The following is a 144,179-nucleotide window of genomic DNA, read 5'->3' on the forward strand; positions in this document are numbered from 1 at the left end:
GTCGTCGCCGTCGCCGTCGCCGTCGTCGTCGTCGTCGTCGTCGTCGTCTCGTTGTGCGCTTCATAGGAACAAGAACGAAAGAGAAAAGCGGTGTAGTAGAGAGTCCATGGTTCCTGGAATGCTTGTCGCCGGGCAAGATAGGAGGGGACACCCAAGCAACGAGGAAAGGGTGGAAGGATAAACTAGTGGGGATAACGAACACGCCTCCTCGTACACTGGAAAAGAGAGAGAATAGGAAAAGTTGCTTTGCTCGGTGTGGAACGTCACAGAGTTACGGAGTAGAGCGCATTGAAATCGCGCGATCTTCTTAATGCATTACTTTTCACTCTTTCTTTTTCTTTTTCCTTTCTTTTGAATCATCATCGTTCGTATTCGTATCGCGAGATCGATGGCGCGTTAATCTCTAAAAAAAAAAAAAAAAAAAAGAACTATCATCATCGTTGCGCACTGTTAAAAAAGAATCGACACGCACAGCCTCCGTTCTACCCACCACTACCACCATTACATCACCGTTACCACCACCTCCATCACCACCCGTTGCTGCCGGTGCACTTGAATGACACTTGTAGCCCCTTCTACGAGTTCTTCTATTACTCACTTAATGAAATGAATCTTGGATATGCGAACACTGGCTTCTCGCGCGTTCCCCTCGTCAAAGATTTTTTCTCGATACGCGCCATTTTTTTCCAAATCTCTACGATTTAACGAGATCCAATCAAATTCAAATGTATATCAATTTTAACGAAACACAATCATCGATAATTTAGTAAGATTGATTATACTTATGATAAAAAATTCCTAGAGATATTACCTCACTCTATGCATTGTTTTAAATCTATTTTATTAAAAGGTTAATGGCTCTTTCGATTATCGATTTAGCAGATGTCGATCTTGAATGGTTTAAAAACTGGCGCGAAAACAGCGGATTTTTTGAATAACGATTGGGATAGAACTCCAATGCGATAGATTTTACTTATATATACATATATACACATATATATTGCTTTAATTTATTTTCTTGTAATCTTATTAATTCATTTTTAAACGTTTTATCCTTGCAAATAATATCATTTGAATTTCTCACTAAAACATAATAACCAGTTGTATCAAATAGAAAGAGAGAGAGAGAGAATGGGCGCGCGGGAAATGTTCAGTTCGTTTGAAAATTAAAGAAGCGCGCTTTTCGTTACTTGTACACTACTGTAGCATCAGCAGCGTCCACAAACAAACAACAAACAAACAAACACACACACACACACATAACAGAATATATACATATACGTAAAACTATTGAATACTCTTACTCGTTGTAATAGACGCATTTCCTGTTAAGCAAGCGTAGAAACTCAACTTTCGAAGAAACGAGGTTTTTCGTTCTAATCACGAAGGTAGCTAAGAGGAGGAGGAGGAGGAGGAAGAGAAATAGTAGCAGCAAAAGAAGAAGTAGGAAGAGGAGAAGAAAGAGGAGGAGGAAGAGAGGTGAATCATCGACACTTCGTGTATATACACAAACACAAATTCACATATCTACATATATATATAATATAATATACAAAGAATATATAAACGCATATGGAAACCGAATACGTATTCAAATTGTGGAGCAAATTCTCACGCGTGTGTAGACGAAAAAAAAGCAAAAGAGAGAAAGAAAGAAAGAAAGAAAGAAAGAAAGAAAAGAAGAAATAAAAAGGGAAAACAAAAAGAGAAAAAGAAGTGGCATATACATATAACGAGTACACGTGCGTCTTTCTCGGCTCATCATTCGCGGACGAGCCACTCACACTCGTGGGAACGAACAAAAGAGATAAGATCGGCGCTTTACGCGTTAACTAATTGCGCCAGCGACGTTTGCGATATTTCTTTCAAAAAAAAAAAAAAAAAAAAATGGGAGATATATACTATATTAATATATATATATATATGTGTGTGTGTATATATGTATTGAAGAGTGGGCCTTCTTTACCCTTCTTTAGCCTTCTCAAACGTCTCAGATATGACGATTCTCTTGACCGGTGCGCTTCTTTTCCATTCTTCTTCGTTTCTTTCTTTTTTTTTTCTTTCTTTATTTCTCTCTCACTCTCACTCTAGTCTTTAGCCCCACCTCTCTCTCTCTCTCTCTCTCTCTCTCACATTTTTTCCTTTTTTTGCCCTGTTCCTTTGTAAAAGAAATGGAAAAAAAGGAGCACGGCGCGGGCGCACTGATTTCTCGCAAGATAAAAAAGAAACGCATCGTAGGTTACGTTAGGCGCGTCGTTCTCTGGAACAAAAGTAAAAGAACAAAAAAAGAAATAGAAGAGAAAGAGAGAGAGAAAGAAGAAAAGAAAGATGCATCATCCCTTTCTCTCTTTTTCTCCTTTTAACGCGCGCGTGCGCGCCTATTCCAACTTATTATTTTGATTCAAGTTAAAGAGATTATTCTTTTTTATTATTTTTCTTATTATTATAACTGTTATTATTATTATAATTATTATTATTATCGTAATTGTAATACTTTGAAGAATAAAAAACGATAGGATGTTTGTTTGTTTTATTTTTTTTGTTCTTTTTTTGAAGAGTTTTGCGCTTTTATTTCCTTAATTTCTTATTATATAATACTAACAAAACATTTAGTTTTTACAAAACGTGTCTGTATGTCTCTCTTTTTCTTCTTTTTGAAGTGTCTTGCGCGCGCAAGCGCGAACGCGAACGCGATGTGTGTGTGTGTGTGTGTGTGTGTCGTGACAAAAGCGGCTATGAGCGTTTTGTTTATATGAGCGCGCACATTTCGCGCGACTCTCAAAGATTTCTGGTTAAAATGTAGAGATTATTTGAAGATTATTTCATAGGTTTTTTTTTTTTACTTGTATTTTTATTTTTATTTTGTTATTATTATTTTTATTTCATTATCATTTTTTCCCCCTATTCTTTCTTTCTTTCTTTCTTTCTTTCATTCATTCATTCATTCATTTATTCCTTCTTTCTTTCCTTCCTTTCTTTCTTTTCTACGGCGAGTAGATGGATTTATATTATTGATGATGGATAATAATAATAGTCATAATAATAATAATAATCATAATTGTAACCATAATAATCATAATAATGATAATGATAATAATAATAATAATAATAATAATAATAAAAGATTTATAATATGCAGATGAATAAGGAATTGTCACGTGTGTCTGCCTGCTTCGTTTTTCCATAGGCTATCATCATCTTCTTCGTACAAACATGTCTCTCTTTCGTTTAATTACTTCTTTTTTTACATTACTTTTCTCTTTTTTTTTTTTTTTTTTTTTTGCAAATATCGATTTCACACCAGTCTACTATCTCCGTGTGTGTATGGATATATATTTATATACATGCATATACACGCACATATTTATATATATATATATATGTATGCACAACGTGATCGATTTTATTTTCTCTCTTTCCCTTTAATTTTTTTTTAATTTTATATTATATTATATTATATTATTATTATTATTATTATTATTATTATTATTTTTCTGCGATTCCTAAATACGTATATTTATATTTCTCTTGGAATAATAAATGTTAAACGCATGAGGGGATAAAAATGCTACTACACAACATGCGATATAATAATAGTATCATTATACCTCGATAATTAGTAGCTATAAATAGTTTTCAATAATTATTTGTCCAAACACTGAATATTTTACAACAGCCATCGATATCTCAACTATATAGTCCATAACTCTATTTAAACAGTTAGCAACTTTTACAGTTTCAATTCTTCTTTTCTTTTTTTTCTTTCTTCTCTTTGTTTAATTTTTAATAGTTATGCGTAGCATGTCCAATCGTATCAATAATAGGGGTATATCATAAATTTTGTAATTTTCCTAAAAAATATTCTCTAAAAAATATGTCGACCTAAAGATTATTATGACTGATAATCACAGACAATGGTTTTTTTTTTTCTCTTCAATTTTCTTTTCAAGTTCCACCCTTTCGTTCATCAGTTCGCCCTTATAATTATTCTGCTTTCTTCCTCTCTCTCTCTCTCTCCTTGTTATTTACTCACTCTCACTCTCTCTCTCACTCTCTTTTAAACAACTACGACGTTCAAATTTCTAAATTTTCGTTAAAACGTTAGATAATAATTAATATAATATTTTTTTTCTTTTTTCATTTTCTTTTATACATGTTTTAAGAAGCGTTTTATATTTCGATTTGAATTCCTTAGTCTCTTATTAAATACTCCTCAAAGGTTTTTCTTTTTTTTTCTTTTTTTCTTTTTTTTTTTTTTTTAATACTTTAACAGAAAATATGCTAAGAGAGGAAAAGCTTCTCATATTTTGTAAAAAGAGATAGCTTCCGATGTGACTACGAATTAGTTTGAAGAAGGAAACTAATGGAAATGAAAAGGAAAAGGAAAAGGAAAAGGAAAAGGAAAAGGAAAAGGAAATGTGAAAAAAAAAACAAAACAAGAAACAAAAATCGAAGAAACAAAATAGAGAAATAAATAAATGTATATATAAAAGAAAAGAAAAGGAAAGAAAAGAAAAGAAAAGAAAAAAAAAAGAACATTGGATTAACTCTTTGGGGCAGGGTAGGATGAAAAGTGTCCCACCTTTTTGATACACCGTAATGGTGTATATTATTTGAAATATTATTGCAATAGCTATACATGCTCATAACTTTATATTTCGTCTTATTTACGCAAAACAATTGGCTATTAACTCTTTGTTTTTTTTTTTATGTTTTTACATTATTACATTATGTAATACCTTTATTAATAAAAATATACCAATTTAGTTTCATTTAAAACGTAATCAAATTTCTATGCAACATTTTTGGGGCTATTTTATTATCTGAAATTGTATGCCGCAAAGAGTTAAAAAGTCGGCAACGTTGAGTAATAATAAAAATTCAATAATAATCTTACAATGACAATTTTAGCAATAATATCTTGCATATATCTCTCTCTCTCTCTCTCTCTCTCTCTCCAAATACAATTCGTATTCAAGTTATGTTATATGTTATATTTCAAATTTGCCGGCCGCTCGCTCGCTCGCTCGGATAGGTATAAAAAGGGGGTGATGGCGGGGTGGGGGGTGGAAAGAAAGATATTGAATAAAATAAAAAAAATAAAACGACAATGTGTGTGCCTAAGGATCGATCGGTGACTCGGTGATGTATTATGCTTTTTATCCATAGAATTATAATAATATTGTAATGGTAATTAATTAATTAATTAATTAATATTAATGATAATAACAAGAGCGTAAAGTATAATACTAGAAAAAGAAGCACGTCTATACTCTTCTGCGTTGTGTTTTGTTGTTAACAGATTAGAAAATACATACATAGGAGCGCAGTTGACAAAATTACAGATTATGTGGTATTGTGTTTATGTGTATGTGTAGGTGTATGGATGCGTGTATGATAAACAAAGAAAAGAAAAGGTAAATCAGATATTCATATGTAAATAAATTGAATTTACCGAGGGGAGGTAAAGGAAAATAATGATCTTCTTCTTCTTTTTATTCTTCTTCTACTACCTCTTCTTTCTTTTTTCTTTATCATATTTTAAAGAGACGCACAACCGTTAAAACTACTTTGTTATTTCTTTTTTTTTTTTTTTTTTTTTATCTTCCATTTCCTTTGCGGAGCATATTATATATCTTACGAAATATTGTAAATAAAAAAATAATTGGAAAATACAGCATGTTTCGTACATGACTATATATCTATGAGTAGCCATATAACCAGACAGTACATAGTCCATACTTTTTGTTTGTTTGTTCATTTTTTTGTCCTTTTTTATGTTTCTTTTTTCTTTTTTTTTTTTTCTTTAATTTTATAACGATCACCGTGGGTAGAGCGACGCACAAATGGGGGATGGTGGAATTCTGAAGTACGCCTTAATTTGTTCTTTTCTTATAAATTCTCTGCGCTCTCTCGTACTTCAAAATACACCCCTCCCCCGCGTATATTATTATTATTATTATTATTATTATTAATAATTTTGGTTACGACTTTTTTTAAGTAACGATTTTAATGAGGCTTTACTCGAACGAGAAACGCATCTCTTCCTTGTCTCTTGTAAAATGATTGATCCGCAAATCCGTTGAATGCTAGGTTCCTAAGTCCATCATGTGCACCGTTTCGAAAATTTCACGACATTCGTTTGAATTTTTGTGTGTCTGTGTTTTTTTTTTTTTTTTTTTTTTCATATTTTCCTTATTGTTACCTTTTCGTTTTGTCATTTAATATCACTCCCTCCCCCCTTAGAACCACTCCAGCGCGTAATCAATAAATATCAATAAAATATCTAACATTGCTATTATATTTTCAAGTAATGTACCTCCTTATGGCGTATTACCTTTTCTTTACAGATTAAAATTAATTATCATTATATTAACAATATTCATCATCTCCCAATAATAATTATTTTAATTATCGGTAATTACAATATTTCTCTTTTTTTCTTTTTTTTTTTCCTTGATAAAAAGAAGAAAAAACAAACAAAAGAAAAACGAAAAGAAAAATGCAGAATATCGAAAATAACGAGATAAAATTAAAAAGGGGGGAAAAAAATAAAAATAAAAAAACAAACAATGATAAAAACAAAAAAAAAGAAAAGGAAAATTTACATGTATAAATTAAAAAATTATAAAAAAGAAATGGCAATTTCTCGTGACCAGAACTAGTTCCCATATTTTTACCTTGTTTTTATAAACTTTTTACAACTCAGCATACACATTTTGTACCAAACCAGGCCGATTAGAATGTTAACGCGGCTTTACATTATTCGTTCGATAGAAATAATGCTCCTGCCGTTTCTTTTTTTTTTTTTTTTTTTTTTTATTTATCCTTTATATTACTTCATTAAATAATTCGCGATCGGTATTCATCATATAACGCATTTCTTATTATTTATTATCAAACACTCTTCCACTTCGTTCTACTATATCTCTTACTCTAGGCCATTTTTTTCATTGAAAAAGTGCACTTAACGGTGTCCACGAGAGCACCAAATATAAGGGACTACCACACCTCGGCAGAAATTGATTGATCGCACACTAAAATACTTTCTTCTTTTACGCATTATAATGGATGCATCATTATAATATAATTATAATGCATTTGCGATTCTCAAAGCTTGAATCCGAGTAATTGGGACGTATCTAAATGTATCACCGGGTTAAAGCGTAGGTACGTTAAAGGTAAGGCAAAATTGCGTTTCGCGATATAAGAAGTGATTCTACGGAGTGTCCGTAAAAATATGAAATACGTTCCCCATGATAAAGGACACGCTACACGTTTAATATTTCTTCTTCTTTTTTTTCTTTCTTTCTTTCTTTCTTTCTTCTTCCTTTCTTTCTTCATTTCTCTTTTTTCCCCACTATGGGAAAACATTGCAGAAATATTTCCTACATGTATTCTAGTAATATGCTTATTAATAAAGAACCACCGTGATCGTGTACATACATTACGAACATAATTATTATGTATGTATGATGTGTGTGTGTATATATATATATATATATATATATATATATGTATACATGCGTGTATTAATATGTATGTAACGTGTGTATGTGGTGTGTGTCGGATAAGCTTTGATTAAGTGAATAAAATCACTTTGACATTAAAAATGACTATAGAATAATCTAGAAATATCATAATACTTCTATCAAGCATCTGTAAAATAAAGTTGCTTCTACCCCTGCTATAATTATCTTAGCTTTGCGTTCATCGATATATCACAAAATAAATCAATAGGATTTACAATATATATATATATATATGTATATCGTTGAAAAGGTGGAAGCACAACACATGTAGATGCGTTATTTTCAAACTCTTTGCGGAAAAGACATTAAAAAAATGATATTGCGCGTACAATAATAGTTTTTCGTTTTCTTACGATAAAAAAAAAAAAAAAAGCAATTAAAACTGTAAATAGCTCGTTAAAAGAGATTCCCTTAAGGGTAAAAGGAGGAGGGGGTTGGGGGTGGGGTTGTGGGGTGTCTTTCTACGACAACTAGAAAGACTTAAAAGTATATCAATTATCAATGTCTGCCAAAGTAGGTACATCTCCAAAACAGTATACCGTGATAGGTGGTACTGTCTTTTCTTGCCATTCTGTTATCTCTCTCTCCTTAATAATTACGATCCTAATTTCATTTAAAACGGCTTATGCGATTCTTTTTTCTCTTTTTTCTTTTTTTTTTTTTTTCTTTTTCTTACTTACACATTAAGATGATATCTACTCTACAATTACACATAATTTACAAGAGAATATTTGAAATCCGCGGCCCTACAACAGACACGGGAGGTCATAAAGTTAATCATACACTGTACACTAAATTGAAATTTACAAAAGGACAAAAGGAAAGATAGTTAAAAAGAAAAATTAAAAACAAAAAAAAAAAAAAAGCAAAGAGAAAACAAAGAAGAATAAGAAGAAATATATAAAAAGATAGAAGAAGAAAAATAATAATAGAAAAAACATCGCTGACGCTATTAGAAATATCCATTGAAATTTCAATTTGTAGAGATTATTTATCAGCTGTTTAAAACAGTCACTTAAAAATTCTTTGTTAAGTTACCCTCGATCATCCTCTTCTCGTAGTTACGTATAATACACAAATATATTAATCGCATTTCTTTCTTGATTCGTGAAACAAGTTTGAATTGTCATGTACGTAGTGCTGTTAAAAAATGTATGGTGCATCTCCTACAAACAGTACATCGATGATACACTATCTTTTTTTTGTTTAGCTTGGTCCAATTCGTTCTAAAGGAAAATCGAAAAATGTTATATATACTTGAATAATCGTTATAATCACATTGAGATATCTGTGTAATTAAAAGACACGTAAGACGATTAAAATGATGATGATTAAAAAGACTTACATTTAGTGTAAAGTGTACGACAACTTGTACACTTAAGCCTCAATAATAGACAAAGCCTAAATCGTGCAGAAAAGCACAGGCGTGAATAATATAACACTTTCAAGAGTCTCAAGTGTTTTCCAACACGCAAGACTCTTTAGGTATGAAAGCGGGACACGTTGAATCATTTATTGCTATAAGTATAGTCCTTAAATCAACTACCGAACGTAGTTGTCTAAAGTAACATTGTCGTAAACGCCATTTTTCACACTCTGTAGCTGGCCCTTTAAATCAATCTCATAGCTCATATCTATTTTCTCTTTGTAGTAATAAAAAGCTGCTATTTTTCAGAAAATAGTTTGACGTTCAAATGAATAACCACCTTCAATCAAATGAATTCTATATTCAAAGCGCGCGTAATTATAGCACATATTTCTCTCTTTCTTTCTCTTTTTGTCTTTATCTTTATCTTAATCTTAATCTTTATCTCTCCCATCTCTCAATCTCTCAATCTCTCAATCTCTTTCTCTCTCTCTCTCTCTCCCTCTTTGTTTTGTTTTGTTTTTCTATCTCATGAGTGTTTGTTTGCGTAATTTTGATACACACACACAGTAGTCTCAGTTGAGATACTTGCGACACCTGCGAGAACCACAGGTACATGGTATCTTGATATCCTCAAATGGAAATTTGTAGTCGTACGTTAACTCTTCCCCTTGAACGATGCGTCGGAGTGCAAAAATTAAAATATGTTTTTTACCTAGGATGTCTACCACTCTTGAATAACAATTTGGCTGTAATATAAATTAATCAATGAAATTAAATCATGTATTCTTAGATTCATATACGTTTTGTTCATATGATTTGATTCGTAAGAATGAGATTAAAGTATATATTACCTCGCATGAGTGATTAATGAACCTTGCTGCATTTCCTTTCATTGTGGCATCCACAACTAGATGATCGTCGATTTTGAACATGTAACATCCGATATTTTTACTGTCATAGTATTTCTCTCGCTTGTCAGTCAACGATGCACGAATTACCTAAGCACACAAATCATTTTAATATTATATATTTATTAACAAGGAAAATCTGATATATTAAAAGTTATTTAAGGTATGCAAATGAATATAGCATTATACATCCTGCATTTATGTTAACAAAAAAAACAAAAAAAAATCATTCATTTACCTCTCCTGCATACTCAATGACCATTTCTCCAGCCTCGATGTCTCTCAAACAGAAAAGACCTCTTCCGTGTATGTGAGAATGGTATACTCCAACAGATTCTTTAGATGTTTCTTTGAGTATCCTAAAGCGCATCGCCATTGGTAAATTTGTGCTCGTTACCCGTCTATAATATCAATCCAATTTGTTTTTTTTTTTGTATTTAAATATGCATGGAATTATAATGACGAATTTGTCATGCAAAATATATTTTAATAGTATTACTATACCTTGATTCTGCTTCCGAGATGGCAATCATTTTTGGTTGTTGCCTGTGCCTCGATGCCAACCAACTAAACATGTCATGCACTTTTCTACCCTTAAATGGTTCCGCGCGAGCTGCACCATTATCACATGCTGCTAAAAGATCATTATCCGTTTCGCTGGATATTGCTGGTTTCAAGTTATGAAATTTGGGTTTATATTTAGTGCATCTATTGACACCTGGTAACTGTTCGACTAGATATACTGTCGAATTATTTTCTAATCCAAGATTTTCAGAAAGAGGATTATGCGGTAAAGGAGGCAAATTATGAGCCTTTCGAGCATTTTGCACAGATTGGAAAACCATATCCCATACCTCGGACATCGAAGATGCAGTATGCGTAAATCCATCCTGAGATTTGATTTCGTACATCAGATTTGGCCCTTTAGAACAACTTTTCTGTGTTTGCGAATTATTCGGAGTTTCTTCTTTTTGAGGAAGTTGTTTCATCATCGATTTGCTGATTAATCTAGGCTTTTTCACAGCAACTGGAGGACTTTTCTTCAATACATTCACTTTGTTGTTATCTATACTTTGAACTTTGTCATCTATCTTATTAGTTTTCAACGTAAATGTTTTAATCGGTAAAAGTTGTAAGGATGTTATTTGTGGTACTTGCTTTGTCGGTAATATCTCTACTGATGTTACTTGTGGAGATTTTTTATTCTGCGTTATTGCTTTCATATTGTGCCTAATCTTGTAGGAACCATCTTGTAATTGCTTTTGCAATACGATCTTTAACGACGTACTATGTAATTTATCTTTATCGAGTTCCAATTTGAGATTATCTTTAACTTTGTCCACAGTTTCTGTGCTCAATTTCTGTGTTTCCGTTATTATACTGTTGTTAATTTCGTTTTCAGATGTTTTCATTGGAACGATACTTTCGATCATTTGTTTCTTAGATTCTGCATTAGTTAATTCAATAGGTGGCTTTATAATGGGTTTCGTTGGTTCTTCCATAACGATTTGATCTTTTTCTATAGGTTTGATAAGATCTTGTTTCGGTGTAACAACAGCTTGCATTGGCAGGACCCTATTCATGGGTCTGCTCGTTGGTACATTGCTCATAGACATTGTTATTTTATTTTGAAGATTACAACTAGTTACAACTGGATTACTACTCGTCGTGCTTACATTGATACCATTAGAATTTGATACATTACCGCTATAACTATTATGCACATTATTTACATCATGATTCAACTTATTTACAATTATATTCCTTTGTGTTATGCAATGATTAGGTAAGGGCAGGATTTTAGATGATATGCTAGCCTTTATCATACTGGTATTTTCTGATACATGTTTCGAATCAAAATATGGTCTGACACTGTTACTAATAATTTGTTCCGCGTCGAAAGATGATGCAGTCTCTTTTTGTTCAGTAATCTTCCATGATCCACAATTCAATTGTATGCCTGGATGTGATGAAGCGGGACTTGGACGTACAGCAACTCTTGGAATAGTTGGCATTGTCTGTTGTAAGGGTTTAGGAGGCGATGTTATTCTTGGTGTAATTGTAATAGGAGTTTCAGACGAACACACATCTGATATTTGAACTGGATCTGCGAGTGCTTCTACTACTGTCCTACAGGGTGACGGCGAGATAGAATTACATCCGATAGAAGCAAAATTTTGTTCAATAGAAGCAGGAATATTAATTTGTGGTGTTACAACAGTATCTAGTACTGGTGTATGCTGACTGACCACGACATAACCACCAGGTGGTACACCAGTTACCTGCGCCGATACGCTCGGTACATTTCCCATGGCTTGTACATTTGATGCATTTGGTAAACTAGGCATATTAGGTACAGTAGCTACGCTAGGTGGTGCGGCGGCAGGTGCACTCAGTACACTGGGTACACTAGGTATGCTAGCTACACTAGATACGCTAGGTATACTAGGTATACTAGGTACAGCAGCAGCAGCAGCAGGTACTGTAGGTACACTCGGCACAGTAGGCAATCCTGTTACATTGGGTACACCTGGTATGTTCGGTACTGCTTCCACTGCTGTTACAGTGGGTACTCCAGAAACAGATTGAACATCTACAATAGGTTCCATAAGTTTAGAAGCTTGAAAAACTTGCGTTGTTGTCTGATAACTGCTTGCTAAGACTTGAGGTACTGCTCCAGTCATGAATTGACTCGAGGACATTACTGTATTGCTCACTATTGTTTCTAAACCATAATACATGGGTTGATTAGAAACAAACATACTTCCTGTTGAATCTGTAAACATTTCTAATGTTGGAGTAGAACTCAATAATAACTGTTCGGATGATATTACACCGCATTGTATTGCACTTGGTTGCTGTTGTATAATAGTTCCCAAAACTGTTGGTTGGGTCTGTGCAATTTGTACACTTGGTAATATTGATATTCCTCCATTCTGCAACGCCAATAAATTATCGGATGGTGTTTGTATGTATGTACCAGGAACTAATTGATTAGTTGTTATAAATTGTGGTTTATATCCAGTTTCATGTTGACCACTGATTGCAGTTATATATTGTACATTTTGTCCAGTTTGCTGTTGTAGAGTTTCAACATATGCAGACATAATACTCGGCGAAGGAACTTGTTGCAAAATGACTGTTGGGCCATTAGGTCTTTGAGTTTGTTGCAACTGAATTACAGGAGTATTAGTAGTCTGCATTGGTTGTAGTCTAGTAGGTCCGTTATGAGACGACTGTACGGAATTTTTGATAACATGGGATTTGATGTTTTTTGCACGAGGTCTAGCAGCACGAGGTGATTTTGATTTTGTTACTCTTGATATTTGAATATTAGTCAACGATCCATCATTAGTTGTTGTTGCCGTTTGTACGCCAGTAGATGAAAAGCTTGGCGATACTTGCGGACTTGGAACGCTTTGAGAACTTGTACTATCTGGAGAACTTATTGGCATATTTACCAAAGTTTGTGTGATACAGGAATCATTGGAAATCGATGGTGGATCTGTTATTTCCGTTATCTGAACAGTACTTTCTTGAGGTAATACTGCGGCATTTGGTAATGTCGCTGTTGTTCTAGTGTATTGAGTCTGCACAATCATGTCATTAGAGGTTAATACTGTTTGATGAACAGTTTCTACGGTAGCGCGAGTGTGCAATTGTGGTGTAATAATTGCTTGAGCAATTGGTTCTATTTGAATTCCTGGATGGGGCGATGGTACAGAAGCTTCTATAGGCGACGTTGCTTGTATTTCAGTATATTCCGATGAAAGTGTATGTCCTTCTGACGGAGAAAGAGTTATAAATTGTGGAGATACTGATCCAATATTTGGAGAAAATCTGGATTCCGGAGACGCTAATTTATTATCCATTATTTCAGAATCACTATCGCTTGTAATCATAATATCACAGTTAATTAGATGTCTGTTATAACTATCTTGGGTTCTGTATGTGCAACGACATCTTTCACAAGTTACAGGTTTCTCAGTGGTGTGATCGATTGCTGGATTATAATTTGAAATGACATTTGTTATTTCATTCTCGGTATGTTTAGGTGATATACATTCATCGTCGCTGGAAACATCATCAGCACCATCTAATTGTGGAATTTGTAAATGTAATTTAAGATGATCTTTACTTTTGACAAAATTTGTCGCTTTATGCTGCGTAGATTTAGAAATATGAGAAAAGTGATCTTTTTCCTTTTCCTTTTCCTTTTCCTTTAGCATATTATCATTATGAGATGATAAATGTGACCTGAGAAGACCAACAATTCTTCGCGAATGTTGTACATTTGACGGATGTATAAGCAAATTGAAATCTTTTTCCTTGGATAAGATCCATTCGCTATCGTCACACGAAGATTCGTCGTTGATACCATCCAATTGAGGAATCGATAAATGTTCAGATCTTTCCAAAGATGTTTTATCTTCTATATTATATTCTGGAGAGCTACATTCGCTAGCGCTACTTGGATCAGCAGAACCATCTACCTGTAATATACGAGGTGGCTGTTGTCTCGTATGCCAAAAGAGTCTTTTGTGTTCTTTCCCATCTTCCCCCCTCGAAGGTAATACATGGCGATTGATGCCACTCGAATCCTCGATACAATATTTGATTTCTCGTACCGAATCAGAATGTAGAATATTAGGAGTATTTGCTCTACCTACACTACCTACAGTAACCATTATACTTTCAGGAATTCGCAATTCATGAATCATAGACGTATGTTCATTTTGTGCATCAAGTACCATTACGCTAGTTTCAGTAGACGACTTTCCTGCTGCGTTTCTAGGTAATTTTCTCCTTTTATGCTAGGACCATAAGTATTATCCAATTTGCAACTCCAAGTAAGACTGCAAGATCTCTGATGATGCCTAGGGCCACCAACTATTAATGAATTATTTGATATTACTTCTGACTTGGAACGTTTTAATTCTCTACCACCACGTTTTTGACTTTTAGAATTAAATAAGTCATCCATAAAATCTTGAACAGAAGTCTTTGCTTCTAAATGTACCCACAGATCATTATGCGTTCCTAATTCCAATAAAGAGGGATCCATTTTGGAAATTTTATTTTCTACCGGTTTAGACGAATCAGCTACTTCTGAAGGTAGCATATCGTCTTTAAATAAATCGTTACTGAATGTGCCATCATTTTTCAAATCCATAGTTAAAAAATCCTCAATCGTCATTTTTGGAAAAATATCTTGCATGGAAATTCCATCCAACAAATCATGGGGTAAATCCTCAAAAATAGCTTCTTCTAATTCAGGAGGTAACAAATCGGTGTTATTTTGCTCAGCTAAATTTTCATCGACTTCTTTTACAACATACGGTGTCCAATAATGAATCCAATGTTTGTTTTACAGCTAAATATTCAACTTTATGTTTATCTATTGACAGATCTTCCTTCCTTTGTTCTTTGGAATGATCAATGGTAATGTTATTTTCTAAATCAGCCGATACTTCTGGCACGAATACTTGCACGTACGTTCTAATATAATATCTTACAATTTTAAATGGATTTACAGTTGACCAGTATAACCTTGAACATTTATAATCGCAAGGTATTATTTTTTCAACTGTATCTGAAAATTCAGGTACAATTGTACCTAAACAATCAATTATTAATGAACCGATCATCACTTTAACTTTATTTGGTTCAACATATTTTTTCTTCTTACGATCGAGTTCCACGTATACTGGTCTTTTTAAATTAAAATCAGTTTCATTATGCAGCGGCTTATGCGTCGTCGAATTGTTTAAATGCAAAAAACAAAATACTGTTTTGTCGTCATTAAAAGCAAGACCTATGTTTCTTGCACAAGGATAATGGAAAGTGTTGTTACAATTTTTTGCGCAACATCCTATGCTCGCTCCTTTTTTACCACATTCATTGCAACGAATTAAACGTCCTCTTGAAATAGCACTGTGAACGTTTTGCAAGGAACCATCTATTTCTTCAAATACTTCGTTCGACCATAATGCACAATTTGCATGGACCCATTCATTTTGGCCACAATATAGAAGTCTGCCTTCCTTCGTTTCTTGACCATCACCTAATCCTTTACACAAACAACACGACCTGCTATCTTCTTGATGAGTGTTATATGAATTCAATGCTTTTGCTACAACAACTTTAGAACAACCTTTTACTATTTCTTCCTTGTTCATCATCATATTCACCATAGAATCGTCCAATTTTGCTACCAACGAATCATTATTTTCATCAGCATCTAGAATTGGAGTGAGTATGCCGCCGCCGCCGCCGCCGCCAATCTTATGATCAGCTTTTGAATTTTTCGGTACAAACCATGGAAATATTTCTTGTAAAGTTTCGTGATATGCATCTATCAAATCTTTAATATCAGTACGGTTAATGACATGCTCCATGTCTGCGTGAAATTGGGTCAACGATTTATATTCGTTATTATTAACTTTTTGTTTTACAGTCATTAACGACGTGGCCGATGGTCTCACAATAATTTCTTGTTCCATACAATGACAGTCTGTAACTTCACTTAATTTTTCATTAGTGGATTCCTGATTACGAATTGGTGGATCTTTTTTATCAATTTCTGATGTATCTTTAGGGATACAATTCTTCACCCTCACAGTACATTCTTTCAAGTGAAACTTTTGTCGTAAACGACGCAAACCTTTTCTCGTAGATCCTTCCATTGGTTGTTGTTGTTGTTCTTCCAATTCAGATTTATTTGACAAATCAGATTTCAAACTGGAAACCGAACTATGTTCTGCACTCCCAGTTACGTCATCAGATTCATCCGATGTAGTAATATCTTTACTATTTGTACCATTTACTTCAGCAGCCTTTTCTTCGGGAAGATCTATTTTTTTAGTCGTTGAAATGGATTTACAAAGACATTCTTTTTTAGGACTCCACTTTAATGCGGCACAAGCCTTTCGATTCTTACTCAATGATTTAATTACGCCAATGAATCCAGCTTTGAGTTCTGCTTCAACTGCATTTTTCCAAACGGAGTTTGGATTGTCAGAACATTGCTGACAGGTAAACTCAATGGAATCTGGAAGATAACTAAGAATCTGATATTTTTCATCGGAGAGACCTTCGCAACGAGCGTGTACCCAGCAAGAACATTCACTGCATTCCATCATCTAAAAATAGTTTTAAATAGAAAGAAAGAAAGAAAGAAAGAAAGAAAGAAAAAAACAAAGCTAACGATTCATTCATAATATATTATTATTATTTATTATAATACTTACTTTAGTATCCAAATCATTTTCATTGTAGCATTTTTGACATAATGGGCAATAGTTTCCTTGTTGTCTCAATTTAAAGCACATAGAACATAAGGGTAAATTGCCTACGTGAACGTTTACGCCTTCGCTACCACAACTTTTACACTTGATGCAACTTTGACACACATAAGGTCTATCAGGACTATAAAGTCTAGAACTGATGCCAGATTTTAAAAGACACGTGTGATGAAATGACTGACGACAACGAATACAAGATAATTTTGGACCAAATCTTAAATGGCAGGATTGACATATTGTACACCTTGGACAGCACCAATTTGGTTGAGAACAAATACTCCAATCACTGGGTTCCAAACAAAAAGCGTGATATGGTTCGCAACAACATTGACAGTAAATCAACTGTAACAAATGAATGCATAAAAGAACGTTGCATACATAACAGAAGAACACATTAAGTAACATATTAATTGAATGTTATATATGTATATATATATATACTGGTTCTTTGCCGGCACTCCCACAAAGGAAACAAATGGCAGGAACATAGAATAATTCCGATCCAATAAGAGCAAAACCTTTAACTCCAACTTCTGCAGGATCGTATTGCTCCCAAAAGTCTATAGACACTGTGTGTGATGTTTCAAGATTGCTTTTTGAAATCTGTAAATTAAAATGCTCAAGTAGTAGCATTAGAGATTTTCTTTCGACAAGTTTCTACAAGTTCAATTTGTGTTTACCATTGAAAGATTAGAGATTGAGATATTTTGTTGTGTTTTTCCCTTTTTCGAATAAGATTGTTGTTGTACCGTAATAATATTTGTATTGTGATTATTTTCATCGTTGTTATCCTTGCAAATTTCTTTTTCTTTCGTATTATTATTATCGTTTTTCTTATCAAGCAGATTAGTTTGTTTTGTAACTGCCTTCAAACTAGGACTATTATTTTCCGATTCTTCTTTATTATCCAAAGAAGGAAAAGTTGCTATTGGTTGTCCAAGAGCAACGCTTGCACTTCGACAAACGTGCTTTACTCTTGGTCCTTTCAATTCAAGTTTCTGTCTAAGCGGTTGTGGACGGTGATTATTTATCTGTGGTGAAGGAAGTATCGGATTTTTTATTTTCTTCCGCACTTTAATTCGATTATGCTTTCTTCTCTTTTTACTTGGCGATGTACTCATAACAGCATCAACTGTAATTAATAAGTAATTTTTAAGTTAAAGACAAATTGAAATATATATTGACTTGAATAATAATATTGGCTTACATTTTTCAAGTTTTGTATAAAGAAAACCAGCTGTACCCTGATAAGTAGTTTTTTGACCTAATTCAATATTCTTCCAACTCATTGCAGACTTGAATAAATTTTTCTCCAGACTATCTTCCGCCGGCCAGCTTATTTTGCACGGTAAGGATTTTTGTCCTTGACAATCGCTTTCATCTTGACCTAATAATGCTGATGTACTTAAAGGATCTCGCATTATAGGCGGTAACATGGAATTCAAACCAGATCTCAATGTAGCAGGTATATTATAACACTTGAGACACATTTTTAACCAACAAGCTGGACATCTAGCTTTATAAACACAACGCATGAGATTCCATTGATGACTTCTAACAACAGGTGGTACAAGACACAATCCATCGCCTTTGTGACATTGGAGAAAAGGAAGAGGACTATTTGTAGATTTAGCACAACCTTGTCGTTTAATCATTTTACTGATAAATTTACGACAAGATTCACAACTGTGAATTCCAAATTTCCGTGCTTGCTTGACAAATCTATAAAAACGTACAGCTCCGCAAACACCACATTTTATAGTTCCCGTCAACCCTGTAGTCGAATAAAGAAATAATACATTTGAAAGTATAGTAAGTAAGTAAGATCTTATTAACAATGTATATTTTGTAGTAATAATCAGTAATATTACCTACCTAGGTTTGTGCTACCATTGGAATTATTATTAGTACTGGTTACAGAAAATGGGCCTTCTGTTCCACCGACACATTTGTTATCCAATTTTAATCTTGCTTTTCTTAAAATAACTTTTCCACCATTCAACTTTATTCCCGACCATTCAGATTGTTCATCTTCCGTATGATTACTGTGATCACTTCCACTTTCAGATAAAGTACTTTCTGTATCAAAGTTATCCTCCGAGTTATTCTCTACTGTCTTCTTGTCATCTTTACTTAAACAACACTCATTTTCTGTACTATTATTTTCTCTTAATTTAGTATTATCTTGCATATTGTTTTGAATATTCGTATCGTTGAATACTTCACACTGAGTTCCCGATCTTGTTTGAACTCTGGAAGACTCATAATTTGGAACATTAATATCAGGAAGAACTTTAGTAGGAACAGATGTCTGTTTATTATTTCTCGAGATGGTTGACGACTTAGGGCTTTGTACAGTTCCACTTGTATTCTCTGAGCTATCTTGTTTAGCATCCGATTCATTAGACAAGCTATTTGTTAGTTTTACCTTGGCAGATGTATTATTATTTTTCTTAGCTTCTTTAACAATAGGTTTAGATACTTGCCTTTCTGATTCTTGCCTCGAATCAGAAGATTTTGTTGAAGTTTTATTCGTTTGACTTGTTGTAATTTGAACAATTTTTTTACTCTTACTTTTAATCTCATCAACTTTGAATTTAGTATTTAATAAATCAACACTTTCCTCTTTAGACTTTGATTCTTCATGATTGTTTAATTTGTTAACTGCAAATCTAGCTTTTTTAACATTTACATTAATATCATTTTCATTATGCTCCGTACCAGAAATATCTTCTAATTCTTCTATGAATCGTTTATTAGGTTTTATAACTCTCGACGAATGAGCACTGCGTATGGGTAATATAAATTTTCTTACGGTATTGGACTTGTCACCACCACCACCACCACCACCTCCACCACCACCACCAGCAGCAGCAGCAACAGCAGCAGCAGCAGCAGCAACAGCAGCAGATTGTACTATTGTGTTACGTACATTGCTGCTGTTAGATTTTGCTCTTTGTAATAATCTTTTAGCAGTACTATTACGTAGTTGTCTAGTACGTTGATGTTGATCTAGGATAGCATTAACCGATTTCAATACTGGACTTTTAATAAAATTTGAAAATTTGATATTATTGCAATTTCTTCGAGTTTTAGGTTTATGAATTTTTGTAGTCCTTTTACAATCCGATAAATTCGATATAGTTAAATCTTTCTTAACATTTTCATTTGATTCGGTATTATTAGTATCGCATAATTTTTCTACATTATTTTCCATATCCGTGGAAGAATTGTTGACATTGGTAATATCTTTATTAGTGCTACATTGTAAAACATGATTTTTAACCTTAACGGAAGGATTTTTATTATTTGTAGTTTCTGTACCATGTTGCTGCGTTTTTATGTAAGACACAGAAAGATTAGCCTCTTTAGTGCTAAAACCATGGAATGGCGGATGTTCCTGGAAAAAAAAAACAACAAGAAACAATAATAATGTAAAACGATGAAATATAATGCGATATACATTTAGTACATTCAGTCGTCTAAGAAATCAACAGTCATCGACTGAGCGTATGCAAGTTAAGATAAACAATGCGCTTTGACATTTAATAGTTGAATATACAATGTAGTTTTAGATAGAAATGAAAAGAAAACAGAGATAAATAAATGATAAAAAAGAAGAAGAAGAAGAAGAAGAAGAAGAAGAAAAACAGTAATATAATAAATATAATAAGAAAATAATAGAGAAATGAAATTTGGAGGATTTACTTTGAAGACACAAAACAATTTGTGAACTGTCCGGATGAAGGATCTTTTAATCGAGTCATTGACACTTTCTATGATAGTAATATATCAGTGTACGCGACGAACACTTTAGCACTTCGAGGCCGTATAAACTCCTTTCTAAAACATTAACCTTCATTACACAGTCGAATATTGGAATTTAATCCGAGGATGAGAAATATAAACGCCGTATGCGTTTGATAGGACGCTGACGATGCGAACGCTATGGTAAGTGTCAAATGCGATTAATTCTAAGATCGGTAAGTACAATGAAACGATCGGCTAATATCCTGATTGAGTTAAAACAGTTAATTTACCTTCTCGTTGTCACCAAATGTTTCATTGAACAGGGAAAGTCCGTAGTAGATGTTCTCGGCGACGGTTACCGAATCGTTTTGGACAGTCTCAGGCTGACCGAGAACTTTAATCCGTTTCCTGGTCACCGTTTTCGGCGGCTTCCCTGGAAACTTGGACCTTCCCATGTTCACACTTTTCAACGATCAACCTCAACCCCACAACGAAATTCTGTTTCCATTTTACGTGATTTTGCCCAGCCGAGGTACCTCAACCGAACACCAACGAATATTTAACACACACGAATATTTGCAACCTTCGTCTATCATCGGTTACGTTCGGACAAATTCGTCAATGACCGCGAAATACGCGCGTACTGTTCAACCTAAACTTGCTAATGTTAAGATGAGGTGTCTACCTTCTTCAATGTTTCCTGCCTGCCTGCCTGCCTGCCTTCCTGCCTGAACTGTCATCAAGTCGCGAGTGTATAAATAACCTTAATAACCTGAAAGAATGAACATTTTCTAGGATGTACAATTAATGAATTAATATCAATTAATACGTTGATATTTCATCCTTTTATAAACCTTTATGCGTAAGTATTTTTCATCATTAATTCCAAAGTATTTACCAACAACTTCAAAGAACCCTAGATGGCATTGAAAAAAGACAGATGTATAAAGTTGCATCTTAGGGCGAACTCTCATATAATCTACCTACAGTGCCGCCTGTCGTCAACGCAATGGAACTATCGCACTTTATCTAATTTATTCAAAAAGTTAACAATTTTCAATAAATCCCAATATACAAGAAAATTCATGATTGTTTAATATTCTCTCAACTAAATAATATACATTTTCGATAAAACCGTAGATTAAATATTGTTTAAAACATCGCTTAATAAATATACCTAAATTATCCATTAATAAATTAATCAAAAGAAAAATCACAAATGTATGACGCTTAAGTTTCATATTTTATCACGAATATTTATAAATAATCGATTATTTCGTAAATCTAATAATAAGTTTATAATATTTGTGTGTGTGTGTGTTTTTTTTTATTTAAAAAAACCTAAAACAATAAATAAAAGTAAAGAAACAAAAATTTGATTACAGTAATAATACGATTGTTTAGTCAATTGAACGATGACGATGAAAAATGTTTATTTGTATCGATCATACAGTTCGAAATAGTTGTTGGCCGGGTTTGGTATCGATCGTATTCGTTGAAATTGGTCAGCTAGGAGGATGTAATGAAGCTACAAGATCTGCCCTTATATATTTTTTCTTTCCTTTTTCTTTTTTTCTTTCTTTGCATTGCATTGCATTGCATTCTCTCCTTGTACCGGTGCATTGACTCGCGTTTCTTAATCGTATAGATCGGAGCGTGCGATCCTAGAAGAATAATAAGACGCATGGGACTTGAACGGTTGCACCGTTCGAAGAGAGAGAGAGGGAAGAAAGAAGGAAAAAAGAAGGAAGAGAAAGATGGAAGACACACCAAGATCACGAACACACATTTACAGATTAATAATATCTTTTATGTATCCATGTTCCGTGCGTACCATCGAAGTGAACGTGTATTGGATTAAGTACGAGAGGAAAAAGAGGTAACTAAAGTTTCATAAAAAAAAAAAAAAAACATAGATAAATGATCATTCAATTATATTATATGTGTATTTGTTTGGTATCTATTATTTTAAGTAATCATTTTTGTCAATTTTTCATATTACGACATTTTTTTATTTGTTTGTTAAAAAAACGCTCAACAGCTGATGGTAAGATCATATATGCACTTTCTACGTGTGTGTTATATTTTTCATTTAATTATAACTCTATCAAACTCTGGAAAATTATAACAGGGATAATTAGTTAGGAAAATTCGTAAATTTATTTTAATAAATAATTTTAATGTAAACAAATAAATCGTATATAAAGTTAATGGAATTTGTATTTTTCATTTGCATTAAATCCACTGTCGTAATTAACGGTATCGATAATAATATTAAAAAACAAACAAACTTGCATTATTCAAATAAACGAAAATATATTTGTTAATGGTGAAAAGTGTGTTAAAATGACTTAGGACCATATTACCGGTCGTGAAAGAGTTTAATATGTCCCTTCATCCGTCTGACTGTGTGAGAATAAAAAAGAAAGAAGGAAAGAAAGCAAGCAAAAAGAAATGGAAAGAGAGAGAGAGAGAGAGAGAGAGAGAGAGAGAGAGAGGAAAAAGGAAGAGAAGTAAACAGAGAGACGTTTTCGAGGCGTGTGTTGGACCAATAAACGCACTTGTCTGCGGTCATTCGCACTAATTTTTTGCCACAGGATGAATATTATACTCGACACGTACACATATACACACATATGTACATACCACGTGCACTTATCTTTAATGGACGGTCTCGTTGATGATTCCTCTTGTTATTAAAGTACAAGAGCTCGAACGTGGGGTACATATTACTTCCATAATCCTGTAGAAACGTCCTTCATGAAGAGATCATATATGTACATATTATATATATATATAGAAATACGTGTATACATAGATATGTATACACGTATATTTATGCTCGTAAATACGTATACATTGGATGTATGTGTAATAGTTTAAAAGTCGTGTTTCAAAGAAATCGCTTGTTGCATATTCTCTTTTATCTCGATATCAGCTTTGTACCTTCAACGAGAGAAAGTGGATACCGGGTAATAATGCTCGGGAAAAGTGGGAGTGAAAACGTTGGAAGATTAAAGCACCTCTTCCCTTTTTTTCTCTTTTCTTTTTTCTTTTTTCTTTTTTGATTATTTTTCTATCCCCCCCCCTTCTTTCATTCTCTTTCGTGCTAATTTTGTTGTCTTCTTTTTAATTACTTTATTACGATTAGTACCCTAGCTTGTAATAATATATGCTGGCAGAGAGTTTTCTTTTTTCTTGTTCACAATTCAAGGGCAAATAAGATCAAGCGAAGTAAAATTATTGGAACTTTTTATAGCTACTATAAATACACACACATACACACATATGTATATACACGGGGTGTACACAATATATTACGTATATTATACGTATACACGAATAAAAGAGGATGTTTAGATGCACGTTGTTGTATAAGACAAATCGATTACGCTTATAACATTTCTCCCCCTTCCTCCTCCAGCATCCTTGACATCGTCATCCTTTTTGATTTCGGTTTAGGGTGAGCATTCTTATCGATTCCTTTCGGGTTCCATCCCTCCCTTCTTTCCCTTTCAACGATTGTTCCAGCCCCTTGTTCCCTGTGTCGCACATCGATGCGTGTAACTCGGGAAGGCAAGTCCGTTTCTCTTCACCGTTGGTATGCCAGGCACGATAATTAGGGAGGAAGAGCTAAAAGAAGACGCCATTCGACGAAGTAACGAACCTATACCATCATCATCATCTTCTTCTTCTTCCTCTTCTTCTTCTTCTTCTTCTTCTTCTTCTATTTCTTCTTCTTTTTTTTCATCATCTTTTGTATTATGTTCATCAAACATTGGATTTTCAAACTTGTACTTCTGTTTTCATTGAATTCTTTTATTTTTCTAATTTTGTTTATTTAATTTTTCTTTCATTTTAACTCCCTGTTCTCTTTCTTTCCATCTTTTTCTTGTTCAAGTATTTGTTCAAGAGAAAGGATAATACAATAGCGATTTTTCTCACGTTACGGTGAACGGAAGGACAATATTTCTCATCATCGCGTTTACATCTAATTGTAAGTCTCCTATCAGAGCTTTACTGATCTCTTCCTCTTTTTCTTTTTCTTTTTCTTCTTTGCAACGAGTAAAAGAAAAAGAATCATCTTCCTCCTTCTCCTCCACCCTACCCCGAAGGAAAAAGGAAACCGTGAGATCGGTACAAAATCTTTCTTTATCTTTCTCATTTTGTCCTTTTTTTTTTCTTCGCGATGAGATCAAAGACGAGAGAACAAAAATTATAAAAAAAAAAAAAAAAAAAAAAAAAAAAAAGAAAAACCACGAAGAGACAGAAGGAAAGAAACAATGGGAAAGACAAAAAATTATCCTCCCTTTTGGATCATCCACGTTTCGTTCGTTCAGTCATTCCATTCATTCATTCATTCATTTAACAATAAGCTTTCGAAAATGAAGAGAGTACGAAATCTCAGGGACTTTCCCTAACCTTTATCGTATCTTTTCTTTTTCTTCTTCTTCTATTTCCTTCACTAGCACCACCCCATCCTTGCCACGTTCACGCCTGTTTGAACAGTGTTCCCGTATTCTCGGCATTTCTCTCTCAGGATACGAGAACCCGTTATCGGTGGGACGAGGAGTGTGCAAATATCGGCATAATACCAAGAGAGATCTGTGAGAGAGCTGCGATAAGAGTTCAACTTCCGCAGAAAAAAGGGAATGGCCACGGGGAAAGAGGGAGGAACGGGTATAGCCAGTCTTGGTTTCTAAGACAAAATTGTCTTTATTACTTTCTATCTTTTTCAAACGGATAAGTGTCTTAGGAAACTGGCGGTGAAACGACGATGAGATCGTTTAAAAGAATCTCGCAAATCGGTCGTTAGTTAGAAGAGTGGGGAATGGGCGGATGGGGAGGGAAAGGGGGTGGTGGAACGCCTGGCGTAATAGACGCCATGGTATGGATGGCTGTACGACGTTACCGTTAAGCGTTAGCGCCACTAAACAAAATTCCTGGCTCGACTGAGTCATTTCTTTAAATTGATTATAGGTGACACTCATTTTGTCCAATGTATTTTTTGTTCTTTTCCTCTTATTTAGTCCTCATCCAAAGGCAGCTAGCTAGCTAGCTAGCTAGCTAGGTAGGTAGGTAGGTAGGTAGGTAGGTAGGTAGGTAGGTTAACCACCCACCGACCCAACCACCTACTCACCCATTCCTCCTGTCTCCACCCAACGAGGCCGGTCGATCGTATATACGTACTGTATCTTACTACTACTCTAGTTGGTTTTCTCGTGTACGTAATGAGAAAATGAAGAAGAAAGAAAAGAGAGAGTTTCCTAGTTGTATTAGGGGGAAAAAAAGAAAAACGCGAATATGACAACGTTAACAGGCCTCGAGAAAACTCGTATATAGTCTTCGTTCACATAATATCTCTTATATATATATCTATTGTGTATACTCTACTGTTATATATACATAGAGAAAGAAAGAGAGAGAGGAGAGAGACTGTGATGAAACTCGTGCCACGGAAAATGTTTCGAGTTTCCTCCTCGAAACGCGAGTGCTTCGAAAGAGAGACTCGTTTCCCTTGCTCTGGTTCTCTTGAGCGAGGACAGTGCGCGCAATGGAAGGTCGGATCCCGCTACCAACATGCGCGTGCACCAAACGAACGAACGAACGAATGACGAACCAACCAACGAACCAACGAGAGAGAGAGAGAGAGAGAAAGGTAGAAAAGGGTGACGGTGGGGGTGAAGGGGAAACCGTGAGCGGATCGGACGGCGGTGAACGGAGGGAGAGACACGCCCTGCTGCAGGTCGATAACGGAACGAACGCATCCTCTCTCATGGTAGTTTCTCTCTCTTTCTCTTTCCAGCTTCGGCAGCAGTTCTCTCTTCTTGCTTTCCTACCTCTCTCCTTTCCTTCCTTTCTCTCTCTAGCTACCACCCTTCCTCACCACCACCACCTCCAACTCCTTCTTCACCTCTTTTCCTCTCACCGACCTTCTCATTTTATCCCACATAGTAGTCACGTACCACACCCGCTATTCTATCGGTGCCGACTGTGAGCTGACTTTTCGTACGTATTTTATTGTCGGATGTATGTGTATATATACATATGCATGTGTGTATGATATGACAGAGAGAGGAAGAGGGAGAGAGAGAGGGGTTGAGGGAAAGGGACAAGAAGCTACTACCGAGGAGAGGTCTGGCAAATGTTTCTTTCTCAGTTACACTTATGTTAGAGGTTTCTTTCAAGCAACCCTCTCTCTTTCTATCATTCCAGGGAGAATACACGACGTGTTGCCTTGGATCGCATTATCACGCGCATCTAACCTCCGAGAAGGCTACGCCTGTCGGCATAACTTGCCAACGAACCAAATGCGAGACTTTCCGAGCGAAACCGAAGTGTAGATACGACGATGACGATGACGATGACGATGATGACGAGGACGACGACGACGACGACGACGACGACGGTAGGCGCGTGCAAAACGGGCTCTGCATCCGTGTGTCTATCCCCACTCTATACCTACCATCCCAATAAGGGGGCCTTACTCATTCTATCTCTCTTTCTCTTCTCCCTGCACGTGCATCCTGCGTATACACACGGTTGTTCTCTGGTTAAACGCGTGACACACGCACTTTTCCCTGCAAAAGAGATAGGAATCGAACCGACGACGACGGTGTGTGGTGGTAGTCGAGGAAGCGGAACGACCGACCGACCGACACTGCTCACTGTCGTCCCTTTTCTCTCTTTGTCCCTTTCTTTTTTTCCGCTCCCTTTTCTTTTTCTTTCTTTTTCTTTCTTTTTATGTTGCAACGTTGGAACCAACGAAGCAAAGGACTCGTCATCGGGGTACGTCGCCCCGGGGTGCAATCCCCGTTTTCGATGTGTATCCTCAAACCTCCCTGTTGAGACCAAGGGGACCTCTTCTCACTCGTTCCTCTTTTTGCTTTGCTCGCGATACTCGTGTGTCATTCTCATATGGTATGGGTGGTGGTAAGGTAACGGATAGCAAACCCGAACATCATCATCCTCCCTTTTAACCTGAAAATTGATATCGATATGCTTTTTGTTCCTTTGTCCTTTCTTTTGTTTTACGATTATTGTCAGTTTTTTTTCTTTTCTTATAGAAAATATTTCAAAATTGTGTTTTAAAGATACATCAGGATTGAAATTTAATTCTTGTTTTGAAATCAAATGTTTTACTCGATTCTATTCGAATATGAAAATATTTGAATATAATACCATTGGATATCTTGTGTTCAAACGGAGAGATACTGGTTTAATATCTTATTAATACTATTACAATATTATACAGAGTTAGGAATATTGCATTCCACGAATAATTTCTCTCATAAATCGTGCAACTTTCACTGACGCGTAAACGGGAATTCGAGCACGGTCTGGGCCTCCGATTGGGCCTCCGAATGGGCCTCCGAAAGTTAATGATCATTTTCTGTTTTTTTTTTTTTTTTTTTTAACTCTTCGTCCTTTCTCTCAAGCCATTATCCATTTTTCTTTTGAGAACAGAGTTATATACACACACTATGGTTTATCTTCTTTCGTGTCTTTTCATTCGCGCCACGAATTTTCGATAATACTTTGGTTAACAAAAAAAGGAGAAAGACGACAAATTAGACGTATATCTATACATATATATATATATATATATATAGATAAAAAGAGAAAGAAGGAAAAAAAGAAATGGTGAAACAGAAAGGATAAAAAAGGGGGAAAAAGGAAAAAGGAAATAGGGGGTAAAAAAAAGGTAGGGAGGGATAGAGGTAGCACATGCTCTCTGCTTTTTCTGAATGCTTCGAGGCAGCCGGAATATTCCGATTGGAAATGCTCGCGAGAGACGTTATTGTTTGGACCATCCAGTCACGATTCATGCCAATCGTTGCGCTTGGAATCGCCGTGACGTTCAAAACGAGAATACGAGACGAAAAAGCAAGCAAGCAAGCAAGCAAGCAAGCAAGCAAGCAAGCTAGCAAGCAAGCTAGCAAGCAAGCAGCCAGCCAGTGCGACGATAACATCATTGTTTTCTTTCCATTTTTCCTCTTTTTGACGAATCCATATTTTTCCTTTTAAAAAATGTTATATCTAACAAAACTATTCCGCATGATTATTTCGTTGTGATCGATCGTTGAACGTAGGAATCAGACATGCTAATTGCTTTTCAGATATAACACGTCAATCATTTTTCTATTCTTAAATCGTACAACGTAACATTTGTTTAATTAATCAAATAAATTAGTGAGTTTGAATCAAACCATCTAAGAAATAAGTTTGTTTGTTTGTAATAATTGAAATATTGAATTGTTTGGAAAGTAATTTCATTTTTTCCTGACACAATTTTGGCATTAATTGATGCAAACTGGCAAATAACAACACGTGAGATCGATGAGAGGTTAAATTTGTTAAATTCATCTGTTTATGCCAACTTGAAAGGCCTAGGTTTAACTTGGAAGCAAAAATTGTCTTCATTTTCACAAAATAAGAACGAAATTACTTTCCTATCGACCCAATACTTAGTGAGTAAGATTAATACTTCAAATAAACAAGACTTTTTATATTACAATACAGTTGTAAATGTTCGATTTCGGATGATCGCGTTCGAATGAGTACACATTACAAGAAGAGTTATGGGATTGGAGTGGTCGATAAACGACGTCGGCCTAACTTCGGTCGAACGCGTTGCATAAGGGGGGGTGGACTTATGTATTAAGTATATACATAGTACGTGCGGTATGATAGTACATAAGGAAGGAAGGAAGGAAGGAAGAAGTAAAAGAAGAAGAAGTAGAAGAAGAAGAAGAATCGAAAAAAAGTGGTTGGTCGAGCAACGCTTGGCTTTCAGTCGGAGTAGAAGCCGATGGCGTCAGCCGGTCTGGCTCGACACATTCGCGAGGGTTTGTCATAGGGTAAGGGTAAGGGTAAGGGTAAGGTAGAAGTGTGTGTGTGTGGGGGGGGTTCGTGGCGAGCTTGAAAAAGAGCCGAGTACGAAGGGGGAGGATGAGGATGAGGATTGAAGAGAGGGGTGGGAGGGAGGTTAGGTAAAGTCCAACGACGACGAGGACGAGGACGAGGACGACGTAAATATGCGACAAGTTAGCGTCCGCGTATATAAATCTAGCCAGTGCTCACGGTGACAGGTCACGCAGTGGAGCTTTCTGCTTTAGTTCGCGGTAGTTCCGTCCCACTTACCCACCTCATCTACCTTACCAAGCAACCAACCCAAGCAACCAACCAGCCAACCAACCAACCAACCAACCAACCCACCTCATCTACCCGTATACACAGACCCAAGGATAGAGAGAACTATGCACCCAGTATGGCAATACTCTGACGCAACCACCCTTGTCAGGGTAATGCGACGACGTTCTGACTCTGCACGTCGGATTGCGTCGATAGTTAAACCTGGAGAGTAGTGCAGATTCTCTACTAGGAGATTCTAGAGAGGAAATACGATACAATGTATACCCGTTGTTCTAAGCTTTACTCGTACTTTAGTTCCTTGCTAATGTTAGTAATATACACGTAAAAGTCTTTATATCATCTACAATCACGTGAAAATCTGTTTTAACTTTTACCTATGGACACTCTAAAACCAATGAACAATGATGATTACTTTACGTAAATATGTAACTTATTTGACCTTGTTTTAAAGTTATATCTCTCGTATATATATATATATATATTTCTGTTTCACGATAGTTCTTATCGTATACTTGATTGCGGGCTAATAGAATTGGCTGAAATATGTAACTAGGTTGCCAAAGATGCTTGGAAATGTTTTCAGCAAAAGATAAGAAACTTTGTTTTAATTCACGATTAAAGGCTCATTGACCAATGTGGTTGGAATAATAAATAATCGAATTTATTTGAATTTGTTGAATTTTCGAGTGAAAATAACTCAAAGAAAAAAAGAAATGAAAAGCTGGAAAAAATAATAAAAATAACTTTTAATATTAATATTGGAAAAGCTATGAATGGTTTTTTTTTTGTTTTTGGAAAGATATTCACAGTTATTTAATTTCAATTATCATAATTATATAAAAATGAGGAAGATTTTAATAATAATAGACAAAAATAGAAGAAAATGAATGAGAGAGAGGAGTTTAAAAAAAGAATCAAAGTAAGGTGAAAAGTTGAAAGTATAAAACGAAAATGAAGTGAAAATTTATAATTGTCATCTCGGAATAAAAATCTTGCAAAATTCTTTTAAAAGATGTGTGTAAATGTTTTATAAAGTAGCATTACCGATATCAAGAAAAAATATCTTGTAGGTTTTCTTCCCTTCGTAGCTACACAGCGTGTCGTCAGACATTTCGTCGACTAAAAGGTATCCCTTCGCGTGACCAATGCATCGTCAGTCAGTCAGTCAGTCAGTCAGTTCGAAAAGCACCCTCCTCTTCTTACCCCGAAAAGGGCTCCCGAGTGTTCGCATATGTAAACAGGAAAGTTAAAACCGTGGTAAAGCTTTCTCTCTATTTCCAGTGACTACTACCGACAAAGTAAGTAAGGGCACTGGCCAGAATATACCGACTGGCGGCGTGTAATCAATATCAAGGGGGGGAATACCTTGTCCCTTCAACACGATTAGGGAGAAACAACACAGCCAACTAAGGAGATTCGTTTAAATGGAAAAAAAAGATTAAAAAAATGCAATGTCCGTTTGATGGGGGGGATGAGGGTAGTACTCGAGGGATACTTTCGACAACGATAAATGATAAAAATGTTTTAAGATGAACAGGTAATATGATAGTGTGCTGATGAGATTAAAAAGGGGATTTTTAAGAAAGGGATTGTTATTATACTCATTTTTATGGTAAAGATTGTTTCCTATCATAGAATCTATAATATTTAACAAATTTTGGTATTATATAAAAATGAACAAATGTATCTAAATGTTGATAATTATGAAAGTCGTCTAATGGTATGTGAAAATATTCAAAAACAAATATGAGTTTATCAGTTATTTCATTTGCCACATTATTTTAAATGAAATTAATTTAATATAATTTTTACGATATTATCACAAAATAAACCATCAGAGATGGTATTTGTTATTTCAATAATTATATATTGGGTTGGCAAGAAAGTAATATTTTACACTAAAAAACCGAAATTACTTTAATTATTAATATTATTCATACCTATTGGATAATTGTTAAAAATAGTAATAGTTTGATTGATAAAATAAAAGAAGCAAGAAAAAAAGAAAAAAAGAAAAAAGTAAGACATTTTTGAGAGCATATCATTGAAGAGAAGAGGGCTGCGTAAAATCGTGCGGAAAAGAGTAGAAGGAACGTAATAAGTAAAAGAGGAGGTGGATGAGGATGTGGAGGAGGAGGTGGAGGTGTTAGAGAAAAGAGGGTCGTTGAGAGGTCACGCAGTGCTCACCGACAGTGATCTCACAGCGGTGGCAGTTTTCGTGAAATTACTCAACTCCCTGGTATACGTTTAAACTCGTCGGCGGCTGTTACGGGAGCAAAAGCAGAATGCAAAAAGGAAACTGTGGAAGGTGTACGAGCTCGTGCGTGCCCGTGTATACCTATACCTACGTATACGTGTGTGTTACAGTTAGAAGTAGTAGATGATGGTGTTGGTATTGTCGTAGGTGATGGTGGTGGTGAAGGGAAAAACGACGAAATATGCGTGCGTGTGCATACAGGAGAAATGGCAGATGGCGCGAGTAGACTAGTTGCGTTACCACCCCCTCACCCCTCCACCCCATCCACCCTTCACACATACACATACTGACATTTTTTCCTCCTTCACTGTTCTCTGTTGTGTTCTCTCTCTCTCTCTCTTTCATTCTACCCTCATAAATATGGCAATCGTCACGCGAATCAAAGAAGTAGACGAAGAAGAAGAAGAAGAAGAAGAAGAAGAAGAAGAGAAAATAAAAAAACACCTGGCAAGACAAATGATATCGTACTTGATTATAAACCAGCACATATTACTACTATTCTGGTTGGTGGTCTATTGATAAAAGGTAATAATTCGAGAACTCTTCCAGGTAACGCGGTAAAAACTTATTGTCCCTCGTTTGAACGATAAAAAGGTTTGCGTGATCTTTAATCGAGCTAGATTGTATGTTACACACCAATATGTGATATCATTCATTTGCTTTTTACCTTTTACAATGTGTATTTTTTATTTTTTTGTAAGGTATCCTTAACAACAACCGTACAATCTAATCGTACTTGAAATTAAAGTTTTTTTTTTTGTTATTTTTTGATTTTTTTTTTCGTGTGCGAACGTGTGAAAGTAAAGAAAAAAAAAAATCGTAAAACATAGGAAATGATTTACAAGGTAGAAAAAGATACTTGGTCAACAACCGTCGTCGTCGTAGTCGTCGTCGTAGTCGTCGTCGTAGTCGTCGTCGTAGTCGTGTGTGAACGTGGCACGTGTTGAATTTTAAGTATACCAAAGGTGTTTGTCATTCTCCTGTGAACGTAGCAGTAAGGTTTTTACTATACCTTTGTATTACTATTCGCATTTCAAAGTCAGTCGACGTTAACGAGCCAGTGTCCGAATCTCCTTCTTCTGTCCAGGTGTTGTTCACCGCCTGCTGTTACACAGAATCGATGATAGGCGGAGCATAGAATAAGGGCTCTATGTAGTTTAGCAAAACAATAGGTAAGGTTATATAGTAGTATTACTACTACCTGTTCTTTACATTTACCCTTACGTTTAATTTCTCTTTACTCTTTTCCTGTCATTCTTTATAAATCCAAAGCTATTATGTCTGCATTCAAAGTTTCTCGTATTACATGCTTTTTACATATGTATTTTATTTACATATATGTGAGGAGGAGGACAATGATACGTATATGTATATATATATATATATACCTAGTAGTAGTATGCAAGAGTATTATTGGGGACACATCTACTTGAAATATTTCAAATGTTCATTCATTGATCGAAATTGATATGATATTATAGGAGCACTCCATGTCAAATCGACCATTTTTGACCCCCCTCCCTTTCGATTTTACTGAAAATTTGTTATATCTACATAAGATATTATTAAAATATAATGACTGTTTTTGTAAGTAGTATTTGACTGGATTCTCTTTTTCTCCTTCTTTGCATTTTATAATGCTTTTAAGATTATTAGGTATGTCTCTCTTGTGAGATTTATTTTCTTATCATTAATGTAAAATTATACTTTTATCTTCACAGTTAAATATTCTTTAGCACAATCAAATTTATATTTCATTTGAAAGTTAATTAATTGCATTACAAGTAGAGATATGAATTGTTGAAAATTTACAATTATTAATGATACGAATCATTTTCTATATTATTATGTTGAGTAAATCTTGTTTTTCTTTTCTTCTTTTTTTTCGGAGTAAAATATTATGGTTTATATAGGATTATAATAAATAATTTGTAAAATAATCAAAAGATATAATATATTGTGTTATTAACCCTTTGAGTGCTATGGACTTATATATGCGTTTGGTAAAAATTATCAGAGTGGTCTTCTATCGATGCAAATACGTACGTGTTTGTAAAATAATGTAATGTTTATATTAATTAATGTAATTATATTTAAATAAAGCAAAACTTTAATTATTAAATATAATTTATTATTAGAATCTAGTTAAAATAATAAACAATTCCGTTGCTACAAAATATTTTGAAGTAAAAGTATCCAGCACTTAAAGGATTAAGAATTAATAATATTTTATGAATTTTTTAATGACCTATATAAAAGCTTATAAAAAGAGAAAGAAAAAAAAGGAACAAAAAATATGATATTTCGATAACTTACCGAGATACTAATTTTAGGTATTTTTATTGTAGCCAGGTAGAAACGAAGTAACTCTCAGATATCCGGATTCATTAACGAATTTACGTTAATGATCGATAAATGGAAGAATCTCTCTTACTAAGATGTACCTTTACTCCCTTTTTTTTCCTTTTTTCTATTTGATAAAATGGCGAATAAGCGTAGTTTAAAGGAAAAAGCGTGTACTGTAGAATATCCGGTTCGTTAATATTTCTTCGTCTATTTTCTAATTATTATTACGTTATTTGAGATTATCATTTCTCTTTTTTTTATTCTAATTAGAGATAAATATAATATCGGTTGAAATAATAATAATAATAATAATAATAATAAACATAGGAACAGAGGAAATTAATACTTGGAGAATTATTAATTTGATGAAAAATAATTTTTAATATATAATATATTAATATAAAAAAAATAATAATTTTAAGTAATCAATTCGTTTGATAAAAATTCAACAATGTTGAATAATATATATATATATATAGGTAAGTTATATCGATCAAATATAAATGATTAAGTTGTTCCAAAAGTTGATTAAGATTTTCAATAAAAAATTAGATTATAAATCAATACCATATGAACTTAAGGGTAAAATATATATATATGTATACATTTTGAAGGTATTTTACACGAGTTTACAGTGACGTTCATCGATCCGGTATATATACTCTTCAAATTTATTTGTAACGACCAACAAAATATCGGTTATTTGATCCGATCGAAAGGTAAAAGCGATTAATTCTACTTTTTTCTGTGAATGCATGCGCGTGTGTGTGTGTGTGTGTGTGCAGAATTTTATAAAATTCTACAAACTCACAAATATTTGAATAGATTTTCAACTTTTTTTTGTTTGTTTACTTTATCCAAATAAATTTCTCGAATAATTAGACTTACTCAGTATTTAAATAACAAGCATTTGTTATAAATACTTTTTAATAATAAATTATACAGAAAAGTGTGTGATATTCAACGTATAATCATAGAAGTTTTCGTACTTTATATAAATTTCAAAGAAAAGTAATTTATCTTGATTATATTTGTAATACATAAAATCCTATGAACAATTATTATATTATTTGAACAGTTGAACAAAAAAAAGATAAAAAAAAAAAAATGATATTAAATTCTCATTCAAATTCATTGATAAAAGAAAAGAAGAAGAAGAAAAAAAACGTATAATGAAATTCATTGAAATGAAAAGAATGAACTTGTAGAGAGAAATTATTTATTATCCAATTTATTCTAACATCAAGCTCTTGGCATAATAATGAATGATCGATTATATTCGTTCAACTTTAATTCCCCATTTTGTCGAGAAACGAAACGATTTTATAGAGAACGACCCAAATAACGAACTTGACTTCGACACGACTAGGCAAGAATAAGAAGAAAAAGAAGAAGGGGTTGAGATTGGGGTATGAGTTAGAGATAGGAGTAGGAGGTGGATGATAGGAAGGTGTTGGAACGGTCGACACGGTGGCTTTCCAACCCTCCGCCCCCCCCTTGATCTTTAGTGAAAGGTGCTTGCTTTTCGCGAATATCTCGAGGACGCTCGACCGTTTTATCACGAGTTCCCTTTCTATTGGATCCCTGGTCGTCTCGTGCGGTAAGATGAAAGCTCATTCAATCGATCCGTCTTGCAAGCTTTTACCACCATTCGACGGAAATTGGTACGACACCTACAGATGAAGGATCACCCAGAGTAACTCTCTTTCTACCTATCTACCTAGATATCTATCTAGATATCTATCTATCTATTTAGCTAGCTAGCTAGCTAGCTATGTGTTCATCAATCTATCTAACTCGCTAACATCTCACTTGGAATTTAATTAAGTTCCCGATTGATGTCACTTTATGAATACGACTTTTGAATTACAATAGTATATATATTTCTATATATGTATAATATATGTAAATAAAATATTAAAACTTATTTATATATTAAATATAAATAAAAGTACTAGAGATGATTGTTAAACAAACAACAAACAACAAACAAATATTATGACTCATTCTCAAGTGTATTAAGTGTGTACCAATTTTTTCAAAGTTTGATATTACCAATGTAACAACATTGGAAACACTTAAAAAACGCTTAAGAAATAATCAAAAGACTGATAATCTTATCTTTATAATATTCTTTCGAAAAAAGAAACAAACCATTAAGATATATATCAAACTAATGAACATTTCGTAAGAAAAAAACAGAACAATTATTTGAAATAACTTGGTTGTTTTTCACGTCCATAAAATAAAATATATCAAAATTTGGTATCAATGAAAAAATGAACAGGTAAAACAATCAGAACATATTATTTTTATCCTGTAAAAAACAAATATTTCAAATAATACTGATCTTACAAAGTAAGAAAAGAATAAATAAAAAATAAAAAAAGAGAACAACGCAAACAAATAATTCGATTTTTATTTGTTGTTAAAAAAACAAGACCGAAAAATAATTCCGAAAGAATTTGCGAATAGATAGAAAACACCATATACATAGGTATATGCGTTTTGATCGGAAAAGGCAATAAACGGTGATATCGTAGTGGTCCGCATGGTGGTACCGAATGCGTGATTGTCCGTTGTTTACGAGTCACGAAAGATAGAAAGAGGGAGAGAGAGAGAGAGAGGAAAAAAAGATTATACAAATAGAAATAGATATAGAACCCGAGTTATACACGTTGAGCGTGTTTCAACAGTGCAACCGGCTGCTGTAGTATAGGTGCATTAATAATGTAGAAGTGCATATGGTGTGCAGTAAGCGCTTGGTGGCGCGCTGCTGACTAGGATCAATGCTCCGGTTGCGATCTATACGGTAAAGTGCAATATAGGTAACGACAAACCAAACTGGCTCTTTCTCTTTCTCTTTCTCTTTCTCTTTCTCTCTTACTAATTCTGGTTTTGATTCTGGTTCTGGTACTCTATGAACGTTGTTCTCTTTCTTTCTAATGTAAGTGCACACAGGAAACAACAACACCGTTACGCGGCACGCGGCTAGTTTCGATGGAAGTTATTAGAAAATATTCGGTCTAGGCGTGGCTCTCAACTCGCTCGTGAGAACAAGCACAAGGACGTTAAAAGCCTCGATTATGCTATTTCAACTAGACTGATATTTTTCTATTCTTTTTCTATTCTTTTTCTTCATTTTCTTCATTCAACTTACTTAGATTCTTAGTATATCTAAGAATTATATACACAAGTATTATACACAAGTATTCAGAATATTTTGTTCATTTTGTTTTATTAACAAAATAAATGGTGGTGCCAATATTATTGCTTTCATTAAAATATGTTATCCAAAAATTGCTTTTACTTAATTCTCGGTTAAATAAGCACAATTTTATAATTATTATGCTCCCCTAAACACCCATGAAATATAATTCAAATATTATTTGTTTGCATGGCACCAGCGTGGTGCCACCGGACGCCATAGTGTCTTAATAGATTCAATTATTTTGCAAGATTTTATAATAAATTATATATATTTTCTAAACTAACAGAGAGGTCAAATATATATCTTCCGTGTTCGTGAAATTATATATTATTAAATAAATCATATAATAAGTTACTATCAGTTTCTTTTTCCCTTTGACTTATGCAATGATTATGACTCAGATAAAGATTGAAGTATTATATCTGATGAATAAAAATAGAATTTATATTAGGTCATTAAATATTAAACGTCATATTATCTCCGATTACTTTTACTTGAGAAATCAAACATTTTATGGAAAATTAACCTAATGGAATATGGTATATTGGCTAGGGAAAAAGTTTCTTCGTATTGCAATAGAAAAATAAAGTCAAATAAATTAGGTTCTTTTTTCAACTGTTATGTGTATCAAAATGAAATATATTTGACGAAAAAATAAAATAAAAATCACCCAGGTAATTGAATGAATTATTCGTGATATAATATAAGATTGAAAACTTTTCAGCCCTTTTCTTGTGGATAAAACTTTGAAAACTTTTCAACCCTTTTCTTGTGGTTTAAAAAGATTTCTTTCATTAGAGTATTCGTATAATTATATTACAAGACGTAATAAAACAATACAATTATTAATTTACAAGTATTATTGTATTTTAATGCATTAATGCACTCTAAACGATTCAACATACTCTCTTTGTTTAAACATTTTAATTTTTATATAAAAAAAACAACAATGTTAATTACTTATTAAATATTAAATTATACATTTCTTTTTTATAATAAAAATATATGTCGTTGTATATTAAAATGAATTTTCTTTTAAATTGACAATAAATTTACGAATACTCCATATATAGCATATATTCATTACCAAAAGTTATTTGTATAAGCATATGTTCATTACCAAAAGTGTGTGTGTGTGTGTTGTAAATCATTGAAAAAAGAAATATTTGATAAAATAATATTAATAATAATAATAATAATAATAATAAATTAAAGACATTTTACTTACATTCAGTTTCCATATTGATAATTAATAAATAATTATTCGTTGTTCGTAATAAAAGTTTCGTTTTCGTAAGCAGGTCAACTTGTAGCGATAAGTATCAGTTATTGTTAATGCTTAAAATATATTAATAATATGGACACATATGGATTTAGGTGAAAAGTGAATAGAGAAATTAGGGAAGTACAATTGGTAATATGATTGATCCAGGCAGATATATAAATATATATACATACACATCAATTAATTTTGTGATTCAGCGATAACGTACTTTATAAATTTATTCACAGGATTTAAATTAATGAAATAGTATACAGTTAAAGTTTTGTGTTTTGTTGCCTTCTTTGTTTTTGTTTTTATAATCTATATCAATCGATTTTCTTTATATTGTTCTTCTTGTTGTTCTTGTTTTTGCAGTAGTTGTTGCAGTACTTGCTGTTTATTTTGTTATAATTTCACGTTTACAAAATGCGAGAGACTCCGCTGTTTTCATTATTTTCATTTATTTTTGTCGAAACGTTCGCAAAGCACAATACATAGAAATCTGATGAGTCTCGATTATTACGCGTTTTCGTATTTACCCTTCGTATCGCACCATCCGAAGGTTTTAACAACCCTCTTCTTACCCCTAACCCTTTTCCATTAATTATTTTCTTTTTATTTATCATTGCACCTCATCATTATCATCATCATCATCATCATCATCATCCTTTTTCTTATTTCCTTTCGTCCTTAATATCCTTTTTTCTTTCTTTCTATTTTTACTTTTATTTTTTTATTTTTATATTACGCGCGATGAATAATAATTAATAATTAATAATTAATAATAATAATAATAATAATAATTTACACGAGGGCCAAATTTTGTCCATATACATATTTACATATCGTACAAATTATTAGTCTTTCTTTTCCCCTTTTTCTTGTTTACTTTTTTTTTTTTCTTCTTCCATCTTGTTAATCTGTGACATATAAAATTACAAAAAATCCTCTATCTATTCGAGAATTGAAAAGTTTTTTTAGAAGCGAATAACACTCTATACGAGAAATTACGTATAGCAAATATATACGGATGCCGTCTGTCTGTCTGTCTGTCTGTGTGTGCATGTTCGTCTAATATATATATATATATATATTTATATATACATATATATATGTACAAAGTGGTTGAAAAATAATCAGATGATGATTTTTTTTACTTTTAAATAAAATAATTCTCTTTTGACGTATCACAAAATTCCCGTTTTATTATTTTATAAACAATAAATATATTTCTTTTTAACAAATGACTTTAAAAATTAATTTTCTAATAATCGTCTATTATACATATCAGTCGCCATTTTGTTCTTGAGAAAATGAACAAAATTAATGGGTAAAAGAAAGAAAATGATTATATTTAAAAAATAAAATATATATATATATATATTTGTAGCGACTATTGAACTACTCTGTGCATATATACATATACATATATATATATATATATAAAATGTATATTTAAATATACACATTTATATATTTCGCACGTATGCATGTATATACATAAACGTACACACGTACGTGCGCGGTCATCCATATATACACGTACATATATACACATGGGTACAACCACCCGTCGATACGCAACAGCGCAAAGCTATTTACACGTCATACTCGTAAAGTAAATATTTACATGTACGCGGGGTTAGAATTGGAAAAAAAAATTGAATAAAATAAAATAAGGGAATAAAAAAAAGAAAAAAGAACAAAAATACTCGCCAGCGAGAGAGAGAGAGAGAGGATTTTTAAGATGAGGATTTATACAGCTTGACGACGAAAGACCTACCTACTGACGCAAACTAACGCCCCTTTTATTGCCCTTTTCTGATCGAGAAAAAAAGAGAGAAAGGGAAAGAGAGAGAGAGAGAGAAAGAGAAGGAGTAGGAGGAGCAAGAGGAAAGAACGAAAACTAGTTCACCGATAAACCAATGGCTTTTAGAATGATGGAAGATACAAAATAAAAAAAGTCAAATATGTGTGCCACGTTAAAAAGAAAAAAAGAAAAAAGAAAAACCCTTATTTTTTGTAATATTCATTTTCTAACTTAGGGAAAAATTACAAATTATAATATTACTATTTTATATTACTATTAAAAAATTAATTTGTTTTCGAAACGTATTTGTAACGTTAACATTAACGTTTAAAAAATACTTTAAAACACTTTGATAGGATTATTTTTTTTGGGGAGAGGAGAGGGATGAAATTTTGTTGAGAAAACAAGACAAGGGTACACGGAAGCATTCATTGACAGTAGTGGCGGCTTGAATTGGAGATGTGATTTATCACAAAATTGTATTAGGGATATTTGTATTTCTCTCTCCCCTATTATCAATCCCTCTTTCTTTTTCTCTATTCCCCTTTACTCCCTCGTTCCACTTTCTCGATTGTCCGGTGGTACTTTCGATATCAACGATCAAACGCTAACAATCCCTATTTCCTGAATGTAAAATAGGTAGGCGTAGTTTCGTCGTTTCTCGCTTTGTATCTGTCGAAGAGAAAGGTGGGGGTGGATGATGAATAAGTGAAAGACAGAGAAAGGATAAATAATAATAGTGTATAGACTTTAGGGTCGAGGTAATCACGAAGCTGGAGCAAAACTAGCGAGAAAAGACTAAACGAGGTATGCTTGACCGGATGAGGGTGGCGGGGGTGGGGAAGAGGGTGGTGGTTGCTGTTGTCTCCAAGTGGATCTCTCGAGTGTCGAATAATCGGAATCAATGGACGAATATATATGCTCGGACAAGGGTCTCGTGTGATCCTCGGTAGCGAGCATAGGATTGGTAGGAGCTAGGCTGCCAGCTGGCACGGTGACCGCATCGCGATAAACGTGATTGACGGTCAGCCGAGCTTGCGGCGAGGATGGTGGAGGTTGTTGATGGTGAGAGGAAACGGTACCGCAGGAATAAGCAGGCGGCGCGTGTTGTAACATTAACGCTGAGGAACCACCGCTCGTAGTAGTGTCCTTAAAAAATGTACGCTGCGATCTAAACGTCGTCGTGGAAGGTGGATTGTTTGATTTCCTACTAGCAATGCTGTCCCTGTCAATCGCGTAGCTGTTGATATTACGTTTAAATACAAGAGGCAAGGATTTGTTTTCGATGGAAACATCAGCACCACCACCACCACTGCCATTGCTGCCACCGCCGCCGCCACCGCCGCAGGATGCTATATTGCTAGTGGTGTTACGCGTAACACCGGTAGGAGGTGCCGTTGATGGTGGTGCAGGTGGTATCGCGTATTTCAGACGTTCCCAAAACCTTTTTTCACCCCATGTTAATGTGAGAGCAGCGTTACGCAAATACGGTCTTAATTCGGGATCCCTGTCGAGTTCGGGACTTAGATTGGCAGCTTGGACAACGATCAGCTGATTCGCTCTACCACGCAATGCCTCGTGAAAGGCCGCTCTTAACTCGAAACGCGACCACTCAGTTTGAAGAAAGTTCCGTGTAAGGACGATCAAGGTACGACGGGAAGCATCTACGGCTTCAAGAATGGTCGGACCAGGTGTTGAGGTACGCAACATGCACGGTAAATCACGATGATGAAGGCATAATCTTAATGACGTAGGTCCGTGTTCAAGTTCAGCTGCCAACGAATGAAGTATAAAATCCTCGTCGTTTGGACTGTAAGAAACGTAACAATCGTACAAACGTTCACGATTAATGTCGTAGCACGATGTGATGCCCGCGGTTGAGACCATCGTCGCACTACCGGCCGCACCAGCTTTAGCAGGTTTCGTACGTTGAAAGCGTAATCCGTATTTAGAGTAAGCCCATGCACAAACGGGACCACGAAATACGAATGCTAGCACCACGACGATTAAAAGCACCAGCAAGGCTGAGAACGTTGCGGCTACAAGAGTTAAATAATCTTGTGCAAAGTCCACCATTCCACCGCCTTGCGCATAATAATCCGAACATGCGGTCTCGTTGACGTTTAGCCGACGTCGATAAGACGGTTTGTTATCACCACCACTGTAATAGCACCAAACGTCGTTCGTGTCGACGACTTTGTGCGCATTATCCGATACCCATGAGGACAGTTCTTGAAGAAACTTGCAACGACAAGACCAAGGATTATTACCCAATGATAGTTCGACTAGACGTGCGTTAAGGGTTACTTGCCAAACCGGAAATGTAACTAGTCGATTACCGCTAAGACGTAATATCTCGAGCGAACGTAACGGTAGAAACGTCAGATTTCCGATAAAACCAATTTGATTGTTTTGCAAGTATAGTTCGCGCAAATGGGATAAACGTTCGAATTCAAAACCTTTGAGTTCGCGTATACGATTGTCCTCAAGATGAAGTATCTGTAGATTGTTCAAACCGTTGAACGTACGGTTTTGTATCGATTCGATACCGCTGCCGTTCACATAAAGAACCCGCATATTTTTACGACCGATGAAAACGTGATTAAGTAATTCACGAAGCACGTTACCATCGAGATAAACTTCGGTTGCATCCATCGGTATACGCCGTGGTATCTCTTCGACACCTAAACCAGAACAATCGACGGCATTTGTACTCCAGGTACGATCGTTGTAACACTTGCACCCGTTCGGACAGGTCATTTCGCAGTCGCAGGCATCGTAATCGCAACAGTGACAGAGAGCAAAACAGTGTGCCTCGTAACGGCAAAGAAATTCGTTAGAACGTGCCGTTGAAGCTGGTATCATAGCAATACCACGTGGTCCGGAAGTTCGGCATCTTACGTTATCCAAATCCATTACACGCGGATACTCCCTCGTAGATGTTTGATTGTTGATCGCAGGTAACCAATCCATCGAGCAATTACAATAAAATGGATTATCTCCGATATAGAATTCCGGTAATGCTTTGGTTTCTGGTACTCTAGTTAATAACAGTGCGGTCAGTTCCATAGTTTCTATCATGTTGGCGTACATATCGACGCGAGTCAAATTAACTTTTTCCGTAAATGTGTTAGGATGAACGATGCTTATGTAGTTGTTGTTTATAAAGAGCAACTCAACGCTGTCGGGCACGGACAGGGACGTTAGCTCGGTTATGCGGTTGTGACTGGCATCGAGGGTCTTCACCTTCGAGTTACGAAGTTTGTAATAGTTGTCAAGTTTCTCGATAAAGTTACCATGTATATCGAGCCACTTTAGGTTACCCGGTATGAAGGCGTAATCAAACCACTCAATGTGGTTTTCCGATAAGTTTAAAAGTAGTAGACTCGTAATACTGGTGAATATGCCGTTTATATCCGATAGAAAGTTGCCGTCGAGTCGAATGGCCTCCAGTTTAATATTACGTTCAAAGGCATGCATGTCGATATGTTGCACTTTGTTTCTGGCTAAATTAAGAATTTGAAGATTCGGTAGATCCCAAAGCATTCCACGAGACAAATTGCCGATGTCGTTACCGATCAAACGTAATCCTGTAAGCTGATGAAGATTACGGAAGGAACCATTGTGAAAACTGGCGATACGATTTTCGCCAAGATCGAGAGTCTTTAAATAAGCAAGGTCTCGTATTGCTTCCGGTACGGAGGTAAGCCCGTTGCCGCTCAAATCCAATTCCTTTAAATCCGAACAATTGCGAAATGCCACAGGATCCACGCTGGCGATTGAATTTCCTGATAACGTAAGACGATTTAGGACAAACAATCCATTGAGAAGTTGTGCACCAACGGTACGAAGCTTATTGTCCGATAGTTCGAGAGTATGCAAATTGTAGAGCGGTAAAAAGGCGTTTCTCTCGATGTAATCAATCGAATTGTTACGTAAATCGAGTATGTGAAGAAATAAAAGGTCCTTGAACATGCGAGCGTCGATGCGGGTTAATAGATTGTAGGAAAGATCAAGAACGATCAATCTTATAAGGCCAAGAAATGACGTTTCATCGATTTGATTGCTATCGAGCCGATTGCCAGCGAGATTTAAAACCAACAGCCACTCCAACCGAGTGAATATACCCTTGGGTAAGTCGCCTAGTCCATTGTGTGCCAGGTGTATCTCTCGTAGTTCCCTTGTGCTTCCAAATAGACCCTCCGGTAGGGAAGCAAGGGAATTGTAACTGGCATTAAAGATACGTAGAACCGTAAGGCCGACCAACGCACGACTGTCGATTTCGGCGATCGAATTACGTTGCAGGTGCAACTCTTGTAATTGTCGCAATCCAGCCAACGGGCCATTGTTCGGTAATCTGGTAAGTTCGTTACGCGACAGATCCAAAATTCGAACATCCGCTCGGCAAGATTCGTCATTGATATTGTTGTTACTGTTACTGTTGCTGCTGCTGCTACTGCTGCTGTTGTTGTTGCCATCTTCGAAATCCTCTTGTCGACGCGTTAAACCGATATCGAGTATATCGCGAATACGATTTCCCGTCAGGTTTAAACTTTGCAAATTGTCCAAATCACAGAGCAAATACGCTGGTAAAGATAACACATTGCTCTCAACTATTTCAAGAGTATGTAACTCTCTTAAACCCGACAACGAACCGGGCGCGAGTTCCAAGACGCGTTGAGCACCCCACTCGGCATTGAAAGTTTGTATAGTCAATTTCTTCAGTTCGATGAGAGATTGAAAAGTACCTCCTGATATCCTGAGTACTTTACATGCATGAATATGTAGCTCGTGAAGGGAAGGCAATCTTTGCCAGCTATGAGCGTTCAAGGTACTCTCGAAATGATGAACCTCGCTGCATCGTATTCTCAATTTGTTAGCACCGTCGAGGGAGGAAGCAAGGCTGGTCAAAGCATTTGGGTCGAGTACGCGCAGAGTACAATCTGCTGTGTTACGAGTGTCGTTTCCACTATCGGATGACCATCTGCACGAGGCACCACCGGTCAATGTTGCCGTTGTAGTTGCGAGGCACAAAAAGAGCAGCACGTTAATAGCGTAACGCTTGAACGCGTTCGCGACGTCCACGACGTTCTTCTTCACCACCACCGTCATCTCGCGACGACGATGCAACGCGCAACAATGATTTCTTGCGCGAACGGATGGCCGATTAAACAAATGACGACGACGACGACGACGACGACGACTACGACGACGACTACGATGAGGACGGCTAAAAGGAGAGATATTTTTAGCAAATTTACTGAGAGAGAGAATGTCCTTGCTGTCGTCTCTCCCTTTCCAGCCTCCCCTGTCGCGCACCGCGACAACCACCGTCGGTAATACACGTTCGCGCAAGGGGTTGACACGCGCGCACGCACATATATACACACACACACTTACGAAGGAAAAGCACACATAGATGATAGCGAGGCGGGGAGAATGGTGGTGGACGAGGAAGGGAGGACGCAGAGCCAGAGCTAGAGCCAGAGCTAGAGCCAAAGGGAAAGGGAAAGGGAAAAGAAAAGGGAGAGGGAGAGAGAGATCGAGAAAGGACACTCACACGGAAGGCGCGCGCGCGCGCGCGCGCAAACGGACAAGCGGGTAGGTAGGCGCGAGGGAGCGCGCGCGCGCTCGCACACCTCCTATCACGTAAGTACAACGGACCGGCCCATTTCTTCCTTTGTTTTTTTTTCTTTTTTCTCTTTCCCGGTGGGCCGCCGATCCTGCGCCCTCGGCACCACCTTGCCAACCCTCAAGCTTTATTATCGATGCTTCTCTATACACTATCTTTATCCCTTATTTATTTCTCCTTCCCTACTTCCTTCTTTCTTTCTTTCTTCCCTTTCCTTCCCTTCTCTTCTTTTCTCTATTTTCTTTTCGTTTTATCCTTTTTATCTTCTCTTTCGTTTATCTATTATATTCTCTATCCTTTTCCATATCCTTTATTCTTTTCTTATATTGTCCCTACAAATATATAAGTCAAACCGTAGGTAAATCACTACCACCTCTACTATTTTTGATCACCCAACAACACTACTACCCCTTTTCGTTCTCGACTCGTCTCACCCGACCAATGCCAAGATAAGAAGACATGCGAGAGACAATTGTTATTAGTTTTATTTGTTCGTTAATAATATTATTATTTATTTTTGTTGATTTTTGTCAGAAATGTCCCTTTTTCCCCTGTTGTGTTACGAGCTATTCGCGGGTGAGTTTCGAGTATGTCAAAGGGAACGAGTGCACACGTCCGAATGTGTACGCTCGACTCGCACCAACCACTGCCACTGACGACTCCTCACAAACTTTCGCCACCAATATCATAGTCGCCACCGGTGCGGTTGCCTAAGCAAGTTACCACCACCGATCACGTTGGATTCTGGTGTTCTCTTCTTCGACCATTCACATATTTTACAACGCTCCCTCTACTTTACTCTACCAACCTTATTGCGTTTTACCTTTCTCCTCTCTAGAGGTCGTTACTACACTGGAATCCCATGAAAAGTTGCCTTAACAAAACACACCATACAAAAGATACCTAACATGTCGTTTGTATACTCCTTTTTATCATGTTTTTGATCTTTAATAAAACATCATAAAATGTTAATAAATGTTAACCGCTTTCAAATTCAACTAAACTATAACAAATAATGGTATAAGTATGGGAATTGGTAACGTTAAAACTTACCAATAATTCAACTTTTCCTAGCAGACATTTGATTCAATTCAAATGTCTATATATGCATATTTATCATTGTTTTATGATAAATAATATATTTGACTGATTTATATGATATTTATGTGTATATAATTACATAGATTAATTGTATTTTACATTTGTATTTTTTTCTTTTTTTGATATAGTTTAGTTTGATTTTAAAGATGGGGGAGCTACAATCCTTGTCGCCACTATCGAATACGTTGCGAACGATACGAGAAGTTTCGAACTATACTATAGATAGTTAAAGACAAGCGTCCTCTCTTGTGCCTTTGAATTTCGATTATTGACACGTGTACGTTTAGCTTCCTTTTCTCTAACTTTATATACATTTTTAAAAAATTAATCAAATAAATTAGAAAAATGAGGATATTTTGCGTACTGTTAACTTTGCTCGTGATCACTGTCACTTCGTTAGCTCGTCCTCAGGGTGAGTATAGTCTTATCAATACACACACACACACACACACATATCTATATATATACATTATTTCTATGTAAAACGTATGTATATGTATATACATACACACACATCGTCTGCTATCGTTTGTTTTCTTTTTCGTTGCGTCGGGTAACGCAATACGCCAAATGATATTCGTTAGATTTTAATGCGCATCCAATATGACAGCGCAGATTTAAATTTAGATTTTATTGATCTACTCGTTTGAGCATATTTTTTTTTTTATTCAAATAGAATCAAATAAAATGCATCATTTTTTGACATTGCAGAATCAGAAGATGCGAACAAGACTACAACTGCAGTACCTTTGACGCCTACAATTAAAAATAATGATTCTCCAAGTGGTACACCAGCATCTATGGGAAAATCTAACGAGAAACCTAATAATGTTATTGCTCATACTACTCCAAGCGTTGTTACTACTACTGCTGTCAAATTAAAAGAAGACGTCAGCAAAATTACTAGTGCTTTAACGAAAACTGCAGTAACTCCTGTAACAGCAGATTCTAAAGCTGATTTGTCATCTTCTGCGATTCCAACAAACGATAAAACTACTTCTAAAACTACTATTATTGCTACTACTGTTACTACTACTGCTGCACCGCCTACCAAATCGACTACTTCTTCTACTACTATTACTACTCCTGCTGCTGCTGCTGCTGCTGCTGCTGCTGCTGCTACTTCTCCTACTACTGAAATTGTTACTACCAATAGTAGCAATATAGTTCCAACTTTAGGAGATATAACAACAGCAGTACCAGTTACAACAACATGCCCACCATCGGATCGTCATTTTGATGGTCTTAGCTTTCTAGGTATAATAATATTTAATACGTTTCAATGAATGTAACTTGTCAATTGTTGTTTTCTTTTTTTTTTAACTTAATAATGAACTTTTTAACATTGTTTCAGGTGGTATTATTTTAACTCTCTGCTTGATCGGAATTGGAATCTTTCTTTGCAAATATTGTCAACACGTTTGCGAAGATAAATATCGTACACTATGACTAATTACGTAATTTTAGTGTAATATATTTCATTTGTTGCTGTAAACCACCGATACATAGATCTCTAAATATTAGATCATATTTTATTTATTTTAGTTATATCGCTTATAGATAAATTCTATATTTTGTTAATTAACGCGTAAAACGCAACACGTATTTATGTATTTTGTTTAGTTAGTTTAACGATGTCGTGCTTATTTTTTTCTTATTTGTATAAAACGCGAATAGATCGAAGTAAATCGATCAATAATCTATCTTTCTAACGACTCAAATGAGAAAAGAAAAACATTACGAATCTCAACGAGAGGATGAACTCCCTCAATTGTAAAAGAGCAAGAGTAGAGAGTAAAAGAGTAGTAGTATTTGCACAAACGAGTACAATTAGTTGAAGTAGTTATATTTTACTTTTGTATTGTATCAAAGAAAAATTATAGAATCTCGGCCGAGCAACGAGGCTCTTCTTGTTTGTATAATATACACACAATATATATATATATATATATATATATATATATATATATATGTACTTCTTTTATGTATATGTATCTTTATTAAAAGAAACAAATGTATATAATAAATAAATCTCAAAATTGTTCCACATTAGGAACGATTCACTCACGTAAATAATTGCATTATATCCAAATACTTTATTCCACCTGTTTAACATTAAAATACGTTAATATTATTTAATTACAAAAGTAAAAATTAAATTAATCAATTAATTACTAATACTATATATATTAGGGAAGTAAAACTAGATCCTATAATAAATTAGAGTATGATTTTATAATTTTAATAATATGTATATATTAGGTTGGCAAGAAAGTAATTTCGGTTTTCTAGTGTGAAATAAAACTCAATTGTTTCTAAATTAATAGTTGTAAACAAAATTCTAACAATGACAAACAAAATAACGAAAGAAACATAACTTTATCTATTGGTGCAAGCCGAAATGATTTTCTTGCCAACCCAATATATATATATATTGCGCAGACGTGGTTCAGAGATCTTCCCCTATCATGGATTCAAGTTGTATCTGAAGGAGACGAAAGAGAGCATGCCCAGTTTTATTCCCCTATTTTACTTTACTCCGCAGCATCCCCTTTTTCCTCTGGAGGGAACAACACGTACTCCACACACAATAACACGATCAACTACTACTTCGTACACGCGTACAATTATACACATACACAAATATACACATGTGAGTATATGTCAGCCACTAACAACCCCTTACCATCCCCAACTACCCCTATTTTCTCTATGTATGTGTTTCCTAAGCATGAAGCTTCTTTGGAAGCTTTTGGTGACATACATATACACCCATAACATATCATACACAACCTAACAATCTACTAATACATCGATAAAAATGTATATATATATATGTGATGTATATATATATAAATGGCGACGGGTTTACGCAAAAGTCTGGACCGAATGCAGCGCGGCAAGACGCGTTGCAGCGCAGATAGGCGGCAAAGGCGAGGCATCAGTCGGGCTCAAACGTGCGCTCGTCGCGGGTTCAATCCCTACGAAGAACGGTGCTTGCTTGTTCGTTCTCTCTTTTTCTTATTTCATCGATTGATATCCAAAATTTATCTCTAGATAAACGTAATTCGGTTCACCAAATCATTTTAACACGTACACACGCACGTATACAAGCATGCTGCACGGATGCTGTGATTTTTATGCATACAAAATTATTCATTATAATTAACGAGATTAATAATAATAATAATAATACATTTGTTGTGTACAATTAATTAATTAATTAACCGTATGTAAAATAATCTTCGTTTTATTTTATTTGAATATTCGATAATATCAGAATTTCTTTTTTTGTTTCTTTCGAACCTTTTTTGGATTGTTTGAAAAATGATTACTTTTATCCTCGTGACAAAAAAAAATTAAATAAAAAATAAAAAAGTGTATATTAATTTACGAAGAAAGGATCGCGAATAAATGATTTTCGTTTAAAAAAAGAAATATTACGAAATGATATCTCAAGAAGAAGAATAGAAGATCTGTTGAGATGGTTATTCGTCGTCGCCATTAAATTCCAGTGAACGGGGGGGGGTGTATTATTTTATTGGGGAAATTTGTTTTTCTTTCATAATTATTTATCTAAAATAATAATGATTTAAAAATGGATAAATCGTATTTATGAAATATCGTGAAAAAATTATAATACCACGTTATAAGGTCAAATACGGTTTTAATATAAGAAAATATGGCGGAGAGGTACGCAGAGGGTGTTTATTGATCGGGATGAAAATTTCATGGTGAAATAACTATTATAGCCGGGGGATCGTCGTCCCGGGTGGGTAACATTCGAACTTGAGATTGGATCAGTAAGCATCGAGAGGCAGGAAATATCCATCACCTTCTTTTCATTAAAACTCTTGTCACCTCTAGTGTTTGACCTTTGTAAGAAAAATAATCGACTAAATACTCTTTTCAATCATTTCTAAATCATTTCTAAATCATTTCTATTGAATTTCATCTCAAATCGCAACCCTCTCCACTCATCCTTCGTTCCCCAACTTCTTTCGTACAAATTGGTATTATTTATTTTGATGAAAAATCATTTTTTCCATGATAAATTAATCGATTGATCATTTTCTTTTTTTTTTTTTTTATTTAAAAAGTAATCCTTGACAAATAAATAAGAAAATATTTGTCTAGCTTAAGTGTCCTTTTTTATTTCATTTTTTTGTTTGACGTTTTATCATAGATAAAATCACATAATTTGAAGATTAAAGAAAAGTATGAAATAATAATAAAGTTACGTCAATCACGGATGACAATCAACGAAGGGAGGGTGGGGATCCCTTTAAAAGTGATGAAATACACCGGTCACGGTTGACCACTGGTAACAGTCAATAAGGGATGAGATAGCAGTCAAGAGAGAAAGAGAGAGAGAGAAAGAGAGAGAGAGAGAGAAAAATCACCGGATGTGATTAGATGTCGTGATTCAATCTCATGTTAGCTGATTGTGTCGTCATTACGTTTGACTATTTTATTTCAACACCTTTTGTGTCTGTGTATGTGCGTATGTGATTTCAACTATTATCATCGTGCTATATTATTTATTACTGTATTTATGAACGTCTGTGATTGATGAACAACAAGAACAACAAAACAACAATAAAAAAAAAATCAAATAACACGAGATGAATTTTCATTGTGTCAAAGGTAAATGCATATATAAAAATATAAATCTCTTTTTCTTATTTAATACGAATTATTATACGTACGATTGGTAACGATCAATATTAATTAATTAAATATAATTTCATTTCAACGATCGTTATCCTATTTTTTTTTTTATTGAATTGGGGAAAAAGTTAATTAACAAATCGAAAAAAAAAACAAAAAGGAGAAAAATAATAAGGGCAATATACGAAGAACGGTGGCTGCCGTTTAACCTTTGAACCGAGAGTTGCTTAGCCAGAACCAGCCAAACGATCGATGAAAATGGACCGAAAATATTCCCTTCTCCTTCCTACCCATAATATCATTTTCTTCAAATAATGTTATCATTGATCAACTTATTTTTCTTCAATTCAAGAACGACTTTTGGTTTTTAAAGAGAAAAACAGAAAGAACATTTTGTTGATTATAAAATCAAATTGATAAATTATTTAACAGAAATGTTTCAAGTTAATGGTGTGATATCTTAGTGATGGTGCCGGAGATGAATCCATGATTGGCGGAAATGGCATAACTGATTGGCCGATATTTCATAATTTCCGGTACGGCAATCGGTGTGGGTGGTATCCTCTCCTATTACCGAGACAGGCACCAAGATCAGTCCGGATGTATCTACTTAAATCCGCAAAAAAAAAAAAAAATGATATGAAACGTGTTTAAACCCCATTGATAATTTTGACGAATACAAATGTTTTTGTCTAGGTTGTTTAACATCAAACAAATTCAATTCTATTTTACAATATTCCAAAGAAAAAATGATCGATTTGAAAATAAAACCGTAGAAAAAATAAAATAAACAAAAAACTGATCACGATTAGTTATGCTTTTCTAATTTTACACACACACACACATATACACATGAATTGTTTTGTTTTTTTTTCTAAAATTTTAGGTAAACGCAAGACGTATCAAAATTTAATAACAATAATAATAAGCAAACGTAGTACACGTGATGCGTCAAAATATTGAACAATTCCGAATGACTGTGACACGTACGAATAATAATAATAACAATAATAATAATAATAATAATAATAATAAGAAGAAGAATAATAACAACAGATTGTTGGAAGTATCAAGGGAATATAATCGTCGTGTTATATTGAAAGAAAGATTAAAGTTACGTTTGTGGCATCATGGCCACGTGCGTTTTAATAAAATTTTGACGAGACACCAAGGTGTAATCCTCAAAGGTAAAAATTAATGTTATAATTATACAATAATGTGATACTAAATGACAAATAAATATGAGAATAAATTTGGTAGGATACGTTAATGGTCTAGAGGATAATAATTCACTGGACGAAGTAAAAGAGTAATGATCAGAGCAAAGCGGTTTGATTTGATAACCGCGACTGTTAATCCGGTGATTCCAGTCACCTGGAGTCGACAATCAAATCAAAGACAAGACAAATGTAACAAATATTCATTGCTGAAAGTCTTGTTAATATTGTGTTGCATAACCGGTGCTTATTGCGATCAATACGAGTCGAAAAAGAGATTTCCACGTGGCATGAAGGATCTACAAGTAGTCATAAACAATGATAAACCTTTATATGGTCGTTGTGATTTCGAAACTATCTGTCATTGGTATTGGATGAACAATACTCAGGCGTTAATAACCAATAAAGGCCTTTTAGGAGTGTTAGTAAATGCATCTAGAACGAAAGGTAAATAAATTATTGTTCATTGTTTTTTTCTTTTTTTTTTTTTTCAAATTCATTGAAAACTTGATACGATTTTAACCACTCGACATACAAATAAAATGTGCGGCGTTTTATTTTCTAATTTACATTGTTTTATAAAATTCAATAATGTTGATAATTCATTAAGTAATACTATAAAATTATAATTAAATCACATTTTGTAACGTGTGAAGTTTCATAAAGCAGAAACAGCGGAAAATAGTTTTTGACGTTTTGGAGACGTCAAAGTCTACAATGGCACATGAAATAAATTGACGTCTGCGAGACGTAATTGTATGTCAAGTGGTTAATAATAAGATTCCTGCATTTATTTTTATTATTATTATTATTATTATTATTATTATTATTATTATTATTTGGGTAATCTCGAATAATAATTGATTATTTTATTGAAGGAAAATATTTAGAATTTACTGGCAGCGGCAAGGGTTCAGTATATTCCACTTACATACCACGAAGTGGATCACATTGTCATTTGACTGTGAAAATTTTACAAAAACAAATGAAAAATGGAGAAATTTATTTCATAATAAATACGAGAAATCAGACATATGTTGCTAGTAAACGTACTGGTAATAATAATGTCGAGTAAGTATAATATCGATAGGACAATTTATTGATATAAACAATAAATTATAATGAAAAATATGATGATTTGTATTCAACGTTATAGATGGGAGTTATTACATTTCAACATCGGTTCTATTCCGCAAGAATTTCGTCTAATTTTAGAATTTGCTTTACCAAATAATAAATCAATCGTAGGTATTGATGATATTCGTTTGGTCGATTGTTTTCCAGGTAATCAAATTAATTTCATTATTTTATTATAATTATTATATTAATTGACTAATTATTGATAATTTTTAATCAATAATAATAATAATAGATAATCCACTAGAAGTTATAAATTGCACGGACGACATGTTTCGTTGCAATAATGGTTCCTGTTTGAATAGAACAAGAATATGCGATTTGACGAAGGATTGTCCCGAAGGAGAAGACGAAAATCAAGAATGCGGTAATCTTAGAAAATTATTTTTAACAAAATGTTCAACAAACATGAGTACTCGAACAGGATGAAGAAATCGATCGTGTTAATAATCGAATAATTCATTTTCAGATAAAGTACCGCCATGTGCTAGATGCAATTTCGAAGATGGTTGGTGCGGTTGGAAAAATGTTCCAGGAAATGTATTCAATTGGACTCTTAATAATGGTCCAACGCCATCAGAAAAATCTGGACCAAATTATGATCATACTTATCGCAATATAACGGGTATAACACATTTTTCTTTCTTCTCATTTTAGATAGATCCATTCTCAAAAATACCAAAGCCTTTTTACCGTTGTTCCGGTCGTATGTTTGCTCTCAGTCAAGACATGCAAGAAACTGTGCTAATCTTAAATATATAAAAAACCAATACGACACCCATGTCCAAAAATTGAATACGTTAGAAAAGGGGTTGACGAAAATGTTTCTAAGAATATTTAATCATTTAATCATTTGATCTCATTTGAATTTAGGAACATACGTTTATGTGAATACCGCTAAAGGATATTATGGTTACGAAGGATTATTGGAAAGCCCGTTGTTTAATCCAACACCACCATATAGTAACGATCCAAATAGTTCTTATCATCATAGTTGTCAAGTAAGTATAATAGAATTCTTCTCATCGTTCTGTCATCATTTATTCTTGGATTTTATTTCAAATTACAGATACGATTTTTTTATCATCGTCACGGTGTACCTCGAGGTTCTTTAGGATTATTTTTGGTTCAAGTTAAACCACATAGAAATCATACGCAATTATTATGGTGGTCTTCTACCGATAAAAGCGACGATTGGTATAATCAAGCTATACCTCTTCCAGAAATTCGATTTAGGTATGTAATCAATTAAATAAATGATAATAGTAATAAGATTAATGTGTTAACATTTACGTTTTAGATATTATTTTGTATTTGAAATAAGAAAAGGATATGGTTCGAAAGGTGATATAGCTATAGATGATATTTCACTCAGTCCCGAATGTTTTGGTATAGGTAAGTTTTAAATCTAAACTTATTTCTAAACTATCACTGTGTAATAGCCGGAACATTGGCCATTGAAAGTTTTTTTAAAAATTAATTCTTGAAAAATATTAACGACGGGCCCCTGACGACGTTTCACTGCGACGTACACGTGCAACCATTAAAGTGTTAATAATATGAATAAACATCATTAAAAAATTGCAAACTTTTGTTTGATGTTCAGGTGTACCACCAGAAGTTGTTGGATCTTTTGATTATTATAATCCAATAATAGAATCTGAAATTATTCCTGAACCACACATTGACTTTGTTAATAAAACAGGTATAAGCAATTGAATGACATTTTTCTTCTTATATATTCTATCTGTATATTATTATTATTATTTTGATTATGTTTCTTTATTATAGTCATTCATATTACTACTTGTGGTGCTACTGGTAGAGTAGGTCCGACCGTAGAACAATGTATGGAAGAACATAATGGAACTGATGTCAAATTGGTCGAATTACCATCTAAATCCTATCAAGCGAATTTTCCTTTTGCCAATTTAACTGGAATTCAAAGTTGGATAGCACCAAGTGGTGGATATTATACGTAAGAATATTTGTTATTATTATTATTATTATTAATTGGCATTAGGAAGTGGAAAGTTCATTGCCGCAAATACCAAATATCCCGGGGCCATTGTTCCCGTCCTACCTAGTGGTCTTTTACCATTCGGTATACCGACCAATATTTTGTGTTTTAATTTAAAGAGTTAAATCTAAAAATGTATCGATGTAATCGACATTTGATTGAAATTGAAAATAATCTGTTAATAGTTTAATTGGAATGGGTGCACGTGGTGGACGTGGTGCCAGTGATATTGGCAATTCCTTTGGTGCGCTTGTTCGTGGTGTCGTTGAATTAGAAAAGGGTGAACAACTTTATTTTATGATTGGACAACCTGGTACTGACGCGTGTCCTAAGGTAAGAATATTTTTAACAAATCTTTCATTCCATCATAGATCAGGTAACTGGTATAGCCAACCTTTAGGTAGCAAAAATGCATATATTCTTCTTGTATATGAAATGGTTCGAAAATGGAAAGTGTGGTTGAATTTGAATGAAAATGATTAATGAATTTGTAGAATTTAGGATTGAGGGCAAAAAAGTGTAACACACGACACGATGGAATAACAGAATTGGGTGGTGTGCCGTCTGTAATGGAAAAAGTTAGAAAAATGGAGGTGAAAGATGGCGGAGGTGGCGGAGGTGGTGCTACTTATATATTTACCGTGAGCAAAATTGATTTATTAATTAAATGGAAGACAAATGAAAGCTGCAATTTAAATTGCATATAAATTGTTTTACAGGTAAAGAGCAATAATGATCACGAACCGTTGTTAATCGCTGCCGGTGGTGGTGGATTGGGATTACGTTTTGGACAAGATAATGATGATGGTATACAACATGGGAAAGGTCTTTCAGAAATTTCGAACAAACCTGATTCTGGATTAGCGATTACTGAAAACGCAGGTATCGTCAAAAAACCGAGCGGTTATTTTTTTTTTTTTTTTTTTTTTTTTTTTTTTACCGAGGGTACGTTGCTATCCTCACCCTCGAACCCTCGAACCCGAATATAATATCAATTGAAACATAGGTCCTGGGGGTGGTTGGAATAGTTCAAGCAGTGTATCACGAATAGCAGCTGGTGTTCCTTTGGTTCGGGGAGGATATGGTGGTGCTGGTTGTGGTTCAGGAAAAGAAGGTTACGGTAATGGTGGATTTGGTGGAGGTGGTGGGGGTTGTTTAACAGGTGGTGGGGGTGGTGGTTATATAGGTAAATACAATTTGTTAAAAAAATTTCTTTCATACACCCGTTTCTATCTAGAATTCTATCAAATGTTTATACTCACGTGGATAAGTGTGTTATGTGTTAATATTCATAACAGGAGGTAGTACAGGTTTAAAGGATTCCGGTAATGGCGAGGGTGGATATTCTTACGTTTCGCGTGAACTGCTTCACGTTTATTTTAAACCTGCTGCTAATGATGGACCAGGTGAAGTTTATATAATACCTGCCATTAGTAATTGCGGTTGTGATTTTCGTTGCGTTGCTCTCGATCAATATTTGAGCGAGATCAAATGTTTGTGTCCACTTGGTTGGATACTCGATAACGATTCCAGATCCTGTAACAGTAAGTTAGCAATGTTATTATTAATATCAGGGTGAATTTTGTAACTGGGACGGATTTATTACCCTCCTCCGTTCCAAGAATCACCCTGTATTACGTACATCAATATTTTCTTCGTTTATAATTATTCGTGTATATTTTCAGTGGCCAACGATTCAAATGTGTCTTATCAAAAGTTTATGATTTCGTTAATAGTTTCCAGTACTATTTTATTATTAGTTTTCACCGGAGTCGGTTGGATGCTTTGTAAGATATTAGACATTTTTTTGATTTCATAAATTGTAATAAAAAATTATATAAGCTTTTATTTGTTCATTTTGCAGATAATCGTTATCAGAATCGTAAAGCTCTTTTACGACGTCGTCAAGTGATGTTTGGAAACGGTACCGAATTGACAGCATTGGGAGCTGTCTCGGACTCTATGATGACAGAATTTAACCCTAATTACGAATTCGCTGGTAATTTATATAGTATTAAAGATTTATATCAGATACCACGTGAACATATCACTTTGGTTAAGTAAGTATTTGAATACTTATTATTTAAAATTTATTCGATTCAATGATAGTTTGAACATTAGTTCATATTGATTTTGTGATATCTCGGAAATCAGACCACTTGGACAAGGTGCTTTTGGTGAAGTATTTCAAGGAGTATACAGATACAGACGTAACGAGGAACACCCAGTAGCTGTTAAAACTTTACCATCATTGACAACGTCACAAGCTGAAGCTGATTTCATGATGGAAGCCCTTATCATGAGTAAATTTAGTCATCCCAATATAGTACATTTTATTGGAGTATCTTTCGACAGGCATCCAAGATATATCGTATTAGAATTATTAGCTGGTGGTGATTTGAAAAATTTTCTTCGAGAAGAAAGACCGAGACCGGTTGGTTAATAATCATTGATTTATTTGTTTGTTTGTTTGTTTGTTTGATAAAATCAAAATCATGAAAAAATAACAAATCAATCTGTCATTAACAGGATCGTCCAACCACTTTAAATATGTACGATTTGATAATGTGTGGTTATAATGTTGCCAATGGTTGCAAATACATGGAAGAAGCACGTTTCATACATCGCGATATTGCTGCACGTAATTGTCTTCTCACGAGCAAAGGATCTGGTCGTATTGTCAAAATTGCAGACTTTGGTATGGCTAGAGATATATACAGAAGTGATTATTATAGGAAAGGTGGTAAAGCAATGTTACCTATTAAATGGATGCCACCAGAAAGTTTCCTCGATGGTATATTTACAACGAAAACCGACGTATGGTTAGTTTTACTTTTTCTTAAATGAAAAACAAAACGAACAAAATAACATTTAACCCTTTTCGGACGTATTCAATTTCGATATGGGTATCGTAATGGTCGGAATTCATTTATATATGGTGACTGAGAGTGGACACGCATCCGAAAAGGGTTAAAAAAACGTTCATTACATTATACCCTTACTATTGAAAATGATTTTAGCATCGTAAAATGATCATTGATTACAAAATAATCTTTAACTAATTGTTTCCCCATTTACTGATTTTCATTATTTAAAGGGCTTTCGGTGTTCTTTTATGGGAAATCATGTCGTTTGGATATATGCCATATACCGGTTGTGCCAATCGTGAGGTAATGACAATGGTAACGTCAGGTGGTCGTTTGGAAAAACCAGCTGGTTGTCCTGATCCAATTTATGGAATAATGACACGTTGTTGGCACCCAATACCGGAAGATAGGCCTAGTTTTGCTACCATCACTGAAAGAATCGATTATTGTTTACAGGTAATTTAGATCTGCATTTCAATCTGAACATCAATTATTGTCCTAATTGATATAACATAACAAAATGAAGTATCATGTTATATATATATATTAAAAGAATCTTTTGTTTATTAGGATCCTGATGTGATAAATCATCCAACACCGAATTATGATATTTTACCAGCATGCGATCGTGAAATAACTATTATGAGACCGGATCCTGAAACGGAATGCATCAATGTACATTCTGACGTGAGTAATGTTTATTGTATAATCTAGGCGGGCGGTGTGGGGGGGAAAGAACTGTACAAAATCGTATCTACATTTATTTGCAGTCAGCGATAATGGATGGTTACATGCAACCAAGAGAAATGGATTTTCGTTCAGTTTCTTATCGCATTGAATCAGCTACAAATAACATGGCACATAATCATCAAATAAAATTCGATAGTGGAACTACGAAAGATAATATAACACGAACGAGAGATACTCAACAACAACAACAACAACAACCAGGACAAAGTAATTCATATAAAGATAATTCAAAGAATATTGATAACGAGGATAATTTTGGAAATGCGATTCTTGACAACGATCGCAATAAAAGAACCGAGGTAAATATAAATATGAAGGAAAATAAAATAATATAAATGCACTTGCCTACCAAATTTTCTTCTTAAGGGATTAGAGTTAATATATTTAGGGATAAATAAATATTACAAATAATATTTCATTTTGTTGAAGGATGAACGTAACGAAAGCTTTAGGATGAAAGACGAGACGAAAGAAAATTCAGAACCTTCGGATAATGGAAACGACGATCCAGCCGATGATCAGGAAGATTTTTTAGCGAAAACAGCGATGGAACTGATTTAGCTGCTGATAGAAAAAATGGTAATGAAAGTACTACAACGACTGATACTAATTCCGATTCGATGGCAGTTGTACCGGCTAATACGTCGACCGATACGACGAGTAATTCAACACCTAACACGCGTACCTGTTCTCCTAATCGGATCGTACTCAATGCTAACGTTAACAATGTCAATGGTATATTGAAGAAAAGTGCGTTAAAGGCTGCACTGAGTTTAGATCCAAGCGCTTTGTACCGTGGCACGATACATTACGAGAAGATACCATTTTCTGCACCACCAGAACGTTCCAGTACACCTGGAAGTATCGAATTAACCAAGGTAAACACAGATGATCCCTACATTTTGTCATTTTAAAATGTTCTCCAGATTTTTCTTTTAGTAACGCCAATTAACTTGAATCTTGTTAACCATTTTCTTAACATTCTACTTCAAAATGTATTAATGAAAAACAAACAAACAAACAAAAAATGATTTAAAGTTTATCATCACGGAGAAATAAGATTTGTTCCTTTAATCAGATGAAAATACCTTTTCCTATCTTCGATGTAATTTCTTCTCATCTTGACCATCTTGACCATCATTTTCTTTGTTTTTTTTTTTTTTCATTTATTTCTCATGTTCATATAGGATTCTCTTGGACACGAGTTACCTAGACAGGAGGAATGTTCTTGCTGAGAATTGTATGACGGGGGCTGACCGGATTCCCCCGCAAATGACCCTACAATGGCGGTAATTGCTAACAAAAATTGCAAACAATTGCAAAGATCAGCTACCATTTCCGCGATAACGTTTAAATTGACGCAATCATCGACCATACTTTGGACATCCGCTGACGAGATGTCTTCGCGATTTTATTCCCAGGAGACCCTACTATGAACAATCCTGCGACAACATTGTTCCAACATCTTTTATCTTTTTTACTTTTCTTATTTTTTTTTCCTCTCTTTTTTTTTTTTTTTTTAATTTCTTTCCCATGTTCCTAGACACATGGTGGACCTAAAATTCTTGATAGCAATGAGAAATCAGGGAAATATTACAATTAGAGAACATAATTGTATATAAATATAAAATTGGAATAATTGATTTCTTAATAAATTGTAATTCAAAATTAATCTGATACAGTGTGCATCATCTGTTGATTGGCGTTACAAATTTGATTACAGACTTTTACTAATCTATTCTTTTGTAATTTGTTTATTATTAGAACGTTAACTATCAAATAACATGTGTGTGATGACATACTATTGAAAAGTACAAACATACTTCTCTTTTGTGTAAGAATCATTTATTTCATTTATAATAATGAAATCTGTAACACCAATTAATTATGCACACGTATTAGATTGACATTTTTTATTGCAATTTATTAAGAAACAAACGAGATTTCGTTATTTATTGATTTACATTTTTTCTTCATTTTGAACTTGATTATTTCTCAGATCTCACTTGTATCAAAAATTTTGATCCCACTTTATATACGTAAATGTATATATATATATGTATTACATGTACAAATATGAAACTGTATAGTAACAAATTATTACAATGACGAATGCAAAAAGATTTATAAGTGATTACATTATGAAAAGTACAAGAAGAAAAAAGAAAAGAAAAGAAAAGAAAAGAAAAGAGAATATTGCAGATATAATATATTCGTGCGTTTTGTTTTTGGTTGCACATTCCAATAATTATTTATTTTTTTGTTTTAAGATAAAAAAAAACAAATTGATTTGTGAAACGAATCAAGTGACTCGTTCTGTACAATAATTATTACGTTAAAATACTAAATCACAACGACTGTGACAATGGGAACGATTTGTAATGTTTACAATGATGGTAATTTATTAAATGATAATTATAGAAATAAAATAGTAATTATCGTGCAATGTTTAATAACATTATTTGTAGTTGTAGCAGTAGTAATAGTAATAGTAATAGTAGTAGTAGTAGTTGTAGTAATATTAATTAATGGTAATGATCGAAATAGCAACGACAACATTGGCAAACAACAATTGTAGTAAGAAACAAAAAAACAAAATGTATTTAAAATGAATCAATTTGTCATCGAATCAAGTATGTGTGTGTGTGTGTGTGTGTGTGTGTGTGTGTGTGTGTGTGTGTGTATGTGCACCACTACCTTTCTCAAATACATAATACTATATACAATGATATTTCGATAATTCAACACAACCATCATAGAAAATACAAATAATGTGCCAGGGTATATATATAAAAAAAAAAAAACCACTAATTTAGCGAACAATTACAAAGACAAATATTCAATATTTTAAATATATTTGTCATTTGGGTAATAAACATGTATTAGGATAACGGTAATTGTAACTATAATCATGTGAGTAGGATCACAATGTCTATGGAAAGAATATTTAATAATGTTCTATTGAAGAATAAAAGGAATAACATGAATAATAATAATAATAATAATAATAATAATAATAATAATAAAAATAATAATAAGTGGTTAAAGAGGACGAAACAATCTACTAATAATATTAATAATATTAATATTAATTAATTGTAAGAATAATAAGAAAGAGGAATGAATATACGAATAATAGTAATAGATATTATTATAATGTAATAATAATAAGTTAAAAAAAAAGGATATTGAAATAAAAATGAAGATGATTCGTCCGTACTAGAACGAATTAACGCGATTCAGAGTTGGGTATTATTCGTGTGATTACATTTTTATTAATTTATTTGAATAAAATTGTATTCGTTATTAATATATTATTTGTATATACGTTTTGTTCATTGTACCTATTTAATCCACTAAATGAATATCCTTGTATAATAACGATATGAAAAATGAATAATTATTTTTAATTGTAAGAAAAAAAGCGATTCGCGAATGAAACATTTTTCATTGTGATAAATAAAATAAGAAAGATTTTTTTGTTTTGTTTTTTGTTTTTTTTTTTTTTGTATCGTTCGTAACAATTATACCCAACTCTGATTATATATTACTAATAAGTAAATTTATTTGAATGTCTAATCGAAATTGAAATTCGAAGCGTTCCTATCGGTGCACATCATTTTTGTTCATATAAAGATTAATGTAAATCTCAATTATGTAAATCAATCGACGTCATTTTTTTTTTTTTTCGTAAAAAAAAAGAATCACGTAAGAATGTGTCGAAAGTAAAGGAACCTTCGCAAAAAATATTAAAAGAAAAAGAAAAAGAAATTGAAAGACAAAGAGAGAAAGAAAGAAAGAAAGAGAGAGAGAGAGAGAGAGAGAGAGAGAGAAATAAGAGACAATATTATAACGAAACGTGAATTTTGCCGGTCTAATTAAAAAAAAAAAGAAAAAAAAATTCTATCTTAAAGAAGAAATCGCCATTATGTCCGCCATATTGAATACGCAAATCTACGTCACATATTTTTCGTATTTTCTTGAATTTTACTACGATGTAAAATTTCAAATATCGTTCGCAATAAACTATAATAACGGGGTTATTTAGTATATTATATATATTTGATGGTGAGAAAAAGAAGAGCACAAAAGCCCTTTTTTACTTTTCTTACAAGAAGGACAAGAACGACGATACAACGATGTAACTCGTGTAAGTGTGTTTAGCTTGTATGTACAACAACACCCTTTAAATATCGCACGCACCATCACCAATCCCTCATCGAAAATCACCCATGTTTTCTCATGTATGATAATAAAGAGACATGTTTATGGAAAAATCTTCAAAATTGATAATCAATCCACAAAATTCGTACTTTTTCATACGTTGATTTATTTTTATGCTATTAAGGAAACTTTTCATTTCTTCCTCTTCTTCTTTTTATTTTCTGTTTCTTCTGTAATACTTGTTAAATAATAATATGAAATAATTAAGAAGTAATTAATAACAGACCAAATCTCATTAATATCCCTGCAATCTTAAAAATTTGTGATTTTAATGATTCACTTTAAATTGGCCACCTATATAAGTTTTACAATTTTGATGATATGAAGAAATATTTGATGTACAAGTTGTTTGATTTTTTATTAGATGGTAGTATGTAGAATATGCAATGGTCATGGTAATTTTTTAAAATGGAATCATGCATTTTTAAATACCTACAAATGTAGTTCTCTTTTATTATACCTTTTCAAAAATTAAAACCTTTATATTGGCTTTCGTCTAATATCTTATCCATTATTTTTCGTATGCATCAACGGTCTCAGTAATTGAAGCAGAATTATTATGTACAGTTAATATCCATTTGTGAAAATAACCTGTAACAATTATTCAATAATTTCATTACTTTAAAGTTTAAATTACTAAATTACTTTGTGTGTGATATATAATAATAGTAATAATAATAATAATAATATATAGACCATATTGTACTTACAAATCCATTATTTGATTAAATATTATTTTTCATTATATAATTTTGATAATATTATTTCATTGATAGCAATATAATTAAATACCACATATAAATAAAAAAAATTAGTATAAATATAATAAATATCTTTAAAAAATACTACATCTATAAATATATATATATGTATATAAATCAAAAAATTAGTTAACACGTTGACTAACAACGTTGGTGGTCATCCTTGACCATCATCTGTTTCAATACTATTCATTTAATGGGATCACGTAAGTTATTCATAATCGACATTACTATATTATTTTATAATTTTTATATTAAAATCTGTACAATCAACGTGTTAAAATGAACAATAATATTCAAACAACTTACACAAAAGCAACAATCCTTTGATATCATTCACTTTTTGACTTTGATTAAAAATATTGCTTATACAATTGTATTTACTATACATAACCATACATATAGCAAATTTATCAAGTTCTCTTTTAATTGTTTTACCATGGCGATATTCTTTTGCTCTGCATCATCTGAAAAAGAAAAAAGAATATTAGAATATATAAAATAAAATATTCGATTACATTTCTTGTATATGTATATATATATATATTAAAAAGATACACTCTTACGGTACCCGTGAAAACTACTGTCACAACGTAGGGTGAGTTTAGTTGATTTTCTACATCGTCCATAACCTCAAAACGTCTTGGCATTATGCATCATACATTTGCGTAACTTGGTGCTTGAAAGATAAAACACGCATATAAAAATAACAATAATAATAATAACAATAATAAAAATAAACACAAGTTATTTTTTACAAAAATATTCATAAACTAGCATTTTAAATAATTTGACATTGTTGTGATTATTAATTAATAATAATGAAAATATTATTACGTTCGGGTATTGCGAGAGCTTTCGGAGTCAGAGTAAGTTTACATTGTTATATTTCATTTCTTTTTTGTCCTTCTACCACTCATTTCCTTAACAATTCATTTTTAATGTTCGTTCACTTTAATTCAATTGTTCTTTATTCTTTTTTTTTATTTCATTTTAATTTTCTATCATCTTGTAGTCAAAAAAATGTTACAGTCAATCAATGATGGAAAACAAAGATCATATTTTCTTTTTTGTCTCTATTAGAAATAATAGTATTTTTTTTATACTATTATTCTATAATATTGTTGTTATTGTCTTTATTTATACACCATTATGTTATTAATTTTTTCCATTTTATATTCATGCAAGTAGAATGTCTTTTCTTTTTATTCTTCAGCTCTCTTTTGTTTTTCTATATTATTGCATTATTATATCATTAAGCAGTGTTTTGTAACAATATTGTAATGTGATAAATGTCTCTAATAAAATACAGATAATATAACACAAATAGAATTACTGACAATGACCTATTTAAGTTCTTTCAAGTTTTTTCATTCTATATTATCTCTTATTGTTAATAAAAATATGCATGGGTATTTTGGACTTTGATCATACAATGTTCTTTATATACACACACACTCACACACAAATTATATATATACACAATATATGTATTTCGTCATTTGGTATAAAAATATACTTACCTATTTATCTGTATTAACAAGGTAGGTATATTTTTATAAGTGACATTGAAATGCATCTGTAAGATATATTATAACATAAAGTATGTGTCAAAAGCATAATGCAACATGCATTAATAATCTTCAAATATTTCTGAGATGTTATATAATAAAATGTATTCATTTATTGATATTTGTTCTTTTTTTCAGAATATAAGCTCTAATCCCAAATTTGGTTTAATATTCGACATAGATGGTGTTATAGTAAGAGGAAAAAATGTATTACCACCAGTTGCGGAAGCGTTTAAAAAACTTAGAGGAGATGATAATAAATTTCGTGTACCAACTGTATTTGTAACGAATAGTGGAAATTCATTGCGCAGTCAAAAAGCAGCCGATTTGTCCAAATGGATTGGATTTGAAATATCAGAGTCACAAGTTATCTTAGCGCATTCTCCATTGCAAATGTTTCACAAGCTTTACGACAAGCAAGTTTTAATATCGGGACAAGGACCGGTCAGAGAAATAGCCAAAGAGTTGGGTTTTAAGAAGACTACTACGATTGATGAATTAGTTCAAAATTTTCCAAGTTTGGATTACATCAATGTATTGAAAAGAAATCCGCAGAGCGGACCCATAGATCCTAATTTTCCAAGAATAGAAGGTATCGTGTTATTCAGTGAACCAACATCTTGGGAAACTCCATTACAATTAATAGTGGATCTTTTAATGACCAATGGAATGCCCAGTAAACTGCCAACAGACATTCCATATCCACACATTCCAGTATTGGCATGTAATATGGATTTATTGTGGGTATCTGAAGCACCAATTCCTAGGTACGGCCATGGTGCTTTTCTATTGTGTCTCGAACAACTGTACAAAAAAGTAACGGGAAAAGAATTATTGTATACTGCATTAGTTGGTAAACCTAATGAAATAACATATTATCATGCGAGCAATATGTTGTTGGAACATGCTAAAAGCATTGGAATAGAACACAATGTTGATACTATTTATGCTATTGGGTAAGATTTATTATTTTTTATTATTAAAGTTTTATTTGATTAAACGATAACACACAAATATTTCTTTTATTCTGTTTATAGAGATAACATTAATACAGATATATTTGGTGCAAATCTTTACGACAAGTATTTGTCACGTTACGAAGCTGGCGGTGGCACTAAATCTCGTAGTTTAGAAAAATTGTTAGGTAAAAATATGAAAGGGCCTAGTGCAAAAGCGTGTATCAGTATTTTAGTTGAAACTGGTGTACATCAACGAAATTCTCAATTTATTAGTGAACACAGTCCTAGAGATTTTTTACCTATAGATGATGGTCTATGTAAACCAGCTTTCATTGTTGATCACGTTGGTAATGCGATTGATTTGGTATTTAAAGAAGAAAAATTCAATTGAAAGATCTAATGATACTGAATCGATACAGAATGTATTGGTGATCTAAGTAAAACATTAGTTAATAATTAGATAATACTACAAGCCCTTTTGAAAAAGGCAATGTTCCAAAGCAATGTAAACTTGTTAAGAGAAAAAGGCTAAAAGGGTACGTAGGTTCAACATTTTACTATGATTTTTTTAAACGATTTTTAATATTTCTTTTGACTGTTGTACCCTATTTATTATAATCATGCAAAAAGAAAATAAGTAATAATAATAATTATTATTATTATTATATTCGGTCATTATAAAATCAACAACATTTATAAGAAAATTCATTTTTTTATATCATAAATGATATAATATTATTCAAAAAGGTACTAAATAAATAAATATTAGAGACACTATCATTTTTAGATAACGAATTTACTAATTCTATTCATTTAATATAATTCATAAGTATAGTAAAGAAGCACTTAATGAGTATGGCATGTAAATTTAAGAATGCAATTAACTGTACAAAAATATTTTTTTTGCGCACACTCAATTAAGTTACTATTATTGAATTAATTATTATTTTTTTTTTTTCAATTGTAAGTTCTCAAGTTTTTTCAACTTTAGTTTTTTAATAATATAATAATCAAAGTTGTTATATAAGAGATTTATTGAAATTGAAAATTTGCGAAAGTTACGTAGCTTTACGTAGTGTTTCATCGGTAGGTGAAAAAAAAAAACAAAAAAAAAAGAAAAAACAAAGAAAAGAAGCATGGATTTCACAATTCTATATATACTATAGTAGATATTTTTTAAGATAACATCACGCATCCAACCAATCTAGTCTTATCGAACAGCTATTACGTTGTTTTTTTTTAACATTATTGTAAAATAATGGACATTCTAGTATTCATAATCTCAATGAAATACAGAAGATTTTAATATACGTTGAATCATTATTGAACGATTACAAAAAAGAAAAAAAAAACTTGTTATAACATTGTTGCAAATAACTGTACCAATTGTTGCTATTAGAAAACGTTGTTTAGAAATAGGTGACAAATTTTTGTGTTTTCTTTATTTAATAATTTATCGTAAAACATATATTTTAGAGAGTTCCTAAAATTATAATCAAAATAACAATTTATAATGTTAAAGTTATGTTTTTTACAAAATTTAAATTAATTATTTTAATAGAATCAACAATATGTCTTGAAATAATTCATTCATTTTTCTACGTAACTAATTCTACATATTAGTTATTTTATTATACCATTATGATCGATACTCATAAACAATTTCTTTTAAGAATCTAATTTGCATAATAATAATAATAGTAATAGTAATAATAATAATAAGAAGAAGAATACCATTAATCTTAATAGAAAATTTCACTAATAAATATATGCGAAAAACTAACGATCTGCGTCAAAATATTACGATTCGATAAAAAATTGTTCTTTTTTTTTTGCTACATCTCTTGATTTATAAACAAATTTACTTCATTAAGAGAAGGGAGAGAGAGAGAGAGAGAGAGAGAGAGAGAGAGAGAGAGAGAGAGAAGGGTGAGTCTACGTGACTTTTATCGAGTAAATTAGAATATATTTAAATAAATTGTATTTCTACTTATTATATCTTTTTTTTTTGCCTTTTCATATAGAAATATTCTTAATGATTGTTGCAAAAGAAAAGAAATAAAACGAACGACCTAATTCAATGAATCATTCGTTAAAAATCTTGATTATAACCGTGATAAAATAAATATTATATTTTTGTAAGAGTATTGGTCAAAGAATAGTTCGAAATGAATAATCATTCTTGTTAGTCTGTTATAGTGAAGTCTGGATCTCATGACCCGTAAAGTCGAGCCGTCAATTGTTCGATTAAATAATTCTATTATGGGTAGATATATGCAGAGAGATTATTCAAGCTAGTAACCACTTGCACATGGATATGAAATTAAATTATAACTACTGTACTGCATATACAAGTAGCCCTACCCCCTCACCAATCGGTATTATGTTAACGATGATGATGATGAATCGAATGAATTTTTCTATTTTTTACGTGAAAGAGAATACGTGTTATATATTTTCTTGAAATTATTAATTGAACATAAACTTGTTCACTTAGGTAATGGTAATAATATTTAACCTACATTTAGATATTTCTTTGAAATAGTTCTTGAATATTAAATCTAGATTTCTGATCGTCGTAAATAGATTTGTTGTATTTTTTCAAACATCATTATTTTATATAAATTTCATAGATTGTAAGATACTTATTTATATATATAATATTCAAATAATTTATCTACCGATCATTTTGATCAAGATATTATTTATCATAATTCTTCATTTTTCATCATTACTTTCTAGGAAATGTTCTTTGGAGTTTATATTGCAGTTGTAATAGCGTATATACGTTCGTGAAAGTATTCGAGACGGTGGACCCGACAGTAAGAACAAGGTCAATTACATTAAGCCATCATAATAACGTAAATTGGGCGGCAACTCGTAAGATTAATTGGAAAAAGATAAGAAAGTTCATGATGGGATTAAATTTAGCGCCACTTTTATTCAAATCCATAATAGATCCTATTACTATGAGTTGATATAAACGAACGTTATAATAAATAATTAATAAGTAAATATATTAAAATACATACGTATATATATGTATATATTTATCACATAAATAAGCCTAAAATTAGACTTATAGTTATCTTATAATTATCCCTGATACGAGTTCCTAGTAATAAAGAAATTATTTTACTTAGTATCTCGTAAAAAAGTAACAAACTAGGAAAATAATAATCTAATATCTATTTATATATTATAATTATGTAGGATCTAACAATGATTTGAAACCGTTAGAAAAATAATAGAGTAAATAGATAAGAGACTATTATGAGACTGATTGTCTCATCTTGGGTCTCGGTCAATGAACGGCTACTTTTACTTGACTTACTCGAAGTAGCGGCTTTTCAACACTCATCTGTCGTAACTTTACCAGTTTTTCTTCTCTTTCTTTCATAACATTCCATGGCTCGTTGCAAACGTTGAAGATATTCTTGAAAATGATCAACCTCTTGAAGATTTCTCGAATCGTATCTTCCGAAAGATCGTTTCTGTACAAGTGCCATAAGCATGGCAGTTATCATTGGCAATGTCATACCCAAAAAGGAAACCGGGTGTCATGATATTTTTTAAACCGTGTTTAGTAAAGCCACGATAAAGCTCCGCCCAAATTCCTCCGTCTTCGTGTTCAGGATACTTGCCCAATTTGCCATAAAGATGAGGCTTGATTTTACCAGTTTTGGCTATGTAATTGTAGTAATTGGGATCGTAGGATTGAGCGTATAATTGAGAATAATATATATCCCCTGGTGGGGGTGGATTATTCGCATCAGGAAACCAAGCACTGGCGTCTTCACTGGGTGGTCCATGAGTTGGTGGACCACGATGATGATATCCAGGTGGTTTAGTGTAAATTAATTCTACTGGACCTTTACGTGGTGGTGGTGGTGGTGGTGGAAACGGTGCTATGTTGGACATACATATGTTGGATAATACAAATTTTCATTATTTTCAAAGAAATGTTTCATCATCACTTTTTCGAATTACGATCTAATTTCATTTATCTTACCTATGACAGGACCTTTCGAAAAGACACTACCAATTCTAGGTTGTGCAAAGGGATATGGTTGACCACGAATCCATCTGTTACGTTGACGCCACATCACAGGAGAAACAATATCGTTTCTAGATTGAATCATTTCAAGAGGATCAGAAAATATAGACGATTGTTGCAATGCCGTTGGATTTGATATCATTGGACTCGTTTGAACACTCTGAGAAGGTTGCAATATCTGAGAATTGGACGTATAATGTGCAGTATAATCATAAGTTTGTTCAGGTATTTGTAATACATTTTGAGACTGATAAAACATTTGTTGTTTTTCTACAGGATTTGTTACTAATTGTTGTTGTTGTCGTTGATTCGTTAGTTGATTCGTTAGTTGATTGTTTTGCGATACAAATTGTTTTCGATTATTGGACGTTGGCGATTGATTGTTTTGAGATTGACTGTTTTGTAAAAAATAATCCAAAGACAATCGTGACTCCTCGGGTGTTTTGGAATTGAGAAACGTGTTCAACGCTATTTCTGCAGGTGTCTTCACCGTGTTAGTTATTGGTTGAATTATCTGAGATTGTTGCACTTTGTTATAAACATTATCCGAAAGTTCACGAGCCGATGCAATATTAACCAACGATGATGTTTCACCATGATCGAAATTAATTAACGAAACATCTCCATTGGATTTGTTTTCTTCTAATTTCGTATCCTTCGAAATAACATCCTTGCTTTCGCGATATATCGGATATAATTTTTGTGCTTCGTTAATCGACGGTTTAACAATTTTCGATGAAAATTCCGATTCCTCGGCCGTGTATTCGGTATTTTCGGTCAACGGATTACCTTCGTAATTCAGCTGTGCTCGTGCAATTCCAATAACGAGGATAACTATAATGATCGTTATCCTTTTCATGATTGATCTAGAAAAACAACCAAAATAATTATACAAATTACATCGATATGTAATTTAATCGAAACAATTATGAAGAAAAATAGCGAACAATTATTTGAATCGATGATTTTAAATAGATTTTATAGAAGCCGATTAGAATGGCGTTTGACCGAACGTAAAGTTAAACGTTATTCTGTTCTGTACTGTTCCACTTACACCGTTTCATGCTTAATAATCCAGGAACAATAAAGCATTTGCGGATGTTACTGTATTACCATGCGTTCAAACTTTAATACAAAAATACATTATATAATTACTAGACGTAATAATTACTAAAATAATAAGTAAAAGATATGAATTTTTTGTTTTATTTTATCACGGTTGGATTAGTTGGAACATGTTCGAATAATCAATGAAATCAAGATTTTCAAAACGGGAAAGAAAGTTGTCCTAATATCCAAGAGAGAGAGAGAGAGAGAGAGAGAGAGAGAGAGAGAAAGAGTGTTGACCACCGATTTCTTAGCCTAAGTTTAACCGCTTATGGTTATGGTCACGGCAACAAGTGACCCAAGGTCAATTCACGTCAAGGAAGATTCTTACACGCCCAATCGAAAGTATGCTATCACGTTGACAAAATAAGAAGAAAACAAGAAATAAGACTACGGGTCCCGTGTAAACGTTATTATACTTTTTTCTACTACGTTACACAAAATAAATCTAGCATAGTATATTTTTTAAAAACATTAACATTCTGAAATTATTTTCAATTTACATTGAAGAAATGATAATACGTACGATATTATTCACATTGATTTTTCCTATTAGCTCAATTATCTTTTATCTTCTTCTTTTCATTCAGTTATTTCTACGAAATTAAATTACAAGATTCAATAATGCGATTAAAATAAAAGATATTAATAATAGATTAATCTCTTTTGAAACACTTGTACGCATTTCATATTTCTTTATCGAATGTATAACGATGATTGTACTGTAAATTAATAACAAATAACGAATATATATTTTGTCTAATAATATAATAGTTCTAGTAATCCTTCTATTCGATGATGCATTCTGACGTATTCGTTGCTGCATGGCTGTGATGGCTTTCTAAAAACCGTTAATTCATTACTAATTCAACGCTCGACCGAAATCGAAAAAGATTTATTAAATCCAATAGCAAAAACTTTCACGACTTTCGCGTCCTCCTTCCGGGATGAAATAGATTATATTATTATTATTTTGTTCTATTGTTAAATTACAAATTTGTTGTAAGTCTTTTTTTTTTGTTATTTGCTATTATTTGATAAAAGATATTAACTTACGTTGTTTCATGCAGAGTTCAAATCCTACGGTTTATCTTTTTCTCACAATTGAATAATAACTGACCGTGAAAACTCCTTAAATAGACACCATTTAAATGATGATTATATATTATTATTGTTGTTATTAAAATATTGAATAAACTTGATCTTAACACCTTTCAACGTTATTTCAACGGTGGACCATGAACAGTGTGATCAAAATACGACGTGAGTAGTATCATTCAATAGTAGTATTCATCCATCGGTTGGAAAGGGACCAGGAAAACTGAGAGGGCCCACAGATAATGAGAAAGGCATTCGCTTCGAAAGCCCCCTACTTTGCTTGCTAGACTTTGTCCCACCTCTTTACTTTTACATCACCTGTTCTATGCAATCTTAAAGTTTAATGTTACGTTAATCAAGTTCATTGCTTAAAGTACTTTACTTGCTATACGTACCCCTCTTCAATTTTACATCACCTGTTGTATAGTTTCAGGGGATGACCGTCGTAAAGGAGATTGCCAACCCTCCTGTATTATTTGTACATGCTTAACACATTCGCGACCGATGACGTGATGAATTCACGTCATTTTACATTTTAAACATTTTATAAAAATAAATTTACATTATTTTATTATTACTTTATTAGTATTTTATATATGTAAAAATTATTGTTTTTTCCCAAAATGTCATTATTTTTGCCGGTACTTGGTATAAGAAACGAAAAAAATATGCCGGCTGCGAATGTGTTAATAAATGAGAGGGGTGGTAGCCACGAAATAGTGACCACACCCCCTAGTATTACTTCTACATGATGAATAGAAGGGGTGGCAACGAAAAATAATTGTTATATATATATATATATAATATGTTTATATTATATATTAAAATTAACAACACAAGTAATATGCATTAAAAATAGGAGTAAAAGATCAATAGTTCGCAAGATGAAAGAGTGAAAATAGTTGGTTTGACAATGCAGTAACCAGATAACGGTTATTTGTCGCGAAAGACCTACTTATTTCTCTTCGACAGGTATTACTGCAAATTCACTGTATATTTGATCTTTGATCAATGAATAAACGCGGATTTAGAGATTTGCTTAGCCTCCATAAATAATATAAATGAGGACAAATGTAAATAGGATTTACAGTGACCGATCCTCGATCTCATTTCTCATTGAAATATTATACTTAAAGATCGTAATGTGTCTATGCGTGCATAAATATTATATTTATATATATTACAGTCAATGTAACAACATTGTACAGATTGTCCGATGCATTCTATAAAACTTTTCGTTCAGGCCGTGTGGTCCGTATATGTCTCATACATTTGACGATATTGCATTTTGGTTTTGTTTATGAAGTATGTATTTCTGAAATATTTAATAAACATCATTAATCAAAAGAAATGAAATAAATGAAAATGAAATAATACATAATAAATCTTACATCATTATAGAAGTATAGCTAATATTCTTGCGTTGAATCCTCTTCATGGGGGTACGGGAGAGGAGTCAGCAACCAACGTTCGTAGGAATGAAACGAGAGAAATAGAAGAAGAAAGAAAAAAGAAGATGAAAGAGAGGAGATACTAACGCGAGTTATATAATTGTAGTAGATTACTTCCATCATCATCGTCGTCGTCGTTGTCCTCGTCGTTGTCCTCGTCGTTGTCGTCGTCGTCGTCGTCGTCATCATCATCATCGTCGTCGTCGTCGTCGTCGTCGTCGTCGTTGTTCGTCATCACATGTATGCCATCCATAGTGTGATTACTCTCGTGTGTTAAAACTCGTGTTACTCTTCAGTCAACATTTGGACACGAAAGAGTGACACCGAATAAGTAGTAGTAGAGTAGTAGCCATTGTTACGGGAATTGGATGCCAACATGGAAAATGATTCTAATAATAAGAGTTCGACAATTAATGTACTATGGAAACGTTTGAAAAAATCAATTATTGATATTCACCTAAATCCCGATCAAATATTTTATCGGTAAGTTAAAATGATTTTAATAATTAATCCTTTGTACTTGAGAACTCCTACGCTATGGAGATAATTAAAAAAAAAAAAAAAAAAAAAACAAAGAAATAACTAAGGTAAATTGAATTTATGTTAGTCTGTGTAACATTATATCCCAATAATGACAATTTCTTTTAATGATAATTCATATTATCATATTCGAGTGCAAAGATGCATTAAATTCGTGTCCATCTATTTATCATAAATTTCAATGATAAAGATATTATTGTGTTATCAAGATTTTATACACAATTTAACATTATAAAGATATTATCGTGTTTGTTCTAGATATTATTCTTACTCACAATAATTCACAAAGTTGCTTTTTTTTATTTAATTTTAAATCATCAAATGAGTACTATGTCTTTTTGATTTTGTTTAAGACAAGTTTCAAATAGCATACATTAACTTATAAATTATATTGTTAATCCATTACGATGTGTGATAGTAATAAATGATTAATAATACAATTGATGAATATTTCTTCATAACGTAATACTGTTCAAAAGAATTTGAATCTAACGATAAGAGACTGAACATAATGATACTTTAGATATACGAAGAACTTTAACAAGTAAATTGTCATGAATTTCAATTCCTTGACGGAACTTAGACTCTCACTTAGTTAGACGATGTAATGAATATTATTCTGAAAGATCGATGATATTTTCATGATCAAATTTACAAATTATAGTGATATAAAAAATATAATATTGAAACTTAAGGGCGTAGGTTCGTTCGTATCCAAGCATATTTTAATTAACCGAATTAAAGATAATTTGTGTCGTTCTATGAATCGTATTCTTAGAGCACATACACACATACACACACACACACACACACATAATCTTTCATCTACACCCAATGCTTCAACGTGTCTCTGCGTATATGTGTGTACGTATGTTTAGACAATTTAACTTTTATTCGTTTGAAAAAGAAAAGATTCATTTGAAATAATAATATGAAAGATAACTTGGTCAGATAAATTTCATTTCAGTATTGGCCTAAGCATAGGAAATAAACCATGGGTTTGGTTAATCGTGTCCTTGATCATCAATTGCATATGTTGTCCTGGAATGATATTTTGGAAAGAAGAAGTAGACGATGTTGAACTTTGTTTGCCAATGAATTCGAATGTACGAGCAGATGCATTTTGGGTCCAACAAAATTTTAGGGATGATCTTAGATATGAAAGTATCATCGTAACTGCACCAAACGTTTTAGAACCAGAAGTGTTAAAATCGGTATACTATATAAAAGAAGATCTATAATATCATTTCGTTCTTTGAGATTGACGTATTATTCGTATGTGACATGTACACTTTAAAATCGTAGATCAGTGAAATCGAGAACGAAGTTAAAAGTATAATGGTGAAAAATCATACGTGGAAGGACGTATGCGCAAGGTGAGTGTGTGTGTGTGTGTGTGTGTGTGTGTCCTAATCTGAATATTTATCATTATTTTTAATTCACGATTTTGTGTATAATTATTTCGATCAAATGGTGTTTCAAATCAAATACAATTAATTATCGATTTTTTAATACGAAACATTGTCGTCACATTACTATTATTATTATTATTATTATTATTATTAGTTTTTTGACATGGTTCGAAGAGGATGAAAACTTGATATTCGAAGATATTCACAGTTTCGAATTTTCCGACGATATTATGAAGAATTTGAACAACACCATGCTAAAGGATGGATGTATATATCAATCAGTTTTAAAACTCTGGCAAGGAGACGATATATCTGCATTAACGACAAAAAAAGTATTGAGAGATGTGACGAAGGCAGTAAGAGACAAGTGAGTTTAATATATGCCCTATTTTGCATACATACTTTTTTTTCTTCTTCTTTTTTGTCCAGATCTAAAAACCACATACTGCACAATGTCGTACCGTTGTTATCGGATATCGAATACGACGAAATGAATAACGTGAAATCCGCAAAAGCAACGATATTGAATTGGATGTTAAAAAAATCCAATCCTTATTCTCCCGAATGGGAATTGGAATTTATCGAGCGTGTACTCAATAGAAATCGTAGTCTACCTTTGGGCATGGAAATATATGCGGTTTCATCGAGAAGTTTTAAGGATGTCTTACATGAAGTTATGATGAATAACATGCCAATATTATGTTGCGGATTATCATTAATTACTATTTATGTATTGTTCATGATCGGCAAATGTAATGCTATCGAGCAAAGATTGTACCTTTCTCTAATGGGTGTTTCCGTTGTTGGTCAAGCGGTGATATCTTCTTACGGAGTATGCTATTATTTAGGGTACTTTTACGGGCCGTTACATCGTGTATTACCGTTTCTTTTACTTGGCATTGGCGTTGACGACATGTTCGTTATAATGCATAGTCTTGAGATGCAATCCGAAAGTGATAAAGCTCTAGAAATTCCATTGCGTATTGCAAAAGTTGTTCAACATGCAGGTATGTTACTGATGATGATGATGATGATGATGATAATAATAACAACGAAGCTACAATACTTCTAAATATTATACAATTTTGATTGCTTTAATTCTATACGAATATGTTTATATATTATATTTTTCTTTGTTAACAGGAATGTCCATCACTGTGACGTCTTTTACAAATTTAGTTGCTTTTGGAATTGGCATGACGACAATGATGCCATTTCTCAAATCATTTTGCATGTTTGCAACTATGGGAATATTGTTTCTATATATATTCGAATTAACTTTTTTTGTTAGTTGTTTGGTATACGATGAGAGACGATTAGAAAGTAAAAGAGACGGCTGCTGTTGTCGGCCAAGATCAGAGTGGAAACGAAATGAATGCAGTCAACGAAATCTCCAACAGATCATCTTCGAGAATTACATAGGACCGTTTCTAATGAAAACTCATGTTAAAGTTGTCGTAATAACGATCACGGTGTGTCTCGTATGTGTCAATATTTGGGCCATATTTCAGTTGGAGCAAGATTTCGATCCACTCTTGTACTTAAATCAAGATTCTTATCCAATACGTTTTAATGAAAAACTAAAGGAATATTTTCCTGCGTATGGTAAACACGGTGCCGTTTATATGACCGATGTAGACTATTACGAAGATCGTGATTCTTTATTTCGATTGGTCGATACTTTGAAAAACAATTCTTTTATTAACAATCGCATTTTGGATCCATGGTTTATAGCATTTGATAAATGGTTGAACAATACTAATAAAGGTATACGCGCTTCAATCAAACATTTTCATAAATGTATGTATATATATATATACACATATATATATATATTACTTTTTCCTGTAGCACATGATATTGAAAGTAAAGATGAATATTATGGTTACCTTACGGAATATTTATTGCTAACTATGGAAGGCCAAGCATATATAAAAGATATTAAATTTGATAAATTACCTATTGGTGATTACAACATAACGGTATATATTTCTTTTTTCATTCTAATTATGTTCTTATCAAGATTAATATATACAGTATGCAGCATAACAAACAATACTGAAATTACAATAAGATTATAAGAGGCAGGTCAATACAGCATGAGTTTTAAATGTGTAAGTGATGGAATCCTGATAAAACTCTTGCACATTCAGTATTGTTTGTTCTGCTATATACTGTATTTTATTGTATATTTAAACGTTTTTTTTTTTTTTACGCTTCAGTCCTCTAGAATTCCAATACAACACGTTCTTGTTAATAGAACATCGGATCAAATAAAAGCAATGCAATCTATGGGTGAATTGATAGAGATTACTAATTTGTCTCATTCTCATGTAGTCATATATTCCCCGGAATATGTATCATGGTCAGCTAACAAGGTAAGTGAAATATGACCTTTCATAGTCAGCACTAACAAGATTAATGAAATATGACTTTTGAATTTTGATAATAACATTTTGATCTTACAGATAATTGGAGAAGAATTAATCAGAAACTTAAGTTTAGCAATAGTAGCTATTGGATTAGTAACAATACTTTTATTGAGAAATTTACTAGCATCATTTTGGGTCATTAGTTGTGTAATATTTACGCTGATAGATCTTTTAGGTTCTATGCACTTTTTAGGATTGATTGTTGAAATTTCATCTAGTATTCTTGTTCTACTTTGTATTGGATTAGCAGTAGATTATGCTTCACACGTAGGATTAGAATTTATAAGAAGAAAAGGTTCTAAAAATGGTATGTGTGATGCATATCTATTTGTAACGGAGAATCTTTTGTAAATGAACATTTTTTTATTACAGAACGCGCGATCACAACATTGAAGATTATCGGGCCACCGGTTTTTAATGGAGGCTTTAGTACTTTCCTTGCATTTGTTTTACTAGCTTCTAGTAAAGCGTATCTCTTTAGTACCTTCTTCAAGGTACTCCAATATTGCATATGTGCCCATAATTATGAAAGTAGTCTAAGAGAAAATTTGAACAAAAATTACTTTATTAGTTATTTCATACCACATTATTTTCAACTGAATTAATTCAATGTGTTTTTTATTTCAATATTATATAGAATTCATTTAGGATTCAAATGTAATCCTTTAAATATCTCAAAACAAGAGATGTATGACTTAGACCACTCTTATAATTATGATATATCAAAAATATATTATTATATAAATTTGTACAAAAAAAAAAAAAAGAAAGACAAAAGATATAAAATTTGTATTATTTTAGTTGTTCACCGCTGTGGTAGCATTCGGATTGTTTCATGGACTGTTATTTTTACCTATTATTTTAAGCTTATTGGGACCAAACGAAAGAAAAGTAACAAATAATACTCCAAAAGAATGCGATATGAAAGAAGCTAATGGATATTATACTGTTCATTTACCAAACAAAGCAGAAGGTATTAATCAACAGTGATGGTCAAATATTAATAACAAGTTTTCCATAATAATTTCCAGCATTGTATTAACTTGCATTCATTTTGTTTACAGATGCAGGAGGTGGGCGAGAAAACTAACTATTCCAATGTTAACAAAGACTGAATAAATAAGAAATTGACTATGTGTTACTTCGATGCAAGAAAAATATTAAGAGTATAATAGTATAAATGTCTTTCTTTTTTTTTTTTAAATAAAAATTTATAATGCGTAATATCATTGAATCGTTAGAGTCTATTTCTTCTTCTCCCTAATGAAACTACTGTCCATTCTGAATCTTTTTCAATCTCCATACTTTCTTCATTCTCATCACTTTCAGAAGAATCACTGTCCATTTCAGCAACATTAGGTTGCTCAGCAACACTAGGTTTCATCAGAGTTCTTAAACGTAATTTATTTGGTAAAATCCATGGTTGTACCGGTGGTAATTTTTCCAACTCTGACTCAACCTCAGATACATTGCCCATATTGTATTTCGAATAAAATCTGTACAATTCATCGGCTACTTGTTTACCACTGAAATCTTGAAGCTCGGTATTAAATGCATCTTCCATGTAATCTTCTAGCAAATCTTGAATTTCACTCGTAAATAAATTCTCTAAAAAAAAGAACATTTATTAAAGATATTTTGATACGCAAATAATCGCATATTTGATATTTTACATATTACATTTAGAATGTATTATACATAGCAACATACTCGATTCACACAAAAAATCTGCCACGTGTCGACAAAACTCATAGGCCTCGTCTTTGCTTCCCATATCATTTTCAACAGCTAACTAAAATGACATTTTTTATATAGTTAATATTATTTTAACAAATTTAAGTATTATTTGTAAAGAGTTAACCTAAAAAACCTAAAGTTAACCTAAAATAACTGTTTAAATAAAAAATCATACAAATAAATACGTACTCTCAATGCTGTCCAATTACTAAAAACACGGACTGTCAGTGAAAAATAAAAATCCATTTTATCAATAACACTACAACAATTAATAATAAATTAACACACAATAATTAATTCAATGCAAAAGTACAAGTATATTTTTCTCCGGCTTTGTAACTAGTCTTAAACCTACTGAAATTCATAGATGTCGCTGTTTGATCTTTTATCGAAATTATTGTATATCGATATTTTACTAAAAGTTATCGATTAATGGTAACTCCAGCGCCTGTATGAATGCAACCCTTCAGACACGCTTTGAAAATGTTGCTTGCGAGCGTCATCTATCGGGACGGAATTTTTTTCTGCCCGAAGAAAGATAGGCAACCCGTCATACATACGTGTATAAACAGTTTTGACTGAAAAAATATTCCGTCCCAGTAGATGGCGCTCGCAAGCAACATTTTTAAAGTGTGTCTAGAGGGTTGCATTCGTACAGGCGCGCATTTTTAGAATTAAATAAATAAATAAATAATTACAAATTAAAAGTACAAATAATATTATAATAATATTATATAATAAATTATCCTCGAAATTTGTTTATTCGAAGGTTTCACTTCTTACTTGTGTGCATGAGACCTTCGCCAATGAATATATAAAGATATTTTACAATATGCACATACCATTTAAAAAACGTGTAGGTATTACCCTACATGCGGAAAATTGATCAAATAAACTTCACACGTGACTGAGAAGTAATATCTCTTTATTGTCTTGCCAGCTCGACTTTCGTTGCCCGATTGATTTAAACATATCTTCAATAATTTCCAGAAGGAAACTTTATTTTTGACAATAGATTAGAAAAAATATATACGATATATATAATAAAATATATTACTTTGTACATTGATATAAAAAAACTTTCTCTTACTAAAGTCTTTCTTTGAAAAACAAAAACTTAATTGTAAATAATTGCAGTCCTTCGATGAACATCTTTTACATTTGAAATTTTCTTTGTTCTCTTAATAATATAATCAACAGTAGATGTTTATAACATACAACGCACGTTTTTATTGAATAAGTTCGTTGAAAAAACGAATGTTTCAATCGATTACACCATTGTGGGAGGTTGTAAAACAGCCGGAGCTCTTCTGACTTTTAATGCTTCTGGACTCATAGTTCGAGCTTGTTTTGCTATGTGATCGTAATCGTATAGAACTGCCAAATTTCCGTCCTGTGTCGATTTACTCGCAGAACTTTTATTCGTCGGCAAGGATTTTGTTGTTTTTTGACTATCCATCGAAGCATTATTACCATAAAGAGCATCAGCTGCTATACTACCTTCTTCGTCTTCGCATCTGTATCGTCTTTGTTTTATTCTCAACATTGAATAAATTCCTATCGATATCAAAAGGAGTAGGAGCAACAAACCAATGGCTGAAGCAGCAGCGATCACTTTCATTTCCGACGGATCACGAATGATCAATTTGATATTCGTCGAATCTCTACCTTTCTCACTTTCCACTAAAAGAGTATACATACGTGAATCTTCTTTATGTAAATTTTTGATCTCCAATTTAGCCCAATAACAATTCGTTACTATCTTATCTTCGAAAATCGGTTCCAACGGCAACGCTTCGTACTTTGGTTGTATACTTTCACCTAAAAAATAAAAAACAGAATGTTAATAAACGTACAAAAATTCATTTAATAACTCGTACGTAAACTAATTAGTATTAGTATTGAATTTATTCATATTATTGAACTTTTACACTATTGAAAATGTACATATTACCTGCTCTAACATGAGAACTCCCCCATTGCCAAGCAACAAGTCGAGGTGGTGGTCGAGAACAAAAGCGAGATTTTAATTGATGCACGGGTTCACCGGCCCATCCTATTGACTCATAAGTCCCATTACCGGAACTGGACGGTCTGGCTTGTATCTCTGGAGGTCCGGTAACGTGTAACATGTAACGTACATCGCTAGGTGTTTCCCTTCTCGTTCCACTTATCATGTTAAATGCTATACAACGATATTCCCCTTCGTCCGACCACATGACATTTTCCAGACGTAAACGTTTTCCAGAATCCTTAGCACGAGTTGGATTCTCAATAGTCTTTTCTGTTGTACCGCCACGCAAGTGTACCCACTTGTAGCGAGGTATTGGATTCCCTTCAAATTCTGGACATTCGAACGTTTCCACGCTTGAACCAAGTTGTGCTGTTTCTTCTATTTCCATCAAGGTTTCATTATCGTTAGAATCTTCCATACTTTTCGCTCGTGGTGCAACTGTTTGAACAATAATGTAATAACAAATTAAGGAAAAATTGTCATCGCTACGATATACTAATCGATTAAACTATCCCGAACAAATTTTCAATTTATTTTCATTTGCAATTGAACGTTTAATAATTAGAATTTGATCTTTTCTGTAATTAGGCTAATATCAGTTATGTAGAAATCTATCTTGGCGCCTAATTATTTCTACAAATAATAGATCAATGGACTATACGAATATATAGAGCTTTACAATTTATGCACATAATTACAATACTACGAAATAAATAATACAAATACAATTGAAGTTTTCCCATAGACTTTAAATTGAGACCAAACCTTTTGTTTGATGACCGTTCCGACAACTAATTGCAAACTATCTATAGACCTCTTTTTATTCTTTTCACATCTAATCTACATAACTCGCAACAATATCTGCGATATATTTCACATGCAATTATATGTTTGGTAGTTTATATACGAGTACTTGCATTAAATAAATGTATTTATAATGAATAAGATTAAATAGATGATAACGCGAAAATAAATTCTAAATAGAAATTGAATGATTTATTACGAAGATATCGTAAAAAAAAGTACTTGTAACTTGTACGAACATTGAACGTCGAGTGCATAATTGGCCTGTGGACTTTCACCGATGATGTTAACAGCCTTGCATGAATAAAGACCAGCATCATCCCTCTTAACCGGTTCGAATCTCAATTCGGATATTGTTGAGGTACTATTACTGTCGGTTCTGTTCTCTGTCAGTAATAAAATATTATCGTCACTTATAGGAGTCGAATCTTTGAACCACTTGATCATAGCAGTAGGATTAGCGTCCGCAACGCATTTTAAGTTCATAAAACTCGCCGAATCCTCCAACGAGCTTGTCAGCCAACGAGGACTCGTTTGAAATCTCACTTCTGGTGAATCTGTAACGTTTCAAAATAAACAAAAACAATCATTCATTTGGAATATTTTTAACAATAATAAGACAATTTAAATTTATATTTAAATAATTATAATATAATAATAAATTTATTTTGAATATATAAATTAATTAAATAATTCATTATTTTTTTACTCGGTACTCAGTATTAAAAAAGGAAAAAATATGCCGGCCGCGAATGTGTTAATATCAAGGCACCCAATTAATGTCTACACCTACATTATATGATGTACATTTGTAATAGGTATATTTAAGAATAAAAAAATTGTAAACACACAATGGATATTCAGTAGAGATTCTGCAGTAGCAGGTACTGGACTAGATGGATGAATGGTGATGCATCGAATCATTCGACCATGATATTCTCGACGACCACGAATGCGTAAAAGACTGTGAGCTGCCCAAGTTTTAGGATTATCCACTTCGGTGGCGTTCATTTGTTCTCTCAGTGGTTCAACTTCCTCATCTCCTATAAACCTGCATCAACGAAAAATGATCATTGTTACCTTCTCCATCAATAAATAATTCATAAAGCTAAAGAACGAGAAGAAAATTATTCTCTACCGTACTAGAAAATCATCATTCTCGTCTTTCTTTGGTTTTATCGTCGCTAAATCGTTTTGCCATTTCGACCGAGCAACAACAACAGTACCGTGAAACGATGCCCATAATTTTTGTTCTTTTTCTCTAAGCACAAGGATAGTTTACATAATTACGGATGTACAAGGTGTTTCATACTAGATGTAGAAAATATTTATAGATATGATTTTGAATTCTTTGACTTTAATTAAGGCATTGATATTAATACTAATCACGATACTGCACTACAATTGTTTTCATTGGCAGTCTTTTTAATCTTATATTTAATATTTTTCGCATATTATGAATCACCTTGTATACAAAATATATAATATATATATAAAAAAGAAATGAACGTCAATTTCTCTAGTACTACTATCTTCAAAGAACAATCAAATAAGATGCAACTAAATGCATTAGACCGTGAAACCAAAGAGACGAACTCTCTAGAATTGCTTTGTCCGGCATAAAGCAAAACGTTTCGTGGTTTTACTATAAATTATGGTCACATTTTTATCTGTGCAAATACAATCAATATATGTTGTTTCTTGTTGTTAGATGAAAAAATATAAAAATGTATTTTACTAATTTTACAAACGATTCCTCCCTGTGTTTCATCATAGAATTTCAAATAATATCAGCTTATTAGCACATTGAGTTTTATTTTTATTACAAAACTTTCTTTTCTTTTCTTTTCTTTTCTTTTCTTTTCTTTTCTTTCCTTTATTTTCGATGTATTCGTCATAGGTAGAAAATGTATTTTTAAAAGCTTCTTAAGGGTCTCGCTAATGGCCTGAAAGAACGCTCGAAGAACACTTAAAAGATTAACTACCTCGAAAAGCATTAAGCTTGTAGATTATTCTGTAACATTTCAGTCACTGTCAAACCTCAAGATTAAAATATTACAAATAATAGTATAGTGTAAAAGAATGTTAAAAGTATCGTTTGAAAATATATTCTCTCAACATAATTATATATTATTCAATGAAATAACATAATATAAAATAATTCGATCAGTTTGTCAATTTTTCTATAAAAAGGAAATTTGTTTAAAATATGTTTAATATTTGATGAACACATACCTAAGCAAATAATTAGAATTGATAATATATAGGTAAGTATACGAGCATGTACTAAAGTTAATAAATGTAAAGTAAAATATTAAAACAAAGGTAAATATTATTCACTCACCACTTTATAAGGGCTACCGGATTTCCATATCTAGATACGCAGGAAATCGTCACTTCCTGTCCTTCCCTCAACGTTAGGGAGGTATTTAAAATCGTACCCCCGTACTCTAAGCTCGGTTTTCTTGGTTTCACTAAAACAATTATGTTTTTCTTATTTATTAGAAATGTGAATAAACTATGAATTATTACTATTATTATTATTATTATTATTATTATTAGTTGGCATTAAGAACTCGAAAGTTCATTGCCGCAAATACCAAATCCCGCCATTGTTTTCGTCCCTGAGTGCGATTCTTATAGAATTTAAAAAGTAGTATGTGGTAGTTAGATAAAACAATGATTTATCTTTCTTATTGAGATATTTGGGCTACTTTTTTAAAAAGTATTCATCAATTTCCGTATAACGGAAGTTTGTCTTTCGTAGTCTGAAAGATTTAAACGTTCACCGAACATGAATTTTCAATTACATGCGATTCTTTAAAAGATACGAGTAAAAGTAGAACGGAACCACGAACTTGTCCGTCTTGAACGAATTTAAAGTGTGAGTTTACAAAACATTTATTTTATCGCTAATGTGTGTTACATGTGTAACACCTTTCGATTCAGGCGTAACATCTTTTTTTATGGATTTAAATTTCGCGCGCATTTAAGATTGTTTAACTTCACATTAGTAAGATTATTGTTAGATTTTATCAAACTCGAAGTTTTGTTGGTTTTTTTTTTTAAATTATTATACAATTAAAAAGAAAAAATATAATATAAAACAATCTCTATGTTATTTTATTGAAATATTCAAATTTTGATTGAAAATACACACACGTAACTCTTTGTAATTAAAAATAGGAACGAATGTAATTGAAAATATTTGATTAAATAGAATAACAATTTGTTAGTTGTCGAAAATGAAAAATAAAATAAAATACCTCGGACGAGTAGACGTGCCGGCAATGATGTCAATGCATCTTGTCGCATAAAATCGCCGGAAGTTACTTGACACTCCCAAAAACCATCGTCAAATTCGAGAGATGCTCTTTTAATTAAAAGAGTACAATCGTTACTACGTAAACTAAACCACTCATATTTGTCCGGATATATTCCGACAGGTTTACGATCCTTTTGCCAAATACACTGTCCCTTTTTATCTTGTACTTTACAAGGTAATTGCACATCGTGACCGGCCGATACTTCTTGATAAATAGCCGGTACTTCCTTGAATCTTTGCTGTGCTCTTACGACGATCGCAATTGCAAGGACGATCAATGAACGAAGAAGGATCGTCAAAGGAACGCGCGGGAATATCATCTTCATTTGAACGATGAAAAGCGCGCCACTTCGACTTCACCGTTTATTGTTCATCCTATTATCCATGTCATGTATATTTAAATATCACTTGAGACGATTACAAAACTATTATTATAAAAGATAATACTCTTGTTTACATAGATATTAAAAATAACAAAAGTAAACGTATAATAAATAAATAAAAATATGAAATAACTTCGTAATTTGTATTTATGCACGAAACACGTGTGTATCGGTTGAATATTTAAACGAGTCTAACTCGATAATAAGCAAGTTCAAGTGACACTGGTTGGTTACACTAGCGCCGCCGTACGAATAATACACGAAACACTTATTTAAAAAACAAATTAAAAAAATATTTAATTTATGGCGCGAATTTTAAAATTGAATCGTTTTTTCTTTTGATTTGTTTGTTTTCGATAAACAATTGTAGACAATAAAATATTAAACGTTGTTATGATGAATGATTAAAACAAACAAAAAATGGTATTGTTAGAAATTCTAAACGTTGTCGGACGTGTTCTAGACGAGACTGAACTATGTTCGTCGTGGTTAGAAGCATAACGTGTACCACCACCACACCATTATCACCCCACCATACTTGTTGGAATGGAAGCGGAAGACGGGCCCCAAACGGCGGAGGCACGCGTGCGTATCCAACCCTGTATCCTCTCCCGCTATCCTTATTATTCGAGCGTGTTATCATTATGCCACGGTACGCCAAGTTTGGCCGCCCATCTGTTCTATATTTTCCTTTATTTCGCGCTAGCCAAGCGTCTTCTCTAACATAAGACCTAAGCAACGCGCCTTTCCCAGGCGCCACGTTGCGACCATTCTAACGATTTATGTTTTTTTTTCCTTTTTTTTTATTCTTCTCCGAAGGGGCCTCCTCTCTTACAAGGGTCCCTTTATATTATCTCTCTTTCTACATATGTATAAAATATCATATCTACTCATAAATGCCTGAACAAATAATTTAAACGAAGAAACATTTTCATGATTCTAAAATGAAATTTATATATATATGTATATATTAATTATATGTTAGATATAACAATTAATTCGATGCTTTTTTTTATACAAAATTAATATTTATTATTAGAATAATCGTATATTTGTTAATCCTTGAAATAGTTTTCTGGCAAGTGTCGAATAAAAAGTAGCGATTTTGATGCAATCTATTTAATATCAAGGCATCGAATTAATTTCTACATCTAATAAGTACTCGTAACATATTTTTTGTTTAAATTAATAACAGCATTGTTGCAGTTTCCATATTTATACAGTAAGAAATATTTGCAATTATAATCATATCTAATTTAAAATAATACTACAGATCGTTCAAGGAATAATCGATATTTCGAGTATTTTATAATAGTTCATATTCAACGTCAATTCAATTTGAGAAAACAATTGTCAGACCTTTATAATATTTTATAGTCATTAACTTCAAACATTAACTTTCATTATTAATCTTTCACAGGACATTACTTTTCTAATTTTCGAAACACTTACAATCCAATTTACTACTTTAATATCTTGAATATTTTAAAAGTAAACGATGCATATAGTAATTCCGATTTTTGATTAGATATGATTTTAATTTCAAATGACTTTATATACATTCTACAAAACTATGAACTATATTCGTTGGTTCGATTCAACAATTTATGTAGAAGACAAGCAAGGCAAACCTGTTGTTATAGAAAATGAAACAACGTTTTTTTTTTTTTTTTTTCTAGAGTATGAGAAACATTGCGACGAAGAGAAAGATTTACATTCATAAAAATTCATTTTATAAGAAAATTGTCATGCGATTCTAGTCTTCCTTTCTTAAAGTGGTACCTCGTGCTCGTGAATGAAGTAGCGTAAAAAGCACCGGTGCATCGAACCATGCAACTACCGCATCGTCGTCGTCTTTATAGTTGTCCTTGTCGTTGTTGTTGTCGTCATCGTCGTCATCGTCGCATAGCGAAACGCGATAAGTGCTTCGTCGAAGTAATCTTTCGCTTAATGACACTACAATTCGGAGACGGTAAAGTCATTTATAAAATGCTTTTACCTTTTTTATCTTTCGAGCGAATCGATTTTGAAAGTACAATTATTAGTTATCAATTATTAGTGAAACAACGTTTATCAAAGTCGTATAAATTTTCTACAACTTTCTAATTGCAAGGTATATTCAATTTTTGATATAATATTAGAAACATTATTAAAACATTAAACGTTATTAAGATAATTGGTGTTTAATGTCCTAAGTAATTATAAATATATTATATATATATATATAATTAGTCATATTTATGTTAAATAAATTACGAGTGACGCTATTTCAACATAAGATTTGAATTTCAAATTAATTATACAAAGAAATAAGAATCATTTATTTCTTATAAATTTATTTCATTTCATTTCATTTCATTTTATATAGCATTTCTTATAAATTCTATTATAGATATATATATATCAAACTAGAGCTTTTCAAATCTTAAGAAAAATTTCATTTGTTCGTATTAACAATATAGTTATTTAATATAATTATGTTAGAATGCATTTGTGTCAGTATATTTAAAAAACTAATAAAATTCAAATATGCAGAAGAAAATAATAATATCAATAAGTTCTCAGTTTCCTTATCCTTTGGCATTGAAAATATACGAACTTTTGTATTTGTATCAATCTGAGTAATTGCATTATCTGCATAAAAATAATGTTTTACTATATATGAATGTAAATACTTGTTGAAACTTCATAGGCAATTAATACTCATATAGATACTTTCATAACATCTAAGTATATATCTATGCCAATCTTTTCTATAATTTTATATAATATAAAAAATAATGATGAGGAATTTATCTGCAAACCTTAAATATGTAAGGCACATAAATAACTGAGGAAAATGCATTAACGATAATAAGATGCAAAATTTTAAGAATATAATGTTTTCTCTATCCATTCTTCCATTGTGAATGTTGCTGAATTAGTTTGATCTGGATCTCTCTCTCTAAACATATCTGTAAAAAAGAAATACAAGATTTTATTATATTTTATTTTTTTTATATTATTTAACGTCACATATGTCAAAAATGGAATAATTACCAATCATTGTTTTCAATCTTACAGCACACATTATGTAATCATCAAACATTATTTTGCCATCTGAGGTTCCATATCGATGTACCAAAATATTTAAAATATGATTATTGAGTCTATATCCTGCACTATTCAAAGCTTGACGCAATTCAAACGCACTCAAATATCCAGATTCATCCTTATCGTACAATTTGAAAACAGCCTAAAAGAATAAAATAAGACAAATGTTTTATACAAAATGCACAACGAATGAAAGGATAGAATATTTCTTGAGTTAAAGCTATAAATTTACCCTCCACTTCCTAATATCATTCCATAAGGTTCTAAATTCTTCAAATCCAAGCTTTCCCGAATGATCTACATCTAACATAGCTACCATACTCCGACATACATCCTTAGAAAATCCTCTATCTTGTGTATCTGTAAATATAATTCCATGTTAAAAAAAAAAAACTAGTAACTTTATAGAGACCTAAGATAAAAACAATAAAATTAGTAATATTATGATAAAAAACGTTAATTGCATTGATGATGATGCGACTATACAATAGGCATTTACACAAACTGCTTTCTAATGTAAATATATTTAAGCAATTTGTTAATTACGCAGCGTATACTGCATTATGTTGAATAATTATTGTCTCATGCATTTCTTTCTTTTTTTTTTTTTTCTTATCGTAGCGTCGTAACCATATACATTTTATATTGGTATATATCTTATAGAAATAATTCTTACTTCAATGGATTTCAATTCTTCATAGAATTGACAATATTATACCATGTGTTTTGTTGTACGTGTTACACCACAATTGTATTTTATCAATAGTTATCCCCTTACCTACAGATTTATTGTATTGTTCATTATTACAAACAATGCCGCACAGCAGTGAGATGACAGTGTCGATAAAAGAATCATTTCCTTGTACTGATTCTGGTTCATGTGCCTCGCTACGACGCGTCGACTGTGGTAACTCTACCCGTAACATACAGCTATATGTTAACAATAATGTTTGCATATATACACTTGGGTCATAGAGGTATTCATTAGGTGAAACAGATTACTTGTAATAGTAATTATGACAATGGCCTATATTACAAAATTGTTAACATTCATTCTATAATTTATTTTATATTACACAATCACTCGTATTACCTAAATAAATCATCAAATAAATTAATACAATTTTTGTTAACTTAAGTTCATTGTCATAATTAATCAATCCCATTGTATTACAGATACCCACATCGTTGTTGTTTTAATAACTTTTATGCTGTTAAACTTGGTTCAATAAAAAAGAAGATTTTAGTTGGACAATTTTGTAAAAATTCAAATGTATTACCACATATTGGACGATAAGGTGCATTTTTTTGAAATGTAATAATAAATTAATATCTTTTGTAATTACGTTGCGAAATTAAAAATAGTAACAAGCTTGAATTTTGTTGTTGTTTATAGTGACCCAATTGTATTTATGTGTAGCAGATATGATTAACATGAAAACAATTCAAGAAACACAGCCGTGCACATTAAAGAAAACAAATTCATGTTGTATAATACATGTATATTCTTGGTGCAATTAATTTAATTTAAAAAAAATAATGAAACTAATTAAGTATCGTGAGTCAAGAGGGAAAACAACACTAGAAAATAAAAGCATCTAATGAAATCATCAATGATCTTACTGTTTGTTATATAAGAAGACTGTGTGGAAAAACGAATGGCAATAAGTATAGCTAGATATGAATATTATTAGATTCAGTAATTAAACAAGTCATCAAAAAAACACCAAAGCATACAAGTTACAGAGGAGGAGGGGGGGGAAGCAGTGAGATAACAAGCACGTAAAAAGAAAACAATACGATGAAATGAAACTTCATATAAAAAAATTATCAAGAATTTATAAATTCACGGTTGAATTTTTCCAGAAAATCAAATTATTATTAATATATTAATATTACTTTAGACTTATTTGTTCTTTTATTTAAAAGATAATCTTTCTATTGATTTTTACCTTTCCTCATTGCAAAATCCAAGATTTCTTTAAGTTCCATCCAATCTACTTCCATATCATCGCCAGCGAGTTTTTTAAAGAATTCTCGTACTTTTTCAACATTTCGATCTGGTTCAGGTTCATCACGGACCTATTATGTATTAAAATAGAATTTTATAAAATACATTCTACTGCATTAAATAATTAATGATAGCACATAATTCAATTAAATTACAAATAAAATCTACACGTGTTAAGATATTTTTTAATCAAAGGTTAATAATATTAATTTAGTGTCAGGCAGTACACAATATGCGTGCATTTCACTTACTTTTTCATCATCCCCGTCCGTATTAGTGCCTTTAGGATTAATCACCTAAAAGCCAAGCAACGTGATCATGCATGTTCGACTTCACAAGCATTCCTCGTGAGTCAGATATAACGTTATATATAATTGAAGTCTTTTTTTTTCTTTTTTTTTTTTTTAAACGAGACATGAGTCATTAAGGATACCCAATAGTCATGGATAAAGTTTTTAGTAGATAATGATCATTTCAAAAAAGTCTAGACAAATATTAATGTGCACATGTATATACTTTTTTTTTTTTTTTAAATTAAATTGGTCAATTAGAATATGTTAAGTTAAATGCAACAATAAAAAACAAAAAGGTGATATATATTATGATTTGTGTATAAGCAAAATAATTATCCTTAAGTGATGCATATTTAATATACAGCATATAAACTCACACACATGAAATTATATAATCTGATAAAATAAGCCTCCGTATATTCTTACCCTATCGTCAACTTCTCCAATTCCAACTTCTTCATCATTTTCCCTAAAAAAAGAAAAAAAATATTCCTAAGTATACGTTACATAGATATTTGAGATCATTTGAATATCAATACTTACTCCATATAATTTTTGTTTTCTGAGAATATCCTTAGTAAAAATTCACCTTCCTCGTTAGGATCGAAAGTACTCGGAACAATACAATACACACCCGGTGGTAATTTGAATCGGCAGGTAACTTCGCGTAAATTAATGAAAGCTGGTGACCGTGCTACGGATGCATTATACTTGAAAAAATTCATGTCCAATGGTTTTGGTAATCTCTCGGGTTGTTCCAACTGTTAAAAAAGGTTTCTCATTAAAAATTGTAACGAATTGATGATATCAATTAAAATACAAAAATCCAACACTGTATACACACATAGTATATAGCAAATCCAATAGTAAGACAATCCGCACCCATTCGTCGTTGGGCTCGTCTATTTTTTTGCATCAATGCAACAATAACGGTACATTTGTCATCATCATCATCAGGATGCTCCAATGTTATTCGATATTGAGGATTATGATAAAAAGTTTCTAAAAATATAAATAATAAAAATATAGGATAAGTTCATTCATGACTTGATTAATTATTTTTAGATGTTTACCTAAAAAGTTTCTGCAACCACCAGCTGTAACTCCACGTACCCATTCCCCTTCAAAAACGCTCATTTCCCATCGTTTTTTTCCAGCATTGATATCATCTTCAGTTAAGGAATCTGGATTCAAGTTACATATCTCAAGTTGCGTGAAGTAAGTTTTAAAATCTTGAAGGGAAATCCAAAATTCGCCATCTACGTCGAATGTCAATCCTAATTCTTCCTTCTCATGATCAGGAATAAATCTCCATTCCGGTGACCTATCATTCAATAGTTTTACATTAATAAAAAAGGAAAAAGGAAAAAGGAAAAAGAAAAAAGAAAAAATACAATTTATGGCAATATAAAATAAATACGAAAATAACGGAAATATTAATTCTTAGAACGCATTTGCATAGTAGGAAGATTAATTGATTCTTCGAATTAGAGATTAAAAACTATTTTTATAATGACTAACATAATAATTAATTACTTATCGCTCCAAGGACCGTTCCATTCCGCTTCATTACCCCATGGATTTCGTAATCTGAGTAATGGTATTCTACCATATTGATTTGGTGTTTGAATTTCTACATACTTGACACGTGTAATACTGTAAGCATGGCCTCTTATAAGTCCTTGAGGCGTTTCTGCTTCCAATACGTTTGGATCGGGCTAAAATAAGAAAATGATTTACGATCGCATAAATACTCGACTACTTTTGAGATCATTCGAAATGTCGAAGGTAAACGTAAACGTTGTATTTATATACCTCTATAGAACAACCCATAAGTGAATTTCTTTCAAATGCTTTTAAAAGAACATTGAATAAATTTGGCGGAGCTTCGTCCATTTGATACATCTCGGTAACACCTCCTGTAAAATCTTCCATAGCTTCGCATGTCGTACCTCCTTTCAAAGCTTCGTAAGAACCATGAAGTTTAGCATATGCTTTTTCTAAAAGAGCACTCCAAAATTCGTTGCTTTCAGCGGAATGCATGTATATCAGTTCACCGTTATACGTAGGTAAACGATCATCGATAACAACGTCCACCCATCTACCGTATTGCCAAAACCTACACCACAGATATACATTTCGTACATATATTTCGAAATCATTAATTATCCAATTGAATATATTATCTATAAAAAAAGTAATGCATTAACCTGAAGTGAAAAATTCCAGCATAATTTTCTTGAAAGCTTTGATCCTCCGGTACAACTTGGAAGAACAAATTCGAATCCATGGTGAGATTTGCAACAGCTGCGAGTAACCAACAATCACCTAGCTCTCCTTGTTGAACGTCGAATCTTGAAAAACCTTCGACGAAGAGTTGTGGGTCGTCCGCGATTTCCTAAAAAGTTTAACAGCAGGTAATTCGAATTTTTCTTTTCTTCTTTTCTTTCTTAAATTCTTACCATTGGTCTCCTCCATTCTATATATCTATCCGGTCTTTTGGAAAAGTACAGAGACGAATCGACAGCAGGAAATTCTGGATCCTCAAAAAGTCGTCCGGTTTGAAGACATTCTAATCTCAATGCATTAAAATCTTGAATCTCACCGCGTACTCTGACACCTGAGCCTTTTTCTCCAAGCTAGAATAAAAAAGAACAATAGTTATAGTTGTTTCATTAAATTCAATTGAAATAATTAATATTAATAGAAGAACCATTTAAAAGAAAAAAAGAAACCTTACGTTGTAACATTTATTTCTAATAAAATTTGTCACACTTTTAACGCATCCGTCATTGTAATGAATTAAATTAGGTTTAGACGAATCTACCATCTTTGAAGAATTCGATGGTGGTATAACGATTTCATTACGAAAAAAATTTTTCTTTTGTTGTTGGTATGGGGATTGCAATTTCGAATAAATGTCGGGCTTAGTTCGCGAAATGTTAATTAACGTTTTAGACGATTGCAACGAATTCCTATTATTTTTAACATTCTCCTTTAATGCTGGCGAAAGTTTTAACAATGCAACACCTTCCTCCAGGTATGTCGAATAACGATAATTTGAGTATGAAGGTGGTAAAGTTCGTCTTCTATTCACTTCGGACATTTTATTTGATTTTTTCTTTATACTCTTTTAATTAATTAATTTCTCTTGTAATAATTAAACACGCGAAACTATTCGCTAACGCGTATAAATGCATACTATTATATTATAAAAATAATTCTATGGGGAAAGGTTTTATCATATTTCAAAATCATAGCATGATATCAATTAGCCGGATAACAATTAACCACTTTTAAAAGAGTATCGTTAAGTTAAAACAAACCGCAAGATAAATTCGCATCAAACTTCCTGTTTATTTATTTTTATATAGATAATATGTACTGTATCGTTGTGAAATAAATTGAAGATTATAGTTTTAAAAAATTTCATTAATTTAGTTACTAATTAGTTTATATAGGTGTGATATTATTTAATTTTTACTATAATAAATGAAGGAAATTACGATTTGCAACTAATGTTATTCCAACAATTATGTTTTCGATAATTGTAGAAACAGTAATTGTAAGTAAATGAATAGTCTGATAATTATTATGTTAATAACATTTTAATTGTCGATGACGAAATGATACTTTAAAGACAACGTAAGTCAATTCAAATACTATATATCATTTGTTTTCTTTTTTTTAGTGAAGAATATATTTGAGATTTCTATTCTTGAATAATCAAATAAAGTGTAAATTTGTATTTCATGCACTTACTGTTATTACATAATAAATTTACGTTTTTGAAAAGTTAACTACTCACTTAAAAAGGTTAATGGATGTTGTACATCGTGTCATCATGAGCATTAATCATTTTAAAGTTTGATCAAAAGCTTCACGAACAATTATGCAATTGTCAACATTATATTAATAGTTTAAATATTGAGCAAGCACTTTGTTAATAAACTTTGAAAATTAAAGTTTATCGTTTTAACTTGTGAATTATTAAATTAATTATGTATTGAGAATATTTGTAAAAGTAGGTGCATTAATTATGATCTAGAATGATCTAGAATAACTGTCTATAGAAACTGGTAGATCAATGGCGTATTTTTAAAAAGAAAAATAAGACAAGTGTTTATTATTGTATTTAAAAATTACTGTCACGTTTAGTCAAACAAATGTTGCATTCAAATATACTTACTTCAATTATATCTTATTATCATATTAAGCTGCAATTGCGCATCATTCCTAGCTAACGATATTATTAATTTTCTACCATGTAATTCGACATTTTGAAACAAATTGTTTTAAATAATATGTATAATAATCTAACGTGTTTGAAAAAATAAATCAAAATAAGATAATACGATCTATTAATAAACGATACGCAAGTCCATCGACATATAATGATTATTACATATTTTTACATTTCATGAAGTGAATGGCATTCTTAGAAAAAGAAAAAATTAGAATCTCATTGTATCATACTAATCGTATAATCGTGAAACAAACGTCACTAAAATAATTATTTTAATTCATCTTTTATGACACACATAGCATTCCAAAGAGACTGACATACATGATTGACTCACGTAGTACTTCAACACACCTATATTCTTTGTAAACCGTTATAGGCGGCAAATTTGATGAAATTCAAATTAAAAAAATGATAATTTTTTTTTTTGAATTACGAACAATAGTTGCATTCAATACCAATTTTTTCTTTTATATTTTTTCTCTCTCTATTTATAACATCATACATAAAGAAAAATGCCTACCACTTTAATATTAAACAGGGACGGTAATATCCTCTTCACTTCAACGGCCGTTTTAACAAAAACGTCATCGAGCACGTTTCTGGTACTTCCACTATAGTAATCCATTGTTGGTTAGTTTGCCGGCTTTTTTCTTGCTTTTTTAAATTATTTCTTCTTAAATCTTTTTACTTATTCGCGAAAAAAGGCACCTTTTCTACGATACGAACGTTTTAATGAGAATAAAACGTTGAACGCGTTTCGTTACGATCACGCACGAATGATGATGATGATGATGTTAGGTACAATCAATTTAACCTTGCTTTCGAAATACAACACGAGTTGCATCGAAATAATATTAGAAGGCCGTACGGGAAACATTAAATTTGTTACAAATACGCGAACTCGAAAGTTAACCAACAAAATATTACGCGAAACGAGAACCGCGTTTTCTCTTTTTCTCAACTTGCTTTAACACATTCTACGCTCTTTTCTTCCGGCATTAACGCACCAGACCTTGTTTTTCTATAGTCCTCGCCCATATTTCGTCACTCTTCGACGATGACGCTATTTCGATGCGCCGTAAAATACAACAGATCTTCACAGATTTCTTAGTTCAATAAACATCGTGTATTTTTTTTGACGTTGACGTCTATGACGTTTCTTCGATTGCACGCGACTTGACATTTACTATAATAAAAACGTCAAACAAAGCTTTATCACGAATTTTCCCTATTGCTATACTTAGGAATGCGTGTTTACTCCATAAGGCCGCGTGGCAACTTACCGGCTTAGCTAGGAATGTAACATGATCAATAAGTACCTTGTCTTCTTCAATTTCCTTTATTTTCTTTTATTTAATATTCTATTTTTTATTAATGTAATTTTAAATAAAAATAGTTTTCTTCTTCGGATTAATGTATTATCGTTTCTTTGTAATGTTAGTAAGAAGATTATCGATTATGTTAAAAAAAATTATACGACGTTGGAATTTCATTTGTAAAAGCGCGGGCCCGAAAACGAGTCAATCGATACCTGGCATCAGTACTCGGTTAAGTTCGACTAGTTCCGACTATCTTCGCTGAGTTCGATTCGAGAGAACTTCGGGTTTCGATATAAATCTTTTCGCGCGAAATATTTGAAATACATTGAGTGGCCTTGCAATAGAATCACTTTTCTAATCTTATATTATTTATGAATTTAGATTGTTATTAGCAAATAAATGTTGAATAACGTAATAAAATTCAATTGTAAGTAATAATGGACTATCATTACTTCGAGTCACTTCGAATCAATTCAAATAAATGCAATGATAATTTCATATTAATTTGAATGCCATTCATTTTCGTTCTATTGCAATTTAATATTTAAAATTATAGAACATTTAGATATATTATAAAAGTATACCTGAATTGCTATAATAAATATTGAATTGATTTGATAAATCTATGACAAGTTGAATGAAAATTTTCGAAAGAGAAAATATTTAAATACCTGTTTCCAAATCACATGGTTTCTATACTCACTTGAATTTCTTTTGTTTGTTTTCGTACGAATTCTGGTTCCGTTATTTCCGGTTTCCATCCGTAACTAAGAGAACTTTTTTCGTAATTATTATACATGACTGTCAGATTTTATCTTATCACACCCTTGAATTATAATAATCGATAAAGGATCTTCTACACTTGGTCAACGAGGCACGTGTCACGTTTTCTTCGCGAGCTCTTCTCAAATCTCGAAAAGAAGATTCTCCAAGTTGATTGTCGGCTTTTCCGTTGTCTATTGAAACGTTGCACAATCACAAATGTATTAGGTTTACAAAGTTTTCTCTCTCTCTCTCTCTCTCTCTCTTTCTCTCTCTCTTTCAATGCCAATTGACAGCAAATTCAATGCCAATGTGACATAATGCGCCACCTAGCGATTTTTATCTCAAATGATACTGGAGTAAGGTCGACACACTTTTTTTTTTTATATAAGCATTAATGTAGTATAAACCAAATGCACATCACACACGTACACAAAAATATTTCAATAATGTTTTAAAAATTATATAATATCGCTGTAATTTTGTTTTAATTACAATTTAGATGATTTTTGAAAAGATCGTACTGTAAGTAAAATTTCAGTGCATTCGTTTTGATAATCCTTTTCCCAGAAGGATAATCTCATTGACTTCACTTATCGTTAAAAACGCTAATAAATAGATCTTTTATCTATCTTTTGAATCATTCTCAAATGACTCGACTAACGTACTCACGTGTGTTCGACTTTTTTCTCTTATCGCTTGCACAATATTTTTACAATTTTATCCAATGCACTATACTATCAACGTTTATGCGATTCTTTATATTATAATATATCTTTTGTAAAACGAATGTTTAATTTTTTTCAATTTTTGTTATTGTTTTACCCCAATTCAAAAATTGCACTAAACACTTGTTTTTTTTACGTCAATAAACATAAGACTATTTTTAAAAGATCGTAAAGTAAGGAAAACTCAATGTACTCGTCCGTTGTTTTTCCTCTTCCCAGAATAATACTCTAATTAACTTCACGCTTATAGTTAAAAATGCTAATGTATTTCTTTTTCTATATATTCGCGTACTTTTGAATCATTCTTATAAGTGACTCGACACTAATTTACTCAAGCAAGTTCTTCTTATCGTTTGCACCAATCCTTTTATAGCGTTTTACAAAGTACTTATCAACGTTTATGGATATTTTTTATATTACCAATTTTTTTCTCTTTTATGAATTACCACCAATAATTTTCAATGTCGTCCTTCTTTCATTCGAAACTTTCACTCAATACCAGTATATGCACTTGTTATACGTACAATGTTTTATGCACGTGAATATGTGTATCTCGAAATTGAGGTCTCGGTCTCGATAGGTTCGTTCTCGCTCAAAAACCAGCGGTTCAATGGTCCCCCACGTGATAAATATACTCGTAGGCGTTGTCAAAAAAAAAAAAAAAAAAGAAAAAAAAAAAGAAAATAACTGTATACGTTCCTTCTGTTTCCTTCGACTTCGTTAAAGTTAAAACTACCATGAAAGAGAGAAAGAGATAGAAAGAGAGAATCTTCTACGAAAGTTAGCTGCGTAAGAATACTATTTCGGGAACATGAAAGAAAGCTTAAAAATGTATATATATATATATATATTTTTCTATAGGGTGTCGAGTTACTACCGGTTGATGTACATAACGAAAATATGTACTGTAGAAAAAAGAAAAAATATACGAAAAAAATACTTTTGAAAAATGAATCTATTCGTTGAAAAGAATTTGGGACAAAGTATTATCTGAGGAACACACCGTAGATATTCGAATCTTACGAACAACTATGATATTTCCTCGTCCATTTGAATCTTTTAAAGGTTTTGGTAAAACGAGATTCCAATGTAAATACGTATTAAGTTTTTATTATTCGAGGAAAAATCATTGGCACTTTTATTTCAAACGAATTCGTAAAATAGACGAGTATTTTCTATTAGACTCTAAGAAGATCTGAATTGATGTTTTAATTTGTATTGGGATAATCCCAATGATCGAATTATTTAGTCAGAATTTGATATATCAAAGGAGGATTTTCCTCGATTACGTTGTACTATTTACGTTTTGTAGTTTACAGTTATTTTACGAGATAACATCTTGTCTGCCATTCGTTTTTGGCAAGAGTTCGTTTTGGCAAAATTGTATTAACTTCTCTCGCAATGTTTTTCAAACCATGATTTTCATTATGTCACGTTTTCTTTAAACCTAACGGTAATTAAATCGTAGTTTATAATAAGAATTTAACGTTTTGTCCTTCGTGATTTATTTTTAACTTTGAAAATTGACGACGAAAGATCATCAATCAAATTCTAAATAATGTTTTACAATAGCTTTTCGGAGGAATAAAAGTAAGGAAATATTATGCGATAGAAAAAAGAAATATAAAATAAATATAAAGAAATTAAAAAGAAGAAAAGAATGATCACCATGAGAGATAACAAAACTTCTAATGAACACACACGCAAATATATCCATATATACAAAGTGTATGGTAGTTATAATATTTTCTATCAAACCTTTTTTTTTTGTTTTTACCTCTGTTATTTAATGCATATAATTTATGTATGCATTTAGGTATACATACGTGTATATGTATGCATACATATATGGTTACTTGGTTTAATATGATACACCTGATTTTGAAAAACTAGCCAAACATGCGTTGAAGTACGAACAACTTAATATATATTTTCTTTTTATATATTAATAATTTAACACACACCGTAAAGCTCTAATAATCTGCAAATAATGGTAAATATTTAATACGAAAAATTTCGTTAAAATAATATAATGAAATCTCTAAAGAGTTTATTTTAACCATGAGATATTCCGCGCAACTTTGCATATGAATGCATAAATTCATAAGAAAAACATTAAATAAAGATAGCAAATAGTGTATTATTATTTGCAAGGAATGAAGACAATTTGTTTTTAGTGAAAACAACTTAATTCAAGCCAGGCCCCCTTTTCTTCGATGAATTCGATACTAGGAAAAATCGATGATGGCGGACCTTGAAAATAACATTGGCAGGATGATAAACGTCTCCAGAACCGGAAAGTCCTCCTCTAAGTAATCTCGAACGAAGGCCGTATCTTCCGATAGTCGACCAGACATCTTTAGGTGTCTCATGTAGTTTGGTGTTTCTACAAAGGATTTAGGTGTTTTTTGCCGATACACACACACATAGATAAAAAGCTTAATTTGTTTTTTCTTTTTTTTCAAATATAATTTAATCGTAATGATATTTTTGTATTCTTCGTCATTTTTATGATGTGTCCTTCTAGGAGTATCAAGCTTACCCCTTCATAAATTTATAAGTTTTTGCATTATCGCTATCTTCACCGATCGTCTTCACGTAATAATACGAATAATTCACCATGATCTTTGATTATTGAGAAAATATTTGAATTGGATACGAATAGAAAAGGTTACTATTACAAACACGAAAATACACGAAAATACACGACATACGCGTATCGCAGTTGAAGCAAAACTGTACCACGAATTTTATTGTCGTCTGAGTCGTCTGCTATCCGTTTTAGCTATAATGCTCGAACTTGTATGCGTATATTCATAGGCTTATATATATAGTTACCGCCCCATTGCTAAAGCGTCAGAGTTGCTACCAGAGGAAAGCAAAATAAAAAATAAATAAACGAATATTAAATGGAAGAAATGTGAGAAAAGCTTTCTCGATACGCGTAATCATATGTTAATGGGAGAAAGAAAAGATGTTCTTAAGTTGTTCGATCTTTCGATTGACACGTCCACAAGTAATTATCGTAGAACTAATAAAAAGAAAAAAAAAAAAAGAAAAAGGAAAAAGTGTAAGAGAAATAAATACAATATGAGAAAAAAACTTGTAATATAATTATACTTGTGCGAGATAAAAGAAAAAGAAAAAACAAAGGAAAAATTCGTACAAATTAGTAAGATAAACGAAAATGCGAAAAATGTTATGAAAATATTTTGAAAATGTTTGTTTTAATAATACGGGGAATTTTTATAATAACACAATATTTTTCTTACACTCACATATACACGTATCAGATTTAATTACCTTGACATATTTACGAGGCCACCTCAGGAGTGAGAGAGAAAGAGAGAGAAAAAGGCTTTTGCTTGCTTGCGTGCGCATAATACACGCATACACACGCTTCGATAAAAATGCTGAAGGAAAACAAATTTTGTTCTCTACGATATGCACACGCATGCATACTACACGCATGCATACACCCAAGTGCGTATAATAATAATAAAGAAAAACCTTTCTTTTTATTTTTATTAGATTTATTATTTTTTGATAATATCTCACCGAAAGAGATATAATTTCAAAGTAAATATATTTAGAAATGATAGTAGAACGAAAAAGGGATTAAGGGACCCGTAATATATAGAATATACCTTTCACATCTCGGATAATGAGGTAATAATAACAACGATATTGAAATCTCTGATGAAAAAGGAAGTTACGGTGGAAAAAAAAAGGAAAGAAGAATGGTTAGAAAAATTCAGTAGAGTTAGGTGGGATTCGAGGAGAATAAGTATAATAGGAATATTATAGTCTTCTTACTACTTGGAAAAATGCATTGTCGCTGTAGGCCCAATCATCTCTTCTTACTTTTCATTGTTCGCGTATTACATTGTACGTCTAACCCATTCACTATATATTCTTTCTTTCAAGTATGTAACTTGTCAATTTATTGATAATCCTACTATCATCAAAAAATAATTCGATTTTTAGAACTTACAAATGAATCTCGATTTTAATCACCTACGTGACAAAAACGTTCAGTTTTACCATCTTTCAATTCTCCTTTAATACTATTAATAATTTATTATCATCTTCGTTAAAGATTCTAAGTAATTATTATAGATTTTAATTTGTTTAGGATTTTTTGATATTACGCCTGTGTAAAGATTACACGCCATACAAAATGTCTAGAGTATAAGACCATAGAATATCTTTGGATATTATCAATATTTTTAAAGCAATGTACATCTTATGCATCTCTAAAATTATTTACATTGTAAGGATTCTTTATCGATATAGATTTTGAGAATTTATTCTTTCATTTGCTGCATTTCATAATATGCATCATGATTTAAAAAATATATATGAGAAGTAATAATTAAGATTAAAAGATAATACTAACCGTTGATTTATCCAGACGAAGCCCCAGATTCGTTGATAAAGATGATCCAGAAGAAATGAAGATTTTAATTCACACTTTCGACCATGACAATATTTTTATCGAAAACGCAAATCCTCTTCTACCGAATTGGCCTGATTTGTATGATTTCCATGGAACGATAGTGAACGTCTTTCTGAAATCATAAAAAGAATTGCATATTAGTATATTAACACACACATACCAAGTATGTAATGTTAGTAAAAATATTCATGAAAAATCTTTAAAGTTGTTTAAATAAAACAGTAATTGTATCAGAGCAAACTCAATAAAGAGTAACATAAAACATAAACCAGGTTTTATACTATTCTATGCAATGAAAAACTTTTTAAACTATTAAAATCAAAACGATAACGTTAGAAATAAAATTATTAAATAATTTAATACGTTCCTTTTTCGTTGATGTTGTCTCGTTGAAGGATAGAAGACGAATACGAGATACGTTACTACGTAACCTTGTTAGAGGAGACTTTCGGAGTGTCGAACGTTCGGCTATTATACCTATGTTATCGGCTGTTTACGTTTTGTCGTCGACTCGAGAAATTCCTGGAAATATAAATACACATTTATAATAGCCAATATATCGGGTGTTTTGTTTTATTATTATTTCTTTCTCACTCTCTTTTTCCTTCCTTGTCACTCTCTCATTTTTTCTGTAGTATTTCTATATGCCAAATACACTTTAAAAAAAAATAATGCTCATCTCGACGTATATAGAGAAGATAAAAAAACTTGTCACAAGGTTAAAACGTTAGATATGTGAATTCGTGGTGCAACTCTCCCCATGCTTAGAAAGCTAAAAAAAAAGTGAAATATGAAAACACTCACATATTAAAATCTTGCATGTAACTATCATTTGGTATATAAAATTCGTTATATATAACATGATATATAACAGGAAGGTGTATGTTAGATAATTAATCAAATCAATTACCTGATATTAACGGGATAACAAAATCCACTGCAACAAGTATACCGATGATAGATGAAAAATTCGAAAGATTCGCCATATTGATGTGCATAAAACAGGCGCGTAAAACAGGCGCGAAAATACTGCATGCGCGAAAATGATGCGCAGTAGATTTTCTTTCCACCTATAATAAAAACAAATTTCGAATGATTAAAAATACGATATAGAAGCATAAAAATTGTCAAAATATACTCAAAAAATCAAAATTGATCCTTATATCCTTTATATATTATAATAGAAAGGTGTAAACCTTACAAAATATCTATTAATTACCTGATCTTAACGGGACGATGACACTCCGATGTGTTCTCCACGAAAGACGCCATGAAACTGAAGAATTCGGACGAAAGCTTGGCCGTGATTGGCTAATTCATTTTTTTGATCATGAAAAGGGTCATCACGGCTTCTTACACGGACAGAATCTGACCTTCCTCATGACCACGCTGGTCAAACTACATATGATAATTTATTTATTAAATAAATTAAAAATCATTTCTATTTTTCTAATAAATGTACACAATACTTATAAATATTCTAAAAATAATGAATAGAATAAAGACAATGTAGACATTAAGAGATCTTTGTCGTTTTGCATAAAAGAATACAATCGTATAGAAGAGAATTGTCGATAGAAAAATGTCTAATATGAAATGTAGCATATGAAAGAATAAATTCCCAAAATCTGTATCGATAAAGAATTCTCACAATTGAAATACTTTCAGAGATGCATAATTGTTTTAAAAATATTCATAATAACGTTTATACACGATTCACACACGAAGATTATTCCACATGCTTTTCTATGCTATAAGATACTACATTCTCTTTATCTTATTCATTATTTTTAGAATAATTATGAATAATGTGTACATTTTATTTGTAATCGAAAAAAGAAACACGAATTTATAACATATCAAAATTGTTTTCTATTTAATATATGTTAAATTGTGAGATAGTAGAAACCTGCTTTAAAAAATAAAATATGCATTATAACAAAAATAATTTTATCCTGAAATTAAATAAAATAAATATTACAATAAAAGATTTCTTGTTTTATCGGTGTAATGCCTGTAACATTATAAAAGTTATTAAAAAACATTATAAGGTAATTAGTTTCTGGAGATGAAATGGATAGAAGGAGCCAAGGAAAGGAATAAAAATATGTTAATTGGAAAATTACAGAAACTAATTACAATTATAATGTTTATGGTAAGCGATCTTTGGCTGGATTTTATTTGCAATGGAATGTAAAACATATCAAAATATGTTAAACATTACATGGAAAGTAAAATACCATTGCCCAGGTCTAACCACGAGGAGGTAACCGCTTCTGAAGACCCAAGAGGGATGTGCATCCTAAAGATGCTCACATCCGAATATAATTCAAAGGAATGAATCTAACTCTTAGGCCCCACCATAAGAGTACCATTCAAAAAATCGTTAAAATTATTATCGAAAATACCAGAGAAAAATTTCAATATTAAAAAATACAAAATGAAAGACAAGGAGTGTAATCTGAAAAGAAATTCAATAAAATCATCGATGATATTTAAAACTAACACACCCTAAAATAACTTCAACTTATAGAAATACAATCTATATACATTTATATACATAATTTTCAATCTCCATAAAATAAAGTATAATAATTAAAAGGAGTATACAATTATAAGTTGTACCATGGAATCTATAAATAAAGAAAATACATTAAAAATAATGATCACACATGTGCAATGCTACAAAGAGAATTATATAAAGATACAAATTTTCATTTTATTTATACAAATAATTATTTTATACTATCTTACATTACCAAGTCCACTTCTTGTTCCTTTTTGGTCCTCCTTTGGTCCACCTGTGGTCGTTTCTTTACCATAGTCCAATCTGCAACAGAAAACAAAGGGATAAAAAAGAGTTAAAACATAAAAGGGATAGGAAAAAAAGGGGGGATGGGTATAACTTTTAAAGCGGAACTTTTCACGATTTTTTTTTAAAGTGGTTTCCCCCCGATTGGACTAGTCCACTGACTCTAAATTTAGGAGAAACCTACACTAAATGTTCAGTCCAACACCGTATACTATTGCGAACTTACAGAAATGAATCCTTGGGTCCGTCTAACAATTAGCGGAAGATGCCTTCCCTTACAATGAAGCTTCAGTTTCCCATGCTAAATGCATATCTATCAATGCATATCAAAAAGCCAAAAAAGAAAAAAAAGAAAAAAAAAAGGACGGTAGTTCAAGTTTAAAAGTTAAATGAACATGATTCTATCCTTGGGAGTAAGAAGATAGAATCATGGCTCGCGTGGGCAGGGTCGCATCCCTGAAGTAAATTCTTTATTTGTAAATGGTACCACCCTTTACGAACAAAAAATTTACCCGCTACCCATTAAACCACTTCTGAAACAGAAATTTTTAATGAATATTAATACAATTTTATTTGCAATGTAAGTAATTGGAGTATATTATATTACCTTCCGATCTAGGAACGCAATCAAGTTGAAGACAGTTATCTGATAAATTGAAAAAATAAATTCATATTAAAATTATTTTCTATTCAAAGTATGTTAATAGGTATGTAACGTTTAAACTAATGTATATGCGTTGAAACAATCTGAAAAATAATTAAAGTATATTAAAATAATGAAATAATTGTTAAATAATCGATAGAAGTATCGATTATTATTTAAAAGTACGGAATATATTTTCGGAGTACCTTGCTCTTCGAAATGCACTAATAGACTGAGCTGTTGTTCTCTAAAACAAAACATTGATTAGAAAGTTGTTTATATGACTTCATAGATGTTGATCATGTGTGCAACGGTAATTATAATTCTAATAAAGAAAATTCAATATTATAACGTACAGATTTTATTATTTTATTTATTCTGAAATAAGTATTTTATTGTTCATAAGCAGTGATGACTTCGAGTATTAAATTATGCTGTAATATAAGTACAGTGTATAAGAATATTATATTAATTGTTAATTAATCGATAGAAGTATTAATTATTGTTTAAAAGTACGAGATATATTATTGGAGTACCTTCCTCTTCGAAATGCACTAATAGACTGAGCTGTTGTTTTCTAAAACAAAACATTGATTAGAAAGTTGTTTATATGACTTCATATATGTTGATCATGTGTGCAACGGTAATTATAATTCTAATAAAGAAAATTCAATATTATAACGTACAGATTTTATTATTTTTTCTATTCTAAAGTAAGTATTTTATTGTTCATGAGCAGTGATGACTTCGAGTATTAAACTATGCTGTAATATAAGAAGGGTGTATTAGAATATTAAAATAATTGTTAATTAATTGATAGAAGTATCGATTATTGTTTAAAAGTACGAGATAAATTATTGGAGTACCTTCCTTTTCGAAATGCACTAATAGACTGAGCTGTTGTTCTCTAAAACAAAACATTGATTAGAAAGTTGTTTATATGACTTCATATATGTTGATCATGTGTGCAACGGTAATTATAATTCTAATAAAGAAAATTCAATATTATAACGTACAGATTTTATTATTTTATTTATTCTAAAGTAAGTATTTTATTGTTCATGAGCAGTGATGACTTCGAGTATTAAACTATGCTGTAATATAAGAAGGGTGTATTAGAATATTAAAATAATTGTTAATTAATCGATAGAAGTATCGATTATTGTTTAAAAGTACGAAATATATTCTCGGAGTACCTTCCTCTTCTAAATTTACTTATGGACTGACCCATTGTTCTCTAAAACAAAACTTTGATTAGAAAGTTGTTTATGATTTTTCTTATGTTGATTATTTCTGCAACGGTAATTATAATTCTAATAAAGAAAATTCAATATTATAACGTACAGATTTTATTATTTTTTCTATTCTAAAGTAAGTATTTTATTGTTCATGAGCAGTGATGACTTCGAGTATTAAACTATGCTGTAATATAAGAAGGGTGTATTAGAATATTAAAATAATTGTTAATTAATTGATAGAAGTATCGATTATTGTTTAAAAGTACGAGATAAATTATTGGAGTACCTTCCTCTTCGAAATGCACTAATAGACTGAGCTGTTGTTCTCTAAAACAAAACATTGATTAGAAAGTTGTTTATATGACTTCATATATGTTGATCATGTGTGCAACGGTAATTATAATTCTAATAAAGAAAATTCAATATTATAACGTACAGATTTTATTATTTTATTTATTCTAAAGTAAGTATTTTATTGTTCATGAGCAGTGATGACTTCGAGTATTAAACTATGCTGTAATATAAGAAGGGTGTATTAGAATATTAAAATAATTGTTAATTAATTGATAGAAGTATCGATTATTGTTTAAAAGTACGAGATAAATTATTGGAGTACCTTCCTTTTCGAAATGCACTAATAGACTGAGCTGTTGTTCTCTAAAACAAAACATTGATTAGAAAGTTGTTTATATGACTTCATATATGTTGATCATGTGTGCAACGGTAATTATAATTCTAATAAAGAAAATTCAATATTATAACGTACAGATTTTATTATTTTTTCTATTCTAAAGTAAGTATTTTATTGTTCATGAGCAGTGATGACTTCGAGTATTAAACTATGCTGTAATATAAGAAGGGTGTATTAGAATATTAAAATAATTGTTAATTAATTGATAGAAGTATCGATTATTGTTTAAAAGTACGAGATAAATTATTGGAGTACCTTCCTCTTCGAAATGCACTAATAGACTGAGCTGTTGTTCTCTAAAACAAAACATTGATTAGAAAGTTGTTTATATGACTTCATATATGTTGATCATGTGTGCAACGGTAATTATAATTCTAATAAAGAAAATTCAATATTATAACGTACAGATTTTATTATTTTATTTATTCTAAAGTAAGTATTTTATTGTTCATGAGCAGTGATGACTTCGAGTATTAAACTATGCTGTAATATAAGAAGGGTGTATTAGAATATTAAAATAATTGTTAATTAATCGATAGAAGTATCGATTATTGTTTAAAAGTACGAAATATATTCTCGGAGTACCTTCCTCTTCTAAATTTACTTATGGACTGACCCATTGTTCTCTAAAACAAAACTTTGATTAGAAAGTTGTTTATGATTTTTCTTATGTTGATTATTTCTGCAACGGTAATTATAATTCTAATAAAGAAAATTCAATATTATAACGTACAGATTTTATTATTTTTTCTATTCTAAAGTAAGTATTTTATTGTTCATGAGCAGTGATGACTTCGAGTATTAAACTATGCTGTAATATAAGAAGGGTGTATTAGAATATTAAAATAATTGTTAATTAATTGATAGAAGTATCGATTATTGTTTAAAAGTACGAAATAAATTATTGGAGTACCTTCCTCTTCGAAATGCACTAATAGACTGAGCTGTTGTTCTCTAAAACAAAACATTGATTAGAAAGTTGTTTATATGACTTCATATATGTTGATCATGTGTGCAACGGTAATTATAATTCTAATAAAGAAAATTCAATATTATAACGTACAGATTTTATTATTTTATTTATTCTAAAGTAAGTATTTTATTGTTCATGAGCAGTGATGACTTCGAGTATTAAACTATGCTGTAATATAAGAAGGGTGTATTAGAATATTAAAATAATTGTTAATTAATTGATAGAAGTATCGATTATTGTTTAAAAGTACGAGATAAATTATTGGAGTACCTTCCTTTTCGAAATGCACTAATAGACTGAGCTGTTGTTCTCTAAAACAAAACATTGATTAGAAAGTTGTTTATATGACTTCATATATGTTGATCATGTGTGCAACGGTAATTATAATTCTAATAAAGAAAATTCAATATTATAACGTACAGATTTTATTATTTTATTTATTCTAAAGTAAGTATTTTATTGTTCATGAGCAGTGATGACTTCGAGTATTAAACTATGCTGTAATATAAGAAGGGTGTATTAGAATATTAAAATAATTGTTAATTAATCGATAGAAGTATCGATTATTGTTTAAAAGTACGAAATATATTCTCGGAGTACCTTCCTCTTCTAAATTTACTTATGGACTGACCCATTGTTCTCTAAAACAAAACTTTGATTAGAAAGTTGTTTATGATTTTTCTTATGTTGATTATTTCTGCAACGGTAATTATAATTCTAATAAAGAAAATTCAATATTATAACGTACAGATTTTATTATTTTTTCTATTCTAAAGTAAGTATTTTATTGTTCATGAGCATTGATGACTTCGAGTATTAAATTATGCTGTAATATAAGAAGGGTGTATTAGAATAATAAAATAATTATTAATTAATCGATAGAAGTATCGATTATTGTTTAAAAGTACGGAATATATTTTCGGAGTACCTTCCTCTTCGAAATGCACTAATAGACTGAGCTGTTGTTCTCTAAAACAAAACATTGATTAGAAAGTTGTTTATATGACTTCATATATGTTGATCATGTGTGCAACGGTAATTAAAATTCTAAGAAAGAAAATTCAATATTATAACGTTCAAGTTTTATTATTTTATTCATTCTAACGTAATTAATTTATTGTTCATGCGCAGTGATGACTTCGAGTGTTTAATTATGCTGTAATATAAGTAGAGTGTATTAGAGTATTAAAATAATTGTTAATTAATTGATAGAAGTATCGATTATTGTTTAAAAGTACGAGATAAATTATTGGAGTACCTTCCTCTTCGAAATTCACTTATAGACTGACCCAATGTTCTCTAAAACAAAACTTTGATTAGAAAGTTGTTTATATGACTTCATATATGTTGATCATGTGTGCAACGGTAATTATAATTCTAATAAAGAAAATTCAATATTATAACGTACAGATTTTATTATTTTATCTATTCTAACGTAATTATTTTATTGTTCCTGCGCAGTGATGACTTCGAGTGTTTAATTGTTCTGTAATATAAGTAAAGTGTATAAGAATATTATATTAATTGTTAATTAATCGATAGAAGTATTAATTATTGTTTAAAAGTACGAGATATATTATTGGAGTACCTTCCTCTTCGAAATTCACTTGCAGACTGACCCATTGTTCTCTAAAACAAAACTTTGATTAGAAAGTTGTTTATGATTTTTCTTATGTTGATTATTTCTGCAACGGTAATAATAATTCTAATAATGAAAATTCAAGATTATAACGTTTGGATTTAAACATTATTTTTATTCTAATGTAATTAATTTATTGTTCATGCGCAGTAATGACTTCGAGTGTTAAATTATGCTGTAATATAAGTAGAGTGTATTAGAGTATTAAAATAATTGTTAATTAATCGATAGAAGTGTCGATTATTGTTTAAAAGTGTGAAATATATTTTCGGAGTTCCTTCCTCTTCGAAATTTATTTATAGACTGAGCCGTTCATTAGAATGATAAAATAATTGTTAAATAATTAATATAAGTGCATATTGTTATCTAATAACTTATTACATATGATCTATGTACCTTTCCCTTCAAGATTCACCTTTTAACTGAGGCATTATCTTCTATAAAAATACTTTTATTTTAATGTTGTTTAGGTTATTTTCCAAATTTGCCCATGTATGCAACGCAAATAACATTCGAAATAAACAGAATTTCAGATTATAATTCTCTTATTTTTACACTCTTTTCACTATACACAATACTTTACACACTTTAATTATAAACAATATAAAAATAATGAATAAAATAAAAAAAGAATACATAATAAGAACATTATCTCGTTGCATACGAGAAAATAATCATGTAGATGAGAAACTTTTTCAAAGAAATTTGTAAAACAATTGACAATCTATCGCTTGCCAACAGTATAAAAGTTCCTATTATTTGTATCGATAACGTAAAAATACGCCTTTATGGTAGAGATTTATTTTTTTACGGGTGGCAATCGATATTTTGTCAATTGTTTTACAAATTTCTTTGATATCGTTTCTCTTCTACATGATTGTTTTCTCTTATGCAATGAGATAATGTTTTTATTCTGCATTCTTTTTATTATATTCATTATGTTTATAATGATTACAAGTTACATGTGCATTTAATAAAAATAGTAATTACATAAAAGTGATAAGAATGAAAAAATTAGAGAGTTATAAAGTGTATCTCTGTTTACTTGGAATGTTTTATTTTGTTACATACATGGGCAACATTTGGAAAAAAACATAACCAACATTGAATAAAAGCATTTTCATAGAGGATAATGCCTCAGTTAAAAAGTTAATCTTGAAGAGAAAGGTACATAGATCATATGTAATAAGTTATTATATAACAATATGCACTTATATTAATTATTTAACAATTATTCTATCATTCTAATATACTGTAATTACATTTCAGATTGTTTCTATGCATATACATTGGTTTAAATATTTCATAGGATTTAAGGTACATTAAATAGAAAATAATTTTGATATGTTATAAATTTATGTTTCTTTTTTCGATTACAAATTAAATGTACACGTTTTTTGTAATTATTCTAAAAATAATTAATAGAATAAAGAGAATGTAGGATCTTATAGAATAGAAAATCATGTAGAATAATCTTCGTGTGAATCGTGTATAAACGTTATTGTAAATATTTTAGAAACAATGCACATCTTATGCATTTCTGAAAGTATTTAAATTGTGAGGATTCTTTATCGATACATATTTTGGGAATTTATTCTTTCATATGCTGCATTTTATATTAGACATTTTTATATCGACAATTCTCTTCCATACGAGTTTGTTCTTTTGTGCAAAACGACAAAGATCTCTTAATGTCGACATTGTCTTTATTCTATTCATTATTTTTAGAATATTTATAAGTTACGTATACATTTATTAGAAAAATAGAAATGGTTTTTAATTTATTTAATAAATAAATTATCATATGTAGTTTGACCAGCGTGGTCATGAAGAAGGTCAGATTCTGTCCGTGTAAGAAGCTGTGAGGACCCTTTTCATGGTCAAAAAAATGAATTAGCCAATCACAGCCAAGCTTTCGTCCGAATTCTTCAGTTTCATGGCGTCATTCGTGGAGAACACATCGGAGTGTCATCGTCTCGTTAAAATCAGGTAATTAAAAGATATTTTGTAGGGTTTACACCTTCCTATTATAATATATAAAGAATGTAATAATCCATTTTGATTTTTTGAGTATATTTTGACAATTTTATGTTCCTATATCGTATTTTTAATCATTCAAAAATATTTCTTTATTATAGATGGAAAGAAGATATACTGCGCATCATTTTCGCGCATGCAGTATTTTCGCGCCAGTTTTATGCGCTTGTTTTATGCACTGCAATATGGCGAATCTTTCGAATTTTTCATCTATCATCGGTATACTTGTTGCAGTGGATTTTGTTATCCCGTTAATTTCAGGTAATTGTTTTAATTATTATTTTTACGTACACCTTCCTGTTATATATTAAATGATATATAACGAATGTTATATTCAAGATTTTTATACGCGAGTTTTCTCATATTTTACTTTTTTTTAATTTTTCGAGCTTGGGGAAAGATACAACACGAATTCACTAACCTTTTAACTTTGTGGCAACTTTTTTTATCTTCTCTATATACGTCGAGGTAAGCATTATGTTTTTTAAGTATAAGCATATAAGCATATAGAAATACTACAGAAAGAGTGAGAGAGAAGGAGTGTGAGAGAGAGAGGAAGAATAAGAAAACAATACACTCGACATATAGGTTATTATAAATGTGTATTTATATTTCCAGGAATTTCTCGAGGAATTTTCTTCGTCGAATTTTCGACGACAAAACGTAAACAGCCGATAACATAGGTACAATAGCCGAACGTTCTACACTCCGAAAGTCTTCTCTAACAAGGTTACGTAGTAACGTATCTCGTATTCGTCTTCTATCCTTCAACGAGACAACATCAACGAAAAAGGAACGTATTAAATTATTTAATAATTTTATTTCTAACGTTATCGTTTTGATTTTAATAGTTTAAAAAGTTTTTCATTGCATAGAATAGTATAAAACCTGGTTTATGTTTTATGTTACTCTTTATTGAGTTTGCTCTGATACAATTACTGTTTTATTTAAACAACTTTAAAGATTTTTCATGAATATTTTTACTAACATTACATACTTGGTATGTGTGTGTTAATATACTAATATTCAATTCTTTTTATGATTTCAGAAAGACGTTCACTATCGTTCCATGGAAATCATACTAATCGATGGTGTTATAATCTACTGCATACATACATGCAGATATATTTCCTTCTTTCTTTCTTTTCTTTCATTTTATAAATGCATCAATTTTTATATGGATCTCCGACGCAGCAACCTCCCAGTGGTGAGATCCGGTAACCGATATTGCTTATGATGTCCATAGAATTTATATGGTACAACGTAAGCACTGTCGGGCCAATGGCTGACGTTCGATGCATTAGAAAATTTTAACTTTTTGCATCATTAATTAAATTGTAATGTGAATGAAACGATTCATTGAATTAATTATTTAATTACACGTTGCAATTGTTGTTTCAATTTAATTCATTTAAATTCATTTCATTTATCTTGGTATTAAATTCACATAAATAATTCAAGACACGTTCAATCGGTTCTATAATTAATTGTTTAAATGATTATTTATAAATATTGTACCTTGCTTAGTTTTACATTAATGCTATATCTATTCTTTCCTATAGGTATTCACGCAATTAGCATACTTCTGTAAAAATAACCCTATCGCGATTAAATATATTTTTTGAAAGATAGAATGCAATGTGATATTTGTTCGTTTGTATTTTATATTATTTTTCATATAGTTTAAAAGGTTGTGGTTACATCATTTGAATTCTCTTTTTTATATTAATAATTAAAACATTAAAATAATAGTACAATTCCAGAATTTTTGGAATATGTAGTTTAAATAATTGAATTTTAAAATGAATAATATATTTTTTATTAGTAACGTAATAAATAAACAGAAGTACGCTACGACTTGCTTTAACTAAACTTTCATTTTCAGATCTTCAATTGTGATTGCGTGCAATGCAATCTTAGAGTCAGTGTTTGTTTCGAACGAAGTTACATTTTTTCTATGCAATCGCACAGATTGCTTTAAAAATAATTACTAAACTCGATCACATTTAAAATCAATGCAAGAATTTATTTAAATATTCTTGTTAAATGAAAAATAATTTGTTCGGTACGCGTGATTAGAATTATTAACACACTTTCGGCCAATTCGGTAGAAGAGGATTTGCGTTTTCGATAAAAATATTGTCATGGTCGAAAGTGTGAATTAATATCTTCATTTCTTCTGGATCATCTTTATCAACGAATCTGGAGCTTCGTCTGGATAAATCAACGGTTAGTATTATCTTGTAATCTTAATTATCACTTCTCATATATATTTTTTAAATCATGATTGTTTTTATTCATGAAAAATGTTTAGAATGATGTGAAACATAATTAATTATATATTGCATTTTTGATTACAGATCAATCATCAATTCAACGATTCAACGATACATCGATTCAACAATTCATCCAATTTGAATCCACTTCACGACATCATTCAACCAACAGCGAGGGGGACGAGTGTTTTGGAGCCATCGCAGAACTTCTTAAACCGTGAGTTTTTATTTAAAGTCCCTCCAGTGCCCAATCATGCCGAGGATGAAAGATCCAATATCGGCACGGGTTCCTGGTTGTATTCGTAGATGTGTTTTGTCCGAAACGAGCATAAGCGACCGTGAGTAAAATCTATGGTTTTGCTCACGAGTGATTCCCAATATATGTGATTTTTATATATGTGATTTTTATATATATGTGATTTATTTAGATTAGGCCAGGGTCTTCTTGTTTCATCGGTTTCAATTCACTTAATTAACACTTCAATTAATTATTTTCCTTATTTTTTCTCTTTACGTATTTACTCGTGTTAGTAATGGTGAAATCAAGCATTAATTTGCTTGATTTCGTGCCAAGAAAGTATTTATAAATTGTTATACATGCACGGCTTCATAATTAATTTTTCAAACGTGATTAGTTTTTAAATCGTAATTAGTTTTTCAATCGTAATTTATTTCAATATATCGATACTTCGATATTGTTAATAAATGAGCAAGAAGACAAACCAAATTCGCGAACGGATAGATTCTGGCAATTAAGTGGTGGCTCAAAGCCCAGTTCTTTCATTAGAACAGCCATTTAGTGAAAGAATCGTCCGAGGTTTGCAAAAAATATCCATCATCACCGTAGAGTCTTTTAATACATCCTTACCTCGAAACTCTAACTGTTTCCTATGGGGTAACTTTTTTTTTCATTCGCTTGTTTAAGTCATTATTCACCAAATGACTTGTAGAGTCCTTAGCCCGTTTAGATGAATTTTTATTAAAATCTTTTGATATATTTATATATGTGTTAATTATGTTTTTTTAGATCAGGCTTTTCAGCTTCTAATATACTAATTCCCCTTTTTCTCCCCCCTGTGCTTTCTTCGTTCTCATCGATGCGTGTTACCCAGGTGTTACACGTATTGGTGAGAAAAAGTTTGCACGGGTTTTAGTTATTAAGTTTTCCTTTGGCGACTGTCATTGTGTTAGTGATTGCACGGTGTACATTGCACCTGTGTGTGCGTTATAGGTGGTGCATTGTACATCGTTTCGTGGTACTTTTTAATTAATACATCATTCAATATTCAGATAAATACTTGTACAGTCACGTGCGTGATATGTACTTTTATTTTTCTACTTATATTCCATTTTTCTCATTTTATTTTTCCTAATCGTTTTGAATAGTAGAGTTCCCACATTTATTTGTGGAAATTTAACAATACTTGTATTATACTAGTATGCTAATATATACTAGTATGTACCAGTATTTTTGCTTTAGTCATTATTGCAATAATCATTAGCCTTGGCAGTCGATTACAGCAATTGGTACGTAACCTTTTAGAATATAAGTTTAGAAAACGTGGTTGAACTAGGGTGTCGGAGGTGCCCCGGGGCATGCTCTCTAGTGTAGGCTTTTGCACCCTGGTGGAGTGTGTGAGAACCGTGGAGTGTATGTGTTGGTGTGTCTGTTTGCACTTTTTAAATATAGGTTGATAGGTAGGCAGGTAGCATACTTTTCTGAGTGTATGTGAATACTTTAATTTTAAGTAGGTAAGGACCGGGTACGGCAAAAGGTTTGCTTCCATTCAGGGTGGACATTCCTGCCTCCGGGGTTTTCAGCTAAGTATCAGCAAAGTTTTACACCTTTCACCATATCTTTTTTCTCTATTCTTTTTTGCTGATACTATGCATTATGTTAAGATAATTGTATCAAACAGTTCAAAAATACTTTGCAACCAATGAGAACATTAGATAGATCACCCAATATCTTTTGAACTTAGCAAAGGATTTTGAATTAGTTTTGATACTTAGTTTTTTAAGTATATTAACACTTGCACTTCGCGATCTTTATTATACTATATATAATATATTTCTTAATATTAGAAATAACATACACCTATACCTCGAATAAAATGAGAATATTACAGTTGTTGTAATTTTTTCTTTTTATCGAAACATTATTCACTTTTAATGTGCAATGTGTTAATCCTAGTTTGTAATAGGTTCATCATTTAGAAAAAAAGATATCTGCTGGAGCATTCGATTAAATGTGCCTGTGTAGTTGCGCACGATCGGTGAATTCTTTTGAGTCCATTGATCGTCCACAGGCTAGCCTGATTACTTTACGGGATTAATTAAATATTTTTTTACTATTGTACACATTTATTTTTTTTATATTTTTTTTTTTTACACATAAATAAGTAAGTAAGAATTGTGTTAGAAAAAAATCGAGACGCACTTAGGTAGGAACGCAGTTGAGATTGCGTGTTGGGACTCGTCAGTGGCGTTTGGGATGATGCATTTGCAAACTTTGTCATATTTCAGTGGTTATATTATTTAGAATAAATCGATACTGTACGTTGCAAGCTCTTACCTCTCGTTAGGTTAAGTAAGAATAAGAATAAATAAAAAAATACCAGCGCAAAAACCTGCGGAAATAACAATTATTAATACCTGTGTTGATTCCTTCCCCAATTTTCTTTCAGCTTAGATCCAATTGCGTCTCGTATAATAAAATGCGTTTTATTAAACACGAGGGTTTGAGTCTTGTCGCGTATGGTGAGAACAGGTCGGGATTAGGTCGGTTTAGCTCAGGGACGATTTCATTCTTTTGATATAATCCACTGAAATATGCCCATTTTTGCGATGTATTGTTTCAAACGGTAGGGCGTTTTTTGACACGTAATTTTTTTCTTGCGTCGCACGTAGGGAATGCTCCATTGCAGTGGTCAGGGCACGAAGCAAAGAAGAGGCAAAATGCCGAAGAGGCCCCCACAATTGTGGCTCAAGAGGGCAACTATTCGACTACGAGTTATTTTTCAAAGGATTTTTTAATAATCCTTTGATCGATGATTCGTGGTCTTACCAAAATCCCTTTTTTACCTTTTATCACGTTGTCACTTATGCTCGTAGTAGTATTAGTTATAAGTTGTTCCTGAATGGAGATGATGGACCATTCCATCTCCCTGCTACGCTGTTCCACACTCGCGTTCGTGAAAAATTAGAGTCTTTTAAATACTAGAATCTAGATTTTGCTATTTTTATTTAATTAATAGAGTCATTGCATTTTTTCTTATTTAATTCAAAGTCGAGTCATTGCAGTTTTCTTGTTAGATTAATATTAGAGTCTTACACACCCCACCGTACACAAACACATAGCAGTTTTTTTATTAAATTAAATTAAAAGTCGAGTCATTGCAGTTTTTTTTTATTAAAATAAATTAATAGTCGAGTCATTGCATTTTGAAGTATATAAATTAGAGTATTTTCTTAGATATTTTTCATTAAATTAGAGACACGATCGTTTAAATTGTGTGGACGTCCATGGATTGCTGCAGCTTGCACAAAAGAGTGCATTTGGATACAACGATGGAAGAAGAGGATATTTCTGCATTCAAAAATGCAGATAAGGTCAACGAAAAGGTTTTATCATTCTGAGTGATTCAAATTGAATTAATAAATACATTAATCAAAGTATATAATAAATAAATATTTTCAATATTTTTTAATACCATTTAAATTCATTTCAATTTTTTTTCCAAGATATAATAATTTATTGAATATGTTTAATGTAATGTACTATATTTTTTATTGCATCCGAAAGTTACATAATTCTTTTTTTTACATAGTCTCTTAATTCATTTATACATTTTTTTTTTTATTGAATATATAGTCGTTGATTTTTATTTTAAATAGTAACAAATAAATAAAAAGAAAATTTGAATCATTCTGATTAAATGCACTGAAGAGTGCATATGAAAATCGCAGTAAGTACATGTCTGCACTAAAAAGTGCATATGAAAATCGCAGTAAGTACAAACATACCTGCTGAATGCAGATGGAAATACCTGCTAAATGCAGATGGAAATACCTGCTAAGTGCAGATGAACATACAGTAAGAATATACATTTCTCATTCAGAATAATAAAAAATGAACGAGTGATTACATTAATGAAAGTATTTAATAAATAAATATTTGAAATATTTCTATCTACGTAATATATTTTTTTTAACCAAAGAAATTTATCTAATAACAATTAGAAAATTTCATTTCAATCTATACATAATGATGAATTTATATTTACATAGTGTAAATTAATAAGAAACTATTTTGAATTATTCTGATTAGAAACGTATAAGTCTTGCAAAATAAACGAAATAAAAGGAACGGCAGCCAGCACTCATAAGTGCATATTAATATATCCAGAATGTACATTTTTATTCTATAATTATTTATAAATAAATACCAAATGAAAGAGTTAATAAATTCATAAGAGAGATTGGGAGAAATATTTTTATTATATATAAATATTTAAAGGAAGATTTTATAAGAGATTTATGGAAGAGAAATAATGAGTAATATGAAGATGATTAATATATTTTTTAATTAATTATATATAAAAGTAGAAAGATTAGTTTTATTCGAATAAAAATGTATAGTTCTTGGTACATAAATGAAACAATTTAAAAGGCTTGCCTGCACTTAAAAGTGCATATGAAAATCGCAGTAAGTACAAAAATACCTGCTAAATGCAGATGAATATAATTGCTAAATGCAATCGAACATACCTGCTAAATGCAGATGAACATACAGTAAGAATATACATTTCTCATTCAGAATGATCAAAAGTGAATGAATGAATGAATGCACTGATAAAAGTACTTAATAAATAATTATTGAAATATTTCTATCTACGTCATATTTTTTTTAATCACAGAAATTTATCTAATAATAATTAGAACATTTCATTTAAATCATATATATAATAATGAATTTATATTTACATAGTGCAAATTAATGAAAAATTATTTTGAATCATTCTGATTAGAAACGTATAAGTCTTGCTAAGCGAAATGAAAATACACAAAAGTACAGCCAGCACATGCGAGTGCATATAAATATGTCAAGGGTGTGCATTTTATTTCTAAAATTATTAACAAATAAATATCTAATTGAAAGATTTGAGGAGAAAATATTTTTATGATATATATATATATATATATATAAATAAATATCAAAGTTTTTCTAAGAAATGAAAGCAAAGAGAGATGATACAAAAATCATTTGACTATTTTTACACAGATTTATAATAGAAGAAATGATTTAATTGGAATAAAAATGCATAAGTCTTGATATATAAAGAAACCTAATTAAAAGGCTGTCCCACACTCTCAAGAGTGTGGATTATACGAATAAGTTGAGAACAGGGAGCCCAGGCTTTGCATACGGGATTGTAAATGCACCTGGGTGATTATCAAGCTTGTAGATATTAATTTGGAATAATTTTCCCTTGGCATTTTATTTTTCTATTTTTTATGTAGATTTGTATTATAATTCCCGTAGAGTAGGGACACCCCTCTCATACAGCTCATAGAGCTGTGGGTAATGTAAGGTAAGCCTTACATACCCTTCATTCATGTTCATTCATAATTGCGTCTACATATATAATCGCACTCTTCGACGATTAGTAGTACGCTTCATCTAAATATTCATCCTAATCACAATTGCTTCCACGAGGGTATATCCCTCTTACGTGGTCGCAGAAGAACATTATCACCTTGCTTAGATTTGTGTATTTTTTTTTTTTTTTATATATGGGCTAATCAGATTAGTCCCATTAGTTAGAGTCAATCATCCTTTCCCATGAAAAATTAGTCATATTATTCCGATTAATTATCTATGAGACTTGATTAGCTTAGAATCTGTTAAAGCAAGCAGTAGCAATTAATTAATTATCAATTTTATTTCAATTAATATTTTTCTATATTGAATTTCAATTTTGTCTTCATTTAAAATTTCATATTGAATTGATATTTCACTTGAATTCATATTTATTTAAAATACGTACTTCGAAAATTGTGAAATTGTATTACTATTTTTTTGCTTTTTTAATAGTTTACTAGAAATAAAAAAGTGTCTTGTACATAAATGCTGTAATATATGTATATCAGACACTTGATGTAACTACATACTTCGCGTAAACATAGATTTAATGAAATAAAAAATGTATGTAATCTATCGATCAAATGTATATTTGATCTCGATATGGTTATGGTTATGGTGATATGCATAATTGCGTATGCATTTTGTAATACGACGTAAGGTGCAATATTGTTTTTTTTTTCCTTTTGAAAGCGGTGTTAATTAATTTTGAAATATTGTGAAATATTCACAATTGATTAAGTTTTTTATAATGTGTCTTGAATTATTTTCTATGTGTATTTGTAATTGTATTAATCAATTAATAATTTCTTATGAAATTGAAACATTTTTTTATTCATATATTTGCATATTGAAAAAACACATTTTCTAATGCATCGAGAATTTGATATTTTTTAATGTCCACCTTTTGGTCATTTAAAACTTTTTTTTTTTTTTTTAAATTGGAAATTTTTGGTCAGGGATTTTACATCGAATTTCATTTTTCCACACATGCCCTTTTCATCTAGTTTTTTGTTACAGAAGTGGAGTACAAAAATAAGAAGACAGAAGACAAAGATTATTGGCAAGATCGATTCTAGTGTTTGTAGTTTGTGTTGTGGTAGTAGTGTGGTGTTGGGTTTTGTATCAGAATATATGAATGTATGAATGTAATGAATCTATTTGTGTGTGTGAACAATTTTCATTGATTTTTTTTTTATAAATCTTTCTTAATTGTTTCTATTCACAGGTAGAAATATTGTTAATAGCATCTGAAGAGGATTAGTCTTAGATAGAATTATATATTAAATGATAAGATAATAAAATAAATGATTGATTTATGATGTTATAATAAGATGAGTAATGTAAATAGAATTTTTTTAATTATTTTAATCTTATAAAAGAATAAAATATAAATTTAATAATCATAAAAAAAATATTTTAATCCAACGAGAAATTAAAATATTTTTATCAGGTTTTAAATAATATTAGGAGTATTTTTTATAACATTACAAATTCTTATTATTATTAAAATAATAGTCAATGCACTTTAGTGCACATAAATGCGTGCGTTCATATTATAATACTTTGCGTGTTTCATTGTAAGTTTACATTTTTGCGTTTGTTTAGTAAGATCTTGCGTTTGCGTATTAGGAACTTGCGTTTGCGTATTAGGAGCTTGCGTTTGCGTATTAGGAGCTTGCGTTTGCGTATTAGGAGCTTGCGTTTGCGTATTAGGAACTTGCGTTTGTTTAATAGGAACTTGCGTTTTATATTATTTAAAGTTCCAATCGAATCTACGTCACAACTTTTATATGTTTGCGTTAATTTAGGATTGTAAATCGGGTAGGTAGGTCGATTTAAAACGATGTACATGATTTTTCATCTAACTTAAATAATAAGTTGGATAAAAAATTTGGTGACACGTTTTTCCGGTTGAATTTTAGAAATTTCTTTCTAACAAATGACTAATGAAATGTACTAGTTAGAAAGATAATTATAGAAGTAGAGTCTTAGCCCGTGGGTCTCCGAACACAGCAACCTTCTCGCGGTGAGACCTGGGTCGATATTACTTGTGATCTATTCCAAATCTAATTGTAAATTATGTAACGCAAGTACTGTCGGGCGAATGGCTGTGTTAGATTCAATGTAAAATCTATTTACATGTTTATATTATTATTAACTTTCTTTTGGTCCTTCTGACACATGAATTTTATTAAAAATAATCAAATGAATCTTAGATTTATCAAATAATTTGTTAAACTAGAGAACATTATATAATTTATGATAGAAATAATTGCTTAAGACTAAAAACTTGTAATTATTTTGGAAGCAGGCTTTCAAACGAAACAAAAAATTTGTTATTCTATCTTTTCTTTAAATTTACTTTTATATTATAAAATATGACATATTCGTAGTTATTTGAAATTCTATAAGAAATATTGTTCTAAATATTTGTTAAAATGCATCTTTTTTTTTTTAATTACAATTTCTTTAAAATTAATATATATTTATTTTTAATAAAATAAAATAGTTATATAGTAATCGGCGACATCAAGGATATACACACACTGCTACTGCTAACCATAGAAGAATACACGACTACAGTTAAAGGTATAAGATATATCTATGTGATATTTCTATCAGCGTTTTTTTCGCAAACGATTGAATATATACGTCATGTTTAATTGCACAATGAATATTCTCGTGGACTATTACGAATATAGAAAATTTGAAAAAAAAATCGTAGGGCGTACATACTTGACTATTTTCTAGTGAGATATTTTCGTATTACTTTGGTATATCCGTTCACTCGAGTAAGCCGTAAGACGATATTAAAAGTGCTACTTTTTCATCTCGTGTTAGCCTTTCTTTCATTCAACCATGGATAAAAGTAGGCTGGATGTGGGAATGAAATAAGGAAGGAAATAGAATGAAATATATAAGAAAAGTGTAATCCTTTACCCAAAGAGTGAGAGAAAGAACTGTACGAGAATGATTCAAGTCCGTGTGAATACGTATATTTAATCCTAAAGAAAAAGTATTGTGTGTGTGTGTGCATGAGAGAAACTTAAAATGCTTCTCAATGACTTCGATACGTCAATCGATCTCGTCGACGTTTAAGGTGGGCATCCCTTTAAGCCGATTTTAAAATGAATTTACCGAAGCCTCATCGTTTCGCGATAAAAACCCTTTTAAACGGCAGCACCCTTAAACGGCAAGAAAAAAGATATTACAAAAAATCCGCTCTCTTTATCTCTCAATTGGTTGATTGGGAAAAACTGTAGATTCTCTAAATGTCAATATTGCATTAAGCGTACACTCGTTTCACTAAATTCAGTCCTTTTCTTTTTTTTTTTCACGTAATAATTCATTTCAAATTTTGTTATAGATCTAATCGTTAAAAACCTATTCGTTGTTTTTCCTGGTATTATTACTTTTTGTTCCTATTCTTTTTCTTGATACACGTATTCTCTTTTTTCTTTTTTGATCTATTTTTTTTTCTCTCCTTCTACTTTCCTTGAAAGCAACTAACAGGGTGCTTGTTATCCTTATTTACACGACCGAGTTCGCACATATAATTAAGTCAAGTTTCCTTCCTCCTTCCCCAAAACGACCCGTAGCAAAAACGAATAATGTCAATTGTAACGTGATCTTTTATAATCGTTTATCAAAGATTTTCATTATTCTTTTTTAATTTCATAATTGTTTAAACGTTCGCGAGAAAAGTCGAAACTTTATTACCGATTCGAAATTCTTTTATTTTTTTTTTGTTTTTTTATTTTTTCGGTTAAATTTTTTATTCCATTTCGTCGCTATGAAAGAAGTTTCAAAGTTACCTTGGGCTATCTATTCGCATACATGTACATATGTATATATATAAAAGTGTATGAAGTAACTTACTTATGTGTATGAGTAAGACTTTTCTATCTTACACATATACTCACATACACACGTGAAACTGTTGGTAAGAAAAAGAAATAAAAAAAAAACAAGAAAGTCATATGGTTTAATTGGTTGTAATTTAGAGAAGCACCGGTTCTCGAGTAAACCACCACATCGTTGCTAGAGTCATGTTTACGAAGGACTCGCAAAGGGTTGTCCAGTGCTTAAGGTCGGAAGTGAGTTTAATTGCAAAAGGTCGTAGAAAGAGAGAAAGAGAGAGAGAGAGAGAGAACTTTAGATGCTCTTTAACAACGGAAGTCACTTCAAGTTTTGATAGTTCTATTAGAATGATCATTCATCGTGTCCGTTTGTTCCAAATGTCTCATCATTTTTTTTTTCTTTCCTTTTATTTTTTTTTTTTTAATATTTTTAAATAAAAAAATATTTCTAAATCAATTTATACGATAGAAATATATATTTCATCTTTGTTATGTCGTGTTTTAAATTTGATGAAAAAACGAATAGAATTTTATCGTCGAAAGTTAAGAAAAATTTTGAAAGAAGTATTTTATAAGAATTTCATTACAGTTTAAATGATTCTATTTTTACATTAGGTTTTGTAAAACAATGAGATTATTTGAAATTTTCTATACCGTGAATGCACATATGTTTTCTCAACTGCCCGGACCATAAGAACTAAATCTTCCAAGCTTTCACGTTTTGCAAGGGCAGTAGAAGGTAATAGTAGTTATAGTTTGTATGTTCTCAAACAGGAAATGACGTCATCCACCCCATCGTCATCCTTTTTACCGTTCCTCTCGACTGCTGTTAGCTAACTACTAGTTTCATTTTGGCTAAACTGTGACGCAACTTTCGTCCTGTTCAGTTCAGGACTTTACGACCCTACTATCGTTAAGTTAGTAGCCCTTTTTTTCTTTTTGACGACAGGAGGAAATTCTTCCAAGAGGTGAAATTACTTCTTCTCTCTCTCTATTTTTCCATGATTCCGTTCTATTCAAGAAAAAGGGCCACCTGATTTGTCCGGATAGTCTATAAACTAATTTTTTATCTCTAGTATTAGTAAAATTGCACTCGTTAATAATTACAATAATCGTGTTTTAATCGCGTTTCGTGTTTTGTGTTGTAGAATAATTCGAGAGAAAGAGAAATTCGTATCACGTAAGTATGTATGTGTGTGTGTGTATGTATATGTGCGTTTTATTTAACGAAACGAAGAACGCTTTGCCTAGGTAGAAACTGGAACGTGTACCTAAATCTAGGTCAACTACGTGTTTAGTAATACAATATTTTGTCGAGAAAATCATGCGCCGTTTCCTTTTTCCTGATATTTTATGACTTCCTTTATTTCTTTCTTTTTCTTTTCTTTTCTTTTTTTTTTTTATTTCTCTTCAAACTTTTCACTCGTGATTTAATTCAAATCATCTTAAATGTTCGGGTAGGAAAAATATGTAATACAAATATTATATGTTATAATTTAGAAAGAAAGATTATATAGAAAATAATCGTTGGTACGATTTTGTACTTTTTATTGGAAATAAAAAAAAAAACGTAAAAGGTATAGAAAGAGAATAGATGAAAATCGTTGTAACGGAAATGCAAGTGAAACGTTAAAATCGTCACGTTTTCCTACCAGGACAAAAATTCTTCTAGAGCCTAGGTAATAAATCTTCAAAGAAATTCACCAACTTTTCTTCGTCATATTTCATCTGATACTCTTGTTCCTTTCTTTTTTCTTTCCCCCCTTTGTCTTTTTATCTCGCTCGATTTCTCATCGATCTTTTTTCAAGAATCGTCGAGGATCCTTTTCTGGACAAAAAAAAAAAAAAGAAGAAGAAAAAAAACGAAAGAAAAAGATTAAGAAAATAAATTACCAATACGTAAGAATTATTTACAATTGCGTATATTGTAACATAGTTGAAAATAAATTTTTAAAACTCCTGGCGCAACCCCTCTGACACGAATAATTATTGTCGGTGCATTCGGAAACAAAACAAAAAAAGAAGGAAATTATTTTCAATTATTTACGATCACATTTTTGTCAAGTTTTTTCATGTTGGTGAATAAAATAAACAAGAGTGGATTCGCTTCGAGGGATATGGGAGAGGGTCAAGAGGGGTTGCACCTACGTATGCATCTCGCATGGTTGAATATGCGAAGGAAAAAGAGAAAGAAATAGAGTGAAGGGGGAAAAAAAACCGAGAGCATTGCGAAACCTTCATACTTTTTTTTTCATTCCTTTTTCCCTTTCGTAGGAAATTTGATCGTTACACTAGTAAATTTATTAAAAACTTGTATGCGAGTGTAAAATTACAAATATACAGAATAAATGAATAAAAATAAATCAATAAAATCACTATGGTTGACCATTGATTTCTTCTTTTTATTACACATAAGTATTCATAATAAATTAAATAAATAATTAATAACAAAAAAAGGAACTATTATAAGAGAAAAAAAGAGGGAAAATAATATATGTATATATTTTTCTTTTCTTATAATTTGAAATTCCGTTTATAGGACGACGAAAAAAAATAGAAATGTCTTTACTAAAAGATGTAAAAGCTGCAAACAAATATACGTACGTTTACGATAAAAAAAAAAGGAAACGGAAGTGTGTTATTCATCTATCTTAGGGAATATCTAATGAGAATTCGTACGAACCATTACGTTCTTTTCTATTCAGTACTTTTAAATTATGCATTAGCAACACTCGATTCTATTCCTAACTTATTAATACATAAAACCAAATGTGTATAGATGACCTATAAGAAAAAAAAAACAACAGAAGAAGAAGAAAAAGAAATAAAAAAAGAATTATTTTATGCCTTGTAATCATCGTTCGTGAAAAAAAAAAGATCAAATAAATATAACTGTTAGACGATTATTATATGTCGATTAGGATGTTCATAAGTTAATTTTCTTTTCATAGTCTTCGTATCATTTTTTTTTCTTTTCTTTATTTTTTTTTTTTCATCAAATGTTTCAAAAAGAATTTCAAACGAGTCTTGAAAGCAAAGAACAAAAGTGGGATGAATTAGGTTCGTCAGTTGTGTTGTATTATTTGAGTGAACATATTATAATTTTGTATAATAATAGTAATAATAATAATGATAAAAAATAGTATGGAAGAAGTAGAAGAAATTTTAAAATCTACCAGATTAATTTTACAAATTTTTGGTTTCTGGCCTAGGGAAAGTTTGTATAATTATAAATTGTCATTGTGGAAAGGATATTTTTCGGTTTTTCTTATTTTTTGTGGTACAATATTTGTGATATTCGCACAAATAACTCTTGTTGGTGACACTATAGCTTTTTCTGAGTTAGTTCTATTGTTTATTAATTATTCAGTCATTGTTATATGCATATTTGGTTTATATATATATATACTTCATAAAAATAACAAAAAGTTTTTAAAATATTTTTCTTCGAATTCTTTTATTTGTTTGAATGTCAACTGAATAGATCATCGGTTAGTGTTGTTGGATGGTCCTTGATGTTATCCAAATGTATGGCATTCAATTTAAAAAGGTTCGTTCTTCCAATGAAATCAATTCATTTGACAATTAAAATCAAATATTTTTCAAATTGTTAGAAATATATAAGAAGAGTATTTTTTTCTAGGGATACTATATTATTATTATTAATCAAAATGGAAAGAGGAAAGATGGTAGATTATTGGTTGGAAACACGAGCAATGGCTACGAAATTTCTTGCAACGGTTTATATTATTTTAACCGTTACTTTCATAATATCACCCTTGTATTTATCAGGAAGAAATTTACCTTTCCAAGGAAACTTTTCTCCAATATTTTTTCAAGATCCGTGGTTAGTATTTTGTAATTTATATAAAACAATATTCGATAAAAACGTATTAAGAATATTTCAAAAGTTACAATTAGAATGTATTAGAAATTAGAAGAAAGTCTCCATTGTTCGGTATCCCTTTTGTATCGAATTTTGTACTTCGATAGGTTTACCAATGTATTGTGAACTTTTGTCAGCTCGAGGCAAAATCCAATGGGATAAATTAAAACTTTTTTTAGTCGAACAAAACGAAAAAAGTGATTTTGTAAAAGGGTTACTTTTTACAAAACGATCCTTTGTTTAGTAACATCATCTGTTTGTTTCATTTCATCCCTTTTGTTTCAATTACTTTTTCCTATACTTCGAATACAATATAAATTCAATGTAGAAATTAAAAATATAATATATAATATATATATATATGTATATTAATAATGATAATAGTAATAATAATAATAATATATTTTGAAGGTATCAGCTGATATATGTGATAGAAATAATGTTGACCTTATTAGCAGTATCTAATACATTGGCTTGCGACGTTATACTAATATTATTCGTCTGTCAACTATGCAACGATTTGCATAGAACAGCCACCTTGTTGCAACAATACGGTGACGATAAATGCAGTCTTAGGGATGTCATCAAACAGCACATTTCTTCCCTAAATTATGGAGAAACTCTGTGCAACGCCTTGTCAGTTATGTATCTCGGTCAAAATTGCATTTGCACTATGACAATCTGTTTGGCTTGTTACATTTCCTTTACCGTAAGTTTATTTCTATTATTTATTTTTTTATTCAACCTATTTTTCTGCGAAAATCAATTTTTCCTCGATTAAATCAAATTCACGCGGTAAACGTTAAATAATTATTACGAGAAAGTTATTTACGAGGTTTAATACTTAAATTTTATCAACGAAGATGAATTTTACAAAAGGGGGAAATGTTTAGTTAGTTCAAAGAGACCCGAGATGGTTGTTATATATAAAGTTAATTAGAAATGATTTATTTATCATTTAACGACATTTTCATCGAACCATTAGAGAAATAATTGCCTAATTAATTAAGATTTATTATCGATAAATTTGTTGTTTAAATTGTTATTACAAAAAATGGTATTCCATGAGGGGGTGTTCTAAATCTATTAGAGAAAAAAAATCAAATTTTCTAAATATCCCGATTTAATAATATACGCTCATTCGAGCATAGAAAATTCCTAGTTGAAAAACACTTAATAATCCGATCATATTAATTACCATACCATCCATTCCCTTTTTGAAAGTATTCGAATTGCACCCTAGAGATTAACGAGGAAGGGAGAAAGAAAAGAGAAATTATTGGCCGATTTTCTTACACCCACCCACCCATGTTTGCGTAGGCACGCACTCACAAATGAACAAATTTTCTTGTTTTAACCATACGTGTTTTTCTACGAGTTTACTAACTTCCTAAACGTGTTATTTTGCTCCTACATTATGATCTTGATTGATCGTTAAATTTCAAATGCTTCATCAAGTTGTCCGTGATTGTTCCGGTTTAATCGGTCACGTCTAAGCTTCTTTACTTATACAACACAACAACCTTCAAAAAGCTTTATGATCGATGCGATTAGATCGTCCGAGAAACATAGTTCATTAGATTAAAACGTGAAACAATTAAGGAAGAATCATTATTTAACTCGAAAAGGGTTGTGTTTTTAATATTATTAATTACTCACTTAACTAACTTCTTTCAATTAATTAAACAACACTAAGTGTAAGATAAAAATGTAAGATTAATAATAATAGTAATAATAACGAAAAAGTATAAGGAACAAAATGTAGATATATATAGAATATAATCGAGAATAGTCGGAAGCTTAAGGGTTGAAAGCTGAAAGCTCAACCGGTTCGTAGAATCAATTAATGGTGCTCGTAGAGGCAACCTATAAGCCAATCGACTAATTACGAAAGAGATTAGATGGGATTACGGTATAGGTCGGACGGGAAAACGAGATTAGTCATTGTTCTCTCTCTTTCTCTCTCTCTCTCTCTCTCTCTCTCTCTCTCTCTCTCTCCCTTTCTCTTTCTCAAACCCTTTCTTAATTAGAAGTTTTTTTTCCTTTAGAATAAAATAAAATAATGATATAATAGGGGGAAAAAATATCATATGGTTGTTTTTTTTTTTTTTTTTAATTTACATTCGAAAGAAAGGAAAAATATAATAATTTTATGATCTTTTTTCATTTCAGATAACAAATACTTTGACATTGATGAAAATGGTCGTAGTACTTTTAGCAATGGTCCCAGTATTGTTCATTAATTGTTACAGCGGAGAAATGATTTATGGTTCTAGTTTGACCGTTAGCATGGCTATCGAAGCTAATTCTTGGAAATCTGGTAATATTAGAATAACCAAGGATGCTGCATTCGTAGTTCATAGGGCACAAAAACCTATGAAAATAGCAGTCGGTACTTTTGGTACTATCAATCTAAAGTTTTTCTGCGATTCCATTTATTCGGCCATTTCTTATGCCATGGTATTGAAAACTATAAGCTAGAAATCATTTTAATTTCAATGTACGAAAGCTTTTTCTTTTCAATTATTATTTAATCGAATAATACAATTATTTGTTAGGATGTTAAATATATTCGTTTTTTTTCCTTTCTTTTCTTTTAATATTAGAAAATTAAATAATAATAATAATAGTAATAATAAGATGATATGATCCAATTGTTAAAGAAAATTGGAGTAAGAAAAAAGAACGATTTATCAAAGAAGAAGGTGTATAAGTAGAAGAAGTTTCGTTAGAAAGATTAATCTGTTTAGACGTCCCTGTCTCTCATCCAATCTTTGTCTTATCTCTCCCATATTATTGCTAAGACGAATATATAGTTAACATTATCCAATTAATCTTAAGGGATACAAAGATTCAATAGGGAAAATAACGTTGAACGTGAGACAAAGTAATCTTATGTTAATCAAAAGAGAGTAACACGCTTAAATTGGCCGATTTCATAATTAATTACAGAGTTATTCTTCTACATTTTTAAACCTTCTTATCATAAGTAAAGTTAAGAAAAGAAAGAGAAACCTATTTCAAAGATTTTTTAATATATCATTCTGTCTAAAGAAAAGACAGTTAATATAAATGTCGTTCTATGTGTGTCTGTATTTTTTTATTTGATCCCATAAAAGGAAATTTATAATAAAATATACTTTCATTGTTCAATCGTACGATAAATTCATTATATCTATATAAATTATCATTTTACATTTGATCGTTTCTTTTTTTCTTTTTTTCTTTTTTTCTTAATATTTCTTCTTTTAATTTTTTCATTTCAAAGGATCATTTTATATCGGATGGAAGGGTGGATAGGAGGGAGTGAGTGGTCTATTGAAAACTCCCGAGGAATACGATAATGTTGAGATATCCTATAATGCACAAGCATACACTCGAAGTTTTCTTCAACGATACGCTCTCTCGCGTTTGAGATAGAAAAAAAAGAAAAAGAAAAAGAAAAAAAAAAGAAATCGAGAAGAGGATGATGATCCGTCTACCCTTTTTTCTTTCCTTACTTCCTCCCTTCCTTCCTTCCTTCCTTCCTTCCTTCCTTCCCTTTCTTCCCTTTCTTATCTACTGAAAAGCCTTTATATTTCTTTTTCTTTTCTTTTATTTCTATCATTCAGCTTTTACTTTATGTTACTCATGTCAGATATAGGCTCATGGCAACCCTCTTCGAAATAGAAAAATATACTGGAATTGAGGAATGCAAGAGTGAAGAGTATCTACGTTTGTCCTCTTTCAAACTTTTTTCACATATAACAATGTCACATGAATCTTATCTTTACGTATATTCAATAACATAATTTAATATAATATCATGTATATATAATTCATTGATATAAATCACGACGTTATAAATAGTTCAGAGAAAGTAATTCAATCAATTAATATAATTAATATGATGGGTAATGCTTGGAGTATTAATTTGTTATAATATTAATAGTAATAGTAGTAGGTAAGGGGTTGGGGGGTTATGCAAAGTTGTACAGTACACGTGTCACACTTCAAAGAGATTCAAATATAGGTATTACGGGAACGCAATGCGGCCTCGTAATAAAACGAGCTGCACTCACATAGGTCAAGTGGAATACAATATGTAACAGGGAGTTGAACCATAAAGCTTTCTCTACCTTTCTCTTATGCACCCTTCACCCCCTCCCTTCACTCTCTTTCTCTTTCTCTTTCTCTCTCATTCTGTTTATATTATCACCCACAAACCCTGTGCATAGGGAAACTTGTAAGCTATGCAAAATCTGGCTTTACCGGGGTTTGTAGCTGAACGAATTTTCACTGGACGACTAAAACTCTCCACACACAAAGATACTAGCTACGGTTTCCTCTTGTCATAAAAAAAAATGGATGCACGACATATTTTTTTTTTGTTTTGTTTTGTTTTTTATTCTTTTAATTGCATTCGAAATTGTAAAAAAGCAAAGTTTTTGTTTTATCATATTTTTTATTCATTAAATTTCTTTGTTTGGTTATTCAACGAGCATGCCACAGGGTTTGCTTATACAGGGTTGAATTTAAGTCAATAGATGGCCCGGTAGTTAGATATTTTTTTATCTTCTAATAAATTCAAAAATCGTTTAATCATTTTTTTTTTATTCATTTATTCGTTTACTCGTTTACCAAACCGTGGATACAAAGTGGTTTAAAACTTTTTAAAAGGAGCTTTGTGTGTTTTTAAGTACATTTTTAAGCTCGCAATTAGGTTTCACAATTTCAACAAAATACAATAAACCACAAGTTTGATAAAAAAAGTAAACAAAAGTAATGAATTTGGTAAATATGACTTGGAAACTTTAGTGAGTTCACCCTATGTAACATTCTGTTTAAAAGTACTGCTACGTGTGAAAGATCGAAGGGAACAGGGGTAAAAGGGGAATAAGAGTTAAAAGAAAGGGATGAAAAGCTTCTCTCGTCCCAGATTACGGTTGGATCAATTAAACGAGAACTCGAAACACGTTTGTTACAATATATATGTGTATGTATGAGCATTGTCTGGCATCGACGAGCAATGAAAATAATGGTTACAAGTGTGTTAGAAATGATTGTTAGTAGTGTGCTTCATCGACGATGCAGAACTATGATAATAAACAAAAATTTATACTTTTTCTTTAGCCACAGTTCATACATACATACATGTATATAAATTATTATCATTGTCAAGAATTATTACAAATATTTCAACATATTTAAACAACAAATAAATAAATAAAAAACACAGTAATTATTTTACAGTAAAACTCAGAAAGGAAATTTTGGCCTACAACTTTTCTCTCTCTCTCTCTCTCTCTCTCTCTTTCTCTATTTCTTTCTTTTCGTTTAAAACAAAATGAGGAATAAATTAAACAGTCGGAATTCTCTCGAAGATCTTCCAAACTTTCTAAGAAAGTTTCAGGCTGCTTGATGAGAATTGAAGGGAGAAAGGGAAGAAGAGGGTTGAGAGAAGGTAAAAGATAAGGGCTCGAATACGTTGCGGTGGAATGAAATGTACAAAAAAGAAAAAAAAAAGGAAAAAAAAGGAAAAAAAAGGAAAAAGAAACGGAATAAGAATGGTGAGATTAATTTGCATAATTACTGATATTTTTCAAATTTGTATAGAAATATTTTCATTCGACAATATTACGAGTAATTTGTTCAGAAAATTAAAATAAATAAATTAACTTTTTTGTTTCCTTTTTTTTTTTTTAAATATTAAAAGAAACAAACAATTTCTACGTGAATAATTTATTTCATATCCATCATATTTTCTTCCTATTTCTATTTTCGTGTCTCGTTTTTGTTGCTAGTAATCAACGACTTCATCTTTATGCATGAATTTTTGGGAAGAAGTAAGGAAACTAAGGGATGGGAGAGAGAGAGAGTTGAGTGGGAGTTGGAGGATAAGAGAAAGACCACTGTAGATTCTGTCATCGAAGTAATTTGCGTTCTTATAACTACATCTATCTCTATCTCTATCTCTTTCGCATTAGTCACTAGTGTTGACTGGCAATTAGCTTGTAGTGGTGAGAGAGGAGAGAGAGAAAGAGAAAGAGAGTTTCAAAAAGCTCTGGAAAGGCTTAATCTGAGTGGCAATAAAGGATTAGCTTACGTTGATAAACCACGATTAACTTTAACCAAAGAAGATTTTACATATAATACAAACTTGTTGGATAAAATTATTCTTAGGATCAAAATGTGTTATTATTATTTTGGTTGTTGTTGTTATCGGTAAGATTTGAGAATTTTTTAATCGGTGTGAAAAATCTTCTTTGATCTAAGTTAACATCAATAAATATTATTTATATTTAAAGAACTATTAAAACAATTATCAAACTATGATTCCATTTAATTTACTTATTGATTATTATAAATAAAAAGTTGATGTCTTTATCTACAAATTATAATCTTGTGCAAAAGAAAAAATAATTGTTATAATTAATTATTCGCATAATAATTGGATTTCTCCTTTCATTATCACAATTTATAATTAGATGAAACAATTATTATTAGTCGATCATATTATTTGTTAAAGTAATCAAAGCAATATCGAGCAATTAGATGCAGTCAGAGAGGCGTCATTGTTTGTTCGTATCTGACACAAAATACACATCTATATATATTATATACATACTCGATATATAGGTAAGGTAGAAATCATTATGTTCGATCAGTACATTGGTGACATAGATGTTCTTGGAGCAGGTTAGCCCCTTTGTTAAACGGATAGTTGTCTCCTTGTCAGTGAGTGTCGCTTACCAACTCGGCAAACCCCTTTATCTAGCTTTCCCTGTAGGGACTGGGACCTGAAACTAGCCTCCATTCGAGTAAACCAAATGTATCACATAGAAATACATACATACACACACATACACATATCTCTATCTATCTATCTATCTATCTATCTATCTATCTATTATAAGTGTGAAGAAAACGACTACAAAGCGTACCCCACCCCTCCTATAAATGATAGAGGGTGAGTGGGTGGTGGTATCTACGGTTAAGAAGAAAAGGTAGAAAGAGAGAAAAAAAGAAAGAGATAGATGGAAAAAGTAGAGTGGTTTGCCAAAGGCCTAAGGGCGTGAAAAAAGAGACAAAAAAGAGACAAAAAAGAGAAAGAGAGAGATAGAACACGCGTATATGGGCTGGAAGAAACGATTTAGGAGGGTTGCAGCTGCAGACGACAACGACACCCACTCGCCCTTATTCCCTTTTCCACTCGTTCTCGACACATCGACGTGTTCAATCTCGATTCTCCCTTTTCTATGTTTGACACATCGACGGTTATATCACTTGACTTTCTCATAACTTACAGATCTGAGTCGTCTCGTTTTTCTTCTTATTATTTTTCTTCACCGATTCGTCGTCGTCCTCATCGTCGTCATTCTCGTCGTCGGCTGCGATTTATGATATTATTGTAAAACGTTTTTTTCTTATTACATTTTCCTTTTTTTACTTTTTCTATTTGCGACAATTTTCCCTTCAATGATTTATCGCAATATTGTACAATATTTACGTTTATAGTTTTTTTTTTTTTTATATTAGATTGATCTATTGCAATAAATAATATTTTTTATTCAATGAAATTTGAAGGAACTTAATAGGTTTACTTGTAATGAAAATTTTTAATGGATAACCGATGGGGGGTTTGTTAAAATCGAGGTCATCACGTACGATTCTCCCTAAACAAAGTTCTAGGCTTGAACTTTGAGAGAGTTTCCTTGAATAGTATTCGAATAGTACTCGAATAGTAGTCAACGACTACTACTACTACTACTATTACTACTACTACTACTACTACTACTCGGCTAACTTTGAACAATCCAGAAACTTCGATTTGGCATACACTACTAAGAGGAAAATTTCCTTTCGATAGTTAGGTAGATCTATGTTTTACGTGGATCGACTTCATCTCTTTTCATACTTATTACAATAACCATTTTACATATACATTCTCATGTAAGCATAGATTCTCGAATAACTGCAAATAACGAATATAAATTTCTATAAAGTGCATTATACACTTATCCGTATTAGATATCATTTATTTTATTTTTATTTCATTTCATTTGATTTTGTAATTTTATAACAATAATCTATTTATCTTTCACAATATTTAAATATCTTCTATTTCCCGTTGGTTTCCTTTTTTTTTGTTGTCGTCTTGTTATCTTAAACTACCCCCCTTTCCTTGAATCTTCTTCATCCCATTATCACCAAGCCCGTTTCAATCCCACGAAAGTCTCTTTCTCTCTCTCATTCTCGGTTTACATTTCTACTTTACATAATACCAATTCCCCAACTCTTATTTCCGTTCCTTTCCGCGTTTGCTTGTGTAAGTTTTAAGCGAACTCTACCCCTTTTTCCCTAAGCGCGCACCACCTTCTCATCTTATCTTTTTTTTTCTCTTACCAGTCCTTTTTGTACCTAAAACTTTAGTATTTCTCATGCTCGTGTATTTCTTTCACCCTCCCACTCTCTACTCGGCAAACCTATCGAATTTTCTCTCTTTCTTTTACTTTAACTTTTTCTTCTACTTTTACTTTTTCTTTTACTCTTGTACAATATAGTTTTTCTTTTTTCTTGATTTTTTTTTCTAGGATAAAAGTAGTATAACATGTTTTAGTCTCTTTCTATCTATTTGTCTGACGGTCTTACATACAACGGCACTTGGAAAATTTTCTTAGAAAAGTAATCTCTCCTCATCGTTTTTCTTATACTAAAACCTTTTCTTATTTTTCTTCTTTTTTTATTTCTTTCATGGTTATCACTATAATCTTTTAATTTATTTGTCTATTACTTAGTTATCGTCATTATTCTTAACCTATGTCATTTAACGAATATTATGTTATACTATATTTATCATATTTTTTTTTTTTACAAATAAATTGTACTCATTAATTAATCTAAACCCTCGACCGATGTAACAAATTATAAAAAATATTTTAAAGTAGTCTGGTAGGGAAAGTAATATGAAAATTTTATTTCACAATTTTCTTTTACAACAATTTGAAAAGTCGGATTGAGACGATTTGTCTTCTTTTTTCCTCCTTCTCATCTTTTTTTTTTCACCGTTTTATATTTCATTTCGTTTTTTTTTTCATCCCCACCTATTCATTGTCAGTCTTATGAGCAATTGAAAATGACAAGAAAAGAAAAAATTGAATTTTCTAGGAGATTGAGAAAGAACAGTTCATCTTGAGAAGAAGAAAAAGAAGAAGAAAAGCATTACGTATCTCTCATCCCTTTCGTTTTCCCAAGAAGAATCCTGGAACGTTCCTGGATCGTCAGTTAGCCTCGTTTCTTCTTCTTTTTTCTGTTTTTTTTTCTGTTTTTTTTTTTATTTTATTTTATTTTCTTTTTCGAGCTAACGGGGAATAAGGATAAATCGTCGTTTAGATCTTCGAACGTAAGAACTCGTCTTTTTATCATCTTCATCCACCTCTTCTCTCCATCAATTTTTCTTTTCTTGTTAGATGAAAAATATAAAAAAATAAAGAGAGAGAGAGAGAGAGGGAGAAAAATTGAGAAAAAATTCTTTGCTTATATCGCTCGTTATCGCGATTTTAAATCGCATCATTATTTGAATCCTGTCGAGAGAAAAATTTCTTAAAATTATTGTATAATAAATTTATAATACAATTGTATTATAATTTTTTAATACAATTTACGTGTCGACGGGATTTCTAAAAAATTGTAATCCTAAAATTTGATCAAATAGAAAAGATACATATTTTTTCTCATAATTAATTTAATTTAATTTAATTTAATTTATTTTTTTGTTTTTTCAACAAAAATTTCTTTAATAAATAATATTATTTCCTTTTTCTTCAGGATTACAAGAGAAAAGAAAGTTAATAAAAAAGAAAATATATTATATTCGATGTCTTGCAGTATTTTTCTTTATTTTTTATATGATACACACACGCAGACGAATAAAGAAAGGGTTCTGTTAATAAATTTGGTATAGAAAAACAAAAAAAAAAATAGATGACAGTTCACTCGAAATGGGTTAAATGATCGGACGAGTGATCGTACATACGATCGATTTGCAATTTCATTTCAGATTGTACTGTGAAACCAAGTGGAATAAAAAAAGAAAAAAAAAACAGAAAGTAAAACAAAAAAAGGACCATTTATCTCTCTCTCTCTCTCTCTCTCTCTCTCTTTTTTTTCTTTTTCTTCCTTTCGGTGACAAAAATTGTATTCGCTAGAAAATCGTTATTTTCTCATCGTAATTTCCAATGAACCGTATTCTCTGTCAGTCACGTTAATAAAACGATCGATACTTATACATGCATAGATACATGATACATACACATCTACATAGGTGGGTTACAATTCAAATGTTCAAGTATTAGCATACGAATCGTATAGATGAAAATGTAACTAAATAATTTCTCCTTTTTATCATTTTATCCTCCGTCTCCTTTGATTCTATTGAGACAAATTTATTTTGTTATTTGTATGCGTTTTATTTTTTCATTTTAAATAATTAAATTTTGTACATTGTGAAACAAGGCAAAGAAATGGTAGGAATTTGAAAAATTGTTCTGACAGTTGTGATTGAATAAAATAATTACAATTGAAAAGTTACGTAAAATAAATAAAGTAGTATATCGTCACGCTTTACACGTATTTATTATGTATGCGTGTATGATATTCTCGTATTTCATAGTATTCATCTTATTATACGTAGATAGGGACCAGTGTTGCCCTTATGTTTATCAAAGAGAACGCGTACTGCATTTTGATTTGATATTAACAAACTGTGACAGGGAAAACGTGATGCTATTATCTAATGTTACTGTCACTTAACAACTATAGACAATATATAGACAATATATAGATTATAATTTATTCGATTAGAATTAATTTCAATCATAATTTAGACAACTAATATTAATAATATAATTTAAAAGTATATTTAATAAAAATAAAACAAAAAATAAAACAAAAAATAAAACAAAAAATATATATACACGCATAAAACATGCATACATAAATGAGCTGAAACAAAACAAAAAAAGAAAAGAAAGGAATACGAGATTTTGATCACGTTATAATCCTATTAATAATAATAAAAATATCGTGTGTCTGATTTGATATTTTTGTTCAATTTTTCATATTTTCTTTTCGTACCAATATTTTATCACCATGCATCCCTCGTTTGCATTCACGTCAGCAGTTTGAGAAACGTCGTCGACGAATGGTGATTTTCCTTCTCTCTTGACTTTTCTCCCTGGATAGAATATAATAATTTCGTTGAATTTTTCTCTCACGAATTCATGGACCAACAATATATATATATATAAAATGATTACACCTTCGAAAATGCAACTTTTCTTCTTTTTTCCATAGTAGTTATGAAAAAGAATAACTGAGTATTTTTCGATTGAATTTAATTGAAGACAAATGTTTGAACATTTAAATTAATATTTAATCAACGTTGTGTAAATTCTTTAATAGATAATTATCGAATGATAGAATTTGTTAAACCTTATAGTACTTGAAAAAAAAAACATAGTCGAGAATACAATTATTTATTCTGCCAAGAAAAAAAAGGGATCATCATCTTTAGGTATCGAATAGGAAGAAACTCGTTGAAGAAAATTTCTTCACCGCCCCCGTTAGTTCTTTCTTTCTTTCTTTCTTTTACCCTCGAAACCATCGAAAAAATCCTCGAAGGAATTCGTTTTGACCTAATTTCGGGTATATCCATCCTAACCGGTACGAAAAGTAGACGAGAAGAGAGCTAAGTCATTATTTAATTACGACGTTTTCCTTTGCAGTAAAGCCAACAGACCCAACTTACTTCTTTTTTTTCTCGGTGTATCAATTAACTTAATAGAGTGAGCTGGAGTCTCTTCTCTTATCTTGAAATTTCATTAACGTTATCCCTCTCCTGCCCACTTTTCCCCATATACATAGATATATTTATATATAAATTGAAATTCGTTTCTTTTACTTTTGGTATTTTGCAATTATTATGGTAGATATTAAAATAATGAACATTTTTTACAACCTTTATTTCTTTTTAATGATCCCCTATGACATTAAAAATTATAGGTTGACGTTTTGAACGATCCCTTTTTCTACATAATAATATCGTATACAATGTGAATACATATGTATGCATATACATAAATTTATGCTTACTTAGATATATATAATATGTATATATATCATTGAAACGAATTTCTCGTAACCACCAAGAAGAAACAGCTTATTCGGAATTGGAGCATGAGGTCGAAGGTCACTCGCCTGGAGGTGCAAACGTATCCATGTTAAAGGTCACGGTTATGGGGGAGGAGATGCAAAATTTCAACGCGAAATAATAACAGATTCATTTAACCGTATATGCATTCTCCAATCAATCATTCGAATATATTCTAATTTCATTTTGTGTCAGTCGCGAAAAATTTATTTATAGATATTAATTGAAATATATTTTTTATATATATTATAAATTATTTATTGTAGTTTTATTATTTTTATATTTAAATATATATATATATACGATTGTTTTTTTTTTTTATTTTTTTTTTTATTAGAAAATATTATTTTTATTATTACATACGAGAATCAGATGAGAGACTAAAAATATATTCCATGTATTTCTGTTTTTGTAGTTTATTTTCTTATACTTTTATTCAATTTTTATTTTTCATCTGGAAACGCTTTTCGAGACGTCGACGATGGAAGCACGTAAATATTCATATACGTACACACATGACACACACACACACACACACACACACATATATATATATATATATATATATAAATGAAAACATAAAATAAAAACAAAAAGTACGACGATTAAAAATATATTCCATATTTTTCTCTCCCCCGGTATATTATCTTTTCTTTTCTTTTCTTTCCATTTTTTTTTCTTTCTTTCTTTTTAATATTTTATTTCTTTAACCAAGTTTATTTTTGTCTAGAAATTTTTTCGTTGATATTTTTACGCGCATATAAATAAATGTAAATACAAAATAAATTTCTATATGCGAGTGTGTGTGTGTGTGTGTGTGTGTGTGTACGATACCTAAAAATATTTTTTTATATTTCTATCCACTTTTTCTTCTCTTTTTTTTCTTCTTCTTATTATTATTATCATTATGTATATATATATATATATATAAATTATTATTTCTTATCAAGTAAAGGTAGACATCATTAGACGATTTCAGTCGAATGCCTTGTGCCTTTGCGACGTGCATAATTTCTATATACACACACACACACACACACACTCATACATAAATATATATATACATTTATCGATAATCTATATTCAATAATGAGAGTGTTTTTGCGTATGCGTGATATATCTATCTATGTACGAGTAGTAAGAGTACAGCAGTATCCGTCATACTTATTCAAACTCCTTAAGACTCGATAAAGAAAAAC

The 144,179-nt window shown here is 31.5% G+C and overlaps 11 protein-coding genes and 1 long non-coding RNA gene across 21 annotated transcripts; 5 read left to right on the top strand and 7 right to left on the bottom strand.

Annotated features, from left to right (window-relative positions):
* Nucleotides 1-953: 953 nt before the first annotated feature.
* trx (histone lysine N-methyltransferase trithorax) lies at nucleotides 954-21,320 on the bottom strand. Its single transcript, XM_089178681.1, is given in 12 exon segments — nucleotides 954-9,647; nucleotides 9,753-9,899; nucleotides 10,048-10,210; nucleotides 10,314-14,622; nucleotides 14,625-15,141; nucleotides 15,143-16,951; nucleotides 17,060-17,455; nucleotides 17,555-17,716; nucleotides 17,794-18,245; nucleotides 18,321-18,887; nucleotides 18,989-20,513; nucleotides 21,154-21,320. Coding segments are annotated over 12 exon segments (10,386 nt in total). The 5' UTR covers nucleotides 21,319-21,320; the 3' UTR covers nucleotides 954-9,473.
* A 17,928-nt stretch (nucleotides 21,321-39,248) lies between these two features.
* Nucleotides 39,249-47,392, bottom strand: Toll-7 (Toll-like receptor 7). Its single transcript, XM_015331573.2, has 2 exons — nucleotides 41,707-47,392; nucleotides 39,249-39,497 (listed from the first exon to the last, which is right to left on the bottom strand). The coding sequence occupies exons 1-2, from the start codon at nucleotides 46,017-46,019 to the stop codon at nucleotides 39,419-39,421; spliced, it is 4,392 nt and encodes a 1,463-aa protein (XP_015187059.2). The 5' UTR covers nucleotides 46,020-47,392; the 3' UTR covers nucleotides 39,249-39,418.
* Nucleotides 47,393-47,815: 423 nt separating this feature from the next.
* LOC107072015 (uncharacterized) lies at nucleotides 47,816-49,716 on the top strand. Its single transcript, XM_015331575.2, has 3 exons — nucleotides 47,816-48,052; nucleotides 48,352-48,897; nucleotides 48,995-49,716. The coding sequence occupies exons 1-3, from the start codon at nucleotides 47,986-47,988 to the stop codon at nucleotides 49,087-49,089; spliced, it is 708 nt and encodes a 235-aa protein (XP_015187061.2). The 5' UTR covers nucleotides 47,816-47,985; the 3' UTR covers nucleotides 49,090-49,716.
* A 1,467-nt stretch (nucleotides 49,717-51,183) lies between these two features.
* Alk (Anaplastic lymphoma kinase) lies at nucleotides 51,184-64,203 on the top strand. The gene is given in 28 exon segments (XM_089178693.1): nucleotides 51,184-51,412; nucleotides 51,827-52,287; nucleotides 53,198-53,498; nucleotides 53,572-53,975; nucleotides 54,407-54,599; nucleotides 54,685-54,812; nucleotides 54,901-55,032; nucleotides 55,135-55,290; nucleotides 55,539-55,666; nucleotides 55,735-55,901; nucleotides 55,966-56,060; nucleotides 56,272-56,370; nucleotides 56,457-56,643; nucleotides 56,871-57,018; nucleotides 57,180-57,326; nucleotides 57,405-57,567; nucleotides 57,692-57,871; nucleotides 57,984-58,229; nucleotides 58,371-58,472; nucleotides 58,550-58,745; nucleotides 58,840-59,119; nucleotides 59,215-59,507; nucleotides 59,783-60,008; nucleotides 60,123-60,239; nucleotides 60,323-60,601; nucleotides 60,732-60,828; nucleotides 60,831-61,180; nucleotides 61,490-64,203. Coding segments are annotated over 25 exon segments (4,509 nt in total). The 5' UTR covers nucleotides 51,184-51,412; nucleotides 51,827-52,287; nucleotides 53,198-53,498; nucleotides 53,572-53,623; the 3' UTR covers nucleotides 61,538-64,203.
* Nucleotides 62,971-66,105, bottom strand: LOC107072018 (uncharacterized). Of its 2 annotated transcripts, XR_001476534.2 has the most exons (3): nucleotides 65,859-66,105; nucleotides 65,597-65,754; nucleotides 62,971-65,117 (listed from the first exon to the last, which is right to left on the bottom strand). It is a non-coding gene; the product is annotated as an uncharacterized LOC107072018 (long non-coding RNA). The 2 variants fall into 2 exon arrangements; XR_016178658.1 differs by having other exon boundaries at nucleotides 65,597-66,105.
* A 575-nt stretch (nucleotides 66,106-66,680) lies between these two features.
* On the top strand, nucleotides 66,681-70,895 carry LOC107072017 (haloacid dehalogenase-like hydrolase domain-containing 5). Its single transcript, XM_089178699.1, is given in 4 exon segments — nucleotides 66,681-66,812; nucleotides 66,814-66,831; nucleotides 66,997-67,814; nucleotides 67,896-70,895. Coding segments are annotated over 4 exon segments (1,266 nt in total). The 5' UTR covers nucleotides 66,681-66,695; the 3' UTR covers nucleotides 68,209-70,895.
* LOC107072031 (uncharacterized) lies at nucleotides 68,793-75,609 on the bottom strand. Its single transcript, XM_089178697.1, is given in 6 exon segments — nucleotides 68,793-71,362; nucleotides 71,364-71,725; nucleotides 71,830-72,740; nucleotides 72,929-74,397; nucleotides 75,264-75,394; nucleotides 75,471-75,609. Coding segments are annotated over 4 exon segments (1,506 nt in total). The 5' UTR covers nucleotides 72,967-74,397; nucleotides 75,264-75,394; nucleotides 75,471-75,609; the 3' UTR covers nucleotides 68,793-71,167.
* A 262-nt stretch (nucleotides 75,610-75,871) lies between these two features.
* Nucleotides 75,872-81,148, top strand: LOC107072032 (patched domain-containing protein 3). 2 transcript variants are annotated; one of them, XM_015331607.2, is made up of 12 exons: nucleotides 75,872-76,013; nucleotides 77,038-77,284; nucleotides 77,376-77,446; nucleotides 77,637-77,849; nucleotides 77,912-78,489; nucleotides 78,626-79,249; nucleotides 79,334-79,464; nucleotides 79,705-79,860; nucleotides 79,951-80,221; nucleotides 80,287-80,408; nucleotides 80,716-80,887; nucleotides 80,979-81,148. In XM_015331607.2, the coding sequence occupies exons 1-12, from the start codon at nucleotides 75,907-75,909 to the stop codon at nucleotides 81,002-81,004; spliced, it is 2,718 nt and encodes a 905-aa protein (XP_015187093.1). In that variant the 5' UTR covers nucleotides 75,872-75,906; the 3' UTR covers nucleotides 81,005-81,148. The 2 variants fall into 2 exon arrangements, with proteins under 2 accessions (XP_015187093.1, XP_089034820.1); XM_089178694.1 differs by lacking the exons at nucleotides 77,038-77,284; nucleotides 77,376-77,446 and having other exon boundaries at nucleotides 75,873-76,013.
* Nucleotides 81,100-82,001, bottom strand: LOC107072035 (uncharacterized). Its single transcript, XM_015331609.2, has 3 exons — nucleotides 81,841-82,001; nucleotides 81,625-81,706; nucleotides 81,100-81,522 (listed from the first exon to the last, which is right to left on the bottom strand). The coding sequence occupies exons 1-3, from the start codon at nucleotides 81,895-81,897 to the stop codon at nucleotides 81,152-81,154; spliced, it is 510 nt and encodes a 169-aa protein (XP_015187095.1). The 5' UTR covers nucleotides 81,898-82,001; the 3' UTR covers nucleotides 81,100-81,151.
* Nucleotides 82,002-82,515: 514 nt separating this feature from the next.
* On the bottom strand, nucleotides 82,516-90,363 carry LOC107072033 (kin of IRRE-like protein 1). Its single transcript, XM_015331608.2, has 6 exons — nucleotides 87,736-90,363; nucleotides 86,814-86,943; nucleotides 85,321-85,520; nucleotides 84,709-85,026; nucleotides 83,606-84,103; nucleotides 82,516-83,472 (listed from the first exon to the last, which is right to left on the bottom strand). The coding sequence occupies exons 1-6, from the start codon at nucleotides 88,118-88,120 to the stop codon at nucleotides 82,922-82,924; spliced, it is 2,082 nt and encodes a 693-aa protein (XP_015187094.1). The 5' UTR covers nucleotides 88,121-90,363; the 3' UTR covers nucleotides 82,516-82,921.
* A 133-nt stretch (nucleotides 90,364-90,496) lies between these two features.
* On the bottom strand, nucleotides 90,497-103,362 carry CalpA (calpain A). 8 transcript variants are annotated; one of them, XM_089178466.1, is made up of 16 exons: nucleotides 103,172-103,362; nucleotides 102,883-103,015; nucleotides 96,037-96,213; nucleotides 95,785-95,972; nucleotides 95,390-95,693; nucleotides 95,111-95,292; nucleotides 94,648-94,898; nucleotides 94,419-94,576; nucleotides 94,118-94,335; nucleotides 94,001-94,043; nucleotides 93,533-93,577; nucleotides 93,223-93,352; nucleotides 92,049-92,183; nucleotides 91,503-91,630; nucleotides 91,217-91,412; nucleotides 90,497-91,131 (listed from the first exon to the last, which is right to left on the bottom strand). In XM_089178466.1, exons 1-16 carry the CDS (start codon nucleotides 103,249-103,251, stop codon nucleotides 91,046-91,048), a joined length of 2,454 nt encoding a protein of 817 aa, XP_089034592.1. In that variant the 5' UTR covers nucleotides 103,252-103,362; the 3' UTR covers nucleotides 90,497-91,045. The 8 variants fall into 8 exon arrangements, with proteins under 8 accessions (XP_089034592.1, XP_015187102.1, XP_015187101.1 ...); XM_015331616.2 differs by lacking the exons at nucleotides 102,883-103,015; nucleotides 103,172-103,362 and adding an exon at nucleotides 99,843-100,152; XM_015331615.2 differs by lacking the exons at nucleotides 102,883-103,015; nucleotides 103,172-103,362 and adding an exon at nucleotides 98,341-99,097.
* Nucleotides 103,363-130,419: 27,057 nt separating this feature from the next.
* LOC149030539 (odorant receptor 82a-like) lies at nucleotides 130,420-133,271 on the top strand. The gene is made up of 4 exons (XM_089178708.1): nucleotides 130,420-130,454; nucleotides 130,548-130,751; nucleotides 131,202-131,499; nucleotides 132,963-133,271. The coding sequence occupies exons 1-4, from the start codon at nucleotides 130,420-130,422 to the stop codon at nucleotides 133,269-133,271; spliced, it is 846 nt and encodes a 281-aa protein (XP_089034834.1).
* Nucleotides 133,272-144,179: the final 10,908 nt, after the last annotated feature.

The sequence above is a fragment of the Polistes dominula genome, unplaced genomic scaffold (assembly GCF_049000335.1).
Source record: "Polistes dominula isolate Pdom_NZ unplaced genomic scaffold, Pdom_raw_medaka contig_11, whole genome shotgun sequence".
Lineage (NCBI taxonomy): Eukaryota > Metazoa > Arthropoda > Insecta > Hymenoptera > Vespidae > Polistes > Polistes dominula.

Excerpts from the sequence above, each read along its gene's own strand:
- LOC107072032 (XM_015331607.2), top strand. The coding sequence starts at position 75,907 with ATGGAAAATGATTCTAATAATAAGAGTTCGACAATTAATGTACTATGG. Across the intron at positions 77,850-77,911 it reads ACGAAGGCAGTAAGAGACAA|ATCTAAAAACCACATACTGC; the intron begins GTGAGTTTAATA and ends TTTTTTGTCCAG. Across the intron at positions 78,490-78,625 it reads AAAAGTTGTTCAACATGCAG|GAATGTCCATCACTGTGACG; the intron begins GTATGTTACTGA and ends CTTTGTTAACAG.
- LOC149030539 (XM_089178708.1), top strand. The coding sequence starts at position 130,420 with ATGTTATCCAAATGTATGGCATTCAATTTAAAAAG. Across the intron at positions 130,455-130,547 it reads ATGGCATTCAATTTAAAAAG|GGATACTATATTATTATTAT; the intron begins GTTCGTTCTTCC and ends ATTTTTTTCTAG. Across the intron at positions 131,500-132,962 it reads CTTGTTACATTTCCTTTACC|ATAACAAATACTTTGACATT; the intron begins GTAAGTTTATTT and ends TTTTCATTTCAG.
- CalpA (XM_015331610.2), bottom strand. The coding sequence starts at position 96,680 with ATGTCCGAAGTGAATAGAAGACGAACTTTACCACCTTCATACTCAAAT. Across the intron at positions 95,694-95,784 it reads GCTGGAATTTTTCACTTCAG|GTTTTGGCAATACGGTAGAT; the intron begins GTTAATGCATTA and ends TCTGTGGTGTAG. Across the intron at positions 91,132-91,216 it reads AAGATTGAAAACAATGATTG|ATATGTTTAGAGAGAGAGAT; the intron begins GTAATTATTCCA and ends TCTTTTTTACAG.
- LOC107072015 (XM_015331575.2), top strand. The coding sequence starts at position 47,986 with ATGAGGATATTTTGCGTACTGTTAACTTTGCTCGTGATCACTGTCACT. Across the intron at positions 48,053-48,351 it reads TTCGTTAGCTCGTCCTCAGG|AATCAGAAGATGCGAACAAG; the intron begins GTGAGTATAGTC and ends TTGACATTGCAG. Across the intron at positions 48,898-48,994 it reads TGATGGTCTTAGCTTTCTAG|GTGGTATTATTTTAACTCTC; the intron begins GTATAATAATAT and ends ACATTGTTTCAG.
- LOC107072035 (XM_015331609.2), bottom strand. The coding sequence starts at position 81,897 with ATGGATTTTTATTTTTCACTGACAGTCCGTGTTTTTAGTAATTGGACA. Across the intron at positions 81,707-81,840 it reads GTAATTGGACAGCATTGAGA|TTAGCTGTTGAAAATGATAT; the intron begins GTACGTATTTAT and ends ATGTCATTTTAG. Across the intron at positions 81,523-81,624 it reads AGATTTTTTGTGTGAATCGA|AGAATTTATTTACGAGTGAA; the intron begins GTATGTTGCTAT and ends TCTTTTTTTTAG.
- LOC107072033 (XM_015331608.2), bottom strand. The coding sequence starts at position 88,120 with ATGAAGATGATATTCCCGCGCGTTCCTTTGACGATCCTTCTTCGTTCA. Across the intron at positions 85,027-85,320 it reads ATCTCTACTGAATATCCATT|ATTCACCAGAAGTGAGATTT; the intron begins GTGTGTTTACAA and ends GAAACGTTACAG. Across the intron at positions 83,473-83,605 it reads GAGTTCTCATGTTAGAGCAG|GTGAAAGTATACAACCAAAG; the intron begins GTAATATGTACA and ends TTTATTTTTTAG.
- Toll-7 (XM_015331573.2), bottom strand. The coding sequence starts at position 46,019 with ATGACGGTGGTGGTGAAGAAGAACGTCGTGGACGTCGCGAACGCGTTC. Across the intron at positions 39,498-41,706 it reads GGTCAAGCATACCTCGTTTA|TAAACAGCAAGTACTGCAAC; the intron begins GTCTTTTCTCGC and ends ATTATAACAAAA.